The sequence below is a fragment of the Colius striatus genome, chromosome 8 (assembly GCF_028858725.1).
Source record: "Colius striatus isolate bColStr4 chromosome 8, bColStr4.1.hap1, whole genome shotgun sequence".
Classification (NCBI taxonomy): domain Eukaryota; kingdom Metazoa; phylum Chordata; class Aves; order Coliiformes; family Coliidae; genus Colius; species Colius striatus.
In genome coordinates, this window is record NC_084766.1 from 31,949,826 (window position 1) to 32,094,004 (window position 144,179).

The following is a 144,179-nucleotide window of genomic DNA, read 5'->3' on the forward strand; positions in this document are numbered from 1 at the left end:
ACAGTCTTTCTAGGCCCTTTTTCACCAGTGTTCTGTCAAAGTCCTACTGCAGCATATTTCTAACTCTGTAGGTACTTGAATTGCTGCCAATTGGCAGATGCAGATATTCTTTCAGAGCTAATAAGCTGCCTGCAGTTTCAGCTCCAGCAGATGCCTTGGGATCTGAAGCAGGATTTTTGCAGTAGGACTTTCCATGTTTTCACTGCTAGTGCTTTCTGATCATCTCAGATGCTGTGAGCACACCTAAGACAAAAGGTTGGCTTGTCCAGATGTAAATAGTGGAAGACAGAGGTACTTGTTTTTCCTTCCTTTCAAACAAACAGGTGTTCTGGTGTTCTAACAAGGAGACTTGAACTTTCTCTTGTAATCAAGATACAGAGGTTCAGGATCTTTCAAAATCACACTCAGAAGGTATCAGCATTCTGCAGGCATAGCTACTACTTTCTTATCTCTCTTGTTCACACACACAAGTTAGATATGCCTCTAACTCCAGAAGAAATTTCATGTGTAGAAATCCCAAGGGAAGTGCTTGCTTGCTCAAACACCATCTTAGTCCCATCATAGTGCTTGACGTTCCTGTCTTGCCTAGTTATACTTTTGTCTCCACACAGCTATGTCTAGGGGGCTGTTTTGGGTTACCCAGCTCTTTCCTATAAATTGCCTGAAGAAATCTTGCAGCTGAGGACTCCATTAAGCCACAAGGCTCCCTGGATAAAGTGCCAAGCACTGAAGTATTCAAATACCTTTAAAGGTTCAGGCCCAAGCCCGATGGACTTTTATTTCACCACAGCAAGAGGTCTTTTAAATACCTTCCTGTGAGTAATGTTATTTGTCACAAAACAGCAAATCAATACATCTGGAAAGCATTTAAAATTTTAAATCTTTAAGGGAAAGACCTCCTTAAAATATAAAGTCTATTGAGAATTCCGAAGAGTTTATTAGTGGCCATGTGAGACACCCAGTTACAATCTGGCAAGAGAGGGATGCAATAGTATGAATCCACTGAGGGATGCACATCTGCCTAGTATCTTTGTTTTCAGGTAAACTGCTAGTCAGGCTGTCGTGTCCACTGCTTGGCTCTGCAGCATAACATAACATGAAATACACCCCACAACACTGTACAGGTGACAGGTTTCATGTATATGCCCAAATTAGGTAGATTTATGATGCAAAGCTGCAGCCAAATGTGGATTTATGTTTAATAGTAACCAAGGGGGATCTAAGGCATGTACACAAACCACCTGACATTCTACCCCCACATACCTACAAACCTCCAAAATCCTGCTAAAAGAAGCCAAAATTCAATTCCTTGCAGATTTTCCCCGGTAGAGGTTTCTTGCTCCTTCCTACTGAGATCAATCATCTCTGCAGGAAAATCTATCAGAACAGAAAAATATCATGCTCTAATCAAAGGCTCAAAAGGTGAAAAAGATTCAAGTTAAACACACATCCATTGGCTCAAGGATTCCTAACTCTTTGTATCCAGCTCCCTCAAGGTTTAAATAGGGAAAGGAGGAATGTGAGGCCATAAGCCTGTTAAATCAATTTCTGTAGCTAGAAGCCGTCCAGACAGATGATTTCAAAATCATGCTGGATCCAAACGGTTCAGGACTCTGAACACCTGAATCTTTCTCTTAAAATAAGGCAGCAACCTTACTTTCTACAGCAGCCAAAGTTTCCAGTGATTGCAGTGTATTACTCAAACATAGTATGTACTGCAATAATCTACTCAAGAGGTGACGGAGGCACAGAAAACTCTGTAAGGCCAGCAACTGAAAGGAAAGGTTTCAGACTCCTGAGCAAGCACAGATGATAAAAGCATTCCTAACAGTTGTTGCTATCTAGGCCTTCTAGAACAGCCAAGGATATCGTCAGAATGGCACAAAATTATCTTCAGAAACTCCACTCTCATTATCTATGTTGTTTGTGCAGTGCTTGTTTTGTTCCTCAACAACCTTGCATGACTGCCTCTAAAGCCAATGGAAGTGAAACACGCTCAGGCAAGAACAAAACGGAAATCAACTCCTTACAAAATAACCATACATAGACTTTGAGTTGACAGACAAACCTGAACTCAGTAACTTTTTTTGATAAACATCACTTTGATTTATCCCTTCAGACCCAAAGACATAACGTAGATCCAATTAGGAACAAAGAATCATAACTGCCAACATGCCTGCAATGAACTGAACACACCTTAGAAATAGAAACAAAGCCACCCATAAACTCCAAATGCAAGAACAAGCAACAAAAAGCTAAAATAAAACCTAAACCAATCTGAGAGAGCATAAGTCTGTGATCACGCCCCTACATTTCACAAAAGCAACAACAGCTACCATACTGCTCAGACCAAACCCTGTTTGTCCCAAGGCCTGAATCTTAAAAGGAATTTGTAACCTTAACTTACCTTTTCTTCTTAGGTATAAATTAAGCAACCTGGAGGTGTCACTCAGTGCTCTGCAAAACCTACAAGCACTCAATCACATCACTGACAGAAATATTCCTACCTTTTCAGTGTTATTCTCTCTGTACCTGATGTTTGAACATCCCCTTGCATGACATTCTATGTACAAAATCATGTTATGACAAGAGCTCCAGAAAGACACAGCCACTGCTTACCGCATAGCTAATAACACTGTCCTAGCTGCTAATTTGTGCCCTTTGTTGTGACCATTTTCTTCAGTCAATATGGAAGCTTAACTTCGCAGAGGAAATCAATCAACTTCTGCTTACAATTCCAACAGTGTAAATTTGAAGTAAGCTCATTGTTCTATCCCCAATGTTACAGAAACATGAAGTACTTCACACCAACGGGACCGTGAAATGTGATGTGTATCTAAAATCAGACATTGGTAATGGAAAAAGATTACATTTTAGATTAGCAACAACTTCCCAACACAGCACAAGAAAAACAAATGCAAGGCAGCTTCTGGAAGAATAATTTGAATACCCTGTAAACATTGCTAAATTTTAAATTAATCCCAACAAAAGGCTTGCTGTCATTGATGAATACACCATTCAACAGCTACCAAGACATGCACAAAAGTTGAAGTCCAAATCCCCTGCCAGAGCAGGACCACCTAGAGTAGGTCACACAGGAACTCATCCAGATGGGTTTGAGCACCTCCAGGGAAGGAGACTCCACAACCCACCTGGACAGCCCATTCCAGTGCTCCCTCACCCTCACAGTGAAGAGGGAAGGGTGGAAGGAGTCCCAGTTCTGGAATTTGTTTTGCCCCCAATCTACCAGAACTCAACTAAATATCAAACCAGACCACGACATTCCTTCCTTTCATATTGAATGAAAGTTAAATTTCAACAAATGTGAGCTGGGGAGGATGGGCTGCCTCCCATTTAAAACCATGTCACAATTTTTGCTTACTTTGTTTTGCAATTGTTTTAAAATCATGCTGTGGATTATGGATAAGAATACTTTAGAACAAATATATGGCACCGATCAATTTTGTGGTATCATTCTCACCTCGCCCCTTCCTTTATAAGAACAGCCAGGACCAGTGCAGAGGGTGCTTGGTAGTTAATGACCAAGGCAAAAGTCATATACAAAACCTTATCTTCCAAGAAACACTCAGTTTAGCAGTTATCACTAATGGACACAGATCAGACTCAAAGCACTCAGACACTCCATTTCTCCTTATCTGTCAGAGAGTTAATTGCTGCCCCTTTCTCCACCTCAAGAGAGGCACTGGCCACTGAAGAAAGCCACTGAGGAAACTAGAGTGCCCAACATTTGAAAGCCACATGTAGCGACCCAGACTTTTCCAAGTGACCTTTCAAAGGCCATTCTGTGGTAGTTCTTACAAAACACATTAGAACTGTGATGTTTCTTTGCTGTCTCTACTTATAAGACTAATCCAATTCTCACTAAATACAACAGTTTTAATATTGGCTTCAGCAGGAGTGGAAACATGGAGTTACATTTGGTATCCAAAGATGATATGTTCACAAGGTCATGGAGTCTGGAATCAAGAAGGATCTGTAACTTCTTCAAGTTACTCTCATGCTCCAGTGCTTACTGGAAAAAAAGCTTGTGTTGTTTTTCAAAGAATTCTTTGTAGATATATTTAACCAGATTCTTGGGAATAATCCTTCTTGTACTAAAATTAGGATTCGATGACCTTAAAAGACACAAGTTTCTGTAACACTAGGTAAAAGTATAAGCTATGAAGCTGATTTTTTCAGGCCACTTTAGCAGAGTCCCTGTCTTTATTCAACAACACACTGCCATCGTGTGGGTCAGTGTGTCAACAACAGTATTTTTTAAGGTACATTGATGCAATACTCAGGACGTTTCACACATCCTTCATAGCTTTGATTTCTGTGATGCTAAGAATCTACCAACTTTAAGCTTTCAAGGTATTTATTGAAAGGTGATTTTTTAAAAAAGGAAACAAAAAAATAGAAAAGTTTAAAAATATTTAACAACATTATTCAAAATGAACTGCATCTTGTTTGTTTTACTTTAGTAGGGGACTGTATCTAATGCAGACCACTGTCGATTTTTCCATTTCCTATAATTAATCCAAAAGAGGTGAGTTCTTAGAGCAACTGTATTACTTATATACATATGTGTGTGTGTGTTTATGAATGTAACTTTACCGATCTCATGTTCAGTTGTTTCTCCAACTTGAGAAAGATTAAAAGGCTTTCTAATCATTCCCTCAATACTTTATCTTCTAATAAGAACTTTTTATCTTAAGTATTCTTCAGCTATGGATTCTAATGCACCAAACCCTACCATTCTACGATTCTATGAACCCACTCAAAGCCTCTCATAACCTTCTGTTGCTTTGCTCAGAGATTTGGTCTTAGGCTAGAAAACGTAAGCTCTTCGGAATCTTAAATTTAGGGGAAAGTAATACAAAGGAAACACTTCTTGGTGCATCTACTGATTGATCTCCCAGTACAGAGAACAGTGAGCCCATGCTTCATCTTCTCCCCTCTACTAGGTAAAACAAAAGCACTACGATTACCATGAGCATAACACTCATACGGGGCCAGTCATTTCTCTGAAGCACTCATGTGAGGTCTTGGCTAATCCAATGATAAGCAGTTGGCAGAAGAAATTCACTATTTCTTTTTCTTCCTTTTGTTTTTAATAGCTAAACTTGCTTTGGAAAAAACAAAACAAAACAAAACAAAAAAACACTGCCCAGAAGAGTCAAGAGTTGTAGATAGCACTCTACCTAGCATGGTAGAATAGGACAGGACAGAACAGAATAGAATAGAATTGTATTGAACTCATGCTGTTGAGTATTTCAGTTGGAAGGGACCTATACAAGGATCATCTAGCCCAACTGCATGACCATTTCAGGGCTGACTAAAAGGCAAAGTATGTTGTTGAGGATATTGTCCAATGGATGCAAATGGCATCCTGGGGTGTATTAGAAGGGCTGTGGGCAGTAGGTTGAGAGAGGTTCTCCTTCCCCTCTACTCTGCCCTCATGAGGCCACATCTGGAATATTGTGTCCAGTTCTGGGCCCCTCAGTTCAAGAAGGACAGGGAGCTGCTGGAGAAAGCTCAGTGCAGGGCCACCAAGATGATTAGGGGAGTGGAGCATCTCCCTTCTGATGAAAGGCTGAGGGAGCTGGGGCTCTTCAGCTTGGAAAAGAGGAGAGAGAGAGGGGAATCTCATTAATGTTTACAAATACATAAAGAGTGAGTGTCAGGATGATGGAGCCAGGCTGTTCTCAGTGATGTCCAATGATAGGACAAGGGGCAACGGGTACAAGCTGGAACATAAGAAGTTCCAAAGAAACATGAGAAAAAACTTCTTCATTGCTCAGGTGAGGGAGCACTGGAAATGCCCAAATGGGCTGTGGAGTCTCCTTCCGTAGAGACATTCCAAACCCATCTGGATGAGTTCCTGTGTGACCTACTCTAGGCGGTCCTGCTCTGGCAGGGGAGTTGGACTGGATGACCTTTCAAGGTCCCTTCCAACCCTTAAGATTCTGTGATCTTGCTTGGAGAAGATAGAATTCAAAGCTCTGACCAGGTATTTGTTATTGCATGTCTATGGAAAAAAGTCTTTCTGACTCAGCCATTAGTGTAACCACATTATGTCCTGAACTGTAGTAATAACTATTTTTCTCACCTGAAGTTAATAAAATATCAAATCTGCTTTCCTTCTGGCACTTATATACATACCTATCTATAAACTTGTAAAACTCACTTATATGCATAGATATATATATAGATACAAACACATACATTTACACTACCTTTATATATTGTTTCTTTTTTTATAGTGTAGCTCTCAGCTGCTGTACTGGGAGGAGAGATCCACTGGAATATCCCACAGGTTGTTCAATACGTTATGCTATACACTGTATTAATCACTTTCTATTACAGTCTATCATTTACAAAGAAGTCTTTCAAAGACCCTCATCCTTCCTATGTCCCTTATTTTGATGCTTCTCTTATCACTTTTTGTATGTTCTACGTGCAGCTGGACACAGCAATCCAGAGGAGGGCGTCCTGCTGCTTTGTATGGTGACCAGTCTGCTGGAGCCCAGACAGCTGCGAGGAGGAGACGGCAGAGCCGGGCTACAACAGTATCAAATCAGCAGTGGCTCTACCGCAGGCACATACCAGGAGACAGGCGAGTACACTAAGCTAAGGCATCTTTCATCCACCACCTCCTGGGTAAATCTAAGTGCTCACTATGTACCTTAACTCTGGGAGACAGCTGCCCACCTGTGCCCTTGTGCTCCCTGGAATCTGGGTACTCTCTAACTCTGCCTTCAGACACCCCTAACCACCCCAGCACACTGCAGCCAGAGATATGCTGTGTCTCCCAGTACACAGCACAGCCTGCCCTGTGCCTTGTCTCCAGCATACCACAGACTGAACCCATCTGTCTTTTACTTGCTCTTCCCCTGATTTCTCCAAGAAAGTCATCCCACAGCTCTTCTATGATTTCATGAGTCTTTTGCAGGATAGAGTGAAAGGGGAAGATTTTTACTTTAGTCAAAAAAATGAGCTGACAATCACCAATTGCTTCTGATAATTTTAGGCCAAACTTGCTGCAAACCCATAGTTAATATGGAACTTGAGCCAGAAAAGAGCTCCCATATTCATTCTGAGAAAACTGTTCAAAATCAGATACCCAGCAGGTCATGCCATCATTAAAAACAGCTCTTTTGCAAAGAAATTAAAAAATGAGCAAGAAGAGGCATCCTAAACTATGAAACTTCTGGGGCAGTAAGCAACATAAAAAGCTTAGCAGATAATTTGGATCTCTGAGTTTTAAAGGAATTGCCTGCGAACTCTGCCCCTTCTCAACAATTTATGAGACTTACTTTACCAATTCTGTGCCTGGGGAAACCCTTAATAAATCATGAATGAAAGCAATCCTGCCTCAGAATAAAAATTCCCTTTTAATCAGTGCCTTTAAAAGAAGAAATAGTTTTATTAAGTTTAACATCTTCCCTACAGTCAAAGAATAGTTTGAAATATGAAAAGCTAGCCATGAAAAAAAACCAAGCTTCACTAACTGCTGGGAGCAGTGTGTTTGCTTAAAATGGAGCATAAATACTTTAAATCCCTTAGTGATGAAAATTTAAAAATACTATAGGAATGGTTCATTTAAAGAAAATTAGGATGCATATGAATGTCATACGATTTAAGGTATAAACTATCTATAATGTTCTTAACTGCCACATAATTGTGTTACATAGAAATAACTATTATAGGTATTTTTAACATTTAAATTCTATTGCAACTCATTGACTTCCTTCAGTAAGGATTTTTATTGAGTGAAAGCTGAGATAGCTTTCAGGTCTTCTACTGCATTCTGCTGCTGTATTACTGAAGTCAATGGGAGCTTTTCAATTGACTCGAGTAAGAATTGAACTTTACAGCTTCAGTCAAAGGGAAGGATCTTAGCTCAAATTGATGAAAGGAAGGAGTTTGGAATTGCTAAACACAGTTTTTGACAACTTCTGATCAAATGAATATCTGGAGGCAGTTATCAGAAGAGCAGAGAATATTATACTCTGCTGCTCTGAAAATCTACACTTCTGCATTTTCAAAGGCTTTTTAACCCTGAAAAATGTAATTTAATCCTGTCTTGATCTGTGAGTTGTTACCTCACATAGTTAAACAGTGACGACTTTTCGTTCCTGTGGCGTTTCGTTCCAGAAGACCTGCATTTCAGCACCAGAGAGGCTGGTGTTGTATCTACTACACAGCTTGCAAACTGTTTTGAGTTCCCTTCAATGAAATATAGAACAGATTTAAGATGATCAAGTTGACTGATGTAACACATGATAGGGCTGGCATAGGCAGTCATATTTGACCAATGAAAAAAAACCTCATTCTTTCCACAATATTCAGTAGGTTCTGCAATTTTTCTCTCAATGTGAGACAAAATGTTAGGTTACAGAACCCTTAAAATTCCCTGCTGGATCTCACAGAATCTGCAAGTCCCGCCCCGCAGGGAATGCCACTTTCCAGCAGTCTCTACACATTCCCTGAAAGAGTTCAAATTCTTTACACCAATTGAACACATTTCTCGTCTCGTTTGAATGGCAGACTGAATGGAGACACTTGAGAGTTCTTGGTCGCAGACATTCTAATTGATCTCTTGGCTGCAGTATACTGTAATTTGTATGGAAATATGCATTTCTCTGTGTAGGCTGTCCTGCAGTGGACTAAGCACAGTCATGTCACCTAACAAGAGCACTTTATGAACCATAATTTTCTCTGTTCAAATTATATCTCTTAACTTAGGAGGTACGTGAAGAACCTTTCCATATGCACACACAGAGGAGAGAACCTGTCAAAACATGTAGCTTTGATAACATTGACTCAAAACCTGAACGCTTAACAAGAGCTCTCTATGAAAGAAATGGGGAAGAGGCTAAAAAACCTGTTTTCTTAGGCTGAAGTGCTTTCCACACTATCTGTAAGACAAATTGAGCTGTAGCGTTTGTCATTAGGTAGGTCTGCTAAGTTATGCACACAGAAAGAGACTTCCAAGGACTATTCTGCAAAGAGAGGGAATTGGCAGCACACAGAACCCTTCCCTCCCCACTCCCTGTGCTGTGGGATCTGGTGAATCCCCAGCTGTGCTATAAAGCAGACCTGTCAAGTCTCATGCACTGACTCATTCTTTTGTATCCCACTCTACCCTTGCTGGCATTGCACGTTTCTATATGGCAGCAGCACAGCTTCTCTCCCACTTTTGGATCCCACCCATTAGATGCAGGTGGTCAGCCTGCTCTGTGATTATCTGACCAGCTGCATCTGATGTGTGGGTCAAGGAGCAAAAGAAAGGTCATGGTATTGGCATCACAGCTGGGGAATGTGCTGTTTAGCAGACCCAGTGCTGACAGGAGCCTTGCTAGAAGGCATGAGCCCCTCTTAAGGGTATGTGCTGCAGGATTCAGCTCTTTAATTACTGGGTATATGTTTATCACCTAACATTTCACAGAAATGTGTGCCCCAGCACATGGAACCTCACATGTCTGAAGACCAGAGACTTAAGAGGCTTAGCTTTGTAGGCTTAGGTTTCTCATGAAATTTCTGCAAGAGATATGATGAGAACTCAGAGATCTGGCTGATACTTCCTCAAGAAACCTTTTGTTGACCTTACCTTTTCCCTTATGCTTCTATTATTGGTCAGCTCTTCAAGACACAGAAACAATCACATGAATTCTGGTTTTTCTTTTCTCCTTGATTTACAGAATATAAAGGCAATAAGGAAGTACTTGTGGTGAAGGTAACACTTGTGAATAGATTTATGCCTACTTATGAGTCTCTCTTTGTGGCCATCAAAAATTACATTTCATAAATACATGTTTGTATGCAGTTACTTAAAATGAAAAAGGCGAGTATTTCATTGCTGAGGTTTTAAATGTCATCCACCCAAAAAAGCACTGTAAACATTTTAGCTGCTCTCAGTATAGACGGCCAGTGACTGACATATTAAAAGCCTCAAGGGTGTAGTTATTTACAAACTCTGATTTTCTAGATTATTCCACATGTTTAATTCCCTTCTTCATTCCTCCTTCCATTGACAGGCATGATGACAACCATTCTGATTATTCCTAACATTTTTTTTCCTCTGGTCTGATTTTTCATCACCTTTAGAACTATGCCAAGGAAGACCAAGAACTAAAAAATACCTCCATGCAGAGAGCTTCCATATGGTCTTGTCTACCATTTATTCCACAGTGACGGATGCAGTAGGTTTCCAGTGATGTACAGGATCCTCTCTGGGATTACCATACAACCAGAGACAGTACTGCATAAATGGAGGCATAATCAATTAGCACTATTTATAACAACTTTTCTGACAAACACAACCCAAAAAAAAACCTATGAAAGAAGGCTGAAGAAAAAATCAGATAGGCTGTACCTTTACAAGAATTAGGATCTTACGGTTTACTTGACAGAAGAACTCCCTTTGGCAGAATCTCCACTGACAACTGCAATTTGTTGAGAGTATCACATTTGTCAGAACACAGTCATCTGCTCTTTAAGGCATTACATCTTTCACTACATATGAAAACCACAGTCCTTCCATGTAAGGAGGACTTCCGATCTTAGAGATCGGTCACTCCTGTTCAATTGCTTAGCTCTCTATTAGTAACGTGCAATTGCATTTGCTCTTTAAGTACTGAACCCTAAACATCTGCTAGGCTGGAAAATCTGCTTTGTGCATTTTTTTTATTTCATTACATCTAGAGATGCTAACATTAAAAAAAACATAGCAAACAATATACAGTCCACTCTATCCCAAGTAACCAAACACAATTAAAATAGCAACACTATTTGTACATGTCAGTGGATAAACCCCACGTAGATGTTCTGTTTAAAACTTAAAGTACTAATTCATGCTAAAAGCTTTCCAATGGAATCTGTAAGTTTTGCTATCCATCAGAGAAGGTATAAAGACAGGCAGGCATATCAATAACAGATCTCCACCTTCCCATCCCCCCTAGTTTGTGAGAAAACTCTATGAGTATTCAGAGAAATCATTAATTAATTCCATGCTTAACCTTCTATGGCAGTTTATTGACAACACTGTTCTGCAGAACATAACATCTGTGTACTTTCTGTGAATATTTTCCTCTCTAGTTACAGCATTTTCAGCTACTGTTATTGACTGTTATTTTTGACTGAAGTGAAATAAAAGCTATCCCCTGCAGATATTGTTCATCTTTTCTTTTTTCCTATGGTCAAACGAATGCAGGTATTTGTGAGGAAAAACAGCTGTCAAAATTCCACACAAGGTCTAAATCCCTGGTTATCAGTTCCACCTTAGAACCCGAGCTTTCCTGTTCCCATAACTCCTTGATTTTATTTGGCACATTTCACCCCTAATATTCCACTCCCAACCTTTGGAACAATGCAAATACCTTCACAGGTGCTACCATCAGCTGTAAGCGGCTTTTGCTACAATTACGTCACTAACACTAAAGGAACTGAACCTGGTCTTCAAAGTGATTGTAGTAGTGGAGTCTTAGGCTGTACCTACCTCCCACAATATGGATTCACCAAAACAAGACAATGTACAAAGTTGAACCCTGCATGCAACAACAGCTTAGGAAACCCTAGTGTGCTCTCCAGAATAAAACTCCCCATCTAAAAACATTCTCACCATTTCTGTTCACGGTGCTACTAATAGTTGATCTTATACATCTACTTTAACATCAATGGAAGAAGTACTGGGATCTACATTTCCACTCCATCTCTGAGTAATGAATCTATATGCTTCCACTTAGAAGGGAAAATGTTAATGAAATATCTGGCAGATCTTGTGCAAATATCAATGGTTTACATATCAAGGTTGCCTTTGTGTCCCCTGCTCTGCACATATTAGAACTAAAAACAAAGGAATACTCTCACTTTCCAGTCCTCAACAATCTTCTCTCCTCCTCCTCCCAGTATTTCTAGTAGTTTAAAAAGTTGTCCCACACCAGCAAAGAAGGCAGCCATAAGAAAATCTCACTATTACACTGGGCAGTACATTACAAAGGTGATAAAAGAGGTAACTGTTCAGCCTTACCTGGCTTCTGGATTTTCACTCAAAAAATAGCTTAATTTTAAGGATCAGATGATGAGCTTACTACCTTGCCACCATAACAAAGGATTCGGATATTACATTTCTGTCCTTATTAACTGTTAATCTACGTTATTTTGCAGGGCCAGTACTTTATTGACTTAGTTTCTCCAAGAGAGAATGAAAAATTTCAGTCTTGAAAGCTCTGACTTTTTCCCTCCCCTAAACATGTGTGTTTGCGTTCTGCTATCCAATGGAAAATAGCTGGACAAAAGCAAAATTTAAAAAAAAGGAGAGGATGAGTTCCTGCGTGACCTATTCTAGGTGGCCCTGCTCTGGCAGGGGGGTTGGACTGGATGATCTTCCAAGGTCCCTTCCAACCCTTGAGATTCTGTGGTTCTGTGAAAGGGTGCTGTAATGACCAGAATGATTTAACCACAGAAAAGAGGATATCCATGCCTCCTACTGGCAGGTTTGCAACTCTGTATTTCACTTCAGTGGATTCTTAGCAAAATCTAGAAACAGAAGCAGGACAGGGAAAGGAAAAACAAGAATGTGGAGGCTGCACTTTATCTGGATTTGATTCTAGCTTCCTCCTATTCTTTTCCTCCACTCTTTCAAAATAAGATACACACCACATGACCAAAATTTATACTTATTTCCATTTTAAAAGAAGATTCACTCCTGTTTTTTTTTTACTACTGTAAAGGCTGAACTCAACTAACCTACTGTGTTTAGGTTTCCCTGAGTTTTCACAGAGATTTGTTAAAGATATAAAACAGCATACCAAATAATGAGAGAGCTTGTTTCCTCAACTATTTTTGTTGAAAGCTACTTTGTGTATGTTCCTATGCAACAAAAATTAAGTTTATGTGTAGGTGTTCTATGTTTTTACAAATTCTACACTCCTTAGTTGTTATAAGATTAAAACAATTTTCTCCCTCAGTAAATGCTTCCCTTGAAAACCGCTGGAAGCACATAATTCATCTGTCCATTTATAGCTTCTATTTTCTTGCAGGCACTGAGAAACTGCTGATTGTGATTGTTGTTTTCCCTTTTAAGAAGCCAATGTTGAACAAGTGACAGATAAGACAATTTAATGTTTCAGTGACCATACAGATCAATTTTTCATTTATTCTGAATTTTAAAAGAAAGGGGAAAAAAAAAAAAAAAGACAGGCAACCGAGGCACGATTGCAGGGATTTTGTTTAGCAAATGATTCTTCTACACACAGAAAATTTAACAGGCACTCTCATTAAACCTGCAGGGAGTTTTAAGGTAGCTTTAGTCCTAATATTTTTCAAAAACACACATTCAAAGATTTTTCCCCTGAATCATTTTCTTCTCTATGGAATCTATCAGAAAGGTTTGGAGATACAGTACAAGTCTTTAACTGTGAATAATAGAAAAAGGAGAAAGAAAAGAAATGTATTAGCACAAGCTGCAGAAGATAGCAATAAAAAGCTAGATAAGTGAAAAGGGAACATTGTGTAGTTTCTGTATTGGATATAGAAATGGAAAAACCACACACATTTGGGAAAGCGTTTGCATGGAAAAGGTACAGGATTGGTATCACCTATTGGCACTTACCCATTCCATACAAGTCATTGTAGGGTGATAGACACCCCATTTGCTCTTTCCACCCACTTCTTCCTGTTTTTCCTCCCTGTAGACCTCTGCCTTCTGTTCCTGCAGGACCTGATCTGTATATCAGATGTGTGCCATCTGATATACAACCCTAGTAATCCAGCCAGCATTACAGCATCATATGGGGGCTGGCAGAGCATGTGTACTCAGCCCACTCACAGTTGGGTCCAAGCAATGTGATGGTTTCATACTTTATAAAGATTCAAACATGGAGACATTAAACACTGGTGCAATCTGTTCTACATGTAAAAGACCCCTGTGGAGAGAGGAAGAGTCTCTGTTATCTGACCTAGCTATCCTTTGGAAGATTCAGGATGAAGAACATCTAAGTCAGAACCTCCCTCTTTCCATTTACTCATAAGGAAACAGAACTTAGATGCCAGGACTGTCTACCTGTACTGAATCCAGCTATCATAATTCTACCTGTACTGAACCCAGCTATCCAGCACTTGCAGGAAGTTATGCAGGCTTCATGCTATCATCCCACAAAAACTGAAAGACAGCAAATCAACAGCTAACAAGAAAGCTATTAAAAATAGCAGAAAGTTCCCATCTTTGTTCCTTAGGAAGCAAGAAGTTTTTCTGCCTCTGGGCTAAGTCCTGCTCATTTTACTGATGGGAAGTAGAATTTTAAATCCCAAGTATAGATATCTGTGAGAGCAATTCAGAATATGGGTCTAGAAGCAGTAATTTTGCCCAAGGATTTACTACGAGATTTTTTCCATGGGCTTAACTGTTATTCTCATGTTTAAAAACACTACAAATCTTAAACCATATTAATGAATGTATTTCCATGCAAGTTTTGCAGTATAATTGAATGACATCACTATCAGAACCCTATAAATAACCTTTGGCTCAGCTACATGCTAGAAGTAGACTTTATTGCCTCATATACTACTCCTGACCACTTCATTAACTACCACAAAAGCTAATTAATTAGCCATCATAGTCTCTAATCAATCTGGAATTTGCTCTATTATGTTCAGCCAATATCCCTTTTCCTCAAAAGACCTCCTAAAGTTTAGATTAAGACAATAAAGCACTCCAAGTTTTCCATTTTCATCTTTCCAGTGGGAATATATAGACTGATTTTATTACAGATTTTCTCTGTTTCTCTCTGTCTTTACTACAATGGATGTTTTTGTGAGCTTGGAAGGCTTCAGCTTGCTTCAGTGTTAGTGTTCTTTCATTTTAAGCTAATATTGCAAAAAATTGTTCTTAAGAAGTAAGGAATTCCAGCAGCTTAACTCAATGACTGCCTACAGCTGATGTATGCCTACATACATCAGCTGTCATATGGATAGGTATTTTATGAAGAAACTTATGAACTCAAAAGCTGTACCTCCTAAACAGTTTTGTCAACAAGATACAGCCAGTCTGTAAAGGCAGCCTTCGTATCATGGTGGAATGAAAGTACCAATGAGAAACAAGCTGATAAATTGGTTTGACTAATCATTAAAACCCGTCTAGTATAATCGTTTAAGTCATTCCTTGAAGAGAGTTCAGGGACAGGTCGATCTTCTATTCGCATCATGCAAGGATCAGGCAGATAAAATCCGATCAGTTACCTGAGCATTCTTGCATTTCTGTGTAATTATTCCCTGTTGTTTTAAAGCTTCCATCTGGAGGAAAGAAATCTGTTCTGCTCCTGACCTGTTCAGACCTCATGTCACTGTATTTAGCTGTAACAGATGGATTCTACTGATCTGATACAAAGACAGAAATAAAAGATTGAAAACATGAAAAGAGTGGAAAAATATAAAATCATTAAAGCCTTGAATCATTGCTAACTGCAGGTCAGTGGGTGAATCTTCACTGGATTCATGGGTCATTAACTAGGCCTCACAGTTTGTTCCTGCCCTAAACTGCAAAAGCATTAAAAAGACTCTATTAAGAAGGTGACTGGCAATACCTTTCTCTAATACACAAGTCGGTAAGAGCAGGAAGGACTCCTAACATGCACTGAATCTCCAAGGTCAGGACTAATAACAGATAGCTACAGTATAAAAGACATACCAGTTCTGAGCAACACTCAGATCTACCTTGTGTGAGCAAGAGCAAATTCTCTGAGCAGTACAGATTTCTGCAGAACAGCAGGATTCTTCCTATCTGTGCATGCCTTTTCTTACTGTTCTCGGTCAGACCAAATAAATTAACCATAACTTTCTCAGAGATTCACACACAAAACAGTTCAGGAAATGGGTTTATTCTTCCTACATGGAAAAAAAATCTGGAAAAATTGCATCAATAAGAAATAATGAAGGAACTTCTCAGAACAATACACACATAAACTACCTAGTCACAAAGAAAAGAAGCAACTAAACTTTTGCAATAGGAGTATTAAGCTGGTGAAGAAACATTTCTGACTCTTATAAATAGAAAGGAGACTCAGAGCAAAACCTGCCTCTCTATCCATGGTTCAATTAACTGTCTACTTTATGAAAATAAACTACAAGGCTGGATGCCTGGATTAATGTACACTGCAAGTTAACTCTATATAGTTTAGAGCTGCATTGATTGTCTGGGCATATTCTTAGAACAGTACACAGCAGAGGAAATGTGCTTGAAGAGCAGCCCTGTCCTCTCCACATACCCATCCTAGGATTCATGAGTTACATATTTTAGGCTATTTGATGTTCTGAAATATGTGGATACAATAAAATGGGGAGACAAAGACAGATTTCAGGAACTAAGAAAACACCAGCATTATCTTCACTGTGTTCTGCATTTCAACGTTTGAGTAACTTCTCATTGTAGTTTCACCTTTCCAGGAATTGCACTTGAAGATGTTAAAAATGTATGTTTGATGTGTATATTTTTTTAATAATTGATTTGTAGTAAGCAAATGAAATTTTTCGTCATAGAACAGAAACCAATTACTACTTGATCAGACACATGCATCTCTGAAACCTGTTGAGGATCTGCACACTTCATAACAGGGGATATCACATCAAACCACACACCAAGACTGAGGACAGAATGCAGAACATTATGATTTGATATTATCAAATTGGTAATTGGTATCTTTGGTATTACCAGTGCACACATACTTAATCATAATGCTCCCATTGGACCTATCTCCCAAAATGTCTCTGTACTGTCATTGTCACCAACGTAGCAAAACCAGTCAACAATACTAAAAGAAGGCTAAAACTCTTTTAGACTGCAGGAAACTAGAAATACAGAAACGGCCAGCATTCTGCTTTATGGTCTTTGACTCCAAGTATCAACAAAACAGCTCTACATTCAAAATACAAAGAAAATTACTTAAAAAAAGAAAAATCACACCAAAGAAAAAACTCCTCCCCTCTGGAAATGACCCTGTGGGCTTGCCACTGAACCACCAACTGTCCTGCATGCCAGATTCTTCTTATGACAATGTAATGAAAATCCAATGTACGCTATAGAGCCAGAAAGAAGATCAGACAACATATTGACTGATGTGATTCATTGTATTTTCTAGTTAAATTTTCTCATTAAAGAAATGCACCACTACTGCCTTCCTATTTCAATATTAACATCTTTCAAAAGATAGGAATATTGTCTCAATCAACTACATACCACAACTTTAAAGTCTCTCTATTTGGAATGCCGTCCTCACTGGAATGTAATTTTTATTACATTGGAATGGGATTCCAGTTCAATTGTTCTTGCTCTCATAAGGGATAGCTGCTTCTTGGCTGTCAGTTCTAATTTTCTACTGTTTCATAGCTACAGTTTTTCTGAATACAACAAAAGAGTAATTGTTTTTTCACGAGATGGATTTGAGTTGTCTTGGATCAGCAATAAGGGCATTTTTTAAAAAAGGTGTGCAACGTCATTAATGAGAAAGGATGCAACTGTTTCCTATTATAGTCTGTTTAAAAAAACCCAACACACCCTATCATTACGACTACAGCTATCAAGTGAAATAATTTCCTTTATTGTTTCCTGTCCTTAATATTATTGAGCACTATGAACCAGTTGTCTGTTATTATCCAACTGATCCCTCTTACTTTAGCACTGGTTTCATTCCGCAGAGGCCAAAGCAATTCCTTCACATAGTGAATATTATGTAAATAGGGAACAGTTAAATTCATCAGCTCAAACTGAAAAGTCTGAAACCTAATTGTAAGACCTGTAAGCCAGAACATCTTCCAAAAATTAGATTCATCTTAAAGAAATCCAGTAAATTATTTCAACTTTGATCAGCCTAATACTTTGTGCCATTTCTTTATAAGGCATTTTGAAAGCCTGTTTATGTTTCATGGACTATTTTCTCAATTAACATAAACTAGCATAACTGAGCTGAAGTCAAAGTGCTATTAATTAACAAATTGAAGATATCCCATTTAAAAAAGCCAATTCCCCAATACATTGATGATTTGATTTTACAGTTGTCTAGAACTGGCCAACTATCAAAAACACGTGGCCACATATTAAGATGGACAGTCTGCTACTAAGAAACAGGTGAGGTCAAAGGAAAAAATTGTTTATTCTAGTTTTCTTGTCATTTTTAACAGAATACTTTTAGCACAGTAATGATGCAATAATTTTTTTAACATATTCTAGGGGTTTTTTTGTGATTGTGTAAGCTTTTTATGTTTTTGAGGGTTACTCCGAGTGTTTTGATGGTGATATTTAATATACATTAATAGTAAGGAACACGTGTGCAACTGAGAAATAGAAAAATATTATTTATGGAGGGATTTGCACTTATTCCTTCTCCTTTTCATATCTGGACTGTCTAGTGCCTGGTTTCTGGAACCAGTGCTGTTTCTGCACCGGTGCCTAAGGTTTATTTGGGGAGCAGAGGGAGGACTGCTAATGATCTCCCAGAGATAAATGAAATTGCTGATTTAGTCAAACTCATTCTTGACCTTGACACAAGACGGGACAGGCAAAGGGAAGAGCTCAAAATAGAGTGAGTGAAAGAAATGAAGATCAAACGAATGCTCAGGTCTGGCCAGGACCCCCCCCTACATTCAGCTAACACCTGGCTGAGTTAGAAAACATGACCAGCCCAACCTTCCTGTTGGAGCCGATTGAAGCTGTCAGCTCCCGGCTTGTCACCCACTGCATCAGGAGGCCCCTGGGCTGCCACAAGAGCCCTAATTAGGCAGAAATGGCACTTCGGCAACTGACCCGCCAGGACCTTTGGCAAAGCATTTAACATCATTAGTTAACATTTTTATTAAAAAAAGTGTGAATGTAAATGAACAGCCAATGCATTTCAATAGGGTTTGTCGGTGGCATTGCACGCCCCCCCACTCTCCCAACCACACACACACTTTTTTGCATGAATAGTTCACTTGTTTTCTCTAAAGGGGGATGGGGATGTAGAGAATGTTTTTACCAAGGGAACTAGACAAGTTAAAGGAGAAGCAAGGTCTTAAACAATTGGACATAAACTCTTACCTTTTGGGGAGCGTGTTGGTGAGCAAACAAATAACTAAATGCAATGTTACCTGCAAGACGCCTAAGGGGATGCCTCAAAGTACGCATAACGCACACTGCAAGAGAGAAAGACACAATCCCACACTCAGCTGATTGTTCTAAGTGTATTCATTGTATTTTTGTTCTTTTCTATTACATCCAAGAATAGGTACCTAACGCAGTAAGCCTGCAATGCTTTGCTGGAGCTATCAAATGCTACAGCAATGTAAAAGGATGACTAAGAATATGCTGCCTCCTTCTTTCCTCACAATTTCTTTAATCCTTGCACGTTACCATTGACAGAAGATTGTAAAAAAATACCACTCAGGCATATTAACAACCTACCTTAATTAAGTCTCCACTGGCAGCAATTTCTGTGTGAGAAGTTATTTATTCATACCGAAGAGCATGCAGATTTGAGACAGCTTATTACACTCATTTTTTACATACACTGTTTAACTGAAGAGTTCTGTAACTTATCAATATCTGACCAAAATCCTGGTACAGGTTTTTGGAGACACAAAAAAAATGAAACCATTACAAACATATTTTGTAATCAAGAACTAGCCAAGACTTGGAAAGGTGTCCAGTCCTCAGATATTTTATGTCTACTTCCCACGCATGTGCCCCAATCCATGCTCCTTTTATTTCTTTTGAACCCATTAGCTCCTTCTTCCTCCAATGGAAAGCTACAAAATACAGCACTGGGCCCGCTTCATTAGGCCAGAAAAAGACTGTATTACCTTAGGTTTTGGAATTTGCTCCCCCAACGTGTAATAGTCGCATGCTAACAGCAAGAGACTTCTACCAAAGACAGGATTTTTTCTTTTGTTAGGAATTCATACCATGACATTGTAGCTGCACAGACTACCATTTCAGCCTTCTGAAAAAAAAGTACAAAAGTATTCAAATAGATCTTCAAAGATATTCAAAGAGATTCAAATAGATCTTCCACATAAGGTACTTGGGATTAAAGTGCTGAAGATGTCAGTTCACAAGCCAACTCCAGGTCATCATCTTTCTCAGATCCACGTATTAGAATCTGAAATAATGGTACTGTCATTTTCCCCTACATTGGCATACCCAGAGATTCTGGTCCCTGACTGTTTCCAAGGCACATAAACACTCAATTTGGCTATGCACTTTATTCCTGTTTGTTTAGTCTGTTCAACCCTGACTTCAGTACAAAGGGAGAAACATTGCACTTCATCATCTGAAGACTATACCTTCAGACAGCATCAGATGCCTCACAAATCCCATTCTGTGACTGAGATGCAGCAAATTTGTATCCAAAAAGCCAGAATAAGTTTACATCAGAGCATTCCTCTACCCCACAGTGCAGATGCAACCACTGTTAACAGATTTCTTGTCAAGAAACTTATATCTTGTGCTATGTCTAGTATAAGAAGGTCTGATTGGGACTCCGCAACCTCTGCACCAATAATAATACGCATACACACAACCAAGATTTGTACATGCAGAGAAAACAAAAAGAATGTTACATATGCACTTGGTATACGTGAATATGCTCACACACACACAGACTGTCTGGTCACAGGCTGGGGAGAAGTCCCTCCCTTTGTAAATGCATTGAGATCTATAGATGATGTCGTGTAAGTTCTTACTCTGTGTGTGTGTGTATGTAGACATAAACAAGTGCTTTCATTCTCTTTTTAAATAAGCATGTGTAGCCTTCAAGGACATCCTAGAAACATTAAAAAAACATGGACTTCTAAAAATAGATATTTAAAGCACAAAGCCAAGTCTAGAATTCCAAGTAGGAAGCCTGGCTTGATCTTTTGACTCAACTGTGAGAGCAAGTGAGCAGCTAATTTTGGCAGTAGTCAAACCACTGTTTACCAGTGCATTAATGAAATTAAACTCCATATCTTTCTTTCTAGAGCAGAAATAGGAAGTGATAAATATTTTTTAAAATTACTTTCTGACAATAATCATATGTCTGTCCTAAGGATGCAGGTTTTTTTAGAGGTCATTAGCTTAAAAGCAGTGTTAGGAAGAAGAGTAATTGCCCTTCAGGAATTGTCAAAAAAGCTGAATCATACAAAGCTCAGAAAGTTGGTAAGATAAGCTGTATCTGATCCCTTTTCCCATCATGTGATTAATTCCCAGTCTAGTTCTTCAGTATGGCCTCTCCTCTCCCACTGGGAACTGGAGGGGTGGGTGAAGGGAGAGAGAAGTGACAGCTCATTGAAAAGCTTGTGCTCCTTGCCTAGTTTTGGCACATTTTCTGCAGGTGCCTCACACTACAGCCACAATAGGCTCTGGAAGAGAGGATTCAGACCTGTCAACAGCTACTGGAGGCAACTCCACAGCTTTGTCTTACAGGCCAACTTCATTGTCCGCTGTTCTGAACCCTGCAGCACAGGCACCCGTTAATGAGGAGCCCCTTTTTCCTCTGTTCCTCTTGCCTTTCTGTAATGATTTAACTTGATCGTATTGGTTCCTTTCTAGCAGGGATTGCTCCAACGATCAGATAAGATAATTGCCTGTAGAATATTGCTCAGCAACAACTATTACTTCCTTGGCTGAAAATGTCAGAGCAATTGAAAGCTCTTAGTGACGTTCAAGAACAAGCAGAAAAAAAAGAAGCAGCTCCTATATATGGATGGATGTATCTGTGTACTTATAGCAAGTCTGCAATGGCCAGCTCTCTTGATGATCTTGCTTTATTTTATACCATCATGACTTTTTTAAGAAGTTGAACAACATAAACATACCGACCCCCATTTCACAGACGGAAGTCTTTCTCTCATTTATCTTGGATTTATATATCATTTACGTCAGCTTTGGAAGCCAATATTATATAATCACCTGGTTTACACTTTCCCTACTTCATATCCCATTTCTTAGAAAAATAACTAACACAATTTCTTTTTAATTTTAAATATTTTTTGCATATAGAAGATGCTGAGGGAAAGCCTGGAATGGCCTGAAGAAGTGGATGAAATTATTTAATGGTGCTGCCAGTATAATGCCCTCTGGATTTAGTCACTTGCTAGCAACAGAGACTGGCCAAATACTCAAACAAGACCATGTTTTGTGCAGCTTTGTAGCTTTATGGACTGATAGCTGATAGAAAAATACTATACCAAGAAAAGGTCATTTAAATATCACATTCTGAATTTAAGTACAATTAAAATAACACAAATAGTCCAGGCCACTATTTCATTCATTTCTTCATCTGAAACACATGCTGTCACTTTCAACAAACACGTGATGTTATGTGCTTATGAACATTTCAAGAGCCTACCCAGACATTATGCTTTTTATCACTAAAGTATGTAGGCTCTAGAGTTTTTGTATGAAATCAAGATCTCCATTTATTTCACTGGCAGTACAAAGAAGAAAAAGTCCACACTTTAAAAAAATTACTCAAGTAAAATTAGGAAAAGTGCACAAAACCTCATCCTTTATCATCTTCCAGATCACATTGTTCCTATACTTCATCTGCACCATCACCAATAATATATATATATCATCACAAAGTCATAACAATCAAATATTTTTATCATAAATTCTATAAACAATAAACGGCTTTGGAAGTTCCTTAAGAGTTTTGTGGAAAGGACAGAGAGCTGGATCAGCGGTTGGATCACTACAGGCTGTTCATATGCTGAGTTGCTGAGGTACCACATTTCTTATTCTTTGGTAAGGAACTACAATACAGGCAACTACATGATGATTGTTTTATGTAGTATCACAAGATTACAAGCATTCAAATCAGTGTGACTGGCACCTGGAGAGAACCAGGCTCCAATCTTGCAATGGAATTGAACCAGACGTTATTTTAACTACATAACCAGCAACGCAACTTATTTATACATTGAATATTTCAGAAACTGAACTGCTCTTTTAGAACAAATTTCAAAGTTACCTTTTGCCATATTGAGCTATGTGCAGTAAAGCTTGCTCCCTGATAATCTGAATGAATTATAGCATAGGTATCCAATTAGACTGAACAGTGATAGCTAAAGTCCATTATATAACTTACTCAGAATTACTTTCAAGCTTTTGCTGGATGATATAATGTTTTACAGCAATGATGTAAAAGGATTCAGCAGACATGAGAAATATTGTTTCCTCTTACTCCTTTTGCGAGTATGGTTTGAAAACTCTGTAATTGCAATAGGCTCATTTTTTTTTCAAATCAACAGTCCCACAATTTGTCAAAAAGGCAGTAAGAATTCTATCCATCTAAAACTTCAACATCAAGAACTGTGACACAGGAAACTGAGAATAACTGATCTCTCTTTGTGTCTGAAGGTTAGGCTAGCAGTCTGACTCTGGAGCCCTTGACACAAATTCACACTTCTAGAGAAAAGCTGGAAGTGGTAATTGCTACTGATGCTTGTCCTGAAACAGCATGGCCTTTGAATGAACTCCCATTACAGGGCAGACTAGTGCAGTAGCTTCACAAACACTTTATGGCAGTCCTGAAAAAATGACCATTTATAAGTAGGAAACACAAAAGAAAAGCTCTACTATCTTCTAACAAGTAGCCAGGGAATTTAAGACATTCCTGTGCTCTTTTTGTTGTTTGTTACAGTCAGTGCTCACAGATTATGGGTAGAATTGAAACACAAAACTTCCAGTTAAGAGCTATGCTGTTTATTAAGATATTTTGCTGTAAGCAGGTGGCAAATCATGTCAAATTAAAGCCTGAAAACCTTTCAACTTGTAGATCATATGCAAAAAACAATGCAGTGCTTGGTATTCACAGGAGGTCAAGAGTAGATGATCCCATAGTTCTTTGTGGATTTATGCTTGTAAGCACTAGGATACCATTTAACTTTAAAACAGAGCAATAGCAAGCACTTCTCAAAATTATTTCATTGTGTCATTTACTTATACCCAGCTTGCCCTGACTGAATGTTCTAGGTTGTGTGTGATGGACTGCTTCCCTCCCTGTGAATGAAGCAGGTAACTGAGAATTAACAAACTGACACAGTCAAAAAACATAAAGTTTTACACTCTGACAAATACAGTTGTGTACATTTGGTATTACTTGTGGCTTGATCACTAGACATCAGCAGCTGAGAATAAATACATCCTCCCTCTTTGCTCAAGAAAGTGGTGATTTTTATGATGGCTGTTCGGACACATTAGGTGTGCGGATTGCTTTCTGGTTGAAGCCTGATGAGTCACACCCTGTCCTCCCTGCTTTAGCTAGGTTTCACAAAATGTGCAAATGCAGAACTCTATCAGTTCCTCCCCTCATGTTGGTTTCATTAGCCATTTGTAAGAAATAGAGACTAGAAAGCAGAAGTCCTGTATCAGCATTAAAGGTACATTCCTATCAGTGCAATACACAGCAATTAGGTAATATATTTTGGTTTTTAATAAACACATAAATCCTGGCAGATGTTCAGTCTGATGCTGAATTCTATTCTCAAGCACAAGTGCAGTTATGCTCCATCAAACCATAATCCTGTTGATAACCAATCAACACACCATCATCAAATACAGTTATGCAATGCCATGAGAGCAATTAATGCAAGAAAAAGATGGACTTGCTGGAACAAGGCTGTGCAGAGCATAAAGATGATTAAGGGACTGGGACACTTTTATAACAGGAGAAGTTGAGGTGGCTGGAACTCTTCAGCCCAGAGAAGAGAAAGCTTAGGGGACTCTCATCAATGTGTATGAATACCTGATGGAAGGTAATGAAGAAGAGGAAATCAGACTCAGAAGTGCCCACTAGCAAAAAAAAGAGGCAATGGGAACAAACTGAAAAATAGCACATTCAATATAAGACAAAAACATAACTTTTGCTGTGAGTGTGGTCAAACACTGGAGCAGGGGGCCCAGAGAGGTTATGGAGTCATCCTCTGCAGAGATACTCAAAACCTGACTGGACATAGTCCTGGGCAACCTGCTCGAGCTGAGGAGATGAGTAGATGACCTCAAGACATCCTGTCCAACCTAAATGATTGTGATTCTTTAATTTTCACCATAGTATAGCTTCAAGAAAGAAAGATCAGGTTCTGTTAAAACTCAACTGACAGCTGTAACCCTGTACTCTAGGATAATCTGAAAATATTGGGTTAAGATTAAACAGCATTTTCTTCTAAACACCACCATGTCAATTACCTTACTTACTCAGTATAGTTCTCAGTCATTCTGGAGAAAAAAAATATTTCCCAAAAACAACTCATATTCAAAAGTAGAATATTTCTAGATTTGCTCACACATCTTTGATTCTTAAAACCCATTTATCAACACTTCAAGATGAAAATAAAGGGACGTTTTACATTAGAAACATTCATTATTGCTATGTCTGCATCAGCCACTGCTTAATTTTAGAAAACGGGGATATTTGAGACCTGAACTAATATCCTCTGTGCAAATGCACCATGCCTATTTCTCCAAGAGTCACATTTTTTCCAAAATACTGCAAACCACCAGACACATCTTATGTTCATAGATCTAATTCCAAGGCACTCTGTAAAAAATGATATGGATTTACAAGTCTCATCAACTTTCGATGGAAGTCAGAGGTGTTCTAGCTCACTCAAAATCTGCTGCTTTGAAACAAGCCACACCACTAGCTTTTAATAAAATTCTATCAGTACCCAGAATTTATAAAACCAGGATTTTGTGGATGAATACACTCCCAAGCAGTAATGCCAGTCAACAGATTATTTTCCTTCAGAAGACGGTATATTTATTGCATCAGTTGAATGTTCTTCAAACCTATGGCTGAATATCATGAACACAGAATCATGAACATTATGTATTCTTCAAAAGTCATAATCTGAAGAGCTCTTCAGTTTACAGTCACATCTAGCTGCAAAAATGTGTACATTTTCTAAGAATATGTAGGAGCAATATAGCCTCTTTTTTTTTAATTGAGATTTGAACTGAAAAAAAACTATTAAAGGTAACAACAGAAATAGGGAGAAATAGAGAATTTTGTCTCCACAACTCACACAGCATTTCCTTGGTCTCAATGGAACTATTTGAATTTTATTTATAGCAAAAAAGAGGATCAAAATGGTTACCAATGTAATGCTATAAAAAACACCAGTAACAGGAGGCAAGGGTTTTTTTCAAAGAAAATATTTTTTATTAATGAAATCTCAGTGCAATGGAAAAAGTGAGGTTAGTTATAAACACATACGAACTTATGGGTTTGTCCAAAAATGATAGTCAAGACTTTGCTGCAGATGGTGCAATAGTGTGTGTGACATCCACTTTGAACTGCAATTTAGTTATGTGTCAAGCAAGAGAGTCCATTATTCACAGCATCAGTGCTGGGGGAAAAAGGTTAAAAGTTCAAGACATGCCCCAAGTGATTAAGGTTGTAAAAATCAGGAGATATACCATGGGGGGAAAAAAAAATGCCATTCTTCTTTTTCTTCCATACCCAGTTTGTCCCCTCCAAAAAAGTGTTTAAGCAAAAAAACAATAAATCATAGGATGTAGGAAAGCCTCAATTTTCAATAGCAATGCAAAAATTACCTTTTTATTTGAACTCTTTAAACTCCTTTGCTACCAGCTTCACTCCTCATGGAAAGAAACAGAAAGTCTTCTTTTAAAGCCTGTCAAGTTACAAGACTTAAAAACTCAAGTTAACACTATTTTTCTCTCATTGCAGTATTCACTCCAACCATTAAATACTTGCAAGTAACTCTGATTTCAAAGTTTAATTTTCATGTATTCCACAGATCACCAGTTCATCTGTACTAGTCAGGTTTCACTTCTCGGTCATGTAAGCCTTTGATCTGCTAACTACTATCAGGCAACCTACAAATTGCTTCCAATCACCCCGTTAAGTTTCTGTATTTGGAACTGCAAGTATTGCTTCTCAAACAGTTCACCAAATTTAGGGAGTTTCTAATCCAATGTAAAAGGAAAGAGGAAGCTGAAAAGCCTGAAAGGCGAAGCTAAAAAAAAATTAGATTAAAAAGAAAATCTGAAAAATTCTTTATAGTGAGAGAGTACTGAATGGAAAGATTTAAAAACAAAAATCCCACATGCTTTAGTGGGTTTCAAGCTCAGAACTTTTAAAAAGGTATTAAATAACTCTTTCAAGAAAGGTATCTCATTTCAACAAACAAGGTCTGAGAAGTAGAAAAGAATTATCTCCTAACTAATACATTACCACATTACTTTTCTGTCTGCTACTTGAAATGCAGATTCAAACTAGAACATCAAGAGAACCATTCTGACCACAAAAAAGGAGATGATGAACAAGAATAAATTCCACTGATTTACTTAAAAGTAACTTTTTCTTTAGCAGTAATTACTCAGCCTCAGAAAACTAAAGTACATGTTCCTGGTTTTCTAACACTGTTCATCTCTGAGTTTGATTGCTGGTTTGTATAAACTGTAAATGTATGGTGGCCACATTGCCACAGCATCTGTGAAATTATATCAATGCCTCGTATTCAGTAACTGATGTCTGAGCACACATTTTTGTTTTCATGTCACAGACAATATTTAGCGTTAATTTCACAAAGCCTGATAGCATTCAGACTCTGTACACATTTGTCAGTGTATTAACTTTTCAGAGTACAGTCTTGACAATTCACTGACAAAAATGGATAGAACCTGTTGTGTCAGTCCCTCAACTAGGTAAACTTCAATAACACCTAAAGCTCATAACAGTTACTTCAAAATGCATGCACAAAGAAATCGTGTACTAAACCCTTGACATCTGAGACAAAGCCTAGTATTCATCAATAACCTTTGCATTACATCAAAAAAATGTACACACTACAAAAAAGTTGTATCACAGAAATTTGAGAAGGATCTTCTGTAAACTTAAAAATCAGCTCAAAATCTTGTCTTCAAATACTATATGTTCTAAACAACCTTTAGAGTTGAGTAATAAAGCAAAGCCTATGTATGAGCTCTCCTGTTTTAGTTCAGCAGGCTCCCCTGGAGAAGGCTGGGCTCACCCTCGCACAGCAGGAGCTGAACAGACCCACAGGAAGAATCCTCAAAACTTTAGAAAGGAATTAGTACTAAAAACCACTCAACTTGAACTAATCATTGGAGCGGAGAATGATCACTCAAGGCAAATGAACTCTTACATGAGCACTCTGGAAATTAAAATAATAATGCTAGAGGAAGGAAAGTTCTAAATAATTATTAGAAATTTCAAAATATCCAGCATATATATTACTCAGGTTCTTATAAGTTTTTTTTTATCTGTACTCGAAGCCCTATCTAAATGTTACGTTCAGCTTCATCCTAGGACCAAAGCTCTTGTGTAGCCTTCTATATAAAGTTATGTTTAGCTTTGTTACTGGAGTTTATAGAATACAGAATATTTAGGAAAAAAAATAAGTAGCCTTTTTTTCATAGAATCATAGAATGGTAAGGGTTGGAAGGGGCTTTTAGAGATCATCTAGTCTAACCCCCTTTTTAGAAACATCTCAAAATCAGTAATGTTCTATAGCAGGAGTACTGTATCACCAAGCTAAAAAGGCAATTTTGATTTCATTGGAAATCTCATACAGTTTTCATGTACTCAGACGAGACTTCAAAAGAAGATCCTGTCAGTGGAATGAGGACACGTTACTCTGCTGTGAAATCCTACAAGAGCACAGATGGCAGTGAGACCATGATCTTAGTTGATCTAAGGCGCAAGATTGTATCTTTAAAGCAACACTATAGAACAGCAAAAAGTAAATCTTTCATGTGACACTTCAGCATGTTGTATTATACGTGGGTTTAGAGTGCCCCAGACTAGCACCACATATAAATATTCCAGTGAGATACAAAGCAGCTTGCAAAAAAAAAAAAAATGAGTGCTCACAACACAGTATTATAAAAGCTGTAGAAGAGTTGATGGTAATTTATTTCCCAGCACATGAGTTCTTCTAAAAGCAAAAGGTGATAAAATATTATGCACAATTGCTCACAGAAAGAAACACAAAACCAGTTTCTCTATTCACCTGAAGTACTCTACAATCCAAAAGATTTAGTGAGAAGATCTGTGGAGAAGACAACAAAATATGGTCTTACTGGACACTCCCAGGAAAGTGATGATTGCAAGCTTACACAGCTGGTTTTGTGTATTTTAAACCTACACATTGATATAAGCAAAGCACCTTCATCATTTAAAAACAAAACAAGAACTGTGATAGGGTATCATTTCTGGTCATTTCTCAAAGGCTGGAGTCACACCAATCACAGGCTTCTCCTCATTTGGTTTGCTCCTTGAGGCTTGCTACATATACTTTGATTAGAGAGTTTTTAATTACACTTTAGCCTGTTAGCACCATGGGGCCAATAAAACTAAGAGAAATAGAACTAAATTCTTTTCATTCAACACAACTGTTAACTAAACACCAATTAATTACACCCACACAAGCCTAATGAAGATAATGGGGTTGCAGAGAGTTCACCGATGGTATGAAGTGGCTTGCAGTATCCTAACCTTAATCAGTTAACTACTTCATAATAGGTAGGATCATAGGATAAGCCATCCTCTTTCTACGTGCTTACAATTACTACTACTGTTAATGGAAATTACATGGCCATACAGATAATTCATCTAACATTCACTTGATTGTGACCCAAAAATGGTAAATACTTGAGGGGAATCTCTACTAGTATTTCAAGTGGTTTATTAAGCAAAAACAAAGACTGCAAGGTTATTAAACAAACTGAGTATAAATTTGCTTCAGTTTATGGTTTTCCTAAAGGCAAAGATGACAAGTCTCTTTTTCTGAACACTAGATCAATACCCACAGAGTAATAGATTAAACGGTTTCTCCATTATGCATTTTATTTAGAGTTCTTTAAACGACAGAAGGTGGGAAACTGATCTAGATGCACTTCAAATGTTTCAGAAAGTATCACTTTTGCATCAGGTTCTATTATCTAGCAGATGATAATGCTCTCAGGGCAGCAAACCAGTACCTTCTGAAATCTGTTCTTCCAGGAATATTTAATTAAACTGGAGCTTTCTGTGCCAACCACATGCACGTGACTCATCTGGAATGACTCCAGTGCTGCCAGCCATCCCACTGACTGCACAACACACCAAGCAGCAACACACCCAAAGGAGCATCTGCCCACCCCGTTAACCAGCTCTGAAGGAGGAAAATCTAACGAGGCATTTGCTGCCTGCTCCCTTCCATGAATGGGTAGTGTCAATTATAAACGTCTTCTGAGGAAACAGCTTAAAAAAAAAAGAGGGTTTAACTCTCTAGAGAGGTACCATACTATTTCTGAAGGATGTGAAAGGAAAAGAAAATGATTCAGTAGGGATTTTTCTTCATTATCACCCCACCTAGAGAAGGGAACACACAATGAGCAAAGGTCTACACATATTGATTTGAGAGCCGAGGAAGTGCGCAGCTAACAGCTTTTTAAGTATCTCCATTTTCAGTTACTTCAACAAAATTGCCAATGAACGGCATAACAAAGTCTAAGTTTTTGTAGGAAATTGCAGACTAAAAATGATGATTTAGGTGGTGAAACGTTTCTTTTCATTGAAAGTGAAGGGCTTTTAAACGCAGGAGTAGTGTTACTGGGGCACTTTGCAGCGCTACCCTTACTAGATATTTCACAAACCATAATCTGTCTCTCTTTCAGGATGATAATCTTATACAATTTTGCTGCTCAGAGACTTCTAAAACTAAAGAGTACCTGCCAAAGGCATTCTGACTTGGAAGACCATAACCAGCTTCGGAGGGAAGCGCCAACACCACACGGCATTTCTTAACAAAACCAAACAGCCCCCGGGATCTCCAACCACGCCTGGCCAGCAACACAGCACGGGCAGGACGTTCGTGGGCGGCTCCGTGGGAGAAAAGCGCCGTTTACCGAGGGGCCCACGGGCTGGACTGAGGCGCGGTGGCGGCGGCAGCATCCCGAGCCGAACGCCGCTCCCTGAGGGCCCGAGGGCACCGGCCAGGCGGGAACGCCGCGCGGCGGGAAGGGGGGGCCAGCTCTCGCGAGAGCACGGCGCCGTCGCCTAGCAGCCATCCCGGCCTGCCGCGCTCACAGCACCGCCATGGATCCCGGTGAGATGCGGCAGCAGCAGAGGCTCCGGGCGCTGAGGCAGGAAGCAGCGGAGTACTACCGAGGCCATGGAGTAGCGCAACGCATAGAGGACGCGCTCAACGCCCTCTTCCCGCTGCGCCCCGCGGATCTCTACGGGGAGCTGGTAGCGCGGGGAGGGGAAGCGGCGCGCGGGCGTGCGCTCCTTCTGAGGGAGACTCCGCAGCGCCGCGCTGCGCCTCGCCTCCATGTCGCGGGCTGAGGGGCCGCTGTGCCCCGGCGAGTCGAGGGGGCCGGAGGGGCTCATCTCTGAGAGCGAGGGGCCTTCCACCCCCCGCCACCGTGGAGGGGGAGGTGCTTCCCCGAGGCGCCTGTGGATATTGGTTACAGGGCCTTGTGCCCCTCCAAAGTTGCCCTCAGCCAAGGGGGGGTACTGCCTGTCCGAGTGCTGCCACCCCATCCCAGCGGGTTCGTACACCAGTAGATTGATGGGAGGAACTTGATGTCTGTCGGCCTAAATAATTTCCCACTGACTCACACAAAGTCTGTAATGGTTTTGTCTTTGTGACCATTGGGACTTCAACACTGGGCCAAATACATTTCCTCAGCAGCGGGGCTTTTTGTCGTGCTCGTTGCTTGTCCCAAAGCAAAAACAGTGTATGATGCCTTAAGAGGGCAGACACAGACATCCCTAATAAAACTGCTGCTCAGTATTCTGATGTTTTGGGCCAGTGGTAACAAGAGACTGATTGCTATTCACAGTGCAACCACTCCTGAAAAGCAAATGGGTCTTGGTGGAAGCGTGAAGCATCAAAGCAATGTTATCTGTTTCCAGTAGGCAAAATTCTGTAGACAGTAGTCCTAATGAAACCTATTAGTGGTGATACTGCAATTACCAACAATAGTGAGCAACTCTTGAAAAAAAGTAATTTCTAATACATACTATGATGTGAAAGTGGCTGTGGAAATGAAACGTTTCATTACATCTTACACCATTTCCCGTCTTCAAGTGTTTTCCCATCACCGGTAGGACTAGAACTGGTAACACCAGTTGTTGCTTTGCTTGGCGTGTTCCTCTTCTGTGTTGGAAGAAGTAAGAATTATGCCTACCAGAAGTTTAGGTTTTTACCTTTCTCACTAGGCTCAAAGCACACTAACCTAAAATCCCAGTTTCCTGTAGAGCAGTGACTGGCAGCCACCTCAGTTGTCTTGTGTCCTGTTACTATATGCAACAGTCCTGCAACTCCCTAAAACTCCATAAAAAACCTAATTAGGAGAGTTTGGTCATCGTGGTAAATAACCTTATACCAAGTATGTCCTATAACAGAGGAGTCTACAAAAGGAGTAGTTATCATTGTTATTGAGAAGCTTCCTGACAAGCTTCCTCCCAAATACTCTGCTATGAAGATGTTTAATATTGCATTGGTTGAGTGTTGAGGCACATGAGCCACTGTACATATGTATTTGATGAAGCAACCTTCAAACATTAGTAGGCATCTGGGACATTTTCTATAAGCAAGAAGTATATTCTGCAAATACATTTTTCCCTGTATGCAACACTTACAAATTTTTATGCATAGCATTTCACATGAGAACTTTTTCTGAACAGAAGGATTTTGGTTAAAGAGTCTAGTATTTTTATTGGGAAAAAAACCAGCACTGTGTTAAAGCTTAATATCTACTTGTTAATAGATAAATAAATGAGTTTATGCTACAGGAACTTTAATGTAACTTCAGGATCTGGTAGAGTTCTGTCTAGGTTTCTAGGACTTTCTTTTGTCCATGATCTTCTCCCTTTATGAGAGAAGAGAAAACATGGGGTTTTTCGAGATACAGACGAAATCATTATTTTCTAGCAGCTCACTGCACAGGGATGTGGAGGCTATGTGAATTCTAATAGAAATTAGTTTCATAAATAGCATGATGACTGCTTTTGTTATTCAGAGTGAAGGCAATTTAGTTTAGGACACATGCCTGCTTTCTAGGATACTTAAGGAGATCGTGATACTCATCACTAACTTTGCCAAATAAAATACGTGTCATCTAACCTGTATGTGGCTTTGGACTTCCATGCTTAGGTATGAGTTGGATATGTTCCCTGGAATCTCCTTAAGCAGATAATAGAGAAGCAAATGTGCAATGTAACAGAAGTATTTTGAATACTGAAATTTTTACATAGATTTTCCTCAATGGTGGATTTGTTTGAAATACATTTAATGGAATAAAAACCTCTTTGCATGGAAATTGGCTTTTAATGAAGTTCTTTCTCTTCTATTTAAAGGCTAACTACTTTTCTCAATTTTCAAAAGCTCCAGTAATATGCAAATTAATTGGAAGAAAAGTTCTTAATGGCATTGGTCAGCCAACATTAGAAGTGGAAGTATACTGTACAGTTAAAAACTATGAGAAGGTATGAGCTGCTTCCTCCTCTTTTGTTTTAATAAGAGAATATCAGGGAGAGGTACTATTCTACTCACATCCTAAGGAACATTTTCTTTCCTATCTTTAATGAAAGGATATGAGTCCCTGTGACTCAACAATTGAATGTTGTAACTTGAAAGAAAATTGTCATGAAAACTTAGAGAGTGGCAGCAACTATAAAAACTTTATTTTCTATGAATTAGACAATACTTGCGAGTGGGATGTGACAGTGTGTCTTTGTATCTATTTTTTTTTTATCTTAATGATCATGTAGCTTCTCCTTACACCTCTTACCTAGCCCTGTAAGTTCATTTCCCATTTCCTTTTTGGTTTTAGATCTTTACATTTCTATATGTATGACAGTGTTACAGAATACAGTACAGGTGAAAAGCACAGTATAGGTGAAGGCACTTTTTTACACTGAGCAGATAGGCTGTTGTGGGTAATAGTTAAATGAAATATACCCACCTAGCACTACCTTTATGCTAAATTTATGGTACAGTGCTATTTCTTCCCCCAACCTGGAATATTCAAGATACTGTCTTTTCAACTCTAGCTATTGTGAAGTAATTATTGCTGGTTTCCCTCAGTTAAACTAGAGTTCATTTCATTGTCAAATATAATTTCATACATATTCATAGTATGTAAAGTTAATACAATTAATGCAGGCCACTGTGATATTTGTAAATTCACTTAGTTTAGTGAATTTTCTTCAATGTAGTTTATTCTTCAGCAGTACAGAAAGATAAGTTTAAATTACCCAAGTAAGACAATATGTAACTGATCATGAGGGACGTCACTAAGCATGAATGCTCAGGGATCATGGTACAACAGGCTACCAACAGCTGCAAAGAAAGTTGGCCTAGTGACTGTTTGGTCTTTAAGTCCATTCTGTTCTGATAATACATGTGTAAAGCAAATCTGTCAGGAGGTTTTTACCTAAGTAGTTATAAATTAGGTCAAGAAACTTGAATAACATCTGGGATTACCAAAGCATAAGAGACTAGGAAGGGGGTGCTTTATGAAAAAAGTGGAGCAAACAGTAGATTTGGAGTTAGGTACTTGTAGAGTTGGTAAGGACATATACTTTCAAATGGCACTTCCAAAAAAAAATTAAGTGGTCTTTTAAACCTTTTTCTTTTTCAGAGGATTTGTTCCACTGTAATGTCTTCTTATTGTCAAATACCTGAAAATGCTTTACCTGAAACAGCCGAAGCAGATGAGAAGGAAAGAACTGACTCTGTTAATACTGCTGTAGAATGGGTCAATGAGTCACTTGACACAATGTTAAGAGACTTGAAGCCTACTGACCAGTGCAAAGTTGATAAGATTCTTGGGTAGGTCTTCTATGTTATACAAATGATTTCATTTGAAATATACACCATTAATTTATGTTGTTAATGAAAAACATAAGGAATATTTAAGGAATATTCAATGTTTTCTACTATCATTTTCTAAATCTTTTTCGGATGTGATGTCAGATTGCACTGCGTAATTTCCTGCATTTTTCATAATTATAATATGAAAATCATGCTGGGTTTTGTAAGGTTTTGTGCATGGGATATAAAAATAACAATGTCTAAGAAAACAAAAAGGCCTGAACACATTCATGAGCCAAAGGCTGCACTTAAGTAATCTTTATGCCTCTTCCCTCAGTGAATACTTTACCAAAAAGGCAGAAGAAAAAAAAGAAAATGAAAAGCAAGAAGAAGAAGAAGCAGCAGAAGCCACTCTTCCCCTTACTTCAAGCACTCCACCAGCAACGGCACCACCTGGGAAAAAAAAAGCAGCAAAACCAGGTTTTAGTTTGGTTTTCTTATTTCCTGCAATAAAGATGTTGATAAAGGTGTTAAAATACTTTCTGACATATTCCATGGGCACGGAATACTTCAGAACACATGACACTGTCTCATGCTCAAAGGGTTTCGTTACTCTCTCCTAAATCCTCTTTCTGCTCACAGCAGTTTCTACTACAGAAATGAGAGAGGGGAAAATAGAGAATTTTTTTATCATTCACGTGCATTAGTTGAACGGAGTTTCTGCCTTTGTTTTACGGTTGGCTTAGACAGGAGGTTATTACTCTTCAGAGTGAGGAATAAAAATGGAGGAGGATGCAAATGAAGAATAAAAATGAAAATGATAAAGACAGAAAAGGGAATCACAGAACTGAACAGGAAAATGAAAATAGAATTAAGATAGGTGTTGAAAAGAGTAAGGAAGGGAAGTTTTTTTTTGCCAAGACTGAGAAAAGAGGGAAATAAAGGAAAAGGAAAAGAAAAAGAAAAAGAAGGAAGGGGATGAGATACTTGTAAGGTCTTTTCATATTAAAAAATGCTGACAAGACTAAAACAAAAAGACTGATTCTTTTGTAATATATTGAGCACTTAATGATAATATTGTATTTACTCATATATCTGTGGTACATGAGCACACGTTTTAAACCAAGAAAATATTTAGCTACTACTCTCTGTCTTGTAGGAAAGAAGGTGGCAGTTGCAGAGAAAACAATTCCACCTGCAGAACCTGTTGAGGTGGTGCTTTGTGGCAGCTCAGCCATTGGGGGAACATCACTTGCTATAGCTAAGGCTGGGGCCACTATTAGCAATACCCCATTGTACTTACATGTTGCACTGCTGAAATGCAGTCAGGTAAATGTCATTTTGTTTCTTTTATCCTAGTTAACACAGTTATTCTAGAATTCTGAAGCCAGTAGTCCCTCATGACACTGGTATTAAATATCACTCATAGATATTTAATATAATTTAATATCTAACACCCTTGAGACAATTGTTTGTAGCAGTCTTTGAACCCTGTGCCATAATTAAAATATATAAGAAATTATTCTGATTTTTAACATCTTTATTTCCCCATGGCACTCCCAATTACAGGATCCACCTAAAGAAATTACTCTGCCCCTCCCAATGGTTACTGTGTTAAACTGTGAGAAAACATCACCTGCAAAACTAAAACTAATGAAAGAAGTTATGCTTATACCACCAGTTCACTTATCACTCAAACAGGTACTGTGCCATTTTTGTTTATAGAAACAAAGCCTGTAGACTCCATATAAACTACAGAAATACATGAGTGTATAGATCTTTTCAATGCAGTACTTACCAATTATACTTTTAGTTTTCTGTTAACTTGCAAGGCCAAAGTTTTAACAACTGTTACTGCAGAATTCTAACACGGTAAAATTAAAAGATGAAGATTTCAAAGATTTTCACAGTAAAAGTAAATAGATGAAGATTTCAAAGGAGGTACATGAAGGTTTCAAGTTTAAAATGTGTGTGTTATTATAGAGGAAAAAAAAATCAATGCATTGAAGAAGGTATAGGAGAATTGTGTTACACAACAATTAGGTATTTTCATTTTGTTTAGAATGGGGTTTTACATTAGATTACAAATAGTGTCAGTTGATTGACAGAAACAGCAAAACTCACAACAAATTTGCAGGAAAGCATAAAAATCTTTTTGAGGAAATTGCAGTGCAGAAACCATAGCCATTTGTCCCATGTTGGTGTGTTGTCAGCTGTGACTGACTCCTGCCCCCTTCAGTATTCCTTTACTGCCACAGTTTAAGAAAGTCTGAAATGTGATTTACAAAGTTAGCATTAAACTTTTACTACATCAGATGAAAAGCAAAATGAATCTTGCATGAAAAGCAATGGATTAATTGGAGTGTTCCTCCATTCCCCAGTGTTTAAAATGAAGGGGGTGGGGGGGTTGTCCCCTGTTTCTTGCAAATGTTTTAAAAGTAAATACTTTCAATTGTATCAGAGTTTCCAGTTAGGAAGATGTTGACAGCATTACAATTGTCAACAGTGGTTATCATCTTCCCACTTCTCACTCAGATATTATGTAGACCCAGATCTTGGTTATGTGTTAGATTTGAGAAGGGTTCCTTTTTGGGAGAGACCACTTTTCCTGCCATCCCTTTCAGCAGTATGATTAAATATTCCCATTCATTCCACAGCTCCTAACCCTTCACCATTGGACACCTGACTGTATTTTCTGGGTGGGTGGATTGTGTTAAGGAGGTTGGTTTTTTAAGAGACTTGATATTAAGATCTGCATTTAGAGAAATTGTTCCCTGTCTTCTGATTTAAGCTGCTGAAATAATTTATCTTTCTTTTGAAGATTACCGTTGTTTCGTTTCAGGGCATAGAAAGAATTCTGGATATCCAGAAAGAAATGATGAGACTGTTGGAGCCTCCAGGCAAAATGGTACAATAAAAATGTGTAATAATAATAATGTGATATACTTCATTTGGTCTTTCTATTTCCTATTGTCCTTTTAAGGTTAAACATTGAACATTTAGCCTGTTATCAAGCCTAGTCTTGTGGCACAGAATGGAAGATATGTTTCTCTGACAGATGAATAAAACACGGGACATTTGATGATATCAACATTAACAAAGACAGAATAAAACACTGTTCTATGCATAGTAAGACTTCCTGTTTACCTGGAGCAATACATTGGCAAGGTTTTCTTCCCCTGACATCTCTACATCTCTTTGTCATTTTTTGGACTTTTGCATGGAATTGATTTTTTTCTTTCTTTCACCCCTGACAGCCCAGTTCTCAACCAGCAGACGGTAAGAAAGGCAGAGCACATCGTACAGGGAAGGAAGCTTCAGTAAGTAGAGAGATTTTCGTTTTAAGCCTTCAGCAAGGTATTAACAACAGCAAGGAACCAAAATGTTCTTAGAAGTTGAAACATCAGTCTACATTACCATTTTGTAAAGGTCAAAGCAAGACTTTTAGATATTCCAAGTGCTCATATTTTACATAATAATTTGGATTCTCCTGACTGTACCTTCCCTTCCTGTGAAACAGAATGGGGAGATCCTTCTGGAATCTGGTCATTTTTCTCATCTAGAAATCCTGGTGACTTGTCCAAATGAGCATTTTGCATGTCCTTTTGATCATGTAGGCCATAAAACCATTATTATCATGTAGGCCATAAAACCATTACCTGTAAAACTTGAAGATTGTGCTGTTTCCTAACTCCAGGAGCATAACTCCCCCCATTAATGCTGCATTAAATTCCCAGTTCCTGTTTGAGGTTATAGGTAATGGCAGGTAACCAGTAGCTAAAGGGCAGCACTCACAATAGTACACAGTCATATTTTATATGACTGAAATAATCTTTTTCTATCACTTCAAAACCTATAGTTCATACATGAGTTTTCCAAATACTGGGATGGAAATGGCCTGCTGGTTTTGGTCTCCATTCTGAAACAATTAAAATATTATCTGGTGAGAATTGTAAGCAACCTCAAATTCATCATCATTCAACTGCTGACCAATGTTTTTCCTGTGGCTAATTTCCATATTCTTATCACAATTTGTACTGCAATCACAAGTTAAAATAATTCCTCAAGATATGCACAAGGAAACAGAATCCATTTATTTCAATAGGAGAAAAACTAAGGGAGATGTAGTAGTGACGCTGGATTTGAAACTGTGTTACTTTGGACTTTTTTTGGGGGAAAAAGCAGACAGTGAAGATTAGGTTACAGCAGTTAAGACTAGATGGAAAGAAATGCTTTCATAAAGATAAGCAATGCTTTTAATAAAATATAACAAGGTAGGACACAGGAGTGCCTTGACAAATTCCATGAAAATTCAGACTTAAACCTCTACCTCACATTGAATGTGGGAAGGCTGCAGCATTTCTTGCTGTCTGTTGCTGCAGCTTAGTACTCCAAAAGCCACAAGTCAAACAGAGTCCCCTTGCAGGCTGCTACAAAATCATCTCATAACAATTTGACCTGTATTTTCTCCCTAATTTTTGACGTGAAGGAACATTCATAGAACCTCTGCAGCCAGACCTCAGTTCTCTAACCTTTGTCAAAACTGACTAATCAACTTCTCAGTCTAACCCAGGATCATATCCTGCTGCTTCTGGGCATCTCAGTGTCATTGTTTGTAATCTAAATTCACAGACTTTCACATTAAAAAATCAGTGTACATTTCTAAAAAATGTACAGAAAACCTGACAATAGAAAGGCACATGAAATTTTTCCTCAATACAACTCTGCTCGTGGCTCATGTCCAGGAGCACTGTTCCTCAAGCAGACAACTTCACCCAGCTGCGCTAGAGGTATTTCCTCTCTACAAAATTTGTTCCTTCTACAAGTCTTTCTAGATTCTAGACATCTAAATGATACCAAAGTTGTAGTTGAGGATAAATGAATAAAAACTGTTTAAAAGGGAAGAATATATTTATGTGGCAAAGGGGTGGTCCACAGCACTGGAAACTTTTACGAAGCAGCCGTGACAACTCAGTAGTTTGCAAAGGTGCCTTTAACTACATGAGCAGACTTATTTCCAAAGACTGTCATCTCACTACTCATTAGCACTTGATTACCCTTCACTGATTGAGAATTGTCCTTAAAGTTGCCAATGTGATTTCTGAGGACAGATTTATATTTTGATGACTGAATGCAGACTGGAATGACAATGAAAACCAGTTATAACTATTATAGATGTATATTCCTGTGTTTAAATGAAGTGACTCTTTTTCAGACACGAGACTTAAAAAGAACATCCCACTTGGGTTGCCTGATAACAGGATGTGATAATCCAGAACAACCACTACTCCTAATGCAAACAGCTTGCAACAATATAGGTCTGGAGCTAGGAACAGACATGTACTTAGCAATAAATTGTGCTGCTCAGGAATTAATGGATTACGTAAGTTCATTTCAATATCTATTTTGTTGGCTTTGGAAAGGAACACAGCTATTTGTTAACCTACCTGGAAGCCTCTTACTTCATTTCTTAACACAGAAATCAAGCATGCCAAAAGAATTTGTCTCTGTATTTAGAAATTATGGTTGAATCACACCTACAGGTGTCACAGATCTGTTATATGGGCTGAGACAGGCAGGTGTTCCTCCTGCCCAGCTGTACCTGCCTACTTTTGGGGCACAGGATAAGGCTCCCTGGCCCTAAGCAAACCCCCATTACACCCTGTGTCCCACCCACAGGAATCTCTGTTACTTTCATGATTGAATCATTTCAGTATCATACAAGTTTATTCCTTTTCTCTATTTATTTATTAAGGTTTTTCAAATCAATCTGTGTCAAATGTAGCAAACTTTTAATGGACAAATACCTACTCTGTTTGACAAACCAGCTTCATTTCATGTTACATCGTGGGCCATTTTGCATTAGTGAGCAGCAAATCCTGTTCTGGTAGGGCTGGGCTTTTTTCATTACACCACAAGATATAAATTAAATAATTCTTTTCTACCCACCTGGCTTTCAAGGACAAGGAACAAGAAATTATTTACACAAGTATCCTTCTGTAATTCCTTCACACCACTAGATCCTTTTTTCTCCGTTACGTTACACTACAGCCGCTGTTTTCTTCAATGTACCTTGCCCTCTTGGTGGAATTTTACTAAGGTGTGTTTGTGTACTCACTAACATCTAATTGTTTATCAACATTCAGGTTTTAATTCTTATTTCTCAATATTTTCATCTGGTAGAGTTTATTTCTCTGCAGCTGAAGTCTTAAAAGTTCTTGCTGCTTGTTCCAAGACCAGTCAGCTTTCACTCTAAGCAGAAAAAGAAACTTCCAGTTGCATTTGACATCACACAAGCATTTGGGTGTACTAATATTTTTTGTGAAAGCAGCTCTTTCCTGACGATCTGTGACATCTGTATCCTGGCCCAGAATGAGTAAAATCTTAGGCAGTGAATTCACAGTAATCCTGTCACTTTTTGTTATGGAACTATTGATGTCACTGGGCATTCTGGCACAGTTGGACAGTGTGCCCTTAGTCATCGCCATACGCTGCTGCTTGTGCTCCCCATAATGATGAGGCTGGTTTTAAACTATTCTTTTTTTTACTGAAAGGAGCAAGAGGTGAGGAAAGACAGTATTCTTTTCTTTTAGAGCACTCCTTTCACCTACAACTGGCAGTGTTGCCTCGAAAATGCTAAAACAGATCTCCCTTGGTTTGGGAGTGGCATCTTCAGGAGACAACGGCATGAGCTCCCTGGAAACTCACCCTGACTTCAGGCAGTTTTCTGTAACACTTACAAGAGGATGAGTGACTGTGAGCTTATTGAAGAGCACACAATCCACTACCTTAACAGAGATAGCACTGTCACAAGCTCTGTATGCTTGCCTTAATACTCTGGTTCTTCAAGTATCACCTTCCTTAGCTTTTATGCTTTTTACTTGACTTTCTAGGTTAAAGGAAAATATGAAATACTCACTGGAACATTCAAAAGTCCCGATGAAATGGTTGACATGTATGTGGAACTGCTTAATGAATTCCCTTTTGTGATTGCATTAATAGATCCCTTAAGGAAAGAGGTAAGATCTTGCAGTGCAGCCCTTGAAAAACAGAAAATATGAAGCTTTGTTTTTTGGAATCTTTAAACACAGAAATATCACTATAAAAATGTGTTAACAATTCAATTGCATATCCGTAATTGACACTAATTTTTTCTATACTTTTGACATAATTCCTGACAGAAAATAGTCCTGGTATGAACAGAATGTGGTCAGTACAAATGTTTCAAAGAAAAGAATTACGGGGGAATGCTTTTTTAATCTGATTCTACTTATTCAACCACTGTCATTTTCATTACATTTTCCTTCTTATGTAAACAAATTATTCCAGTGATGAAATCCACTTATAAAATTCAAGTGAATTATAAATGATATGATACTACACTATATTATATCATATGGGAGAAGCTAAAGTGTGGACACAGTTGTATATTCCCTAGAATCCCCTCAAAAAAAACACCCCAAATCTACTGCTGCACTTCTTTAGGATCGAGATTTAGACCCAAAGCCAGAACAAACCTGTCACTGGCAGCATTGCTTGGCAGAATTTGTAAAGTGATAGTAAGATGTCACATATTTACCACTGTGATCAAAGTCAGAGGAATTAATGTGGCTGATAAATACCACAATAAAGAAAAATACTAATAAATATGACATCAAGTTATAGATGGAGGGAGAAAAACATTGCATAACCTTAAATATTGGCATTTACACATCAGCTCAAGTTTCCATGTATTAGGAAAAAGATAAAAACTTAGAGTAGGACCTACAATTGTCAACCTGGATTCTGCAGCTGCACAGCTTCAGAAAAATTTGCTCTTGCAGTCAAATTGTACTCTTCATCTTTGTTAAATAAACGTGTGGGGTTCATTTTCATGAACAAAACATGAAGACTGTGACTGAAGGGGGAAGCAAAGCAATGCTGTCTTAGTGAATCATCCCAGTACCACAATCAATGATTCTAAAACAGATGAACTGCAAAATTAATCCGATTTTGTTCTCAACCAGAACCTTAAAAGTTCATTTTTGAGTATCTATGTTTACTGTTACCTCACTCTAGTTAGCCTTAGTGTCCTGCACTGTTTCAATCTGACTCTCTTAATTACCCCTCTTCCAAAATACCAGATTATTCCCTGCCCCTGCAAGGGCTGCAGCTTCCTTGCAAATTCTTGTAAAGAAACATATTTGCAGTATGAAAATCTGCATGAGAATTATAATAGGTAATGAAGCACAGCCTAAAATAGAGCACCATTAAGGGAAAAGCCTCTCCTCTTCCTCCTCCCTCCTTGTAAATCTACAAAGTATACCCGTGCCACATCTTCACCACAGATAATTAGATCCTTGAGGATTAGCCCTGGTACCAATTCAACAATTCATTGCCAGGCTGCAGAGCACTTTAGTGCTTAAGTGTAAAAGTTTGCTCAGGTGTCAGAAACTTCCTTTTCACTTACATGTGGACTTGAAATCTTTATAGGAATGGACCACTGTACAGATTGCAAGTGTACAGGTACAAAACACTGGCTGATCCACAGACCAGGAGTTATTACTGGCAGAACTATTAACTAGAAAAGTAATAGTTTTAATGTGAGAACTTTGCCTTCTGTGGACATAAAGAAAGCAAATTAATTTGTAAATGTCTTCTTTCCAATTATTTACACATCCTTATTTGTCCTTAAATCTCAGTGCCATGTGGCCACTGCACTAAAACCAAGAAACAAGGACCCTGAAAAAAATGGAGCTTTGCTGGAAAGTGAGCATTGTGTTGTGCTGTTGAGCCTTACAGCTCTGATCATCCTGTCCTGATGCCTGTCACTGAGTCTATGACTGCCTCTTGTTTCACTATTTTATATTCAAACCAATCTTATGACACTTAAAATGTGAACACAAGGATGAGTCCCTGAATAAATAAAACAGACATTCCTTTTATATTCAGTTAAAATGGAATACATTTCAGGGAGGAAATCAATCTAAGCAAACTCCCACCATTAACTGCATTTGGAATATTTGAAACTCTACTTCATGCAACCAGCTTTGATCAATTCCACATTAGAATTTATGTTTTCTAGCATAATCTTCAGGTCCAAGCAAAACTCCAGTGGTCTGTTTTTCTCAGGCAGACAGATTTAAAATCCAGTATAAACCACAAGATGTTTCTGTGAAGGGTATCTTTCGGGGTTTTCATTTTTACTTCCTCATTAGGGGGTTTATTCAGTTTAGTTTTCCTGATCGTTTAAGCAGGACAGACAACAATGGAGCAACCTGTGTCGTGCTCTTGGCTCCAAATGTTACCTGATTGCTGAAGATGCTGCCACATATATTTCCAAACTTAAAACTGACCAAAACATAAAGATACCGACCTGCAGTGGTGTTGTCCTAAAATACATTAACCAAACCACAGTGTCAGACCTCGTGGAACTTACTGGACTTCTAGACGGTGAGTAGAGAGGGGAAAGGGCTGCCTTTCAAACCCTGCAAGTGCTGCTACACCTGGAAATGTTACCTCTTTTTCTTTCATTATTGTCACTTCTAATTAAGAAAGTGCTTGGCAGAAGAAAGTAAAATTCATGGTTTGATTCCCAAATCTCTGCTCAGGAGCTTAAACCGGCGTTCAGGGAATTAACGCGCTGAGGATGCTCTGAACACGGGTGCCCTTTGACACTGCAGCTCAGTGCCATACAGTTAGATAGCAGAATTAAACAAACAAGCAAACAAACAAGTTGTGGAGTAATCTGAGTTTTAGCTAAGACTAAAATTAACCATGAAGAAATCCAAACAAGTCCAAAATGTTTCACGTTGTTGTTTACAAGATTATGGACTACTTACTGCTGAGCCTTTGTGGTAGCAGTGCTAAAAATTTGTGCAGTTTCATAGATAAGATTTCTCTTTGCATCAATTTTTCTTTCTTCATTTTTATACACAAGGAATAGATGGAGAAATTTTATGTATCTAAACTCTCTCCTCATTCATTCCAAAAGCCCAGAATCAGAGTATCAAAGCTAGTAAATAGCAGCTTGAAGATTTCATTCAGTCAGGATAGTAAACTCTTTTTTTTTTTTAGTGAAGAAAAATCATTACTATAGTAAAGAACACACTTAAAAGAAAGAGAAGAGCCTCCCAGGCTGTAGGATACATTACCAGGCAGAGCAGAGAGAGACAGAAATCAGGAGAGGATGTCAGATAATCCCTTATCCATGCTGAAAATTAGGCGTAGGATAATTCAGCTTACATTTTTAGGAGGTGGCTTTCATTGCTTTTACTCCTGTTTGTATTTAAGCTTAGCTAGCCCAGGGGTAAAAATAAGAATGCAAGGTCCAAACAATTTCTGTGTCAAATATATAAAATATACGCTAATGAAGGTTTTACACTCCCGTTATTTACAGGTCAGAGACATATTACCATATTAGGAAGTCCAGATGGAGAATCTTCTGATGATAGCCTTGTGGATCTGGTAAGGACCGAGAGCTGTTCAATTGCAGAATTGCCAAAACACTGCTTTTAACATCAACTCTTTTTTTTTTCCTCCCCCCTTGTTTTTTTTTTAAGGGAGAGAGCCTGTTTCTGCTGGAGAAAGAAACAAGCCTTTACAAAACGGGCTTTTTCTAGAGACATGCTTTTTTTCTTTCCCCCCCTCACAGAGTTAATCTTTGAGTTTAAAGAGAACACACAGGAAATTTGCCAAAGCAGGGAGTATATTCAAAAGTGTGTGTGATCTATTTGGTTGCATTAGTTTATATAAAAGAAAAAAAAAAGTGAGTTTCTTTAAACATTTTTTGAGCAGTAATAATATTTGAAGCAGCGAATCTTCACACCAATCCATTCAGCCTTTTTGTCTTAAAGCTCCTTTTGCAACTAAAACTGTTTCATCCGCCAGTGAAAATTACTGTTTGCCTCCAACAAATCTTTCATTAAGAGATTTTATTGCTCGTTAGAGGAGGGGTTTTTAAGCCGGAGAAAGCCAAGAGTGTTAAATTAGAAGCAAGATACCGTGTTTAATTATTAAGAATGACTTCACTTCCCAAACCGTGCGGGTTGTAAAGAGGCACTTTCTCCTTGCAGGCTGTTGGACTGGGTGCCAGGTTTATCAAGTTGGGAGGTCTTTCCCGCGGGGAAAGGGTGACCAAATACAACCGCCTGCTTGCTATAGAGGAAGAACTGGCCGAGAACAGAACGCTACGTATGAGCTTCTTTCTTACTTTGTTTTCAGCTTGCAGTGAATGCGAGAACAAAGATTAGAGGGAGAATGATTGAAACTGCACCGCAGGAGGGAAGGGAAATCAAAAGACTACCAATAAGTGCTGACAAAAAAAAAAACTAGGATAGCACTTGCCACAATGTATATTGTTGTCCTAATGGATTATCTGTTTACTGAATGTTAAAATGGACCCCTTCTTGAGGAGTAGCCTACATTAAGCTTTCTTCCAGAATTAATTGGAGTCTTGAAGCCCACAGTGCAAAAGGAACAAAACAAAACCCATGCATATAACACACCAAAAAGCTGCCAACTCGGAATTTTAGGCCCAATACCCCATCTCCTTCGAGGCTCTAAACATATATTGCTAACAAAAACTTCATTTCACAACCTTCTTTTGTGTTACCTTTCCAGCAAAACGCGTTTGGAAAGCTCCAATTGCATGGGTAAGCACAAAATTAAACCGCCAAAAACAAAAAACCCCACCGAAGTGGGTGATGCACGTTCAGCCTCAGCCACTTGTGTGCATCTGCTTGCATCGCAGGAGCTGCAGCTCCTTTGGAGGCTGGACGCCGGGCTGTTAAATGCTTAACAGTTCATTAGAGCCACTTCTCACTTGCTCAGGTATCAATCAAGTCAGAATAAAGGCACAGGCTGAAGGAGAGGCAGAGAGACAAAAAAAGAGAGGTTTGCAAGAATTTCTTCTGCCTAAGAAAAAGAACCATTAGTCAGAATCAAGTCATTTTGCCCTCGTTTCTAATCATTTTCAATGTTCCAGGACAGCAGCACTTGACATGCACACTACAGAACGTTTTTTATTTTAAAAGGGGGTTTATTGCAAAGATTCTGGTTTTGAAATCTCCTCCTTGCTCAGATGTAATCACTGTAAAACACCCAGAAACAACGGGCTGAAATTCCTGCTTGCTAAGGAAGGAGTTTCACAGAATGCACTTTTCATAAACATAATTATAGAACGATGAATTGTAACTGCCCCGGCAGTATTCATGTATTCCCTCTTCAAGCGGTACAGTCTAAACAAAAGAGCTGGAGTTTGACAAATATTTAGACCTATATCTCATAAAATGAAACGGCAACAATGTCCCACGCCGTTTGGCAGAAATGAAACCCAGGAACTGAGTCAGCAGCAGGGCACCAGTGAGGCGGCGTGTCTGAGCCGCATACCGAGCTCTTCATTCGCCGCGGCTGCGAGCTGAGGATACCCACCGGCGAGCAGAGAGCTCGGCGAGTGCCCAGGGGCTCGGGGCTGGGACGTGGATACGGCAGGGCCCGGGCAGCCGCAGCCCTCCTGCCGCCTCTCCCCGCTGGCTGCGCGGCGTTCAGGTTTTGCTGCAGCCGGGGACCGAGCGCAACGGCCGCCGTGTGCAACAGCAAGGGAACGGCCGCTCAGCCCGCGCACAGCCCGGCCCTTCCCTCCGTAACCTTCAGCGCTCAGACACGCTCGGGGCAGCGGGGCTGTGGCATAGCAGGGCGTCCAGGGGGCGGGGAGGTCATGGGCAAGGAGCGTCGCAGAATAGGGGAAAATGACATTGAGAAGTGAAGGGTTAGCTACAGGAGCAAGGTGTGAGCACGGGCTGAGGTTCATCTGTCACGGGCTGGGGCGGGGAGAGGGTGCAGGTCGCTGATGGGAACTCCTGTAAGAGCACCAGCGCCCAGGAAGATGGGTGTTCAAAAGGTGGGATGATTAGTGAAGAAGGTATTGCAATAAATACCCCAGCTCAGGCTGCTGTGCGCCATGCCCTACCCCTGCAATCAAAGTGCATGACTGCTGCTCCCCTGCTTCTAAGGCCCAGGCTTTTCAAGGAGCTTAGAGGCTGCTGTAAGCATCATGTGGCTGAGTGCAATGGAAAGCATAACAAGAAAGCATAACAAGAAAGCATTACAAGAAACTGCATTACAGAAAACATGAGTTTTCTTTTTTTCCCCCCTTTCTGTTTCAGGTGAAGCAAATCTTCAATTTATTGCTTTTGCTGATGACTCACAGGCAGAAAAACAACTTTTGGATGTGCTTCCTCCCCCAGAGCAGGACTCGCTGCCCGCAGAGAGCTCCCAGCCAGCCCTGCAGGTGCACAGCCTGCCCACGTAGCTCCCAGAGACCAGCTCCCTGACCTAAGCTGTCTGCATCAACTTTTGGGGAAGTTTCTAACACCCCCCCACCCCCCCCCCCCCCAGTAAGAAACTCAATTTAACTGTTCCTCAATCCATATATTTTCAAGCACTTTAGACAACTATTTTTACAAGCATTCAGATCCTAACTTCTCTTTTCTCAGGAGAGCATTGCTTTCAGCTGAAAGCAAGTTAACTGAGCAGTGGCTACAGTTTGAATGTATCACCCAGTTCTGTGCCGTATTTACAAACTGACAAAACAAATACTTCTGTGTTAAGTCCAAAACTAAGTGTTTGCCTTGGGAAAGTCGGAATCTCTCTAAGTACAAAGAGCGAGCTATTGACAAACAGTAAAGAAACCCCAAACGCATGTTACAAAACACAAAGGCCTTGACTGTTATGCTGCTCCATCCCCCCACTCCCCCTCAATGCTGCTCTTAGATCTGGCCTACGAGGGGAATTTCGCTCCAGTTGGAGCTATCAAGACAAGAGCATCAGTGCAAACCCCAAATGTAGGGCACAAAGCTGTAATTGGCATCCCCAGGAAGCTCGCTTCTTGCGGAGGCAGGGAATGACAAGTCGGTTTCACAAGGTCTGGGAAACTTGTCAGGAGTCTTTTTAATAAGCAACAGTGAAAAGAGAGAGAAATAACTTCTGTCCTAGGTAACAAACAGTTTGAGTCAAAGAAATACTTCTTAAAAAACTTCTGGGTTCTGTATCATTTGAACATAAAATACAGCAGCGAGCACCTGAGGAAAAATACATCTATAAACTGACCCCAGGCCCGAAGGTACCGAGGAGAGACAAATTTCCCCAAAGTTTAGGCATCGTATGTAGTTCAGCAATTAGATCAAGTCCAAGATTTTACTGAGCAAACATGCAAAAAACACCAAAAATGATGTGAAACTAACACAGCCCTTACTATCATTTTATTTGTAGGAAAAGCACCAGACAGTTGCATGCAGAGCCAAACCAACAAACTCAGAACATTCATCCTTCAATACTATCACCGTTTCAAACCATTAAATACAAAATAATCCAAGTGCATTCAAGTACTTGACCACCCAATTCCAGCTGCTCCGTAGGTAAATCCCTGATTATGGTTTTTTGTCCATTAGAAAAGAACGAGACAGCAGGTGGAGTTTAGAAAGGGCTTGGAAAGAAGGTGAAGGGACAGGGCAGCGCATCAGTTTGTACCTGCCCAGTGCCTTCTGGGGAACCCAGGGCTGAGGGAAACTGGGATTTGTGCCATCAAACACCAACATATAAAGTGTTACCTAATAACAACGTGAACAGTTGAAAGCAAAGGCTCCTATGTGAGTGCTGGGAGCTTTCTGGGAGTCACTTGCAATGCCACACTGACTGAGCCCCAGTGCACTCCATGCTCACGCCAGGAACTTATTTTTTGCAGCAGTAAATGCAGCCTGCAGTTGCAGCAGCTCCAGTCTTTGCTGTGTAACACTGAACAAACACCAGGAGATAAGTCTCCCTTTGGAAAGCTTTTCGTTCAAACGACAGCACCAATCTCAACCCACAAATTTCTGACTTTGGGCATTGTTACCAAAAGGAGATGCTGCCCTGCCTGTGCTTTACAGTCTTTGTGCTGACTGGGGGGCAGCCTGGAACAGCAGCGTTCTGCTTGTGCTTTCGGTTTCCTCAAAGGAGTGCCTGTGGAGACAGCAGTAAGGAGCCCCACGAGATCCTGGTTTAAGTAGATATCAAAATGTTTCTAAAGCAGTGTGTCTGAATGGTGAGTCTTTGATAACTACTGACACCCCCCATACTAAGCTGATGTCTCTGTGTATGTGTGCAATCACCCTCACAGGGCCCAACCCAAACCTGTCCAGCTCTAGAGGGGCGTGAGGGGCGTCTGGCTGCTTCAGAACAGACCTTAACAAGGCATCTCCTCAGGGAAAGGGTCATTCAAAAAGCCTTTTGCAATACAGTTTTAAAAGTACCTGACACTACCTAAGAAAATAATAACCATACCTGCAAAATGGAGATGGGAAAGGGATTTTGAGTGAGAATTATTTAACGCTTTGATGCACGTAACAGAACCTCATGCAAAACCGCATGTCAACCTCTATTACTGACAACTGTTTGGAGCACCGACCGGAGCCTTCAGCAACACACCTACACCCACTCACATGACTCCCAAAAGTGACAGCCTTTCAGAGTGAACAATTAACAGTGAGAGCTGTCGGTTTCTTTTATTTTCCCAACATTTGCTCCTTTATGCAGGGGTTTGCTTTTTTCTTCTCTTGGGTTGTTGTGACTCGGCGCGTTTTCGGGCGGCTGATCCCTGCTGCTGGAAACGGGGTCTAAAACCACGACGGAGTTTGCCTCTTTGTCACTGCTCCAAGCTCTTCTTGTAAATTCTGTATGACTAGTTGATCTAAAGGGAAAAGAATAAATATATGAACACAGAGGACAGTTCACACACTTAGGAGAAAGAACATCCAGAAAAGCATTTCTATTGTTAGGAGCACGTAGGGCCAGGACAGGCCTGCTACACGAGTAAATGGACCGAACGCCTAACAGAGCGGTGCACAGAAGGCAGCAGCCACATCGCCCCTCCTGAGTCACCTGCTAAGTCATGGAAAATACCCAATGGGAGAAAAAGAACTCACAAAGCACAGAAGAAATCCTTAGACTATGAAAGAATCAGTTTAAAGACAGTCTTTGAAGGATTTCTTTTCTCTCTGCTCATCCTGGAGCTAGATTTAGGTTCCCCCTGTCCAACAGAGCAGCTGCAAAAACGCCACCAGTCCCTGCAGTGTGGATGGGAGACGGTGGCTACTCCAGCCCAGGGCAGCCGTTGATGTGCCGTGTGCTGTTCCGTGGCAGGGGGCACAGGCAGCAGGAGCAGGCTCCCGCTGCGGCTCAGCACCCATGGCCTCACAATTCACCTCCTGGGTGTGCTGAAAGAGGGAGGGTGTCAGACCTACGCTCTGCGCTGCGGGAAGGGGCTGTGGTTTGATTGCCTGCAGAGTGGGGACTCTTGCAGATAAAAAGCCCTCGGAGCAGGGAGAGAGGAGGGAAAGGTCAGAGACACCAGGGTTATTTGTCGAGGCTGGCATCACGCTAGAAACACTAAAAGCACTTGTCTGTATTCAAAAGCTTTGTCCCAGTGTTAGAAACGTGCAGGCAAATCCTTAGATTAGCCAGACGGCTGCGGCAGAGCAGGAGGCGAGTGCTGGGAAAGCACGGCCCGGAGCAGCGGCAGAGCAGGGAGGGGGCTCCCGTGCCCGCTGGCCAGCCCACCCTTCCCCACAGCCTGTGCCCACCAGCCCGGGGTGCCGGGCACAGCTAGGGCAGGGCCTGGGGCAGAGGCCCGAGCAGAGGCAACCGCCCCCAGCGCAGCAGTGGCCACAGCACATGGGCACAGGAGGGCGAGTGGCTTGGCTCTCCCCACTGCCTGACTCTACAGCTGCCGAACACAACTGCACTTGCCAGGCCACAGCCCTTTATTTTGCCACCCCCCTTTTTTCTCTGTTACTTAGAATTTTTCATCTCCCTCCTAAGGAGCAGCCTTCCGTACTGCTGAGGTAACACCCCTGAAACGAAAAAGTAGGATCCATTGGGAGGCCAGAGAAAGAAATTCAGCTCCTGGATCCATCTGCTGTGAACTGCCCTTTATTGTGACAGTCTTTGTCCCAGAGAAAATGACAAAGAAGAAAGAGGTCACCCCACTCAACAATTAGAGCACGGGGCGGAGAAGGTCTGTGTGGGCTCCCACCTGACAAGGAGAGGGGAAACAGGCAGGTGAAAAACAAGCACAGCACCCCAGAAACAGCAGTCCCTGTGCTCCCTGTTACTCTCAGCTTGCTGCTGCAGCACCGGGTACAGCAGATGGAATTTCCACGTTCAAGCTCTAATTACAAGAATTGTCTCTCCCATTAGAACTTTGGTATAAGTTAATTAATGCAGAAATTGGTGCTAATAGATCCAGCTTCAGACTCATTTGATGATCGTCAGAAGCTAGTGATTTCATCAGGAAAATCGTGCTTATTTCATGCAAAAGTTGCCAATCACTCCATAAAATACAAGGGGGGGGGATTCTGAACATTACAGCAAATTAAACTTTTTACAGCAGTGTAAACAGAAGAGGGTTATTTTTAAAAGTGCTACCTCTGAAAAGCTGATTGCCCAACACTATCAAAATGGTCAAAGCCATAAATGCCAAGTTCATTTTTATTTCACTTTGGAGGTAACTATCTTTCAAATCCCAACAGCTGGACTATTTAATACAATCTGGTGAATCAAAGTATAATTCTTCAGTGGGCTCACAGCGGGGAGTCTGCATTAGTCTATGGCAGCATTCCAGCAACTGATGCACTGCCAAACGTGCTGAAGTCTGCTTCGTTTCTAACACAAATGGATAAAATGGCAATCATATTTGCTACCTTCAAAGGAGGGAGAAATGAAAGATGTCGATATAAAGCAGTTTAATGGAGAAAACCAGTGATTAAATCAGAGTTTCAAGCATAAAAATAAGAATTACCGTTCAGGCTGTGCTGGGCTAACGTTCCCTTCTTCACACCCTCCACACTGTTGCAGCACCAGCCTGACAGTGCTGCTGGTTCAGCTGAGGTCTTGTCAAAAATTAACAACCCTGCTTATCAGGTGTTCAGAGCTCCCTTGAAGTGGCTCGTCAAGAGCAGAACGTGGGCCACGTTCGGTGCAAGAAGGAACATAATTCTGGGTGCTCCCTTCCCGAAAGAACAGGCTTTACTACTACCAGTAAGCTGGGAAAAGTAATTAGTACTGATACAGCTCACCACAGTTTTGAACAATTATGGATTTGTCCAGCCAAGGTATTTGCATTTAGTTGGATGCGAAGCTCTTCCCTCGTTAAGATCGTTAATGTTGTCATCTGTGTTCCTGTTATTTGTCCAACTATATATTTAAGGGAGAAACTGAGAACCTAGTTCCATTGTTCTCCCTCACACATAATTGTTCCCAAATCTGCATATATTTATATGACTAAACACAGAAAACCTGTACAGTGAAATCCAGATTTAGATGACAAAAGCATCTTAGATTAATTGTATGGGATGTGCAAAGTCCCACGCAGGACTGAGGGCTGCCTGGGATGTAAGAATATCAGAAGCAACAGATTGTACTTACCTAGTTACTGAAGCTAGGGAAGGTGTGAAAACAAAGGGTTAGGCCTCAGGGCCTCTGTGTGAACTGGTACTGCTGTGCCCTTTGTAAATAATTTACAGTAGGAGCACAAAAGGACAAACTAAGGATTGGATTTGTCAACCCAGGCTTGGATTTTCTTTGTGTCTTCTGGTTAATATGATAATCTTGGTATTATTTCGGCTTGCTTGGTGCTCAATCCATGAAAGCATTGCAATATGTTTCCATTAGAAACCAGAATCTTATGTCAATATCATGGAAAATTTTATTGGATGAAGTCCCATTCGATTGTCTAACTGTATGTGAAAGGAGAGGGCTAAAGGAAACCATTCAAGGAAAACACTGCACGAAAATCCATGGGTTTACAGTGTACTTAGAAAATACTGGCAAAAATCCATCCCAGCAAAGACTGGTTTTGCAAGCACGGGGTGTGAGCATGGGAGGCTCCATGTGGATCCTCTGCCTGCAACCTGAGATGGAATCAGCCATGTCATTTCTGCTACAAAAGCCAACATGGCACCAAATTACTGTATTTTTCCAGTGAGCTGCCTGATCTGGGATGCTGAGAGAACTGTCATCTGTCTGCCAAGCAAAACTGCTTTCAAAACCTAACTAGAACTCAACCAGTGCAGCTCCTTACTCCCCAAATGAAGAGATTCAAAGCATTAAGCCAATCTGGCAGTTGCTCAGCACCAGTTACTTCTTCACACCACTTTGATCCCCTCCCTGCATGCCAACCACAGCTTTTTATTTGCACAGCTACCCCCTACAAGATCCCCAGAACTGAGGCTGACCATCACTCACGCAGTGAAGCTCACACTCCAACCCCCACGTCCTTTCCAACCCACCACACCAGCAGGGTTGGCTGAGGACCAGCAGCTCAGCTGTCCTGGCGAGCAGGTCTCCCCTCAGCGCATCACGCTGTGCTCTCGCTGTGGCCATTTTAGCAGCTTTATTCAGAATAAACAAAACATTCCATCACACTACCAGGATTTTGTCAAAAGGAAACAACAGTGACACCAGTGAATTAGTATGTTGGTTCCCTGCTCTGATAGTACCAGGACTACCTACAGCAGCAGGCATCTGTGAAGGAACTGCTGGAAAGCTGCTCCCTTTCAGGAATGCCCCTGCTACAGCCCGCTGAGGAGGAAGGTGGTCAGCTCAGCTGGGAGCAGAACCAACTGCAGACAATCTTCAGACATTTTCCTCATTTTTGGGTGCTGTTTTGAAAATGCTCAGGAAGAAAGGCAAATGAATTTACATGAAGAACCTCGGGGAGCTTCTATCTGCACTAAGAGCACAGAAAAAGTAGACTCCAAGGAAAATGTGTGACAGTAGCTGTTAAAACAGTTAAAACTGAGGAGACCTCCAGCTTCCAGAACATCCCATTGTTATCTTCATTTGTTGTTCAAGCTAAATTGCCCATGTTCAAGCTGGAAAACCTTTGCAGCTCTGTCTAGCTGAGGCTCAGCTGCTTCCCACAGAGCTGGTAGATGATTCAGGGGTACTAAGATTACAGCCAGGAGAAGGAGGACAAATCCTTTAATTGTATAAAATCATCAGATTAAGACTAACCCTCTCTGTGGTTCACTCTGTGAGCAGAGAACTCTGCTGCCCAGAAACAAAATGTTTACAAAGTGGTGCAAAAAAACCCACCCCAACCCCCCCAAAGGCAGGGGCAGAGCCAGACACACCTTTCCCTTCTGTGTCTACACACGGCAGGGAGGCACGGGAACTCTCTGCTCCCAAGGGAACTAAATTGTTACCTATTCTCTTCTAAGCAATTGTCACAGAATTACACACATGCTGGGTTAAACATTTGGGAAGAGATTTGCAGAGGAAGTTACCTGAATGCTGAGGTAAGGCCCCAATTTCTCTGTAGGACACACATTATTGATGTCTTCCCCCTCAGCGGAACTCATTCCAGATCATCTGCTTAATGGCTTCAGACCCTTCTTCTGACCACTTCCTGCACTGCAATAACACCTCACCCAGTGGTTCAAAACCCATGTCTTGCTTCTGAATTAATTCCTTTAAGCTACCATCACACAGGGCGATGAAAGGAAAACTCCAGAACCAACCTGTAAGCAGCCTTTTCCACAATCCTTCCCTTGGGATCTCCCTGGCGGACAACAGTGACAACAGTGTGCAGTGTTGAGTCTCCCTGCAACCAGGGAGCAGCTGCTTTGGGTTAGACTGGCACGGACCTGGGGCAGGGAGCAGCCAGGATTTACTCATCAGCTGACTCCTGCCAACAGATTGATCCCAGATACATTGTCAAGACTGTGTCTTCCTTAAAGGCATGACCTTCTCTCTCCATCAGGGTGTGCTGGGCTGTTCCTCAGTCCCAGTGCACCATGACAAGTAGGGCCACTGGCCTTCACATTTCTGTAAGCGTTACCTCCTCCCTCAGATCACCCACCTTAGGAGATGGATGGTGCAGCAAAGGCATTCCTATTCCTAAGGTTTCCCATAGGAAGCTGTATGTTAAAATCTAGGTGAAGCAAAAAGAACAAACACTGCACTGCAAGGGCAACATGGTAAGGATGGGACATGCAGCCCTCTACTGTGCTAGAAACAGTTTGCTTGGCTGCTGCCAACAGCTGAAGCAGGTCACACCTTGGTCAGACTTCAAGGAACTGCAAGTCAGAAGACAGCTGCATTCTTTTAGCTCAGGTACCAGTAAAGAAAGAGGAGCCACCATCCATTTTTTGTCACTGAGGCTATCTGGGCAAAGCAGGTCCTGTCATTGCCCTTAGCACAGGCTGCATGAGGAGGCGGTGCAGGGCTCTGGGGGCAGGGGGCAATCGGCCAGCGCTGCAGAGCGGAGGCCTCGGAACACACGTTTTCAGGGAGTTATTCACTGAGCTGCTCTCCTGTGCCCCCTGGGCAGCATTACAGCCTCTATCACAACTTCTCATTTAGTTTCACTCATCCAGTGAATCCAGGGATCCAGTTTATACACTAAGACCACTCCAGGATAAAAATCAAAGCATAAGGAAACGGGGACGATGGGGAGATTTGCTTCACAAGTGCTCTGCTGATCCAGACTGACCTGCTAATATAGAGGTAGCAGGGAAACCCAGCAACCTGCCTAACTGCAGAGCCATGAGAGATAGACGAACTTCCTTCTGGTGCCTGCTTCAAACTGCACTTCACCATGGTATGAAGCATATTTCTGCTCTTCCCTGCCAGCCCAGCAGCAGCAGAGCATGAGCCCCAGCCCCTTCTGTCTCACTGTCCTCAGTGATGAGCCTGGACAATTAAGCAGGTTTACACCAGCGACTTGGTGCAAAATAGCCCTGCAGCACTAAGGGATCTGGCCCATCACATTTATTTTAATGCTTTAAACAGATAAATTAAAGTGAAATGTGTCTTTTAGGACGTCACTGAATAGGCAAGCTGAGAAATGCTTTTATAACACATAACAACTGTGACTGTCAGCACAAGATCCTTTTCACTGTCAATTCACCACGCATTCTGCGAGACCTTGGGGCCTGCAATTATTTCATTTCCTTTCTTGTAAATGCAATTTCCACCTAGTTTGGTGGAATAAAGGTAGACAAAAGGTAGTAGGAGTTGCTGTATTTTCTGATTAAGGTTATCTGTTTGAAATTGTAGAAATCCACAAACTGCAAACACTGTATTTATTTTTCAGGCACAACCTCACCTCTCTGTCAGGGCAGCAGTTCAAGAAAATGCAGTAGCACTATTTCTGTCAAATTAACTGCCAAACAAATCTTCATCTTTCTGATTAAATGAAAATGAAGATTATCTTTCTTCTAAAGACACTTAAATGGCACAAAAGGGGCAAACGGGTGCGATTGGCAAAGGCATTTTAAAACATGATGGGAATTAAATAAAGCTGTGGAGCACAAAAGGAAATTGGGCTCTTTATCCATTCACAAATAAAAGTACCTACAGGAGAGTGGAGTAAATATCTGTTCATGGAAACTGAATCCCCAAGCTCATCTGTCGTGACTTACTCCTTTGAACCAAGCGCTGGAGACTTGCTAGAATTGGTACTGGTGGCATTTTTTTAACTGACAGAGCAAGAAATCAGAGGTTTAATTAGCCATGATTACAACATTCTGCTGATCTGATTGTCTCATCTATTTCCTTTTCTCAAAATGACAAACTGACAAACAACCTGGCAAGGGAACTGAAGCAAGTGCACAACCCAGTTTCAAAAGGAGCTTGGCATTGTTGTACAACAAACCAACCCTCCATGGGACCTGTCTGAAATAACCATTTCCAGAGCAGGTTTAACTCTTTGCTGCTTAACTGGCACCTTGAGTCTTCAATCTGTTGTGACAAAAGATTCTTCTGCCTGTGTGTGTAAATGCAGCACTAACTGTGATTTTTACTTTAAATGTTTTCTTTTAAGAACAGCCATTTTGAGATTTCAAGGTAATTCAGTATTTTGCCCAACCGCCATTAAAGAATAACAGTCAGGACTTGTTTTGGTCCAACAGAAACTGCCCTGCACACCTGCATACAGACCAAGATGACTCATGTGATCCTATTGTTTAAAATACTGTGCTAGAATGACTTCTCTGTGTTGAATTGAGAGCCATATAACATCCCTCTTCTCCTCAGGACAGGGGAAAAAACCCTCAACGTTGCTATTCCTCTAAAAGTCCTGAATGCTTTTTTTTGTCAAAGATTCTGACCTTTTTTGGAAGAGTGTTCACAGATTTTACAGGAAAAGCACCTGATTCCAGGGAATTTGATTGCTACCTCCACAGGAGGTTGCAAACGATTTGAGGAGTCAGTGGTAAACAGCTGCAGACTGTACATTTAACCAAAACTGATAGCAAATCACTGTCAAAATGCAGCAGCTAAACAGACCTGGTACTAAAATATATCTACTTACTGTAGGGTGGGCTTGGAGCCCGCGGCAGCCTTATGCTGGTCAGAGACAGGAGCTGAGTCGGGCACTTTGGAACTGAACTCTGTCTCCAGGTCTCTCTTGCTCAACGCTGCCGGAGCGGCGCTGGCTCCCGAACCTAACACAGGCAGAGATTTTGATTCTGATGTGGCCAAGATTCCAGTGGGACCTAAAACCCAAAGAAATGTTAATGCTTCTGTTAATCCGCAGTGACCGCTCTAGAAACAACATGTAAGCAGGGCACAGTTCAAGTCAGAGGCAGAAGCCACAATGGAATCCCAACCAATGGTGTCCAGCACATGGAGAGCACCCAAACACCTTGTTTGCAGCTTCTGCTCTCCCCACCAGCATGAACCCTTTCTTGTACCACAAGCAGGGATTGTTAGAGGGACGCAGGACAGAGTCATTCACTCAACCCCCTTGTTTCTGGAATGGGAAGTGCAGTGCTCTCCCAGTCAAGTGCAGATGGAGTGAGCGCCAGCCCAGCCACAGAAAACCCTGTTCTCATTCTAATGTAGACAGACAGTTCTCTGACTGCCCAAAGTCCAAGCTAAAACCATACAGTGATGTTAAAACCATGTTTATCAGCTGTGGCATGAGCTTACACTTGCACTGACAGTGTTTCCAACCAGGCAGAACATCTGCAGCTTCCTACAAATGATGAAAGTAAAGCTTAGCTTAAAAAACCACCAACTCTTGTACTGCAGCAGAGGTTAATTCAAAGTATTAGTGCTAAACCCTCATTTTTCTGGTGACCATTACTTTCCAGAGTATTTTTACAGTAGGCTCAGACTATTAACTCCAACAGCAAAGTCTGAGCTCCAGGCAGGACAGAGGAACCTGTGCTGTGTGCGCAGAAAATCCCAACAGAGGCATCTCTTGGAGCAAATGGGGATGGAAAGTGCTGGGTGCGACGGGGAAGTGAGTCTGCAGAGGTAAGCAGGGCTCTCCTAATGGCTGAAATGGCAATGGTCTGGAAGAGAAAGTAAAGCTTCAAGAGGCACTGAATGCAGAGAGAGGAAGAGGAAGATGACGACAGAGGAGTCCAGCCACTTACTGCCACTGTCCTGGTCAGTGGTGACTTTCCGGCGCCGCAGGACTCGCTCCAGCTCCGTTTCGCTGCTGTCTGTCTCAAGGGACTTCAGGCTTCGGGAACTAGTGGACTTGTTCAATGTTTCCTACAGCAAGAAATGGGCATGAAAAGCTCTCTCAGGACACATGCCTTGCCAAACACCCCGTATGCACAACATGAGACCCTCTGAAGCTGCAGAAAAGAGCACTGGAACAAGCTGACCAGGGAGGGTGTGGCGGCTCCTTCTCCAGAGGTTTTCAAAACCCACCTGGACACGTTCTTCTGTGACATGATCTAGGTGGGACCTGCTCTAGCAAAAGGCTTGGACTAGATGATCTCTAAAGGTCCCTTCCAACCCCTACCATTCTGTGATTCTATGAAAAGCACCTGCAGATCTAGGGCAGTGTCCATCAGCAGGGCAGTGAGCATCGGGGACCGGCTCGCTGCTCCTCCCCTCACATGGATGAACCACATCTACCATTAAGCAGTGGACATCAAGCTAACAAAAGATGCTCTGGATCACTAATGAACAATTTCTGATGTTTTCAGGAACTGCCAACTTCATCTTAACACTGAAACGATCTTAAAAACTGCATCATCGTGCCCACAATTAACCTCTATTAGCAAAAAGCCAAAAATCCATATTTTACTGCTTCACACATGGTGTGTTTTAGCCCAGTCCCCTGTGTTGCTGCATCCTGGTGCACACACGGATCTGCAGGAGTCAGTATGTACCAACTGCAACTGCAACATGTTATTATATCCTCTAATCCAGTTGATCTGCCATAAACCTGACCCTATGCCCACATACTTTGTGGGTTCTCTTTATGCAGAGCTACATCTCAAGCTGATACAGTTTCTTTACACACACAAACTAGAAATGCGTGTTATCACTGCCTTCTGCCAAGGGATTTTGTAACAGACAAGCTGCAAATCCAGCAGCACTTTTCCTTTTAATGGGGGAGGACAAAAGACTTTTATGAAAGACTGAAACCTCCCAAACTTGCCCAAAATGAAGATTCACATAAAGCAGACTGCACACACTTCCCAGCTGATAAGAGTCAGTTATGGGATCAGCACACACTTGACTGTAACATCTTCCCAAAATGTTTATAATGCAACTGAAAACTTGGGACCCATATGCCATTCCATTCTCCCTCTTGAGTCTTGCTCGTGTTTACTCAGCCACCCAACATGTCAGGCTTGTATAGCATTGTTCCAGAGCATAACATACTCTTCACATCTGCTGTTGACCAGCCTGTGACTTCTGAGCAGAAATAGCCAATGATGAAGGAAACGGCACCGCAAGTTGCAAAAGCTGTACCACTTTCAGGTTCCCAACCAAGTAAGACTAATTCATCACTCCCACCCACCAAAAAAAAAGGCATTTCCCCTTTCTTTGGCAACTATTTGCAATGTAGCTGAGCAGGTACATTATTAATTAGCAGTATGCTCCACATCTCTACAAATGTACACACACGAAAGCAGCTCGAGCAACAGAGTGGCTCAAACTCTGCAATTTGCAGAACATAAATGTGTTTTGTTTGCAACAATTATATGGAGGTTGACATGAAATGCATAATTAGCATAGTAACAACAAATGTTTACCCCATCACATCCCACCCCCGTGTTTGTTGTCTGACTGTGCATAATGACTGGTCTCAAGAATAGACTGGAATTGGATTTTATACAGTTTGTCTTACACTGCAAATATCCTGAAGGGCTCAAGAGCAACAAGCTAGATACAGAGAAGTACAGTGACTGCAGGTTTCTCTCTGCTCCCTCTGAAGTACACAATCAAGTCTCTCCTGATGTCAGCCATATGGTGTTAAAGGAATAAAATAGCTATTAGAAAATGAAAGGACTTTTGCTGGGTTTGTGCAGTCCAACACTCACGGGCCCCAACAGCACCCCACATCCCGCCACTCCTGTAATTACCCAGCTCCATGTCAAACGGGATCTCCACGCTGCATTTTATTCCATTTGCCTCCACATTTAATTACATGTCCCTCTAATTAGGGCTCGGCATTAAGGTCTAGTGGCTCTCTAGATCATTTCTTCAGTGATGTCAAACATTCTGCTTCAATATGGTCAGAATTTCACTGTTATTTTACCTTACAAAGGCAATGATTCACCTGATGTGCCAAAGTTGCACTTCAGCTTTAAAAGCTTCAAGGTCACAGAGGTCAGGGAGCAAGAACTACAACTCCTTCTGACTGTTTAATAGCATTTTAGCACTTGTGCACAAGATGCAACCAGTCAAATAAGCAATGCAGTGTGTGAGTAAAGTACAGAATGTGAGCAAACTCAGCACACTGCTCTGAGCAGGACCAAATACACACCTAAGGTTTGTGTTTAGTGATGAATGGGTATGTGGACAGCTATTTAGTCATCTGTTTCCATATAGAAATGCAGACAGACTAGACTAGTCTATATCTACACCAACAAGAAATGCAGTGCCTCAGGAGAGAGCAGGAGCTCAGAGCAGCTGATGAGGAGAACGCTCTGTTTTCTCTATGTCCAGTCCTGGGGCTTTCCCTTTGGACTAGATAAACTCATTGCCTCTGCCTCCCTAAGCATCCCCACTGAGAGCATCTGGCAAGTTTCCAAGGGATCTACAGCAGGCCCAGAGCAAAACATCCCCTCCAGTGGCAGGAACATACAAATCCAGGGCAGAGTTCACGGGGTGGTTTTCTCCAAAATCAATTCTGTTAGCAAGACCTAAACCACTCTTTTGGTCAGACCACAGCCAAAAGTGGAATGAGGTGACTCACTCCAAATCTGCTTTGCAGCTTCAAACCAAAGCACTAGCACAGAAGCTTTGAACACTTGGCTGTTTGGCACAGAAGATCCCATTAGCTCAATGAGAAGATAAAGCTGAAATATGAGCTGTAAGTTTTCTTACCAGAATCCCTTTTAATTCTTTCATTGCACTTTCAGAAGGCTTTGGTGTTTCTGGCTGTAAACAAACACAACACAACCAGGTTAAAAACCATATGAAATGGACCATGAGCGACTTGGTAGTTGAAGACAGCCGTGGCAAGGAGGGTCTGTCTGCTGCAGCTGTGCTGTGCTCTGCCCTCTCCTCTCATGGCCACGTGGCTAACTTGCAATCTGTTATCTCATACAGATGAAAGGGAGAGTCTTAGCTCTTCACACTGTGAATCACAGCCTATGCATAAAGAAAGAAAATGCTTTTGTGAGGATGGTAAGCAACATTTTACAGCAGCCACGCTCAGGTGTTAGCACTAAGTGTCCATAAAGGGAAGAAAATACGATCTACTTCTTGATCACTCTCTTCACCCAATTCAGTTATTCTCTCTGTGCTTTTTGTTTCTCAGGAGCTGTTTACAAGATGTTTGCTTTCAGTTCCTTTCTGTGTCAAAGAAACTGGGCTTCTATTTACCTACTGCTGTCTTCACTCCTTTTTCTGTTCTTTAGATATTAAGCTGCTCTACTTCATTTTATTCAACATCAAGCAATGCAAATGAGGTGAGGCAAATGTATTCTTTTGACTGTTTTACAGAAAGCCTGGTTTATTTTCAGTGTAAATTACTGTACTTAGCTAATACCATCGCTCTGCTATTTATTCCAAACCTTTGTTTTAGGCCTGCTTGACTGGTTGACAGGTCTCAGATGAACTCCCTTTTTAATTCTGTCCATCATTTCTTCAACAGCTTGTCTCTTCAGATCTGTAACTTCTTCACCTGTTCCAAAAATCAAAGAGCATATCACACTCCAGACATGAACCACAAAGAGACAGTGCAAAGAAAAAAACCCCACATTAAACAGAGAGCTTCCTAAGCGCCTTGCTTGCCACATACAGCCAGTTATCAATAATCATAAGTTACTTTTAATGATGTAGCAGCATTTACACATACAATGTACTTAGTTACACTCTGTGCAGCAGGTCTTCCCGCCTGTGTGTGCGATGCATATTGCTCAGGTATGATTTAAACCCGTGCCTTTTCTCAGTTTCATTACAAAGGTAGATGATAAGCATGAGCATACTGACTTTTTCATAGAATCATAGAATGGGAAGGTTGGAAGGGACCTTTAGAGATCATCTAGTCCAACCCCCTGCAGAAGCAGGGTCACCTAGATCAGGTCACATAAGAACATGTCCAGGTGGGTCTTGAAGACCTCCAAGGAAGGAGCCTCCACAACCCCTCTGGGCAGCCTGTGCCAGGGCTCCCTCACCTGAACAGTGAAAGAGTTCTTTCTTATGTTTAAGTGGAACTTTTTGTGTTCCAGCTTTATCCCATCACCCCTTGTCCTGTTGTAGCTACTATAGAAAAAAGTGCTGTCCCAACCTCTTGACATCCACCATTTAGATATTTATAAATGTTAATAAGATCCCCCCTCAGTCTCCTCTTCTCCAGACTAAACAGCCCCAGTTCCCGCAGCCTTTCCTCGTATGAAAGATGCTCCAGTCCCCTGATCATCTTGGTGCCCCTGTGCTGGACTCTCTCCAGCACTTCCCTGTCCCTCTTGAGCTGAGGAGCCCAGAACTGGACACAGGACTCCAGATGAGGCCTCACTAGGGCAGAGTAGAGAGGGAGAAGAACCTCCCTTTTTCCTCCCCATCAGTGGGCTGTTCACAAGGTCATTCTTCCAGGACCACTATCTTACTTTTCATTTTCCCCACCACAAAGAGGGACTTTACTTTGCACTCCATACCTCTGTATGGTAGCAGAAACCACCACCTTCATCTCCAGTTATCAGGAATTCCAGATCCCGGATACAGTGCTGTTAGTGATCTTTGCTATCAGCTAAACTGTCACAAGCTCTTCAAGGATGAAATGCCAAGCTACACACATTGAGGACCCAGCCATGAGCTTCACAAACACCAAACCACAGTGCTGCAGAAGCTTGGACAGGAGCAGGGCCCAGACTCTGACAAATATAAAGCTCCTGTAACTGGCTGGGGACTGCAGAAGCTCAGTGCCACAGGTTGAAGCACCAAGGATTGAAGAATACAGCCCCACTTCCACTGGATCTCATCTCTATGGCTCAGCAGAAGCCTACACAGGCTCACTGCTATGGGAGAGGTGAGGACTACATGCAACCCATTTCACCTGGGTTTGAGAACATTGCTGCAAGCACACACCAACAGCTCAGGCTGAGCTAAAGACCTCTGCCTCAAGTTAAAGGGCACACCTTCAACACTATGAAAGGGAACAACTGCTTTTTCAAGAGATTCTCCCTCAGGACTGCAAAATACCCAGATGAAAGGGGAAGCTGTGTGATGAACACAACCAATACCTGGTAACTTCTCAGCGAGCTGGGTAATGTCACATAAGATAACATGCCACAGCAAAACAAAAGGGGGAGGGGAAAGTACTTAAAGCAAACACATGGAGAAATCTGGCTGATGCTGTTCAAAGCTGCAACGTTGCACCTTATGTAACAGGGATTTTAAATAGACTTTGGCTCTCTCACTTGCCAGGGTACTATTGATGATTCATAGAAATGCAGTTGCTGTATTGTAAGCCGATTTAATGTCAGGCTTTAATTTCACAAACAGGCTGTTTCAAATATAAAAGCTTAATTGGTGGTATGGGATAGAAACCACTCATTCTAAGCCCTTAACAAGGGTCAAAACAAGCCTCAAGTTGGATATAATAACTAGATCAAGAAAGAGCTTTCCCCCTTTTTTAGTTTTATTTTGAGAGCAGCTCAACTATGAAGAGGAGAAGCAGTTTATACGTGATTGAAGAAAGGTCACAACTGTTAAAGTCTGCTAATAAATAATGAAAGAATGGGGTGTCAAGAACTTCAAGTGAATTTCACAGTATTTCCTGCAATCACTGTTTGTAACAGTCTCAGCAAAAAGGTGCAATCAGAACATCTAGGATGCTTCAAGGTAAGGAAACCTGATAAATGGTCATAATTGAAGTTTTACTGAAAAGTAAGATTGACTCTTCATCAGAGATCTCGGTACACGGGCACTTCTCTAATTGTTTTACCCAGGCCAACCAGCTTTCTTTCTCTCAGACTGGTAACCAGTTCCCCAAGCTTCTCCCAGTGACCTGCCCAAATCCCCCCATTCCTCAGTTCCTCACCTGAAAAATGGGAGGGGGAATACTTCCCTCCCCCCACCTCCTGCCTCGTGGTCCCATCCAACAATGCAGCCATACTTACATACCCTTACAGTCTGCTAGCAGTGATTTTAACAGTTAGATCCTATACCTATAATTTCAGCCAGGTTCCCTCCTGCAGCCCCCTCCTTTGTTTAAGTGGCAGCAAATGAGTTTAGCAATTCACTACAAACTCCTGCTGTTTCAAAAGGAAGAGAGAAACAGCGAGGAAAACCTTGGTTATTTAACTGGCAATGCTTGTCTAACTACCTCTGACTCTTCAGGCGCTCACTATCATTTGTAAATCTGTACTTAACTCCTGTTCCCAACCTACTAAGTCTCCAGCTTCCATTAAGAACAATAAAATGCAATTTCAGCTGTTACTTTGCATGCAGAGCCACCTTAGTGCAAGATTCTGTTTTGTTTTAGGTTTTCAGTGTTATTAAAGGATTAGCATTACAGCCAGCTCCGAGCGGTAATTTTGTAAGATATGAATTGAGGGATGAAGACTGAAGCATTTAACAAACCAGCTCTGCAGAGAGGCTCTGGACAGAAGAAATGTCAAACAAGAAGCCATCTGGAAGTTGGAAACTGTATTATGCTGTATATAACCTGCTCTCTGCTTAAAGTCTGTTAAGTTTGCTCTTCTGCCTCTTCCAGATAACTCACGGAAGAGCAAAGCCCTGGACACACTGTAGCTGCAGCCACTTGCTGTAGTGTCTTCAGTTCAGAGGCACAGGTTGAATCTTTCAAGTGCTGTCACAGTGCAGCTACTCCAGGCAGCATCAGACTGCCAGAGTGCATCTAAACCAGCTGCACAGAGCCAGTGTAATGGACAGAACCATCCTGTTCTCCCCATCCATCTCACCCAGCACATCACTGTACCCAACTAAGCACTTGTTTTGTGCCAAGGGAAGAAAAGATATTTTCTTCTGCCACATCAGTGACTGAAAGCAGCTCAGTGATATTATCTGATAAGCATTAGAGATGGAAGTAGGAAGATCAGAACTTTTCTTCCTTGCTAGGTCTTCCTTGAAGTTTTGTGATCTACAGCCTCAAAGATTTTTCATATTTAAATCCATTTGGAAAAGGTAAATTGGATGATGATCACCAGCTCAGTTGTTCAAGCACAGGTGCATGACCATTTCAGGGCTGACCAAAAGTCAAAGCATGTTGTTAAGGGTATTGTCCAAATGCCTCAAACACTGACAGGCTTGGGGCACCAACCACCTCTCTGGGAAGAAATGCATGCTTCCAGTCTGAATCTCCCCTGGTGCAGCTTTGAACCATTCCCACGCACCCTCTGGACACCAGGGAGAAGTGATGAGCAACTCCCTTCACTTCTCCTCTTTAGGAAGCTGTAGAGGGCAATGAGATCACCTCTCAGCTTCCTTTTCTCCGAACTAGACAAACCCAAAGTCCCTAGCTACTCCTCACAGGGTACCAAAGCTAGAGGTACACCAAAGACACTACTTCCTATGGCAGAGCACACAGACCTGGGCCACAATCACATTTCTGGACTGCATGGTCCTTGAATCTGCTGGCACATGGATACCAGCAGCTAATGTTGACAACCATAAGCATCTGCATCACTGTCTGTAGCCACAGTTCATTTTCATGAGTGTTATCTGCAAAACAAGTGTATTGAGCAAGGCTGGGCCATACCTGACTCCTGCTGAGGAGGCTTCTCCTTCTTGCTCACGTTGGTGTTGGAGTGAGATCTCTTGCGAATCATTGACATCAGAGACCTTTGGGGAAAGATGAAACTGTAGATTGTCACTCTGTCCTGTCTCAAACTGTTAGAATGAACTTGAACATGACCCACAACAGCTTACTTACACCTGATTATACACCCACTTACAAAAGACTCAGTTAACAGTTCTTGAATGCAGGTGTATGTAACAAATCACCCCCCACAATTTCCCCCACCAAAACATCAGAGAAATTGATTTCTTTTTTTAGCAGCCATTAGGCACAAATCAAAAGCCTCCAGACTGAAGCAAAGTATTCTAATCCAGAGGACACTTAAAACATTTTCATCAGGATCTCCTCACCAACTCGCAAGTTTTTCATCTTCTCACAGTGTCAAATAATTGTCCCTTCACTACAGTCAAAATAAAAAAGTCCAGGCAAAGAAATGACTCACCTTAAAGCCCAAGTACAAGCTCCTATGCACGTCTGCTTTGTCAGTGGGGCCTAGCACTCTGTGCTGAACATTGCTCCTTATGGAGCACAGCAACCTCCCTGACATAAAAGCTCAAAACTCTGCCCCAGAAAAAAACAGTGTGCAGGCCCTGAAACAAACTCTACGCACATAAACATCACAGTGCATGAAGGGATCACTCTGATTCACCTACTACAGGGCTTAAAATGAATAGTGCTACCTGTTCCAAAGAATAGAGGGCACGGACTTAAAACAAAATGCCACAACAACCCCTGCAGTTAATACATGCTACACATTAGTGAGAAAGAAGCAAGCCAGCCAAATGAGTCAAAGGATGTAAAAGGAGCAAAAGGCCAAACATGACTGTCCAGAACATATTTAAATATCTAAAAATAAAGCAACATGCACAAAGGGATGATGCTCCCTACTGATCATCTCTATTCACACACTCAACTCAGTAGTAAACAAGACTCTTGTATGTAATTTCTATTACTGAAGGTTAGAAAGTGTCACCCAAGTCCATTTATGTCTAAATCCAAGCAGACAACACGAAGAGTAGCTGACTAAACACACTTTAGGGCTTAGTTAATTAATCTGGGACTAATGCCTCATATACTGGTGAGCCTCTTTTACAGTCCTTTGCAAAGATTGAGCTTCACTTTGAGAATTTCACCCAAAACTCCTTGATGATGGAGTGGTGACTTTCTGTTTGGTTTGAGTGGGGTTTTCTTTCTTTTTAATTTGTGAAAGCAATTGTGGGAACTCAATGGACTCTGCATTTTCCTCACCAGTATCCAACAGGAAGGGACAGACAGTAATCCAACATATCCTTTGGTTCAAAGGGGTTTTCTTACCAGTGGATTCAGACAAGCATTTTGCAAGTCTATAATTACTGCTATCAGGTGAATGGAAAAAAATAATCTCCTAAATTTGGAGGAGACAGGTATCCCTCCTCCTCCAAAGTCACAGTCTAGACAATTTGTTAGGCTTGGCAAGGCAGATGCTGTTCACAGTTAGTCTGTTGGCAGGTGGGGCACAGAGCACGTCCTGCTGGTAAAGAGCCCAAGAGAGATGGAGAAAGCCTTTTTCATTTTAAAGACACTCTTCCTGCTGGAATGCAAGCTCATGTGCTGTATTTCCATCTCTGCAAAGCTATAATGCTGTGACCCTTGCTTTAAGCACTTACCGTATAGGGTTTGGAGGAGGGGGAGGAGGAAGAGGAGGAGGGGGTGGTGGTGGAGGAGGTGGTGCAGGGTTTTCAGACTGCTGTACTCGTTTTTGAAGTTCATCAACTGTGTAGGAGTGATAAAACAAACCAGAGTGAATTCTTGGCTTCTCATATCTGCTCTAAAAAAATAACTCTGATGGTTTAAGTGTAAAAGCTACTAATTAACTCTAAAACAAACAACAAGACTAAACCACACAACTGCTGGGAAGTCCTATTTTTGGCAACATTTTCTACCAAGAACAATGTCTGAGGTGCACAGGATCCTCATTAAACCACAAACCTCCAACCTGAGTTACTTTTGGAACTCTACAGACGCTCTCCCTCATACGGGATTCCTCAGATAAAATGTCAGAAGAGGGGACAAGTTCATCCCATTCCTGTGAAGGTCTATTTGAGGTTGCATTTGAGAACGAAGTAACAAGAGATGAAAGAAATGATCTTTCATCTTCCAGATTTATCTGTGTTTTGCTGATGGTGTGGGTTTCTCCCTTAAAAATGGTCAAAACTAGGTGCTGGGCAGAATGGATTGTCTCAGTTGGAAGTTACTTTTCTGCACTGGAAATGTCAAATGCAATTAACTGGGGAAGGGTGAGAAACAGAGAAAAAGAAAGTCTTAAATTTCTTTTGGTTACAAAACTTCTTAGCAGTAGTTCTGAATGCAGTAGGAACTATGGCAGAAGTTCAGAAGAGGATTTCCAGAGCGGATATGGTTCTTTGTTCTTGTAGTGATGGGTCCAGGCTTACAATCTTCAACATTCACTTTCAAATTGTAAAGGGGAAAAAGAAATCAACTGAGTGGCTTTAAATTCCAGGTACAATCTCAATGCTGATAAATTCCTTCTGAAGGACAAACAAGCCTGGAAGGAAGGAAGGAATCTGTTGTGAAGGTTAGATCTTGTTGCAAGGCAACTGAGAAGAACTCAGCTAGGTATAGTTTTAAGGCTGAGTAAAGTAAAACTCTTAACATAAAGCAGTTCTTCCAAGCAAGACTGCTTACAAGCTCAGAGATAATCCTGCTCTTCAGGATATGTTTCAGGAAAGCATGGCTATACACAGAGCTAAGCTGGGGGCTCAGATGCTTCTTAGGCCAGGTATTATATTTAAAACTAGCACCTGCTTCAGCCTTGAGCTGAACAAGGACTGAAAGCAAAGGGATATGCAAACATTTAACCAGCCATAGCCCCATGTTCCCTATAGCAAGGACCTCTTAAAAAGCCATTTTAAAGAAAGAGCATTAGGTCAGAAATTTCCTCATGCAATAGATGGGATGCTGCAGACAAGCCAGGCACCATCCTGACAGCAATAACTGTATGAACATCTGCACTACAACAGTTGTTCTCTCCTAAATAGTCTGTGACTCTTTTCTGGCTGTGTTCTTTGGACATTGGTTTAAATCTTAGACACACACGCATTAGCCTGCCAGCCTGTTTCTCTCAGTCATTTGTCATGCAACAAGATATTTGACCAGTAAGAGATTTACATATATAATTACCATGGATATGAGCCAAAAAAGCTGACCAGATTTGTTTGGCAAACTCCTCTGCAGGGACTCTGAAGGCAGAACTCATCTTTTAAATATCTCTTCTTAAAAAGAAGAGTCAAAACAAAAAATCCCACTCCCAGAGCCTCTCACATCAGCATAAAATATTTCCTCACATGTCAGTATGACAGGCTAAATCATGTCTTTATTTTCATTGGTGTCTTCTATTGCATGACTATTAAATGGTTAGGTAGCTTGATAATTATGGGATGTTTTTGTATTACTCACAGAAGGTAGACTCCACAGTCTGATAAATCACTGTGCATCTTTGCAAAAGAGCAGAGTGATCCTTTTTTATTTACTTCTAAAACAAGGCAAGAGGACAGAGTCTGAGTGAATATGAAGGATGGTGTCTCTCCCACAGAAACCCATTCACGGGTATATATCCACCTGTAAGCCTTAGGGTGACCTAATAACAGTATTTGTATATCTTACTGAAGTTTTACAAGTTGATTCTTTCACACACATTCTGGAAATGTTCTGTGTGTGAAGGCAGTTGCTGTACTTCGTCTTGTGAAGCACAGGCCTGGATCTCAGCTGCACAAGAACCTGTTGCTTCTGGGGTCTCAAATGTTAACATGTATCATTCTAACTAGATGTGCACCACTCCCACCTCAACTGCACCTCTACAACGAGTTATGACATGATTTTACCTGAATGCTTTAGGTCTCTAGCTTTTTCTTCTGAGCTCTGACACTTCAGCTCTAGTTCTTTTTTATCTTCTTCCAAAAGTTCTAGTTGCTGTTTAAGACGACTAATCTCCTTATGCAGTGCTTGATTCTCTAGCTGCTCTTCCAATTCTTTGATCTGCAGTTAGCAAAGAGCATTCATTACAATAAAAAGGTATTTTCTGTCCTTCCTCATTGACAAATAACCCACCAGCACAGTTATTCCTAAACACAAGATGTCACAGTATAGGAGTGAACTACAAGAGGGCAATTTTTGGGTGGCAGCTGGACAGGTTTTTCTGAGAGATGTCACAACTTTCCATTATGATCCTAACTTGTTTTTCTCTTCTTTAGAACACCTCTTTAGCTCCAAAGTACTTAAGCTGTAAAATGTTCCCTTTTTCTTTCTATAGAGTTTTTATCACATAATTGGAATTTCATTTCAGAATGTTTCTTGATCTGAAGCACTAGAACATTGACATCTTTGTTCTCTTACGACTGCTTCCACTGGCAGGTTGGCTTTTAAGATTCCTTTGTCTCAACTCACGTGAACACCAGCGGGTGAACTGTGGAACATCAGGTTTAGAGGTTCAGTTGCAGAGTAGCTGTCACTTCCCAGCTCCCTGAATAGAGACATTTTGCTCTACATTTCCAGAGGCCAAAATGAACTGGCATTTTGTCTTCCAAAATACTCACTCTGAAGTGTGTGAGATTACATGCAGTCTTAGCATTGCTGCACTGATGAAAGCACAGGAACTGTCTCCCTATTCCTAGCATTACTCTGTTACCAGAGTTTGAAGAACAGGCCTCACAGCTAAGAAAGGGAAAACTCATTTTCAAGCTTTCACAGGAAGCAATAGTAATTCCTCCCAGTTGGAAACTGAGCTAGTCCAACTTGAAAGCACGTATCTGTTTAGATCCTAGCACTTTGAATCCTATCACACCACTCCTCAGCATTCACCTACCATTTTCCTGCCTCAGTATGTCTGACCTTCCTCATGAGTTTCTTTAGCAAGTGACCGGAGTACTAACATGAACTGTCTACACCTCCCACCTCCTCGTCTTCTTAGCTTGTCCCTTTAAAACATCTTTTACATTGCCCAAAGTCCAAAATATTCTCCTCTTTTCTCTTCTTCACTTAATGGAACCTGACTTCATGCTTCTAATTGCACTATTCTGGCATCCAGAACAAAACACTTACCTAAACCAGAGCCTTTGGGCTGAAAAATCGTCAGGTTTTGTACTCCTGTCTTACCGTGACCCAGAAGGAGGGAATCACAACCTCCTCTGAAGCTTAGTTTTTAGATTGTGAACTCTTAGGGAAGACAAGACCTCAAATGATTCTGAACACCCTTCTGCATGAGAAGAAAAGTAATCCTGGCTTACCTTTTGTTGGTGTTGAAGCCTCTCCTCTTCTAATGTGTGGGTTAGCTTTGCATTGTCATCCAAAGCCTTCAAAAGCTGTTGATCAGGAGCTGAATTCTGCAGAAGCAACTGACTTTGCCTTTTCATCTTGTTTTGCTCAATAAACATCTGTCAAAACAAAACCCACCCCCAGCAAAAACAATACTTAAGCACAGTCTAATGCTACTCTGGGAAAAAACAGTAATTGGGAAGAAAAACAAGAAATTAACAGTGTGTTAATACAGTAGGGATGGGGAGAAGGAAGGGGAAAGGAAGTCTGAAGGTAAAATTCACAAGAGTTAAGCTCAGATTGAAAGGAACCAGGTGTTTGCTGAGAACATCACCAACTGCTACACCTCAGTTACCAACATTTGGGCAGTATTCAGAATTTAAACATATCTCTGAAATTTGTTTCATGGAAATGGGAACGATCCCTACTCTGGAAGCTCTGGAGAGATGAAAAGAACTCTAGGTAGAGGAAAAATACGTGTATAAATTCACAGGCAATCTCCTGAAAGACACCTGCAACACATCTGCAAGCCTTGGCATAATGCCCACTTATTTGAAGGTTAGCTGGAGATGTGAATGAAGCAGAGTCTTTGGGAAATGAATTTCAGTTCATGTTTGTATACTCAGCGTATGCACTTGCCCCAGGAAAAGGCACTTCAGGGCAATTTCAGCCTTTTAATTCTGAACTGTGTGTTCTTTCCTCTTCCCTGGTTGTATTTTTGATGTGGGGAATGGATACATTAGGGGGGGAAAAAAAATCATTAAATAACCTAGAGGCTTGCCACATTTCTCAAGGCTTCACCTAAGCGATGCAGGGGCTGTCAGCACACACAGCTTCCAAGAGAGACACCTGCTCCCTCCAGACTGTTTAAGAACTCAGAGAAAAAAGATTGCTTCCTGCCAAAAAATAAATCCCAGCGAATTTCTTCTGCATCTTGACCTCTCTTTCAAGCAGAGAGCTGCCCCTCAAGCAATAAGGGCTTCCATTCTTGACAAACTCAGCTGTGCCTTTTCTTACAGCTGAAACAGGGACTGGATCGTGCTGAGGTTTCAGCTGAGCGTGCACAGGTCAGCAAAGCATGACACTTAAGGCAAGAGAACAGCCTGAGAATGCAGACACTCCCTCAGACTGTAAAAACACTGTGGTGCAAAAAACCAAGCAAAAGCAAGCAGATATTTTTAAGAATGAAGTATTATAAATACAGAAATTCCACGAGAACTTTTCAGGTTCTCATACTATTTACTCACAAACCAAAACTGCAGGTAGAACATACAGTTTCTTCCCATCTGGTACTACTGCAATGCTAGGTGATTGATTTATTTTTAATACAACTGGATTACTAAGAAGTATGAGCTGATGCAGAGTTGTGGGAAGCATTCTCCCAGTGCTTCAACTGAGGTCTTCTTAGCAAGCAAGTCTCTCCCCAGCTGTACATGCAGCTGTACATGCAGCCCACCAAGCCTGCTGACCATGCTGAACTTTTGACTCCCAAGGCAGCCTGTGTGACCCTGCGTGCCAAGAGGAGTCAATTGATGCAGTCTGAGTGCCAATAAACCCTACAATGAGCACTTCATGGGGCAAAGCTGTGCCACTGGGGTAGGCAAGGAAGGACTGGGAGTACTTGAAGAGGAAATAATGAACACAGGTTCTAGTGCTACACTTTGCTATAAAACAAACAAAACCACTGTAGCATGGTGCAAATGTGGATTGGACAGCAGCTCTCTGTCCCAAAACTCTGAGAGTCAAACCAATTAGGCTTGTGCTACCTTAGGCTAGTGGCAAAAACAATTCATAGACAAGAGAAGTTCAGAATCCAAGCCACCCAATCCCAATCCATAAAGGTTTTCCTTTGTATGGCGACTCATCTATTGGTTTAACATTTTCTCCTTAAAAGAAATAGCATCTTTGAAAGGTCATATATTTTAAAGGCCTCTAAATCAGTGCTAAAGAACTCAACCCTAACTCAAAGCCTCTTGCTTTCCTGTTAAGTCAGTCAAAAGTTACTTAACCCTGAGAAAAAACATCTCTCTGGAAGCCACCTTTAGCCACCATCAGAGTTTATGCACTGTGAACTTTCACAGCAAAGGCAAAAGCTGGGCTTCATTTTTGCTGGAATCTGAAAAATAGTTTGATAACCCTAAGTTTTTTGTTTCCTGAGTTTCTGCCACTAAACCCAAGGGAACAGAGTTGTTCCAGCCTGAGGGAGCGGAAAGCTGACAGAACAAGAAGAAATCAAGTACAGCAACTTGATTTCTTCAACCTGAGCAGATACTTCACCAAATGTAGAAAATTCATGTGCACTTTGTTTCATGCTCTTCTGCAACAAAACGAAAACAAAAATCCTTTTGAAGGCCTGGGCAAAAAACCTTTTCTTCCAGAAGTTTTCATATGAAGTCTTGCATTTGCAATTAGCTTTATAAGTTGCTTTTGTGATATTACAAACACATTCCTGCTTATAACACAAGAAAGCATCTTCACCACCACACAAAATAAATGCTTCTAACTTCGTGCTGCAATCAGACACGTGGGAATTGATTTCTCTTCCATTTCAAAAGTTACTTACACACATATGTCCTTGAAATACCAGCATATTATAAATAGATAGAAACACCCCAGACAAGGCAGTCGTGACAGATGAAGCAGAAAGCAAGCTGGTGATGAACTGACTGCAGGTTTTTGAGAGGCTGCTCTGCATGTTGGGCATGGGACAGAAAACAAGACCCTTAGAAATGAATTCTAAGTTAAAATTTAAAAAAAATCAGTTCCTGCTTCAGCAGGGCAGAAACCTGACTGCCTGCACAACCATGGTTATTAATTAAAGTGACTGCTGAAAGGGCAAAACAGCTACTAACAGGATTATTTGGACTAGGTCGAATTTAACCAATTGATGGATTAGTTCCGACTTTGCCACCTGCTAGACAATTATCTACAGAGTATGCCAATCAATGCTGGAGGAATCTAGTGAAACCATGACTGCAACTAAAGGCAGATCACAAAGGACAATAGCTTGCTTACATCTGTTTACAAAATCTCCAAGCGTTGTGCAAACCAACTACCTGTATTTCTCTTGTAAGTTTACAGAGGCTCCAAAGTGCAGGAGATCTCCATCAGCAAAATTTGCACAAGGGTTGGGAAGGGGAAGGAGAAGGGGGTGAAATCCTGAACATAATAGAATTTCTCCCCTTGACCTCCATGGGGCCACACCTCCTCCTCAGACCCCTGCTCTAACCATTACCCTACAGAGCCTTTGCTGCAGCTGTTTTTTGTTTACCCCAGAGCTGAAAAAGGAATTCTTCCTCATTAAAAAAGTTAGAAAGCAACTCTGTTAGTGTCAAGTCCCTGGGAATGCCAATCCTCAATTCAAGTAGCATTCAGGGTATAACTGGATGCTTTCCAACTAACTCCTCTCTCAGGAGCCAAATGAGGCCATAGGAAATGCTTTAATATCCAGATGTTGCTTCATTTCCATCTACAGAAGAGGAATGTCTCAATACAGTGGCACTGTTACAACAAGGTAATCATTGGTTGCTTAAAGTGAAATAAAAATCAGTGGCAAATGCTACCCACTAGGAAGAGAACAACAAAAGATACTTAGCAAGGCAGAGTCAAACTGCAAAAGCTTCAAACAGAAAAGAGAAGATTGGTCAGCTGAGCAGCTGGCCCTGATTGCGATCCTCAGCAGCACTGTTCTGTCCCCTCCACATCTTGGTAGGACATCAGTGAGTCATCCTTACAGAGTGGTAACCCACTCACTCACCTTTGTCATTGTTTAGAGGAGCTGATGGCTTTGGCATTATGTGTTCCCTAAAGCCTTACAGTCTTGCGTTCTGACCCAAAGTAAGTCCCAATTGAAGCAGGGTCAAGGTACTTTTATCTCCCCAAAAGAAAAGGCTGTTTGAAGGATTTAATGGGAGAGACTGACTGATCTTATCTGGTTATGGCTTGTTAGGGTACTACGTGGCTCTAAATCCGGGAGACATTCAGTTTCAAATGTAAATCCAGGTATAAGTTTCAGTTCCATGGTAAAATATATATATATATATATATATATATACACACTTTAACCTTGTAACTGTGCTGTGTTATCAAGGACACGAGGGCTTGTGAGCTTCACTGCATATAAATGCTACAGCAGGAAACAATGGCTAGTGGGGTTTTTTGATAGAACACCTGAGAAACACCTCGTATTAAAACACACTAAGAAACACACCCATAGTTTGGACATTGTCCTAAAAATGTTCTCTCTAGCCCCAGGCTCAATGGTGGCCATCAGGCAACGATATCAGCCTTGTATGATTAAAAATCCCTTGTGGTTTAGTGGATTCAGAAGTGTCTGAAGTGCTGCAACAGAAAAATGGGTTCTCCAGTTGGAACACAATCCACAACACTCGCTTCTGCACACACTTCAGTGCATGGGGCATTACTCTGAACATTTTCTACCTGATGCTTAGATGCCTCGTGTCCTGGGAACTGCTTCTATGGAAAGTAACCACCATGTGATGTCAGTCAGAAAGAGAATATTACCCAAACAGAAAACACTCAAGGGCACGGCTGTCACAGGGCTTTAACAAAACACTCTTTAACAAAAAACCCCACAACTTGAAGTATGGAAAACCAGAGTGATGCATTTCTGGCAACGTGCTGTGATCTTCACAGATGTTCTTCTTCAGAGGAGCCAAAAACTTGACCTCAGTTGGACAAACAAACCACCACAGAAAGCTGAGCAACGTGACCGTGAAAAAGGACGTATGCACAGGAACGGGCAGCCAACTGCTGCTCCTCTCTCTCTCTAGATGATTCATAATATTTGATGCGTAATAGTTTTTGTTAAGACCTGCATCAGTTTTAGACTAAGAAAGATACCACAGAGCTCCTTTTGTTATTTGGCTAATTGCCAGACAACTCCTGAAGGGGCTACTTCTAAAGAGCCACAACGTGTAGCACTGATCAGTCTTGTAGCGCAAAAGAAGAGGTCTCATTTACTCAGAATCGAGGATGTGGAGTAGATGAATTAGTCTGATTTCTTGGACATGGTTTGCTTCTCACACCAGAGATGCCTGGAACATGCATTTTGAGCGTGAGAAAACTGAATCCTCAACAACTTTGTGACTTCCTTAAAAACACAGTATAATTTATTTTACCAGCCTGTTCTATGCTAGAGAGTTTGCAAAACTTCAGCACTTACTCTTCACCTCTGAGGCATAACTGCCCAAGGCCCAAAATAAAGGGGAAAAAAAAATCTCTATTGTTATTGATTTCTTCATTTCCTATAGTTAATGGTTTTCTTTTTGCCATGGTAAAACTATAGAGATACACTCTATAACATTCACAAACTTACAGCATTTAGGCACCATCTATATACTCAGAAATAGATCGTACACCACACGAAAAAGGAGGAAACACAAACAGATTAATTGCCTGAACAAAGAGAAAAGGAAAAAAAAGAGAGACCAAAGAGAGAATTTGTGGAGTGTACATCTGTTACCATTTCACAAGCCCGTTCTTGGGAAAAAGCTTGATGAAACATATTAGTGTTACATCATGCTTCAAAAGTGGTAACATTCAAGCTCAGGAGAATTCAAGTACTAACCACTTATCATGTCTCTTTAATTACTATTTCCAGTTCGGTCAGCTGGACTGCAAATTAATTACCTTCAGATACCAGTTGCTGTTGAACTATCCTTGGTCATGCGCTCGTGTGGCACTCGTAAGCACAGAATTGCTCCCTGAGTGTTGGTTTTGCAGTATCCACTCACAGATGTAGCACATTAATGCAGAAGTCCTCACAAATTAACCCGAGAGGTCACAAATGCATCTGAGAAAGAGTTCTTTGGGAGCTCATGTCATCAAGATAACCAAATTCATTGCACATAACCTCGTGAGTCGTGCAGACATCAATTAAGAATGACAATGCTTTGCTCTAAGTCTTATATTAGCCACTTTTTATCTTTCAATAAGGGAAAGATTCAGTCCTAGATGAAGTAATGTCAGTTTTGCACCTGCCCACATATGGGATGGAGGCATTTGGAGGTAAACAAGTTAAATGCAAACATGTTGTTTGTGTAAGTTACTTAGAAACACAGCCACAAGTAGAGTATGCTGTTTAATGCATCTGTAAGTGTCAAGAATTGGAGGGAAAGTCAAGGAAAAGATGAACCATGCACATTACTGACTCACTTCATCCTTTTAATCCACCCAGATTCCTATGAACTCAGCTTTTCAACCTCTCAAACTGCAACCTATTTTTTACAGATATCCATAAATATCTGGAAAACCTTTTTTTTCCCTTTCCAGTTGTGTTTTGAGAAAAATCCTATGCTAGCCTCAAAAGTGAGAGGGATCCCAACAAACCTGCTCAGCAGTTTGACGCTTCATTTCGACTTATCCAAGATACAGAGGACAGAAAACAGCTCACTGCCAACTTTGAGAGAGCACATCACCTCTTCTCCAGGAGGTTTCCAGATTAACTTTAGGTGCTGGGGTTGTCTCCATGCCAGCACACACGACACTAATAAACTGTTCACTTTACAAAACATTGTTGCAAGGCAGGATGTATGCTTAATAAACCATTTATGCCAGATTATTGTGTTAAACTCCTGGGATTTTTACATTGCTAAGACTTTCAATTTACTTCTCTGGCTGTGTTCCTCCCCTTTTGGCTGCATGTATTGTATTTTGCTCATCTTTGTGGAAGAGTGCTTTTCAGGGCTAGCCTCTATATTATCACGATGGCCTTCAAGATACTCTCTGCCTTCCTTTGTTTTCTTATAAACTGCTTCACAAAGAGCTGAGAGATCTTAAAGTGTCTCTTAAAACATGACACTAGAATTCTGGTTAAGCTTGCCAAGATTCCTGTGTTAACAACCCTGTTTTATTCAGGTAGGTACAGCTTTTTCCATGCCCCCCGCCCCTTACACACTCTATTTATTTAGTTCTTTTATGCAGATTCCTGTACCTTTCACAATGGATTGTGACTCACTTCAAACCCTCTTTCTTTTTCCTTCCCCCTCTCCACACCAAGGCTTACAATATTTACTCAGTTTCTTTGGAACCTCTAAAGAGAGTGAATTCTAATGTTTGAAGTTGGATCATTTTTGATTAATTAAATATATATTATGGTGGTGCCAGCAGCATGACTATAATTAAAGCTGTGTTGGATTTTTTTCTTCTTAATCAAAAGCTCTGATTTTCAAGTGTTCGCTCACTCCTATATGTGCTCGCTGCCTCCCTCCCTCGCTCCTTGTCTCTCCTCTCCCCCCATCTGTGTTCACTTCTGCACACACGCTCACCCACCCATTATCTCTCACACCTGCAGTCCCAATTGCTCACGCTCTGTGGCACTTCCTCCTGGCCTGTCAGGAGGGCAGGGTGCAAAGGGCAGCCCTCCGAAAAGCAGCCCGTGCCACCCGCTCACGTGGTCTGCTCCCATTGCAGCTGCCACGCGACCCCAGGAGGGTGAAGCCAAAAGATGAAGCCAAGCTATGGAGAAAAGGGTTAATCTGAATACTATGACCAAACAAGCCCCTCCACAGGCACTAAATCTGTATTTCAGTGGCCTAAGACACACACCTAGGCTGAGACATCTAACAGGGAACAGTAAGATGTGCCATTGCAAAGCTGATGCTGCGGCGCCGCAGTGCCACACGTGCCAGCGCCTATTTGCTTTCTCAAAGTGCTTCAAATGAGCAGAGCACAACATGCTGCCTGTGTTGTGTTGCCCTCTACTCAAAGCTATTCCTTCTCTCAACTCTGCACAGCTTATTTCACAACCAACCATAGTGGCTTCTGCAAAACTCGAGCACAAATCCAGCAAGATTTTTTTGTTTCTTCAATAAATGTTACATGGGGGTGTAGAAAACATGTGGCTGATGAAAGCAAGCAGAAAATCCCTGCACATCCTTAGTGGGTTCCAAACAGCTGCTGTAAGCACACCCAAGAAACCTCAGCTCTCAAAACACAGCTGCGACCTTGCGGCACGAGCCGTGTGAAAAGACTCACACAACCTCACCCGAGCATAAAGCTCTGCTGCTGTGGCTGCAGCCGTGGGCTGCAGTCTGCTCCTCCCATGTCTCAGGTCACTGAAGGGACAACGTCACTGGGACACCAGCTCCATGCTAAGAGAATTTTGAAGTAATTTGAAGTGCTGCTAGTTGCCCAAATACGCCTGAGCAATGCCTTTGCTGTCACCTGCTCCTGTATTTTATAAAACACTCCAAAAAACACTCTTTCTGAAGGGCGTGACACAAACGGAAGAGAAGTAGCTAAGGCAAAGGGAATCAGAATGGTAGGGGCTGGAATCATAGAATGGTAGGGGTTGAGTCACAGAATGGTGGGGGTTGGAAGGAACCTTTAGAGATCATCTAGTCCAACCCCCTGCAGAAGCAGGGTCACCTAGATCAGGTCGCATAGGAACATGTCCAGGTGGGTCTTGAAGACCTCCAAGGAAGGAGATTCCACACCCTCCCTGAGCAGCCTGTGCCAGGGCTCCCTCACTGAAACAGTGAAATAGTCTTTTGTCATATTTAAATGGAACTTTTTGTGCTCCAGCTTCATCCCATTACCCCTTGTCCTGTTGCTCAACAGAAAAAAGCGCTGTCCCAACCTTCTGACACCCAACATTTACATACTTGTAAATATAAATGAGATCCTCCCTCAGTTTTCTCTTCTCCAGACTAAACAGCCTCAGTTCCCGCAGCCTTTCCTCATAAGGAAGATGCTCCAGTCCCCTGAACACCTTGGTAGCCCTGTGCTGGACTCTCTCCAGCACTTCCCTGGCCCTCTTGAGCTGAGGAGCCCAGAACTGGACACAGGACTCCAGATGAGGCTTCAACAAGGCAGAGAGGAGGGGGAACAGAATCTTCCTCAACCTGCTGCCCACACTTCTTGATGCATCCCAGGATGCCATTGGCCTTCTTGGCCACAAGACTAAGACTAAGCAAGCCTGAAGCTCACTGTTGTAGTGACTCCATTTCAGACTGGAGAAACGTCATGGAATGAAAAAGCTCAAGTGAAAAGCTACATTGCTGTCAATCTGCAAGAACAGGGGCCCACACTTTCAGAAGAAACAACAATTAAATGACAAAACCCAAGAAGTACTTGTTTGCAAATAATTGGTGTTTCTTTGGCATTGTATTTGACAGTTCATCTGATAGTTTGTTATTCAAACACTAGAAGTGTTTGAAACATAAGCTTTCAAAATGTACAGGTGTCTGAATACAATGATGAAGCTAAACAGAAGCAACATTCTGTGCCCAAAGTATCAGATTATACCATTTTGTGATCTGAAAAACAGCTTAACTAATCATTTATGAATTGCTCATTTCTGAGAGATGTAAGACCTTTAGGTACAATCTTCTGTTGTCAGTAAAAGAACAGAAGCACATAATTGTTCTGTACTCTGAAAGGTAAAGCAAATTAACAGTAGGAGATGTGAGACATAATAATGTGTGCTAAAGGAACAGGCTGAACATTCTTAGAGATTTGTTTGCTGAAAATAACAGTTCTGCAGGTATCACAGTCAATAAACACCACAAATAACACCATAATGCCTGCACGATCTCAGGAGGTTTAAAGAATTTAGTGTTGTAAAAATAACCATGAAAGCTGGGTAACGAACAAACCCAGATCTCCTACAATTTTAAGCAGTTGCAAGAAGGTAATATTTTATAACACAGACTGGTTTGAAATAAATCCAAATGAATGCTTAATAAACATAGGCAAGATTTTGTTTAATGAGTTGTGGTCAGTAATAAATGCCTCCCTCTTTAATACATTTTAATGGAATTTACAGATCTTGTTTTTACTTCTAAAAAAAAAGGCCCCAGTGAGCCTTTGATCAAAATGTAACTGGCCCAGTGGCACTGAGGCCACAGCAAAGGAAGGTGTCTCATTCTGCTCAGCAGAGGAATTGGGGCTCCATCCCACAAAGCTCTGTAAGAGTGGGTTTGGAGGAGGCTGCACGTGCAGTCTCTCATTTCAGACATCACTCCTCTTGAGTGACAAACTCATGATTTTATAAGGCATCTGTCTAACAATAGAATGAGTGAGTTTGTCAGCACCTTCTGCAGGCAAACACTGCCAGTCACAAGGCATCAGAGACTTTCCATAACGCTGCCCAGTAACTCATTTTGCTTTTGGGGAGTTTATACCTTTTCTAGAACACAGAAACAGTCTTTTTCATCTGCACTAAGTTATCTAAACGGCCCATATCAAACAGCAGCCAAACTTGCACAAACCTCAATTAACACTATCTTTTGCAACACTCTCTTTGTGAGTTTACATATTATTTCATGAAAAACCACAGTGAAATGCTGGGGCTGACTAAGCCCATTACAAACTTCAAGCCTTGCTTTAGAAGGGGAAAGAGGTAAGACTGCATGGCTAATTCAGAAGTGCTTTAGAAATGCTGGTGAAATAGTAAGCCCGTTTTACGGATAAAGTACAGATGTTAGCTAAGTAGTGCATGGACGTTCAAAGACATCTTTAGTATGAGAGCTGGGAATTGAAATCAAGTCATCTAAGCTGGCAGGTTTTTTGTCAGTTGCAAAGTCTTCACTTTACAAGATCCTTTTTGTTGACTACTCACCTCTTGTGCAAACGACTCTGCTTTCTTCCGCAGGTTCTTTTCCAGTTCAAAGTTTACATGAAGCTCTTCATATTCCTCTACTGCCAGTACAGACACTGTTTGTAAGAACAAAACAAGATCAGAAGTGAACTGGATCAAAACAAGATGAAAGTACTGCTTGATCAGCTGCTATTCCCCAGCAGCATGGATACTCAAATGAAGTTGTAACTTAGCTTTACACTTCCATATACATCCCCCTTTGCAATATTTGTTCTGTTCACTCTAAACTCACTCTATACAGATGCATAATTGCTCATCTTCTGAATACAGTAGTACTCCTCCCATCCAGACTCAAAACTCCAGTAACACAGGTAGCACAGACCATATTTTGTCTCTTTGGGTACAAGCAATCAAGTCTATCTGAGACTCGGTGTTTTAAGAGTCTTCAAGTACTACCTGTCACAAACTCATGCAGTGCAGACAAGTGAAAGAGGTAAGAGATGAACACCTGGTGGAAGCTCACAGAACATACCCTACCATGCAAACCTCCTCTTCCCTCCCTATGCTGAGAGACAGCTAAAGAATTTATAGAAGACATTGTCCCAATGGACAGTAAAGGAAAAAGAGAGAAAATAACTTCCCACTAAAAGTTCACAGATTTCTCTGTAATTAAAAACTCAGCTGTTTCCTTGAAAACATGGGATGATGCTAATTTTGAACAGTTTTTCCAAAGAGAAAGAATTATTGGAGGAAGGCCATGGCATGACTGGAGTCTTCACTTCTCCAAAGACTGTACTTTTCTCCTGTATTTCCACTCCTTAGCTGTGGGTTTCCGTGGGCCCTTCTGTGTGAAAGCAGCAGCCGTGGCCATTCTTTCCACTACCTGATAAACATCCCAGAATTCCTGGGAGATGTGTTAAGAGCTTTTTATTTTTTTTCTCCCTAGGTGAGCAAGTGAAACAACTACAGAAGAACAACTTGAAGATAAATCAGAACAACGGGAATGCATCTGAAAATCTCCAGAACGTATCCTTAAGGTGCCACTGAACAAATAACTGAGTGCCTTGGGAAAGCAGAACGTGTAATGCATCAAGACAGGCAGGCACCAGAGGCCAGACCCATTGTCTTCTACTCCAGGAAAATGTGAAACAGTCAAGGAGATTTCTAACCAAACCATTTCTGATTTTACAAGGCTAAATCAGCAACAAAAGGGCACAGTAATCCAAGGCATTAAAATGTTTACCCTTCCTTCTGAACTACTTTTGAGTCAACTGTTTCTCACGTGGAAACACTCACACTAAGCAAAAGCTTTCCTTTTCTGAGCCCTATCTCTTTTTAGACTTTCCCTGCCCTGGTTTTACCTCTCATCTCTTTTAAGGAAAGCCCCTGCTTTCCTCCCATAACCTGGAAATCCTATTTGTCTCATTTCCAGCACCCTTGCCTTTTTCTCATTATCCACTGGACACACAAGTTGCTCCCAAGTCTTCAGCTATTCAAAATTATTAGCTGTGTCCCAACTAAAAAGAAGGCAATGGAATGATTTCGGAAAACAGGAGATTAAGGTTCAAACTCCGCCTCTGTAATGGATTGTCCTCCCGTCCTGGCTTGCCACTTGTGCCAAAGAGCAAAAAGTTTTCCTGTGTGCACATTCAACCTGCTATTTAAACTGTCACATTTTGCTGGAGAAGAGACAGCCTAGAGTAGTCCATATGTTCACAGTGCCTGCAGCAAGAAGGCCAAGTGTCAGATCTGAACCACAGTGACTATTCTGCAGCCTGCTCTGTATACTACATCATAAAGCTTCTGCAATGGATGTAGCAAACTGTTTGAGAACTTGCTGAGACCACACACCTCTGTTACATTTGTCCAACAGTTTTTGCTGCTTATTAACTTCTGTTGTCAAAACAGCCTTTTCTTCTTTCACTTTATTCACCTAGAAAAATGTAAAGGCCAAAAATAAGAGTATTTTAGTTAGGTGGCATAAGGCATATAGCAAGACATGATGCAAACAATACTATGCTTTCAGTAATCCAGGGGTTTCCAGGGGGATGGAAAGCATTCTTACCCCAACTTACAGACCCCATAACAGATGGCATTGAAGGGTTGTGAACTAATCCTTCACATGGGGCTCCTGTGGCCCATTCTCGTGGCACGTACCAGTCCCAGCTGCAAATATAACATCTTTGAAACCTTTCAGGATGAGGCACCATAGCACCTGGTTGAAAAGTTACCAGCTTGCCCTTGACTGTGTTTTAATATAGTCAGGCTGCTGTTTTCCTTTTTTCCCTGGGCTCTGTTTATTGTCCAAGAGCTGTCAGCTGTGTCTCTCTGAATGCAAGCTTGCACAGACAGGAAGAGCCACTAAGTCCTGATTTGCATCAGTACATGGCTTATCCAGTTTTCAAACAGGAATGAAACTCTGCTGGCTCAAAAAACCAATTTGCTGGTCTAATTACCATGGCAGGGCACTGCCAACGGCTAAACTCAAGGATATGCTCAATGAAGTAGCACCAGTGATTAAACTGGATATTCCCCAGAAGTATTTCTTGTGCATCCACAGGTTTAAGAAAATAAAAAACCCCAGAGGCTGTGATGGATGAGGGGCTGCCAGGAAGTGGACATGAGAGTTATAATCTGGCATTAGAACAGATCATGAAAAGTCATGTGCCAGCAACAGGAGCAGACTAGACTGTGATGTAGAAGGCCTCTTCTAGGCATATGCCCTAAGTGGTCCATGCTATAGGCAGGCTGGCAGGACTCATGATCAGATGGTATTCAGTTAATTTCACAGCTGAGTGTTTTTAGCAAAATTTCGATACAAAAAGTACTGACTAAATGCTAACGTGGTCTCGCCTTCCATGCTACAATACATACTTCTTCAATTACTTCTACAAGTTTGCACCTCAGGTTTTCCAGTTCAATGGCCAAGGTCTTCTTTTCCTCATGAACAGATACAATTTGATCTCGCAGCTCTACAGTTTGAGGAAGGAAATGGAAAAGATATTTTTATTCTCAGAAGAAAACCACAAAAGAAATGTCATAGTGATACAAGTACAATCAAGTATGAAACACCTGAACTGCATGCAAAGCATCAGCTGTATTCAAGGTACACCCTCAATAATTTAGGAACTTGGCCTAAGGATCAAGTGACAGATCTATAACTGGGCCACAGTTTCAGATTTACTCTATTGAGATAAGCTGCCGTCTTTATTTGCATTCTGAATGATTCATTTCCTGCTGCGGCGGGGCCAATCCTGCCACCACACAGTGTCCTCAGGCCTGCTCAAGACACTGTCACATCACAGGGACTCTGGTACAGAGGTAGCAGAAAGTAATTTTTAATAGGTGTCCTTTAAAACAAATTCATGCACTTCAATTCTTTTGGGATCATGAGTTCCTGTCACAAGGGAAATAAAACAACAGGCAGTTAATACTTGGGAGGTTTTCACTCAAGAAATTGTCCTGAACAGCTGCCAATTTATAGTCTTTGTAACATTTTGTGAACAGAATCAGAATATAACCTTTGCTGATGGAAGAGCTAATGCTTGTAATTTTCCCCTCAGAATTTTTGTTCCCTAATTATCAAAATATGAAATAAATTAAATTCCCAGTGGAATAAAACATTTGATTATAATCACTTCTTAACAGGAGATCGCTTTGCATACACAATACATCAAGCTTTAGGTTAACATAAAAACACCACAAAAATATAAAGTTATTGATATATATTAGCTTTCAGTAAGTGCTCTCATTCCCCACCTGCAGCCAGTATTTCACAGCACTGCTGTTGCTGAATATCAGCCATGAGCTGAGAAAACTGTTGCTAATCAATTGCAGATGATGATGACATACTGGATGTCTGACATTCTGCTTAGTCTCTCATCTTTAAAATGGTGGTTCTACCCCAGGCACTTCTAATTCAGGAGTCTCAGATGTGTTTTCCTCCAAATTAAAGGCACAAACATTCTGAAGTAAATAAAATGTCCCGTTTTCCCAGATGATTCTCGAATCAAATGAACTGTTTCAGTGGAAAGCAAAATCCATCAAAGTCCTATCTCACAACCTTTGAGATAGTGACATTGCAGTTGAAGCAATACCAAGGTGACCTTGTCCTTCTGCTAAGGATCTGAGGCAATACTTCATTTCCTGACTCAGTAGCACTGACTCTCTTAGCTGTGTAGATATCACTGCATTACAACTTACTTTGCAGCCTGTATATCCACCACACATGCTACACGGTGTCACTACAAGCCTGTGATGTTCTCATAGTCTTTCCTGGAAACCCTTGGATGACCACCCTCAGAAGCATAACTTGAAGCCAGAGAGACCTCTGATGCAAACCAATGCTGCCATTCTTCAGACAATCTTTGCCTTGTATGGCGGTATAGGCTCAGCAATAATACTCACCTTTTATTTGCTGCTGGCAATGTACAGAATTGCATGATCCAGAGTTGGCTTCTGTATCTGTGGATGAATCATCTTCATCAATGTTGATCTCTTCAGTGATAATTTCTGGGCCCAGTTTTGCCATATAAAGCATACTAATTCTTTTCAAGGTCTTATTTTCTTTATTCAGCTGGAAGTTGAGAAGCACAAACAGCAAGAAGCTAGTTAGTCTGTCTTTAAACTGCTGTACAAGAAAAAACACAGCTGTATTTTTTTTTCCCCTTATCATTGAAAGTTCTATCAAACAAAGAAAACCAAGTGACGTGAGATTAAACATTCCATTCAACATTAAAATGGTCTGAAGATGGGAAGCTTGTCCTCATTCTCCTCTGAGGAGGCTTGAATTCAATGTGATGCTTCATCCATGCCCTTCTATCCTCTCTGGTACTTCTGACTAATAAATACCCTACGTAGGTTCAAATCAAATAACTATCAAGTTTACTTAATGCTATATGATCTTTGTGATGGCTGCTTCAGCTCCTTACTCTTAAGCACGTACCAGCATCAACAGGATGTACCAGCATCAACAGGAGCCCTAACTGAATGACCTGAAGAAGGGTCTGTGTTGCTGAAAGCTCCATCTGGTTTTGCTAGCTGTATCAATTAGTCAAATAAAAATTCTTACCTCCTCCTATGCTCTTATTTTCCTTTTAAACTACAAACACCACAGCTACTATACTCCCAGCCATGGCAGAATTACCCCAAAGTTCTTTTGAGTTAGTTTTAATTATCAGAAATTACTACTACAGAGTCAACATATGCAAGATAAAAGCCATATAAACCAATTCTTCATGGGCCAAACCACAAGTTAGAAACCACTCTGGGCTGGATGCTTAAACATATGCTTGGTTGGTAGATGATGCAGATAATGCAGATGATGCTCTGTAAGGCATCTTTGCCTTGACCAAGGTGCCAAGAAAATAGAGATTGCTGCAAATGTTTTACTGTCTCTATTTCTTTCACTGTTCTGAATCTAGACACTCCATGCCAGTTGCTTTCAGCAAGCTCAACTCAGTCTCAGGGGTGGTCAGGCATGTGTTGAGGTGCCTGACCACCTACCAGCCAATTATCCCGTGCATTCAGGTCTAAGAGTGAGGCTTAATTTTTTACCAATGACATGCAAGGTGTTGAAGTTAACATGCACTACAGAAGTCCAACATTCACCTTGAAATAAAAAGTATACCGAACAGTTAGCTTGACCCTGCAGTTTTACCTGATCAATCATCTCTGATCCCCCCCTTTCCCCAGACCCTCAAACACAGAGATTTACTCAAGGACTTCTTCATCTCATTCCCAAAGAATGAAACTGAGCAAGTGGGAAGGGTGATGTAAAGAACCTCATTTCATCAGCTCACAGTAACAAACAAATCAGCTTTGGCAAAGCAACCCCGTGGGGTAAAGCTAATCTTTGAACTGCCTCTGGATGTGCATTATAGCAAAAGTCCAGAGAAGAAGAAAAGTTGCATAAATGTGTTCATTTTCTTACTTATATGCTGATTGCCTATCTTATGAATTCGAATATAGTGTCATTATGCAAACAATTAAGTAAATACCTCCAGAAAGTACATTGCTAATGCATCTAAATTAAAGTGATTTCTTGCTGGTGTGATTTTTACCATGTCTAAAGCCGTACTTTGGGCACGATATGGGGAGGGGAAAAAGGGGGAAAAAAAAAGAGGGGGAGGGAAAAAAAGGCAGTCAGCATTGCTAATGAAATTTGGTTCAAAATTGCTGTAATCCATTTTCTGATGAAGTGGCTCAGATGCATTTTACACAACCAAAAATATATAACAGAGAGATAAAAACATTCTTTAATAATAATGCACTTCTGATGAGATGGTATATAGAAAATTACACACTTGCTAAATTCATCAGACTAGACGCAATCAACAGAGCAGCGGAGGTCACCTTTCCCCTGCCCTCGCTTTGCTTTCATAAACAATCACCTGAAATGTAATGCAGTGGTTGACTTTTTCCATTTGATTTAGACACTGAAATGCTCATTATTGTTTTATATCTCACACAGAACAGTTCTAAAACTTGTTTTCCATTTAACCTAAATGCATATAAAAAGTAGGTATCAAGATGCTGCTCCACATCTTCCTGTTCCAAAACAGAAACTAAATGGAAAAGGGTATTTTTTAATTTAAAGGTAGGAGTTGTATTTTGCATCTCACATCCAGCTTACAGCTTTTTCCCACTTCTAAACAATATCAAGGATTCACAAGATTATTTGAAAGCTTATTTTGGATATGCATACAATCTCAAGTCAAAAAAGAAAGTAACATAAGAAAGAAATCAGATGAAACAGAATCACCAGAATTCTTCTCACCTTAGAAGCCAAAGCCTCAGCACTTTCCCGACAGGTCTTCTCAATTTCAAGATTATTCTGAATACAGTTTACTTCCTCAATAACCATGTGAGAAACTAAGGGAAGAGTTTAAGAATTAGTCAGTATTTTCCTTCATTTGACACACGCATCCCATGGTCAGAAATGTTACATCTTTTTCTGTCGACATTGTATGCATGCATTTCATATACGAGGAAGTGCATAGTGATACAATCTCCATGGATAGAAACTGTTTTGAACACTTGACTATCTGGTTCATGGCTTTAAGCAACTCTCTCAATCCATGTCTGCAGTATTAGAAGGGGAATTAGAGAACTGAGCATAAACTTATGGAAGTAGAAAGTCGGCAGGAGCCTCCCTGATCATCTTTACCTCATTAACACTTGAGGAATCCCAATCAGACCATTAGGACACTCTCTTCAGATTGCTATCACAATCCTCTTGAAAATTTTGGTACAGATGCTGAAGATTAGAACCTCAATATTTTTAAACAGCAAGATTAACTCAGGTGTCTTACAATGATTATTTTCACCCTCTAGTCTTCAGCTTTGTATGACATTTTAAGTGTCATGATACTTGCTAAATACCCTGTACAAGAGCTGCAGGATGGACATGTAGCACAGGCCTGGGGTAAGTTTATTGGGAAATGGAGAAAAGGAGTTAAATGACCAAAGCCTTCTATTTGCAGTGCCTCCTATAGCACATATATCACTGAAGTCAAACCATTAGCACAGCATAGTTTCTTCTCTAGTTCAGTCCCATCGGCTTTGAAGCTCCCTGTAGCAGGTGGGATGCACTCTGATGGATGCAATCCTGATGGAAACTCAACAATGCTTGCACTGCCTCATTTTTTATCATCTCAGCTGAACAACCCAAGTTCTGTATTACCATGTGGTTGTAATGCCCAAACTGTTTCTTACTTGAAGTCTCTCTTTGAGTGTCCAAAAATTTATGGAACAAAATTTACTATATAATGTAAGATACCAATATGAGTTAGAGTACATTCAAAAGTACAGATGCATTTTGGCATGCAATTCTTTGCAGCTCCCAGCAGTAAATAGGTGTTTGAAGTCACCTCCTAAGTGACAAGCTTCAAGTCACATAGGGGCTCTGGAGCAAAGCAGGAAACCCACCAACAGTTTCCCATTTCTCAGGCTAACAATTTGCTCATTAATGCAACTCTTCCTTGGCTCCTGGTACCCTTATTCATCCTAAACAGCAGCCTGGACCCTAATTCTGCAAGTCGTTTTGTGGCACCTATTCCTTTTCAGCCCATCGTCAGGGTTTCAATGAGCAGAAAGGAGTATTCACAGCTGAACAATACTTTGGAGGAAGAACAAGACTGGAATAATGTTGTCTAAATAAGGAGGACTTTCTAGTATCTTCTTCATTTTCAGGAAGATAAGCTTTAAAAACCAGAGATTTCATAACACTGGGTAGAAAGTCCTGCTTGCCCTCTTCCAAGACTCTTCCCTAAAAACTAAGGAAACATACTTAAGTTCTCTTTGACATCCAGAGGTCATTTTAATGACTACAAAGCAGGACTTTCAGATACAAAAAAGCTGCCTGTTAACAAGCGTTATTTATGCAGCTTTACTGATATTTAGTCAATATGAACTAACATTTTTGTTATTAATTTAGTAACAAGAACTACATCCGAGTTTGCTGACAATCAGTAGCTGCATGAGAGAAACAAGAAGCAGGGCAGATAATTGGGAAATCTTGAACCAAAAACAATATTCACATGAAGTCTTCTAAGAGCAACCACAACTCTTTATTTCGTTGTCTTTCTATTTCCATTTTTTCTGCCTTTGGAGAAATCACCTGCTCCAAGTGTGACGTACCAGCTGCTACATTTAACAGAAGAAAAGCTTCAGGTAGTATATGTCCATCTCTTCTGCTTTTATTCTACCTAGCTCTGTGAGTCTGGAGTAATGAAATGTTCTGGGCAGGATGAGGGAGCAGTGGAGATACAGAGCTGCTCCCATTTTACAGACAGGAATCTAAAGGCCTCAAGCAAGGCTAAAGTTAGGAAACAAGGATCGGGCTCACATGGCAGAACTAGGGATTACTCTTGGTTCATTTAAACTTAATTAACCTGCAATTATGATTAACTCAGGGGAAAAAAAAATCTTTCCAAATTAAATACAAAAATATATTATTTCCTAAGTCCATCCAAAGTTCTTATTATGTCAATATTAAAATTCATAAAGCAGCACTAAGTGGCCTGAAACATCTCTAACCTTGACAGTTTTTTTTCAGGGGTAATAATAATCCGCAGCAAATGCAGGCCAACCAAAAACCACTTAACTAATTAGTAGTTGCAGTCACCAAGAAAACATGAATCAACACTGTTATTACAAGTGGCACATTTGAGTGGCATCTAATTATGACTTGATGAGCACGATACTTGCATTATCAACATTACTACTGCATCCCATCAGGGACTAAAAGCCGCTGATGGCATTGACTGCGAGAAACTCCCACTCAATGGTACTGCAGCACCCAACAATCTCCTTGGCAGGGGCACCCTCACTAAATGACATGTTAAGCATAATTACTGGTAGACATTGTAAATAAACAGGATTGGAAGTGAAAATTGTACCAAGTGCATAAGACACAATCTGACACATTGGAAGTGGCAGCCTTAATTGAGAGTTTCTTTGACTGCTCAAGATCATTTCAACTGCATTTCTCAGAGGACAGTGATTATAACTGTGGAGACAGACGGCATAATGGTATCAGCACTGCTGACAGAGCAGTGAATTAAATTGTATCTGCTGTTGTGTGAAAGCCTTGATGAGAGGTACAGATCCTTAGTGGTCTTATCATTATAACACAATGGTCATGTTGTCATCAACCTTGCTGGCTCCAATTGAAAAGAAATGATTGTGTGTTGAAGCTTTCCCCCCCACCACCACCTTCTATCTCTTGTGCTCAATAGAACCAATTTTCAGAGAGCTATGAAATCACGCAATAGGGCCTAAAATGCAGCTGCTTGGCATACAAACGGGGCCCCATTAAACTGGAATCACACACAATATGTGTTTATGCCAGGAGAACAAATAGAAGCTGAGTACAGGCCAAGTTTATTCACAGACACAAAGCCAATGTAGCTCTTCATCAATATAATTGCCTTTTATATTGTCGTTTAAATAATGGGCCCTATTATTGCCTTAAAATCCTAATATTCCTGGCATTTTATCACTATGTTTACAAGGTATGTCCTTTAAAAATGTGAAAGGAAGATAAAAGAAACCTATAAAATTTTACAACATCAAATATTACTTAAAATTTTAAGTCTTAACTACTTGACATTTTCTGCCACGTTCTGATATTCCTCGTATCATAACAAAAAAAACCAAACCAGGCTGTAGTCTTTTTCACAGAGGAATTAGATTTGTTAGATAATATTCTTGTCTCACAGAACAGTTATCCAAGATCATTTAAGGCAGTAGATGATTCCAGTTGATTTTAGATTATTTTCCATAATTGCATTATATCAACAATTATAAAAGAGAACTGAGCAAATTCCTCTGTTAACACAGTCACACAAAAGTACAGACCCTGTGATTTCCTTCTCTCACATTAACTTGATCCACATTTCTGATGCTTGGCTGTGCACTGCCGTTCACCGTACTGGCACAAACCAGACAGAACAGACCACAGTCCTACTGTAATTGTTTCTTCTAAGGAGCTATTCCACTAGGATACTTCCACTCCCATTAGATGTGCTTTGTTGCTTCCAGGCATCACACAGTTTCGATAGAACCATTGCCATAAAAGTGTAAAACTGAATATTGACGTTCTCACAGCCCCAACAAGACATAGCTTGCTCTAAAAATTATCAAGAGACAGCAGGTTATTCTTAAAATCTTTATTGGTGTGTCTATGCTTAAAGTACCTCTTCTTCATGACAAAATTACCATTACTATTATTATTGACAATCTCAGCAATAAGGTCAAATCCTACTCAGTCCAAGCATGCATCATCCCAAAAGTCATTTGCAGAATCCAGGTGAGATACAGGCACATTTGTACCACTGTTTTCAACACTTTGCAGCTTAAGAATAGTGACCTGTGTCAAAGTGTATGAAAGCTGTGACGGCAGTCAGTCTCACTGGCTTAAGCTCCTTAAAACAAGGCTTTGAAGGAGAAACAGCAAGTGGACTGGAATTATGGCATTCTTAACGCTGCTGCAGAGTTTGCAGAGGGATATTCAGAACTCTCTAGACCAAAAGAACCCCACTAACATTATCAGCTTACTTTTCTGAAACTCCTCCAGCTTTTTGACGGCCTCATCTCGCTCTTGCTTGATTTTATCACACTGTAGGAGAAGAGAAAATGAAAATGAAACACTGATCCCAGTTATTCCATCAGCAGTCAGTTACAACATGCAAAATCAACAGAGATCAATTGCCGGCGCAATAACAAAGAGGAGCCTATCAAAGCGTTGGCTCTTTTTGCCTTCAGCCACACATAAGATCAATGAAAACTATGCATAAAATCATTAACTAAAGTACTTCCTAAGCAAACTGGCAAGCTGTACTTGATTTCAGGTTCCAATTCAGAGCTACTCTGAAAATATTTTGGAAGAGGCACATTAACCAAAGTAACAGAGTCATCCACGTTCCACACAACAGTAAAAGCAATACTTGCGTGTCAAGAATAGGCTTTAAGTCTAGTTTCTTTAACACAGATTTGGAAAATTAAGCCTATATCTCTATACCTACCATGTGCAAGAAAAAACTCTAAGTCAATGAATAGGGACATGCTGTTCAGTTTCATAATGTGATGAACAAAGCTTTGGCTGTGAAGAGGGAAGGACAGTCATTTTCATACTTTGAAGATCTCCCATCACCACAGTTTTATGACCTTGGTGGTTAATCCTAATACTACACAGGGCTACAATCACTGATCTTATAATGGAAAGGTTTCTTCAAAGAGAAAGAATAAAACAGGCATGAAATAGACTCATTTAAGAAAAGCCCTTCTAGAAGCAAATGAAAGAACTCAAAGAAATGAGTAAACTCCACAAGAGACGCAGTCGGTGATTAACCACACTATGACAAACACATGACCGGGGGGAAGTATGACTGGCCACAACGTGTGTCACACACCAGACGTCCTTCCTCATATGCAGCTTTGCATGTTCACAGAAATAAATCAGGCCACAGGTTAACTTCTGGAAGAGAACTGTGTGACTGAGCTCCCCACAGCGTGACTGCAAGTAAAAGGATATCAGACATTGGAACTGAATGGGGAGAAAAACTGAAATGATTCTGCTTAATTTTCAGTTTTTCCACATGAGGACCCACTTTGAGTTAGCTGGGAAAGGAGCTGCTGTCAAGCAACAAGAAGGGAGAGAGACTGATTCAAAGGCAGCCAAATTCAAGAAAGGCTTTCTATCCGCTCCAGAGGACCTTGGATGAGGTCCAAAGACAGATCTACTCTTGGGCAAAGAGAAGAAGCCATTGGTATTGTCTCAGGGAATGCTTGCTGGTGGCTATCAGTGGGAGCAAAAGGAGCTGCACTCAACAAGCAATCTCTTTTCTCATGGCACTGGGGTGATGAGGCAAGGGACAGTGGATGAGTAGGAAAGGCAGGTCAGTCAAAGCTGCTGTAAAGGATGAGTAGGAGAGACAGGTCAGTCAAAGCTGCTGTAAGGGTCTGTGAAATAAGTCAGAGTTGCAGAAGGAGCAAGATGTGCCAAGTGAGGGGCACCAGGCGAGGACTCACCGTTTCATCTGGCCATGTAAACTAAGCAGATGTTTAGAGACTCTTGCAGAGGAGAGGTGACGAAGGGAAATCCGTGCATGAATCTTGCTGCTTGCTGCCCTCCCTCTCAATTTCCTCAGTAAAGATTTGCCTTACCTTTCTGGCCAATGCGCTGTCAGAAAGCAGTAAAAGATGTAGAAAGTATTTCTGACTGTTCCTGCAGAGCACAGCTCTGCTGCACAAGGGAAATCAGTGTGAGCTGCTCCCTCTTTGTATTTTACAAGGGATATGCTGTAACCACACTGGCATTCTTCACCCACGGATTTTTCTGCTTGCTGCAAGCTCTCGGCCCACTGCAGGTTAAGTGAGCAAGTGCTTTTAATGCTCAGTTTAAAAACCAGGAAGGGCAGCATTTTAAGGATCTGATCTGTTGCCCGTAGAAGTCAATATGACACTCTCCCACTGATGGAAACCTTAATGTAGAGGGACGGAGTATGCTCCCTATCCTGATGGTAGGAAAAACTCCCTTTGAAATCCTCCAGCAACATGCCATAAGTCATAACAGCTTTCTCTGAAAGGAGAAAGGGGAAGTTAAATGACCTGTTCTACTTCACCTTGAGTGCTGTTTGCAGAGAATGCTCCACTTGGACCATGGCAAGCCGGCTATTCCAATAGCTACACGTGTTTCTCCACATAATCAGGGTCTGTAGGTTTGGGTCTCTGCAGAGCAATTCCTGCTCCCAACTGCAGCTTTCTGAATATTTTACTTTCGCTGCTACTGTGCTTCAGAGTGAAAGAGCAGGAAGAAAAGGAGAGCGGGAGACAGTTCCCCTTGCTGAAATGATCAATGGAAAGTACTTTGCCTTTTGTCTTGTAATCAAACCTGTGCAAGCAGAGCAGTTACAAGTCCTACCAAAAAAACCCAAACATCCCAAAATCTATCTTCATTTTAGCTAAGAATTAGAAAAAGCTGAGCCTGTCTTTAATTACTTGTACTGTTTCAAGCTGCAATGTTCCATAAACAAAATGTTCACATACAGCTATTTTCATACTAAAAACCATCGTTACTCCTTCAAATAGACTGACCTTAAAATTAAATCAGGAAAGTTTAAAAGTATAAAAAAATTCAAGCCATTTGAGGCATACACAGTACAATTGCTAAAGAGAATATGACTAATACTAAATGTTAAAAGGCAGATAGCATAACATTACTAGAAAATCTATCGTTCGCTTTTCACATTCAAGCTCACACAACTGTTGAGGAGAAACCATTTTCAGGTATTTATCCTTGTCAGCAGTAACAAATAACTCTTGACTATAGAGCATCCTCAAATGAAAAAAAAACCCAACAAAACAGAAACCAAGAAAAAAATATCAGTAACTCATGGATTGTTAGTCAATGTTCTGGTTTTAACTTTGTTTTGTTAAGCGTTCCACCTTCCCTGCAGAGGAAAATAAGCATTTATACAATTTTTCTTACTGTATATTTAATACTTATAGAACTATTATGCCAAGAAAACACTAAAAGTAATAAACAATATTCCTATTCCAGTCCTGAACGAGCTATAGGAGCCAACGATAATTTATTGGCAATAAAAAGACATTGCATCTGTATTTTTAGAAACAAATTAACAGGTCAGTTTCCCAAATTAATTTTGTGAATGACTCCTTGCAACCCTTCATCTCGTCAGAACCAAGTTCAGAGGCTCTGCCAATCCCATTCAAGTTCAGATTTTTGCCTATTACAAGACACGAAGCAATACTTTCCCATCTGGCTTAAAGAACTGATATGCTGACTACTTACAAGTAAATCACATACACATGAAAGACTGATGTTCAAACTAAATGCTGCAGAAACAGCAAGGTGAATAGGAGTACATGAACTTGGCCTGTACTTGGAGCTAGCACAATGCAAGGACAGTATAACACCATCACAGAAACCTGACACTACAATGTTATGTTGGGCAGTCACTGCACAGAACTGCCTGGGAGCCTCTGGATACATGGTCTCTGCAAACTCACTCCCATCAGTCTAACGACTAATTCCATGGAGGCCTGGGTTTCTTGTCCATTCTCTTCTAACAGGCTTCTTTTTTGCCAACTATTTTGCACATAAGCTCCTACTGACTTCAGTAATAGGCCTTCAAAGGGCAAAAACAATAAGGAGATTGTTCAGTCCAGATATTAACATGCAAGAAGTTCAAGTAGTAGCCATATAGGCAATTAAGCCATTGCTAAGCAACACAAGATACATTCCTTCCCATTTGCAGTAATTGTGAAATTTATGCAGATTTAATGCTTGTTCTAAAATTATGAGTTTGGTACAGTCCTCAAAAGTATCCTATGACTTCTGCTATACATAAAGAATGAGCTTGTTGTCAAGGCAGAATCCCTTCTCCCTTCCTACTCAGTAACAAAACATATAATCCACTCTATACATGTGCTTTAATAGTGCAAACACCATGAATGATGTATCAGAGATATAGTATTACACCTACTGTTTTGGAAAGCTGTCTTGCTCTTTTTTTTTTTCCCCCTACTGGCAGTATGACAAAACACTGTCAAAACCAGCGTTCAGAGTCATTTCTCTCTGATTAGCAAGTAGTCAAATATTTATTCATGATCTGACTCTGAAGACGTCAGACCTGAATATTAAGTTATCTACATTTGTGTGAAATTGAATGTTATCTATTTTTTTGCGGGGGGGGGGGGGGCTGCTATGCATGTTTAGTCAGTTCCTTCAATTAAAAGGATGATCTAAGAGAAGTACTCTGGCAATGTCATTTTCTGTTCCAGTTTTTGAAAGTATTTTTAAATACTAATAAAAAATACACCTCCATCAATTTTGTAATAGACCTCATCAGAGGGCAGCTTAGTAAGGCAATGAGGAAAAGATACTGTGGATCACAGATCTTATGTTTTGCTCCTGAATTTTCATGGCTATTAGCATCTTTTTAAGCAGTGTTGCTTTAAACAAAGTAATCTACGTTAAAGTAGATTTAACGTAGATTTCTAATCTTAAGAAATAGTATGGATGCAGCTCATCTTTCAAAACCATGTCAGTGTAGCTGTGTCTTCAAACAAAGTACCTCCAAGTGTGTCAAAAGCAGATACATACAGAGTACTCTTTAGTTCCTGTGTGGTACTTTGCCCAAACAGTCTGCAAGTCTTTTAAAAAAAATTAAGTTTCTCTTCTCCTCCTCCTATTGACTCAAATTATTTGACCGCAATTGATACAGAAGAAGTCTTCCACTGACAGGAGCAGAAACTGAAAGAGAAGCTGCCCACAACCTCCTGGACTCATAGGCAGAAACAGTCTGTGCTATACTTATTCCAATATCAAGTTTGGTCCCACAAAGCATAAAGTAAGACACAAAGTTAGAGAGATGCTAATGAGCTTTCAGGATTACCCAGCCCTACAGTAACACCAGGAATAGTTTCTTCCAGTTGGCACTGTGAGTAAACATAACCACAAACTCTGTATCAGTAGATTCTATTCTTTGTAGAAGAAATGCACTCAGGGCTTCATATACTTAACCACTTGAATCTGAGCACTTAAAACAATTAAGCAGGACTGCTTACACAAGCACACTGATTTGCAGGATGAAGGTTCTTGGATGGAGAACATTTGCGTAACAACTGAAAATCCTCCAGCCCTGAACACGTGCTTAACTAATTTGCCCAACTGGGAATGTAATCCCCATGTGCTCAGGGGTTGGAAGATTTTCAGTTGTTATGCAAGTGTTATGAAAAACATCACAGCAACCTTCAGATGAAGCACTCAGGAGTGGCCAGAGATACATGGTTATAGGAAAGAAGTCTTGGGAGAGAGAGAGACAAGGAAGAAAGATAAGTAGAATGCAAGAAACAATGGCAGAACATCTCATTTCAGCTCAATTTTGGCAACAATTTTTTTTCACTGGAATTGCCTTCAAAGAAAAAAAAATCTAAATAGAAATACAGTTCAAGAAAAGCTGTCTCATCCTGCAGCCACCCCAATCAAAACAAAGCTTTGTTGAAGAGGCACCAAAGCTAGTAAGACTTGGGTGCAGGGCAAAGCTGGGGAGAGCACGTTTTTCATGCACTGGTCAGTCCTGGTGTGGAACTTCTCACAAGTGATGGAAGCCAACAATGAGCATGGGCTGATTGTGGGGGGACGGATACATTCAAAGAAGAGAGTTATGGAGGGCAGAACATACTGAAATCTCACGTAGCTGGGGAAGTCTCCAGGCTGCAAGCCATGTGGAGACTAGGAGAGTACTATGTGGAGCTGTTACACATGCTTTTACGTTCTACCCTCTCCGCTACCAAGAGATAGGACATAGGGCTAGAAGAACTCTTGGTCTAACTCTAGGAAATGAACTGAGAGCCTTCTGCAAAGCAAAAAAGGAGGACAAATTTCCCTCAGTTATCTGAGGCTCTGGTGCAGGACAGAAGCACAGGAATGCAGCAATAAGCACAGTAAAAAAACACAAGACAGTCAGTGCGTAGGAGGGAGTGAAGCACAACATGCTGAGTTTAGTGGAAATACACATAATTGTTGCTGAAGTGTAAAGTGAAGACAAGCTTCAAGTTTTCTTTAATAATGAGAAAATAGTTAAAAGCAAGGTCTTCCCAATACAGCCTTGAATTGCAATGTTTATTACAACAACTGGGCTAAAAATGACCCTTCAGAAATGACTTTACAAAAAGCTAAATTAAACCTACATGCCTTGGTAGATAACAGGGATTTGATAGCTAACATGTTTCTTGCATCTTCATCTCACTAATACTGGAGAAAGAAGAATTTTCTGTTTACAGTACAGCATGGCACTGCCTCCTCTGCATTCCTCACTATCTAGAACTGATATGAGGCATTTATTGGCCAGTTTCTTTTGTCAGGTATCTGCCAAAAAACCTTTTGCACATTGGCACAGATTGACACAACACTGCCGTGAAATCTCTCTCAGAGTTCTCTGTTCCTGTCAGCTTCCTCACAGAAAGCAGCTGTGTTGAATGAACAAGAGTCCCTGGGTGGGAAAAGATACCTCACTGAATGTCCTTAATTTTACTACTAGAAAGACAGATCATCATAATTAGAATGAACAATCTAGATATTGGTCATTATTCTTTACTCCAGTATCTCCGGACATTAAAAAATGAAGCCTGCAGTAATGTATGAAGTCCATCCCATTCATCCAAAGCTTCTTTTCAAGTTGGACAGGCACACAGGTTTCACAGGTTGTGTACCATTCTGCAAGTTGAGAGAAGACATCTTGCTCTCCTACTAAAAATTGGGTTGACTGCTTTATTTTCAAGGGGGGGGAAAGACTTCAAATACCTTCATAAATCATATTACAACATTCTGAATTTTCAGAAGAGCTGGGTGAGGCAAGTTGCTCTATTTTCTTTTCTGTAAGCCCCACTGTGCAAATCAAGCTGTAACAAAACAAAGTTTACATCCAAAAGAAACGATTTTTTCTAAGAATATCTAAACACTTGAGTTGGTCTATGCTCACATTGTAATCATAGGCAAAACCATTTAAAAAATAATAAGCTATATATATTTATAGCAATCTTTCTGTAGTGGGACAGCTGGAATAGCTGCAAGTAATATACATACATATAAGTGCAAGTAACACTTATTACTTGTAAGTAATCAGCTGAGCTCACAAAAGCAGACAACCTGCCATACTCATAAAGTACTCTGATATTTAGAATTTTAGTATTAAAGGAATAACCAATAGATACAAACCTCTTCTTTCGTTTTCTTATTTTCTGCTCTAAGCTCTTCATATTCGCCAATAGCTACAGAAGGGAAAAAAAGAAGAAAGTTATTATTGCAGCACCCTCTTTACCCAAATCAGCTCTCCTTTCATTTTAAAGCTCTTCTGGCTATCTACACAGGCTTCTTAAATAACATGAGTCATAAACTTCATTAATAGCCTATGGATGAACTGGATATCCTTCTAGAATTGAAGTAATTGGAAAGTATCTGAAAAAGATGGTGGCTCCCAAAACAATCAATTTTTGATCAATGGAGAGTTAAACAATCTTATTGACCGAGTTCAAAAATTACAAGGTGAATGTACTGGCTTGCAGTCACCATTTTAAACCCACACTGGCTCAGGTTACAGATCAATGCTAGTAAGCATGGTTAATGCAATACTGTTACATACATGTACCTCCAGAGTAGCTGAGCACCTTTATTTATTTATTAACATTCTTTTCCAACAAGACTTCTTAAAGAGATTTTTTTTCTTTGAACTCCACAGTGGAAACATGAAAAGACTGTATGATTCATCTGTGATCACACAAGAACTCAGCTGCAGGGATCAGCAGGGAAGGGATCAACCTCCAGGATGCTGGAGTTCCACTGTTTCAACCCAGTAAACTAGATGTAGAAACAATTGATCAGCTACCAGTTAAACTTCCACTTCACAGTGTATCTTTGAGTGCCCTTCTTAAACCTTTTATTTTACTACCTTAGGGATATGCCATCACTGCCACAGCTTCCCTGTTCTATTGTTTCTTCAGTGTATCCCATGTGGCTGTTTGGCCTTCGAGACCATGGAAATTTTACTGTAAATGGAAACAAGCTTGAATACACTTCCAAACTTTAAAGAAACCTTGCAAGGAAGGAACACTGCTGTCTTCAAGATGCACACTGCAAGAATAAATCCGAGAGGGCCATTGATATTACTATCTTATTCCAAACCCTTGATGTCTCATTTTTTTTTCATGTACCTAAGAGAAGTTACACTACAGGTTTTATTTCAAGCCAACTTAATAAAGATATGAATATATGGTTTTCATCTGATGATAGCAGAGATGTCGGCATTTCATCTTAAACTCAATATATCTTACCCTACATCTAAAGACATGAAAATGTACAGTCTGGTGGATTAACCACCTGCAAACCTACTAGACTTTTCTAGCTCTAAATAGTTAAAACTTCTTCAAGCAAGGTCTTAGAAATAAAGATACACTTTATACTCTTGTTATGTCCCTCTTGTCCCCTCTCCCCAGCATTTCAAAATGTTGAAATAAAACTAATTCAACTCACTCTTGAAAGCTAGGCCCATGGCATCACTGTGATATCCAACAAAGTTTTGAGGCCAGCTAAAAAAAGGTGAAGGGTCTACATAATCTTAACTGAAGCACTGAATGGCATATAGATGGCAATGATCTTTTTGGTCTAAAACTATTCAAGAATAGTTAATACCAGCAGCACCAGGCAACACTTGACATGTTCCAAATCTCTTATAGATTACTGAACCTTAAAACCCTTTATGGTAGATTAAGGGATATAATTATCTCCATAATTGCTTGTCTTTACCATGGCTATTACTTTCAGTAGCAGCACAGAAGCGCCTCAGGTGAAAAAACAAAAAACCTTAAAAAAATAAAGAAATCAAACTATCCTAATTCCTCTTTTCTCCAAGATCACCATTTTCTCCAAGATCACTTAGAGAAGTAGGAATGAGGCACATGAAGTCTGAGATACAGACAATAGTATTATTTTCTGGGCTAGTAACTGAAAACACAGGACTCCAACCAGCAGTGGGGGAACAGCAAGACCCTGATGACTATATTAACTGGAAAGGGAAATGGAAGAATGACAGAAATCTCTTAGTCAGAAGACGAACCTGACCAGTAAGTGTGGAAAAAAAGTTAAATAAAACCACTGAAAAAGCCTCAAAGTTTGTATGAAACTCACAAGAAAATCCTCATGCTTAATCATCCAAGTAAAAAGGGGTATCCAAAGAGTAGAGTGACAAAACCAGGTTTCTCCAAAACATGTCCTGCATCCCTGCATCTTGCTTTTACTACACCAAGGTCTCACATCCTTTACGTTGTCCACATTTCTCCTTACCTATCCCTGAGACCTCTACCCACCTCTCATATTCAAGAAGCCAAAAAAACCTACAGGTGAAAACAGGGAAGAAACCACACTGATGCAGCTGGCTCTAAGAGCACCTAAAGTGAAACCTTTTTCCTACACAGGAATGCAAAAGCTGTGCCTCTGGATCACTGCCATTTCTAAGCCATTTTACTATTCCCTTTAGGAATCTAGCAACTAAATGCAAGAAAAGGAATGAAAGCTGTATCAACAGATACAATTTAAGCTTCTTCATACTTGTGAACGGATAGGGCTTGCTTGCCTTTAAGGACAACTCATACTTGCTACTCAATACTTTATAAATGACTGAAAAATGTAAATACAGTTTTGCCCCACCCTTGACAGCTCTCCTCACGTGCTCCCTGAACCGAAAACTCTGAATCATCAGCCCATAAGGCATGGATACAAGAACAAGCTACTGAAAAATAAGGACACAGACTTACACAAGGCTCCAGCAATCCCCTGGAAACACTCAACTGTGTGAGACTGTGAATTGAAACTGCCTGCTCAGGGTAGCCCTTCCCTCTTTTACTCCGGATGGTAACCCACAGCACGCTCGTCATGGAACACAAACACAAAATCTTCAGCTGCTTCATGCTGCACACACAGAGAGACTTTCTTCAGTGCCTTTTTACCATATTCATCCCCTTCCCATTGTTGTAAAACTATCAGTTGTTCCCTGAATATGGCTAATGCATAGTAATGATCTAATATTTTTAAATAAGGTTGTCCTTTGTGGATGGCAACCTCTGGATGATGCTCCCATACAGATCCCATCGGTTGGATTTTCAGGTATGGAATAAAGTGAGTATTGAATCTAACAAAGAAATGGTTGTTTTTATTAGGCCTGGAAACAGAAATAATAGTTTAAAAAAATTGCTACACACTTGTTGGTGCATACCAGACTCCCTGCAAAGGCAGAAGATAAAAGTTGGTGGATTTTCTTTTTTTGAACAATTATTTATACAAAGTTTCTCAAGTGCTTTATGTACAATGAAGTTTTGAAGACATCTAAAATAAGGTCAGAAGTCAACATAACCTTCACTGAGGCACTAAATGCATAAAGGTGACAATGATCTCTTTGCTCTGAAACTACCCAAGAACAATTAAGACCAGCAGCACTAGGAAACATGTTCCAAATCTCATACAGATTATTCAGCCTTCAAACCCTTTGGCAGATTAGGAGATACTGTTTCACTCATTTGTAGGTTGACAAGCAATAAATTCTGTTGTATCCTGACTTCCCTATACCTTCTCTGAGACAAGTCACTTTTTCTCACTCGCATGATATACATGATAATAGCACCTGAGCATCTTAAAACTTCCCACACCTCACCTTGATTCATTCAGATCGTTCTATATATAATAAATATGGAACAAAGATATCTGAAACAAACATGAGAAGATGCTTTAGAAAAAGTGTTACTAAAATTCCAGAATTCTACAGCACTTTCTCAAAGAATCAATATTGTACCAGATATTGATAGTAAAATGCCTACATTTTACTTATTAGCCTTCAATGAATCCCGAAGAACTACAATAAACACATATCAGAGACTTCCTGGGTACTGTCACTGTCTGATGCTAACAAGTTTATCTTTAATAGAATTATTACTGATATACAGTAGTATTACATAAACCAGGATACAAATCAAATTGCTTTGGGTGATCTTCATACAGCAGGAGGGCAACACTACAACTTCATTTCAAGACTAAGGAGAGAAAAAGGCTCAAAAAAGGAGAAAAGAACAGAGTATCTTAACCCAACCAAAACAGATTCCAGGCAAGCCTGCTCTTCTGGTAAAACAGGGAAACCACAAAATAGTCAACAATGCTGAACACAGACAGCATGCTCCAACTACTCACTCCACAGCTCCATTGGCCAGAAGGGACTGTCCTGTCAACACGTATCAATGCACTTGGTCTGTATTACATTAACACAGGTAACTTTGTATACAAAAGCTCCTTCAATTATATCTTAGGCTTTTGATTTTCAGTTGTGACCCTGTGTCTCCTGAACCTGGATTTGCTAACAGAAGATATGTATTATCTAAATTAGATGTTTTATAGATTAGATCCTTATTATGGCTAAAAAGCACTTATTAGTAAAACAAGGTCACAAGGGTAAAAGTATATAATGATTATATTCATAGTGAACAACAGAAGAGACACCTTCATTTACACAGAGCGAGGTGGTGAGACACTTCCTACTCTTTTTAATAAAAAAATTCATCAACCCCTTTTCTAAAGCTGTTTATTAAAAAAGACAAATTAAAAGTACAACCTTAAAAAGTGCTACATGCATATACTTTGGTATTTGTATTGTAAACCAGGGTGGCCTTCCAGTAAAGAGCCCTTCCATGCCAAATCAATGAGTAATGCCACTTCAGCATTTCAAACCTACTTATTTAATAAAAGTAGGTACAGCTGTCAAAGGAAGCAAGTCTCATTTCATTAGTTATTCTTCTAGACTATGGAGCAGGCATGTCTTTGCTAGTACAGGCAAGAGAAAAGAGTGTACAGTGCAAGGAGTCCTTTGCTCCAGATGAAACAAGCTACCCCGATGAAGCCACTTTGTGTTCGCAGAAGCAAACTAATATCTGGCTTTTTGCAGATTTGGAGATATTATTAGAGAGAGAACTACCCCGGACAGCAACACAGCACAAGAAGCTTTAACAGGACTGCTGACACCATCCTCCTCATCCCTGCATACCTGGAATAGGAAGAGTCAGGCCAAGTCTGTTATACAAACCACCTCTCAGATTGTAACAGGCTTCCTAGAAGCAAAGCATGCCCAAGACCTGTGAACTGCTGTCAAGAATACAAAGAAAAGTCAAAAGGATTCAGTTTTTCTCTGCTTCCCAGTTTTAGGCTCAAAGACCCCATCTTCTAAACCCAGACGACCTCTGTTTCAACAGGACACAGTGTGGCATCAGCAGCACCAGCCACAGACAAACTACTTCTAACTGATGCCTGAGAAGCATTTTAACATCTCCTGGGCATCCATGAGAGACAAGGCTGAGGATCAAGTGTTTATAGGTTTGTGTAAAGGTGAATGTATGTGATGGCATTATACCCATTACTTTATAATGACTCCAAATCTTGAGTCAGAATACCTCAGTGTGAGGCCTAAAGCTTACATAGCCAAACCAAGCTCTTGGTCACACATCAGTTGCACCAGCTGACACCTGCAAGATTCAATTACCAAACAGTTCTTTACAAAATCAATAAACAAAAAACATCTGTGTAAGTATACAAGGTAAGCCTTAAGTACATATGCTATAAACCAGCTCTTGCATCTGTGTTCCCACATGCTTTGACTTTACTCAAATCTGTAAAAGTGTGTACAAAGAATTTTTCTTACTGAGACCTCAAGTTTGCATCTTGCAGTCTTACAGCTTCCTGGAAACTGAACGGGGAAATTAAACACATCACCGCCTGATAAAGCCCAACCACCAAGCTCACATCAAAATATTTGCTCTCACAAGTTTCTGAAAAAACAGATACAGCTCAACACAAGAAACTCAAGTGGGAAACATGTTTGAGCTCTAATAAATGAAGGAAATTTTCATTCAGGATGAGTTCTGCTGGGGAATGATGACATTGTATATGAACACACACATATACAGGCACAGAGTGGAAAAATGACTTATGGAGCAGGTATGTGACTAGTGAGGGGAATGCAGCAGCTAGTTAAGGGATTTTACCCTAAACAAAGGAATTACTCTGGCCGTAACAATTACTCCTCTGTCATAAAGAATAATACATTTGTCAAATCACATTAAGAGCTTGTCAAAAGCATATACTTGTAAAGTACCACTCTGAGATTTTTATGCCAGATTGGCAGTCTCTTCTTTAGAAGATACCCAGTATTCCCTTATTCTAAGTTTCTGTCCCCTTTGTTTTTTAAGGGATCAAATAGCTTTAAAAAAAAAAAAACAGAAATCACTCAGAGCCACAAAGCTTGAGACTAGAGACTGGAAGTCATCACACCTCATTAACAACACTTGTGTCTGCAACACTTTTTTTCTGTAGTGTCCTGTTCTGTAGGACTAGAGGTAACAACTAGAGGACAAAAGCTGGAACACAAAAAGTTCCACTTAAGGAAAAATGTCTTTCACTGTAAGGGTGAGGGAGTCCTAGCACAAGCTGCCCAGGGAGGGTGTAGTCTCCTTCTCTTGGAGTTCTTAAAACCCCCTGGATGTGTTCCTGTGCAACCTGATCTACGTTGACCTGCTTCTGCAGGAAAGTTGGACTGGATGATCTCTAAAGGACCCTTCCAACTCCTACCATACTGTGATTCTGTGATTAAATACAGTCAACAAACACAGAGGAATATAAAACCTTTAAAATTGATGAAGGAAATTCAGGCAATATAAACATGTTGAGTATTAATGTAGTTAACAGTAGCTGTTAACCATTGTAATTTAGCAGAGGGACCAGAAACATGACTATGACAGTGGCAGCTGAAGTGCAATTTTACCTAGTTTACAACTCTTGACATTTTGGTTGCTGACTCCAGTTTTCAACTGAACAAAGAAGTGACCACAGCAGAAGATGACTGTCTTTAAGAGACAAATACCAGCAGTGCCAGTAAAATCAAAACCAAACAAGGCAATCTTTCATGTAGGTAACAGATCACTGTTAGGATGCAGCTGTTGGTTTGCTACACTTCCTCAAGTTCAACAACCAAATATCAATAACACAAAGTGTTGCACACTTGATTTTGTTGTGTTTCAATTTGAAGTCTTACCCACAGGAATGTTAAGGGCCCATTGAAAAGAAATGTGCACTGCTGGAAATATCACTTTGAGAAGTTAGGTAATACTAACATTCACAGCATACTAACATTCATGCTTCATCTAATGAAGCCATCTCAGAATACTGTTTGCAATACTTTCAAGTCCTAAATATCGTCAATATGGAGATCACTTTTCAACATGATACTCACCTTAAACTTGGTAATGAAGCAGTATCAGGTATCTGAGTCTTAACACACAGGACTTGGAAAATTCAGCATGGGTGAAAGATATGCTTATCTCCCACAGTCAGCTTCAGTGTCCTTGCTACTGCTCACAGCTCTGCCAAACAGCCAAGTGAATTTGCGCAGACACCAGTCAGCGTCACAGCTGCCGCTCAGAATTGAGCAAGCAGCTACAAAACATCTGCCTCAGGTTCAATCCACTGACCTTGTTTAGGAAAAGTATTAAGCAATAGTTGAAACGTGACAGCAATCAGCCACATAACACTGCTATTTGCCTTCCCCTCTACCCTTCACATCACTTCTCAGACCTGGGCTCAAGCAAGTTTCTCAAGACTAGAGAAGCACATCCTGAAAGAGAAATCCAAACAAGGTCTACGGAACAAATGTTCCTTGAAACCCCTCCAAATCAACAGGTGGTTTTCAGAAATCTGCCTACAGACTATAGTGTTATGGTAATCTGAAGCCATATGCCACTCTAAATGCAATGAAGATAAGACAAGAATGTATGCTCATTACCCCAAATATTCAGCAGATCCTTCCACCAAATGCATTTACTTCCAAAGTAATACTGTTATCTACACCTGCAAGCAGTAAAGAGGGAAAATGGGAGACATTTTCCCCCTCTTTTCATGCTACCTCTATTTAACAGAGTATCCAAAAAATAGAGGAAAGTTGCTACTATCGAAAATAAGCTTGTTTGTTATCAATAAGTATGGAGGGGATCCTATATATCAAACTTACAGAATATAAAGAGGAACAAATTTACTTATGTACAGTAACAACACTTAGGTCATTACTGTAACAATGATTTTAAGCATCTCATTACCTTCTCATCACTTGGACTCTATTTTGGGCCACTCAAACTTGTCAGCTAACCTAATTTAACTACAGTGTGCCACCATAATTTTGCATTGGTTTAGATGTAAAACAGCATACAGACAAGTATTTTCAAAAGTTTTCTAGTGGGTAGCTTTTATTTCACAGAAAACAACTCTCTCCTCAGCCATACGTTAACAAAAATATTTGCTAGCCTCACAACAGCACACCACAGCTCCAACATTTTGGGAGCTCCACCAAGAACAGTGCCTTACAGGACAGTGTCTATCAAGTGCAGTTCCTATTTCAACAGCTTAAGTGGATCTGGGACAGCCAGTCTTCAAGTTACAGTAACTTTCCCTTGAACTAATTCCAGCAGTCCTGTAAAATTTCATTACACTGAAGGCCACTCAGCCTACTGGAGCAGAAGACTCTCAGACATTAGAACTGAAGCTCCAGTCTAATCAATTTCATGGGGGTTAGTTTTTCTCTGAAGAATAACCCAAACTTGCCTCTTTTTGCAACTGACTATCATTTTAGCATCTGTCTTTTTGGCACAGACAACTCTGTGCCAACAGTACTCCGGGAAGGCAGTCAGTCAGTGAAGCCACCAGATTTTTTAGCCTTATTTTTCAGTCCTGTATTATCAAAACACACAGCTGTATGATTATCATGAATTTTATACCCATTGAAATCCTTGTAAGTTACAATCTACCCAGTGCAGCTGGTAATCATGAATTTATAATACTGAGTGAACAGGAACAACCAAAAAAAAGAAGTGTCAACGCAGGTCATAACTAGCTCATAATATACAACTGAAATGTGGTAAGAAAAGCTTCTGCTATGTAGCAAATGTGACCCATGGTCAAAATGAATGACAGAGAAAGGGGCAGTGATCCCGCTCCTGTAATGTCATCCTTTTACACAACTTTGTCAGGTCCTTTCCAAACACCTCCTCCCCAGGGTTGCTGAGGCCAGGAGGACATCTCTGTGGGAATTATCAGCTGCTAATTACAGCATCTCTTGCATATGAAGCTATGAAGTGGGAGGAACATCAATCACTTGATGCATGCTTACAAGCAGATGTCCACATTTCAAACAGCTGCTAATGCCGGTTCTTCAAATGTTGCCTACCTTCTTAACCAAAGTAGAAATTTTGCTAGACCAACGTCGTTGGGGGACAGAATGATCAGGGAGGATAAAGAATGGGCTGCTTTTAAGCATCCAAGCTCTTTTCCAGGCCCCTCCTTACAGAAAATTAAGTATTACCGTGTTTCAGTTCCTGAGTCAAACTACACACTCATGACACTGAACACCTAGGAAGCTGAAGCAGGGGACTTTTCTACAAAAGCACCGAGTTACTCACATAGGGAACCAAACCAGACCAGGACAAGCACTTCCCTTCATTTACAACAGAACTACAAAGGCTCCTCAGGAACTTCTGCTGTTATCAGGGTGAGCTGTGAGCTATCAGCGGGAAGTTTGCACACTGACGGGGAGCAGGATGGAGGGTGTTTGATGGGTTGGGTTGGTATTGGATCCTGCAGTGCAGAGTGAGAAACTGCCACGACGTCAGGTTGGGTGCAGCCAGGCACTCCACATGAAGTTCAGCTCCCTGAACAGACAGCAAGGCTGTGGGACGTTCACCCCTGGAGCCAGCCAGCTATCCAGGCTCACCAGTACCGCTGGCCGGTGGATCAAAGCCAGCTCGTAGACACACTCGTTACCTCCACGTGGGCCGAACTAACCACCGGGCAGGAAGGTCCGGGTTGACAGGAGCGACAGCCCATGTGCTGCGGCACCTCAAGCTCCTGCCCTCACCCCAACCCACCAGGGGCCACCGCGCCGCCTGCGCTCACACAGCACCTGCAGGGCGATGGGGCGGCTGGGACGGACACAGCCCAAACCTTGCACTCCCCCCCATTTATTTATACAAAGGCTTTTGTGCTTTTGCTGTCTGCGCGGGCAGAGAAAGGGCCCTGGGAAGGAGAGGGGAGCTGAGGGGCTGGCCGGGCACCGCCCAGGCCGCAGCCGCCCCCCGGCGCCGGCCGCGCCCGCCCTGAAGCGCCCCGTGCCCCGAGCCCTCGCCTCGCGCCGCCCCGCGGCGGCCGCTCTCCCGCTGGCCGAGCCCGGGCCCGCGGAGCGGGGGGGAGCCGCTGTCTCCGGCGCCGCCCGCCCCTACCTCGGTCCTTCAGGCTGGCGAGCAGCTCCAGCTGCTTCTCCTCATCGGAGCTGTTCATCCTGTCCCGCCGCCGCCGGCCAGCGGCCGCCCCGCTGCGCTCCCGTTCTGCTCCGCCCCACCTAGCGCGGCTGCACCTGGCGGCGGCCGGGCGGCGGCCGCAGCCCCGGGGCGCGGCGGGCGCGGCGAGCGGCCCGGCCCGCTCTGCACATGCCCAGACTCCCGCGGCGCCCCAGTGAGCATGTGCGAGGGTGCGGGCACGGCGGCACCTCAGCCCGCGGGCGGGCACCGGCGGGCGGGTCCGCACGCAGCCCGGCACACGGGGACCTCGGGCTCCTGCCCCACCCCCGGCCCGCTCCCCGACCGGGCAGCTCCTCGGGGGGGGCTACTCTGCGTGTTAACGAGGACGTAAGAGTGAACCCCCTCCCCCCGACAGCCCACGAGGCAGAGGAGACGTGTGCCCTCGCAGCTGCGTTGGCATGGCCAGCGCGCTGGCACGGGCCGGCCGAGAGCACCCGACCCCAGGCAGCGCTGTCCCACGGGGGTCCCCGTGAGCCGGGGAGAAGCCCTTCCACACCGCTCACCGCACCGCTGCGGCTGCTTCTAGCGAGCCCTTTTGCACAGGTTGTGCCGGACAGCTTTCCCTTTGGGGTCGTGCACTGCCCAGAGGAGCGGTGGGACAACAAGCTGTTATTTGGTTGTCATGGTATTAAGAGAATTGAAGGGTTAAAAAACCCAGAAGAACTGGAGGATCACATTACTGTTTGTGAGGATCTGAGAGTAACAACTGTGCACCAGGTCCCACGTCCAGCACTTAACCACAACTTTGGAACAATGTGAGGGCAGAGGGCTTCTTTCACAAGGACCTCGCTGCATTCATCTTAGAACGCAGTTGTCTCTGCTGTTCTCTGATGTCTCCTCTGTGAGAGAGGATCCAGTGATGATCTCTGTATTTAAATAGTTAGCTTACCCAGCTTATCCCACAGCTGACACTCAGTACACTGCCAAATTTGCTTCTGCCTCTTTCTTTTGCTGAGCTTCAGAAGTGGTCAGCTGAGTGATAGCTGTCTTCAGATTTGCACGGGCAAAAGTACAATTCATACCCTTCCCTCTGTCCTTTGGCAAACACCCACTGTTTACTGTGGGAAGCAGGTCAGAAATTGCCACAGAAGTGGTAACATAACAAATATTAGGGAAAGAAAGGACAAAGACCCAACTATAATGAGTTGCTCAAGTCCCTCTGCCTCCTTCTTCCCAAACCACATCCTCTAGTCTTCTCATCTTCACCAAGAAAACCTTTACAATGTAAAAAGACTCCACATTGATTCTTTACAGCGTTATCTGTCCTACAGGTAGTTAATAACACATAGAGCATCCTGGAAAGAATCCAGGAGATCCACATGAGCTATGCTGGTGTCTCATAAGTGTGGTATACTCAAGTAAGGCAAAGGAGGCCATGCAGGGAAGTTCATAAGCTAGTCAGCTTATTTTGAACTAATCAGCACAAAATGCACTTAACTGTACCAAATGCAAAGTTATAAAGTCATACTCCTAGAGGTGGAGTTATATGCAAAGAATGGGAAATCATCTTAGAAAACAAGGGCTCTGTAGAGGAAGTGGGAGGCAAAGTGCAATCACACACATGCTGCCAGTAAGGTACTGCAGCAAAAGAATGGGACTTACACTGACAGCATGGAAAATGTTTCTTCCATGACATTGAGAAGATCAAAATAAAATTACTGTATCCAATTCTTCAAAAGAGGGTACAGAGACATTTATGGAGAAAGTACAGGAGAAAAAAAATGTCCTAAGGTTTCAGGAGAGTGCTTTGCAACCAGAGACCTCAAAGCCTTGATCTTTTTAATTGAGCAGAAAAGGAAGCAATTGATTTTGTTATGTTAATTTCCTCAGTAGTTGAGGGCTTTTCAGCCTAGTGGAAAAGAGTCAAGCAGAATCTGTGTCTGGAACCAGAAGCTGAACATAAAAACCACAAATGAAGTCACGCATCAATAAATGCCTCCATCTATTTGAGGGAGCACAGAGGTCCCATTTAGATCCTCAGAGTTCTGGGCTGATCTTGGTTTCTAATAACCCCCACTTTAAGTCAAAACACTTTTGCCAGCATTTTACTTTTTAGCATCCATTCTTGGGCTGCCTCTTGGCTTCCCTTCAGCAACAGGTCTCATTCCAAGTCCCTCTTCCCATTGCTGATATCACCCCACTCTCTCTCCAATCCAATTTCTTTCATGCAGTGCAAGAACAGGATTTGCAAAAGAGTCATTGTAGAGTTGCTTATCCCTGTGCTGTGCCAAGACACCGCACATCTTTGTCCTGCAACAATGTTCTGTCTGTTGTATGTGGCCAAAACAGAATATAAAATCTCTTTGATATCTGCAGAGACAGTAAACCAATTCTTCCATAATTTTATTTATTTATTCAAATTAAAGCATTATGGCTCTGTTGAAAGAATTCCCTTCCATAATTTCTGTATTGCAGCTCCATCACTATTATCAGCATTCAATTAGACCTGTATTGTTACAATACTTTGAAAAGTAAGAATTAAAACAAGAGTGTCCTTGCAGACCCTTTTGGTTGCAATACTATGATGGGTGCTGCTGCAACTTTCTTCCTCAAAAGGATTAATTAATCGTTAATCAGCTGATGCTTTTCTTGCACACAATAGAACAATTAACTCCATTAATAAATTTGCTAATGGACCCCCCTACACTCTAAGGACTTTGCAGCCCCAGAAATATTCTCCCAGATCATGAATTCAGTTCATTGTTTCAAGGTTATTTCAAACAAGTTAATTTGTAATGCCCATTTCTATGTGATATAATATCTACATTGTGGTTTGATAGCTGATGCCATAAAAACCATTGAGATCATAAAAGGCCTGAGTAGACAACACAAGCATCAGACATGGGATATCACAATATTTAAATAGGGACTGGGTGGCAGTTGCTTCCTCTAGCAAAGAAAGGCAACATTGTACTTTGAACATGCATAACCAGTTTCTAGTGGTTTCATTTCAACAATACTGTTTTCTTTGTTAAATGGGAAGGCTAAGACTAAAGGTGTCTGAAAACTTGTCCAATACACAATCAGTACCAGTATTGGGAAAAAACAGCCCTCAAGGACTGAGTGACTTTCTATTGGATAATCCATGTGAATGGAGGGCACGTCATGGATAATCCATGGTCTTTGAGAGGAAAACTCAGAGGGATTCACCCTATCTTCAGGTTTTACTCATATATGACTGTTCTTCCAAAAGTCATACACTGTGCAAACTTGAGAATCACAAAATGATGCTTGGTAGGAAAATTGAAGACAGACATGGAAAAGGCTAGAAGCACTGTAGAAAGTGGGATTGAAATTCAGGTCTTGCCCAAGTGGAACAGTGATTTCAGCTTGTTATCATTATGCTACACATTAAAAAATGATACTCAAATACATCACTATAGTAAGTGCATCATTTCCAGAAGTTTGGAGAAATGAAGGTAATATGTGGTGGTGAAAAAAGGCAAAATGTGGAATCTAAATAAATACCTAAGGCACACTGTGGCTTCTCCCTGCTGTGCTTGGCTCCAGGAAGCCATCAGACAGAACAGCAAGCCAGCTCCTGCTACCACATATTGAATACAAGCACAGACCTGCCAAAGAAAGTCTGCAGAGAGCTGGTGACAAGAGCAATGAGTTCTACATATAAGCTGGAATGGGGAGAAGAAATAAAGGATGTGTTTTGAGAGTTCATTTCCTGTATAGAAAACCCAAGGAAAGAGTAAATGAAGGTCTTGGTATCAGTTAAGGACTGTCACAAAGTTGTTAATAGGCTGTCCTCAGTAACCACTGGATTGGAGAATCAATACAGGGTTTAAACTGTAAGAGGGCAGACAATTTTGGTCTTAAAAAAGGTTTTCGTAGTGGAATCACTGGAATAGGCTATGAAGAGGAAGGTGAAATCTTCAGAAGTTTCTGAGAGGTCGAGGTGACCTGTGAGAGTCTGCCTTTCTGATAATCTGTGCAAGTGACAGGACTGAGAGCAAGTGTACCAATGCTACTCCTCTCTGCCTCTAGTTCCCATCATCTGCACCAAAACCAACTTCACAAGAGGTCTCCCTCACATCTTTCAGACTCTTTGTGGGCAATTTTCAATCTTCAGGTAGGCCCACATATGACCAGGAACTGTGGATGGACCCTGACTAAGCTCTAAGAAGGGTGGGAGAGAAAACTAGAGCTGAATAGCAATACCTCTTCCCTGCTGAAAGTCTCAACATAGAAATGCAAACCAGACACTCAGAAGGATTTGCAGAGCCCCGTGTTTTGAAGGATGATTCAGTCTTACCATATCTCTGCTCCCACCTCCTGTTGTTCACAGATTGACTATGTTTATGAGTTTTATTGGAAGTAACACTGATACATTTGTTCAAACCCCTTTGTTGTCGTTACTTGCAGCAGGACAGATTTTTTTTCTTTGCATCTGATGCTCCTGAGCCAGAATTCAGAATTGGTCTAAAAATCAATATTCAGTATTAGAGTGGCTTCAGTCTCATGAGAGGGTCTTTATGAAATGACATTCATGCACATCAAAACATATCTGCAGTCAAATAACCAATGCACAGGGTGGAAGGTGATTAAGGTTCATAATTTTAAGGAGCTAGCCAAAAAAACCCAAATAGAGGAGTCATCGTTTTCACTGTGTCTGCTCTGGAGATATCCCTTTATAGTACCTACAGGAATAGATGCTGAGATGATTGGGAAAATATATTCAGAGCAGACAGAATGAAAGGAACAATGCAGTCATGGCCATACCAAACTATAAGAGAAAAGCAAAGAACCCAGAGTTGCAATGGATTTGAATCTGGCTGGAATTTATGTCACAGTCACCAACAACCATATAAAATAGGATGATTGTAGAGAAAGTGAAAGATAGAGAAAAAAACTTGGAGGTTTAACTTTATCTTCCCTTGGGATAGATCTTACTGATACTTTTGGACACCTTCTCTTGTTTTCATTAATTCTTGAATGATGAAATTGATGAAAATTATCAGTTCCTAACAAGTTTGTGTAACTCAGACTGTTTTATCTCTGCAGAATCTTACTAATAATTATCATGCATGTAGTTTTTGCAAGTTGTTTTTCATGGTTCAAACATGTTTTATGCTTCTTTTCCTCTTGGATGGGACTCTGATGAATATTCACACAGATGGACTTTGCAAGTTGAAAGTACCACAGAATGACAAGCTGAAGGAAATGCCAGTGATTATTCACATAACTCCTATTTCACTCAACCTAGAGTGAAGAGAGAGGAGCTGGAAACAATTATCATATGAATTAATGATTTTGGCCTGGAGTCACCTAGAAACAGTAGACTGTGAACCTGATCTATTCATCTTTACAGAATATTTTATCTCTCATAAATTACCTATGTAACAGAGCACCTCATAATTGTACATGCAGAAGTGAAGAGTGAGGTACTTTATCAAATAGGTACTACAGTCAGAAATTTGATGTAGTTATCCATGCTAAAATGTGCATATCCCTAGTCCTCCCTTGACCTTAAAGTTACTCAGACCTTTTAATGGACACAAAGACAATTTCACTTCTCATCTGTAAACAAAACCCCAACATCTCCAGCAACAAATAGCTAAGAGGGAAGCAATGGACCTCCTCTGGCTGGGAGAAAAAGGAGTTCTCTTCTGCAGCAGTGGCATCCATCAGTCCCTGCAAAGCCTAGATTAGCTCTTGGGAACTCATCATCAATCTGTTGAGGAGAGCTGTCCAGTGGAAACCACTGTGACTACAGGGTGGTGTTACCCTCTTACCACTTTCACAGCAGACATATTTTGGGGAAGGGAAAGGATGGGTAAAGAAAAATAAACAGCATAATCATTACATAAATAAACAACAACTACTAAAGTATAAAAATGTGGTAATAGTTCTTTGAGTATATAATTAACATGATGAATAAGACTAAGCAGCTTATGTATTGAGATAATGTATATTTTTCCATCAAACCAATCAGTGCTGAATAATGACTAGCATAATATATCTGTGTAAATATAAGCACTTCTTGTTTCCCTAAGATGACAACTAACTAATGAACACACATTCAAACTGGAGTATTATTAGAAAAAGTCAGATAATATGGATTCATTTTAAAAACTTAACTGTTTGATTAGAGACACTGGCATGATCTTTGCTACTTATCTCCATCTAGGATAGCAAACATGTCTGTCTATCTGCAAAAAAAGGACACAAACTGATTGGAGGATAAATCAGAAGAAAATTAAGTATTTAAGCATGGCATTTTTAAATGCTCTAATTATACCATAATTAACAACCCTGCACATTAAATCTGCAACTATCAAATATAACCAGTCAGATATATCTACCCACCCTTCGTAGCAGTGCTTTGCACTCTGTGGATGTTCACCTCAATCTGGTTGAAATAGGGTCTTCCTCTGTCTGCAAGCACAGACAGGTGGTGGGTTTCACCTGCTGAGACACAAACACCTGACAGCATGTGCAAGGACACATATTTGGAGATAACAGATAGCTCAGGACTATGCCTATGTTCTTACCAGCAAAATACAAGATCTCCTTTGTTTCCAGCCTGGCAGAGACAAATATCATGCTCTTGGAAAGCAAGAAACAGATTCACAATCCAAATCTCTTTCCTGAGGTGGGGGACCCTGTTTCACATTGGATAAATCATGCTTCACGAGTTGTTGCAGTGGCTTGTATGTGCTCTGGGGTTCTTTGGTTTATTCTGTAGCTCTTTGGACAAAATAGGCTGCAAGAGCAGAGGATTTGCATGGGAATGTTTTTTGTGTATCCTGTTTCTACTCAGAAACTGCACTACTGTGTTAACTCAAAGTATCTGAGAGTTTTGTCCAGGTTGAGGAAAGAAAGAAGCTGCTGACTGAGGTGCCATATCACTTCTTTAAAACCATTGTAACATATTTTTTTGCTGCAGGTGTTTCACCACAGATTTCAGTCATTAAAAACACCAACTCCATGGTAGCACTGCCAGTAATAGCTCTGCAGTCCAAGAGCTGGCAGCCCCTCTTACATTTTTCCAATTAATTCTCTTGGTTTCACATGGAAAATTTTGCATAATTTAAAGATCAGTTATTGATTCCTAGGTGTTAAAGTAAGGGGTTTTTTTACATATAAAAGAGAGGGCTCAGCAAAGGTCTCCTGAAGTGATTAAAGGGCTGGAGCAGCTCACATATCAGAGAAAGCTGGGACTCTTCAGCCTGGAGAAGGGAAGAATCAGGGGAGATATCATCAATATGTATAAATATGTGATGTAAAGGTGCAAAGAGATTGGAACCAGGCTCCTTCCAATGCTGTGACAGAACAAAAGACAAAAGTCACAAACTGGAACATGGGAGGTTCCCTCTGAACATCGGGAAATGCTTTTTCACTCTGAAGGCAACAAAGCACTGGCACAGGTTACCTAGAGAGGTTATGGAGTCTCCATCCTTGAAGACGCTCAAAAGTCATCTGGACATGGTCACAGGCACCTGGCTCTAGGTGGCCCTGCTTGAACAGGGAGGTTGGACAACATGACCTCCAGGTGTTCCTTCCAACCTCAACCAGTCTGCAAAAAGCACTCTCCCTCCACTGATACTTATGATCAGATGCTCTGTCTTCAGTGGCATTCTGCAAAGAGGAGAGATGAGCTGGTAGGACTGCTTGAAAGAGAATCTGATGTTTCCCCAAATGCATGAGCAGTTACTCCACAGAGTCTTGTCAGCACTCTAGAATTTTCATGAATACCCTGTTAACAGGTGTCTGGTCTATGTGTTGCTCATCTGCAAATACTTCAACAGCATTTACTCCTAACAATCCCTACCCTGATATGTTTAAACAATTGCAATATACTACATAATGATAAGTGACAATGGCAAAGAAGCCTTTTTCCCCCCTAGGAGAAAGGGATGATCTATCAGATTGGGTGAAAAACAAACCAAAATTACTTAGCCATGTAGCATTAAGTATCTCTTTGCTCATAACTTCATTGTGAAACACAGATGTAATCAGATTTTGGTGTGGACAGGTTTACCACGGGAGAACATTTAGAGAAAGGACATACTGAAACCTAATGTAGTGTCACCAAACACAAAAAGTTATTCCTTGGTAAGTCATTCCTGAAGCTCACAGTGCTATTTTAGACCTTGTTTTTTGATAAACAGCTAACTTTACATCAAACTAAATAATAAAACCAGTTAGTTAGAAACTTAAGTATGTTACTATACAACAGTCAAGGTCTCTTGGTACTGATCATAGGCATTCATTATGCACAGCTTTTGAATTCAGTGCCACTGTTATGTTGCCTACATCTTTATTACTCTGCTCTGTAAAGCTGTCTTCATAATTAATTTCTACAAGAAAGGCATTTCATTTCATTTATATTAAGCAATTTTGCAGCCTCTGAGAAATAACCCATTGCCCTGCTTCCTCTACACACTTCCCATCAAGTATTTACATGCAACTGGAGCCACTTTGTCTGTCTCTTTCTCTCTCAGTTGAACTCTGCATACAGCCCAACAGCAGTTGATGTTTTTTGTTCCTAACACAAACTTGTCTGTTTTCTGGTGCTTACACTACCTCAATTTTCACTACACAATTAGGGTCAGATGCTAGTTCTTTGAACTAAAGGACATTTAGTCTCTCCTTCCACCAAGCCCTTCTTCTGCTCCCTTCTTGCAAAACAAAGCTGTCACATGCCTTCTTTAGACAGTGTTGGATTACGTTACACCACTTGACCATACTTGCTGCACTAAGATAATTATGCCAGGTATTTGCTGGTAAAAATCACCATGGAATTATTACACACAGTGGAATTCCATCAGTTCATGCCAGTAGAAAACAAGGCACTTTGTAAGAATTCAGGGACAGAGACAAAGCTCAAAGTGAGCCATAAGGATTCTCAGCAGCATTTCTGGAAGTCCTTCAACAAGGCAAGAATAAAGGAACCAAGGTGTAAGCAAATTTGCTTCATATATCAGACAAGCTTTCTTGCCCAACTGTTCATCATCAGGTACCAAAAAAAAAAGTCATGGACCTTGTACTAGAAATTCCAAGAAGTTCAGAAAGGACTGCTTAGGAGCAAGAGAAAAAAAAACCTGTTCACTAGTGGAGTTTTACTGGGAATAAACCTGGCCCAAAGTGTTTGTTAACATTTAAGAGGACTCTCTGCTCTTGAAGCCTACACAGTGCCACTCCTTTCTGCAAGCCCTTGGCCACCTAAATGAGCTTGCTGCATGGGTTGCCCGGAGCCAGGGTTTGTTCTATAGCTTCTCAGCATCATGTGGCCTTGTAAGGTGTTGCAGGCTCCCACTAGAGTCTGAAAACAAGAATCACATACAGTGAAAATGGAGAAGGATCATGTGGGATCCACCAGTGATTACCCTTGTGCAGCATTTTAGCCAACAGACCACTCCACTGTGTCTTCCCTGTTGAAACAGGCCATAAAAGAACTCCTTTGAGTGAACACTGAGGGCAGAAATTCTGCTTGCCACACTCAAATTAGTTTTCAGTAATCATTTTGACTTCAGAATTATTCTTGGTTCACTCTGTTTTAACAAAATGAAGCTTGCTTTATCCTTGAATAAGAATGTACCCTATTTCTATCCCCAGGAGTATATAATTAATTCTCACCCCACCAGTGCTTTTTATTTGTGTACTGATTCTACATTAAGGCTAAAGTAGATGGCAAATCATACATTACCACCTCTCTGGGTCTGATCAGAGGATTATTTAGGGGATTAATTACATTCTTTTAATCTCATTTCTTTCATCTTCCAAATATCAAGCATATATTTACTCATGTTTCATGAAATACCATAAAACTATGTGAAAATACTACTTTAATAGAAAAAAAAAGGAAGTCAGAGAAAAACCTGTTCACTACATTGTACAAAACTGGTGCAATGCAACAACAAATCAGAGTGTTCTCACGAGGTGAGTTGTTTTGTCAGTTGAGTGCTTGAAACGCTATCTAATGTCTCTGTGGAAATGGCTGAAAGAAACAACAGATGTCTCAGATTTTTGCCTTTCCTGTCTTATTAAAATCAAGAGAAGATGGAAAGGCAAATAAAGAGTTACTCATCATTTTTCTCTCCCTGGAAGAAGTTCCCATCAACACTGCCTACAAGCAGAGGCAGTGATAACCAAAAGACAAAAAGCAATTTATGTAATGAGGAGCATTAATAAACCAAAAGGTTCATTGAGAACACTATTCCCGAGGATAAAAGGTAGAAAGGAGCTGAGAAGCTCTGCAAGCCACTCCCCTGAATAATATAGCTGTGCCTCTGCAACCTTCAGCAGAGCCATCTTGTATTATCCCTTCCCAAATGCATTCAGCTGAGAGACTTCAAATGAGATGCTCATGATCTGATTTGTACTGGGTACTTTTAACTTCACTCTCTCATTCAGACTTGCAGCTGAGGCCTCTGAGCCACATCCCTGCTCTGCAGGGACTGGAAAGCTGTTACCTACATAAGGCTCAAGTGACTTTGAGTGTCTAGCTCAATGTTTACAGCAGAGCTTTCCACTACCACCATCTAAGATGTCTCCATCTCCTAGTTCCATTAGCTCCCTGCACTGCCTTGTACATGAATGAGCACCATTTATCTGCCAAATAACAGGAAACAGGAATCTGCTTCACATTTCAATGGTAGCCACTTACACTTTGCACCAGAAGGCAAAGCAAACACCCAGTCTCTGAATCTATTCTTCTCTCCTCCTGTTCTTGGAGGAAGGTGGATACATAATTCGCATTGGCTACATGAAACATCTCTCAATAAGATGAAAACATGTAGAGAAAATGCATATGCAAAGCATGACCCAAGCAACATTTCTGAGCCCGTATTTCAGCTCTGGGAAGAGCGAGTGAGCACTTGGGGGTCAGTTGTTCATCCCTGTGAGTCTCACTGTGCATTTGACCTCACACAGCCCACCAACACCAGCAGTATGCCATGATGCTGCCTGCCTGCCCGCTGCACCACTCTCACCCTGAGTGCTGTTTCGTGTAGGCAAAGGGCTAAGTACTAAACTCTGAATCATCCCAGGCTGCAAAACAGAGAAAAGATGTCAGAGCAAGAGATCAGGCTGTTCTGCAGTGTAAGCCACCTAAAGGAGATGCACAGAAATCCAGTTAATATACCTAAAAAATAAAATAGTAATCCTGCTTTTGCATTCCTGAGTTGAAATCCTGTGGAGGAGTTCACACAGAACAACTTTAATCTTAAATATGTTACATTTCAAGTGAAGAAGCTGAAGAGACAATGTCTCTTTCTTTGGTTGTTCTCATATAAGGTCTCAATGCCAAGGTGTTGACACTGAGGGGCTGTGCTGGTTCTAAGTGCTGCTGAAAATTGACAAGACACCGTATTTAAACCATTCAGTGAGAGATCTCATATGTAATGCCAAAGGCTACAGGCACTGACAAAGGTTTGGTTGCTGGGTGGTGTACATGAACATACCTCTCAAGAAGGCTGTCCTCAATTAGAGACACAGAACCATTTTAAAAAAACCTAAACAATAATTGACTAATTTTTGAATGCTTTCTACAAGCAAACAACCCTGTGTATTTATACACAAATGCATGGGAATGAAAACACTTTACTTACTGTAGAAGGTTTCAGACTAATTGCGAAGCAGGTCTAGTGTCACACACGTGATAAGGATTGGTTTGGTTTTGTTTATACAGTATTACCAAAGATATAGAGGTATAGACTAAGAATTCAGTGGCAAGTTTCTGGCTAAAGTCAAACTTTGGGATTGTTTCAGTGGTTATGCTGCTACTGATTTTGAGTACCATAAGAGAAAAAAAACCCCACCAAACAGCAGCAACAAAACAAGAACTTATTGTCAATTGGTTGGGAAATTATCACCTTAACACCTTGAGGTAGCTTTAAAGACTCAGACAGGGATCCAGAAATACAACATGAAGCATTACCCAAATCTGAAGTTTATTCCCACAGTCTTACCTTATCTCTATGCTTAAGGATGCAACCTTTGCTATGTGATCACATAATTGCTTTCCCTGTGAGACTCCTTACTGCTTCCACTGCCATTAGTAATAGTAGCTTTGCCCATCTTGTTGCAGAAGCTGAAAGATGTACGACTCGATGCTAGAGCCTGTTAGAGGTAGTTAAAGCCACATTCTGTTAAAGACAGTATATATTGATTTTTGAAGTTAGGATTACTGTTTGTATTATCTAAGAGCCTTTATATAATTGGTTAACAATTTGATTCCATTTTCCACACTGAATATAGATTGGCTTTTTTTGCTGGACTGTGGAAAGTTGAGGTCTAATTTTAGGCCTGGGTTTATGACACAAGGTAAAAAGTTTTCCTCTTGGTGGTAAGCAGTTGTGTGTGTGAAGCAAAACTGAGACCTTTGAGTGAATCAGTTTTTACAATTATTCTCACACTTTTCAAAGAAAGTATGACAGCTTGAGACATCACAGGGAGGATGTGAAAGCACCATTCCTCACTGCTTACAGAAAACCTATCCTGTTTCATAACAACTTAAGAAGAAATACCAGAAGGGAGTTCATTTCTACAAGAGCTGCTCGAGTCTAAGTATGGTGCCAAGATGCCTTGGTGTGGAAAAGCTACATTTCAGCACTGAAGCCACAGCTTCAGCAAAGCAGGTGACTCCTGTGTGGTATGATAGGAAAAAGTCCTGCTTTCTGCTGCTGGCTACCCTGCAAAAGTACTCTCTAAAAGAGTGTTCTTGAAGAGTAGAGCATGTACTCTCCTGTATGTTTTGATCTTCATTTTCTGTTTGGGTTTTCCAATACTTACATGAGATGCCCTCAAATTTAATACTCAGGTAGATTGCCTTCCCAAAGTCTTTGGCTTTGAACAATACAGGAAGGGTAGCCAGAACCATGCCATGACCACATTCCCTCTTATTTTTTAAGTAGCTCATGTCTGGATCAGAACTTTATAGCAAAACTACCATGGCAGTAAATCCCTGTTGTAGAAGTCTGCACAGCTCAGTAATATTACTGAAACTGCTCTGATGTCTGCTGGGAAGAAAATACCACAGCCCCTGTGTGACTTGGCTTCCTGGGGCTTTCATTTCTGAAGCATCCAGTTCGAGAAAAGCCTTAAAGACTGTGACTTTCAGAAAAAGCTGAGTGGTTATCAACCCAAAGTCAGCTAAGGCCTCTAGGTGGTATTATAAGACAAACACAAAATAACAACCCATTTGAGGATAGTAAGTTAGGCCTCAGCTTTGTAAAGGAAATATTTGAGTCTGAGTGCTCTAAACAAAAGCTCTAATCTGGAGATTACTTCTCTGGAGCAGGAATTTGCAGCAGCAGGTATGGGAGGACGGATGGGGAAGAAGGAACACACAGAGGGTGCATTAACCTCGCTATTAGCCCAGGCTGCTGCATTCACATCTCACAACAGGATTACAAGTCTGAGCAATTCCATCCCCTCCAAAGAGGGGAAGATACGGGAACACTTTGTTCTCTGCTGTCACAAAATCAGGATACCTGTGCCTATGACACTTTTCATGAGACTGCCAAGGCAGGAGAGTCATTCCTATGGTTTGTAGGATACCACCACCTCAAAGATGCTTACAGACTAGATGCTGGAATAGGTATAGCATGACTTTGTAGCAAAATATCATGCCAACACTTCTATCCTGGCTCTGGGGTCCCACACCAGATGAGACAACCTACAACCACACCAGCTTTTGAAGAAACCATTCTCCCTTCCGCCAAACACCTACACCTCTGAGCCACTTTGGAGGCAGCAGCAGAGCCAAGAACAGGCAGTCTTTATTGAACAGCAGATTTCTTTGGAACAAATGCTTGGCAAAAGGGAAAAAAAATACATTTTTACTTCCTACAGTGCCTCAAGAATTATGTCTGTTTAACTAGCATGTGCTTATTAAGCTGGTAAAGAAGGCATTCTGGTGTGGTTAGTCAAAAACACAGACAACTGTGTATTGAGTGGGACATGGTCCAGCTTGCCTAGCTTGACTGAACAGCCTGTTCTGCTGTGTCATAAATGGCATTTGACTTTTAGAAAAGAAACAGCTGTATTGTATGGAAGTTAGGGCAGATCTTCTGACCTTGACCAAACAGGTTGGCAGGCAGAACATGGAAATGAAGGTGGATTATGGAGGTGAGAATCGCTGCCTGTCTGGGGATTGCTGGCACTGCAGGTCTATGAGATCTCCTCCAGTTCTGGCTCTGGCATAAACACCACAGTTAGTAATGAGTCTCAAGCCCATTTGGGTCTGATAAAGTCCTTGGCATGCAGCAACAGTGATTTAGTCTCTATTCTTACTCTTTCTGCCGAAGAACAACAGACTACAGTCAAAAACCACTCTGTATAAATAAGTGGTGGGTGGAACAATTCAATTTACCAATGCTGACAAATGTTAATACCCTTTTGTCTCTTTCTAGACGCTGTTTACGTCAGCAAATAAACCTTAACTTAATCTGAGCTGTCGAGCTAAAGATCAACAGCTTGAATTTCAATCTCTTGTCTTAAACTGTCTCACCAGAATACATTCCCACACATCCAGAGATGCAAAAAGCCAGCTACACTTTCAGTAAATACATGTATATATGTTCTAGCTCTACTGCTTTTAATGCTCTACTGTCTTTGTCTCTAATCTGGGCAGTAAATATCTCAGCAATGCTTTTGAAATGTGTCTTAGCCTTGAGTTCCAGGTTAAAAACCAACTGTCTTTTGTCAAACATCAGAAAAGCATCCTCCCATTAAGAACATAGGAGTAAAATATCTTCAAAATACCCAGTGCTTTCCAGTTCCCTGATGTCTAGGATGAAGCCAGTTGCCTCAGTGGCACTACATCAAGTTCAAGGTGTCTACAGGTGGTCAAGTAGTACAATTTGAACTGAAATGTATGAAGGAGGGAAGAGGGATAATATCAAACAAACAACAAGCCAGATGACATCACGGTAGGAATGAGAGTTCAACTAGGTGGGTGATATTTAAGCACAAGGAAAATAAATAAATAAATCGGCCTTCTGGTGTGTACTTTGTCTCCCCCTGCCTTTCTTCTTTCTTTTACCTCCTTAGCACATTGTAAATATTGCACTGATCAAGAGTTTTCCAGGTCCCTTTCGGTTCACTCAGCTCACGATACCAACCACCCATCCTTTGGGGCCAGGACAAGGATTCTCCACATGGAATTGCTCAGGGTTGGATTCTGTTTATTTGCATTTCAGTGGCACCTGATCAGCTCTAGATGAACCCTGTGTTCATCATCCTAGCTGCCATACAAACTCCTGGAGGCAGTATACCAGTTAAATCTCTCCACTCCCGTTGCTGCCACCTCCCAAAAATTCAGCTTCAATAAGTAATGCAAACAGAGATTCATAGAAAGGAAGCACTACCAGTGTTGTCATCAGACTCAGTTGCTGTTTTTCTGTCTCCCTTTGCCTACCAGCAGCCCTTGGGCTTAAAGTTTTTGTCCTTGCTTTGGCACATTCAGCATGAGGAATTCAGCACCCTCATAAGGGTGCATCTGCTTTTAACTATGAAGGAATTCTATAAAGCATTGTTGTCATTGCTACAAGAGAGGAGAGCTATCAGCACAAATCATACAGATGAATGGAAAGAAGATTTTCAGGATTAATAGGACTGAAATATTTCTGACAGATCAGTTAAAAGATGCATTAAGGCAGAACATAACACCCATCAAGCTCAAGAATTGCTTTTCTTTCCTTGACTTTTACCCATTGGAGCAAATCCTGAACCACCAAATCAGCCTGTTGACATACCAGAGCAGGGATAACTGAAAAACACTAGGAAAAATACATGGTAAAAGCTCTAATAACACTCTATATCTTAACTCAACATTACTAATATTTGCAACAGTCATTCTTCATATGATTGCTCAGTATTCTGGGCACTCAGGAACATTCATTTTAGGTTATTCTTACTTAAGGGACAAGTGCACCTCTATTGACATAAACTTGGAGAGCTATATCCTGGCAATAAAAGTCATCTCTCCCTTCCTCAAAATTGAATCAAGAAAGATGACTGCAACAGAGGGTGCTGATGCAGTGTTTAAGGGAAGAGAAGAGTAGTGGACACCTTAGAAGAGCCACCAAGAAGTCAGAAATCTCCTTGCTAAGTCACTAGCAGTGGTGCAGTTGTTCCCACCTGCTGGCAATTGCATGTCTCCAGAGCTATCAGTGTCCATTCCATGAGCTGCACAGCTGTGTGAAGAGTCTAGAGCAACACAGGAAAGGCTTTTGGGACTGGTGGAGTCTTGCTGAACTAGAGTCAAGCCAATGGTCCAATGCATTAAAATAAGGGCAATTTCTGTACCAAGGCCCTACCAAGCAGGGATATCTGAGTGTGAGACCTTCTTACCCAGGCACAAGGAGTGACCCAAAACTGCCTTAACTGAGAGAATTCCAACTTAGCAGGAGTCTCTAGCAGGGACACTACAGCACTTCATCCTCCCCTTGCTCATTGACAGACCACACAGAGATGGTCAAGGTGCCAATACTTCATCTTCCCTAAATAACATCACTTATCCTGTGCAACTGGGTTTACTTTTATGTCATTAAGGAATCCCTGGTCACTTACAAATATAGAGACTGCATTGATCAATGCTTCAGCCAATATTACCTGCATATAGTTCAAAGTTAACTGCATGACTGATTCATATGGAAGGAGGATGGCCTATTATCCATCCTGGGAATAAATATAGGTGCTGCATAAACACACTCAGCTGCCAAATAAAAACTGGATTATAGCTTTATTCTTATATAAAACACCAAGTCTCTCCCATAATGGTAAACAGGAACAATATTTAAAGGACCTAAAGTACATGATGAGCGGTCTCAACCATTTTACAAAAGCAAATGTAATAATAGAGGAAGAGAGGGGTCTTATAAAAATATTATAATGAAAATGGCATTCAGAAATCCATTAGCAAGTGACTGTGCTTCATCACAGCACTGGGAAGGTATTTTAAATGTAAGCAAAGATCTTTGCTTTTAAAATCCTTAATGAAGATGTAAAGTACTAAAAGCCACTGGGAAGTCTTAAAAAATGCAAACAAGACCATGCAAAGCTAACACCTTGGTTCATAATGGATTACAGGTTGATACTGTTGTTCTTGCCTACATTATTGCAGTCTATCATTACCTGAGTGAATGATACTACAAAGCTCACCTACATTTTTTTTCCATGGCCTCCTTATTTCTAATGAGATTTCCTTCATTTATTGATCTCCCTGATGGGTACTATAGCAATGTATAAAAAAAGGACCATTTATATAAACTGCCTTTTATTAAGATAAATAAGATGCATTCAAGTGAAAGCTCAGAACACTAAGAAAAGACAAAACAGACATTGAAAAAAAGGTAAGGAGAGTACTTGCAAAGGACTAGCTTTTGAAACTTAGCTTAAAGTCCATACTTTTGGCAGAAAATGCAGTGTAATCTGCACATTGCAAAACTCCTGACTATTTTTAATGAGAAAGTTAGGATTTACTAGATGCAGAAGCTCCCAGCTGGGCAAAGAGATTTTGCAGCAGTTTATAAGAGCAGAACATCAATTAAAACAACTCATTCAGTAGCACATTACTTACTCTGCCACATCAAAGAAGAGAAAATGCCCTGGAAGTTGAAAAGTCCTGTAGTTTATCTTATGCCAAGAAATGAAGTGAGGAAAACCAAGCTGATGCCTCATATTTGTTAGCACAAACCACAAATGTTTCCTGCAGCAAGACTAAATGTCATGCCTGGGCTAGTAATGCTGAGCATCTCTCCTCAATAAACTCTCTCTCCTATCTCACTGCTGTTCTTGAACCTGCATTTGTGCTGCAGGTCCTGCTCAATCCCCATTTCTCATTCAGGAAGGTGTACTGAGGAGCATCATGGAAGATCAGGGTGTCCAATTGCTGAACAGCAAGGCACATCCCTCCACATGTGCAAGCATTTTGGCATATGGTGAGTATTTCTCATCACTGGTCTGCACATGAAATATATCTCTTAGTGAGAGTCTTGTATCATCATTTACTTCCTGATGCAAGGGCACTGTCTCAGCTCCTCTGGATGTTGTCTTTTCTTATTTGCAGACATGCTCAGCCTGCAATACATACACTGTTGAACATGTAGACAAAAGTAGCCATACACCTAATAACTGAACTGCTTGTCTAGGATTGAACTCCAGCACCTTTCTAACGGGAACTAAAATCCCTGAAAATACTCCGTTGTAAAACAGTCCTTAAGGTCTCACCTTTGGCTGTCATTTCACCAGAAGCCTAAAATAACCCTGGACTCCTGGGTCACTCCTTCTCCAGGCAGCATCTACCTCTGTTTTGCACTTTCTGAGTAGGTATGCAAGTAGCATAGCCTTCTTATACCTGCTTTGCAGTGCAGAATAGGTTAATGTTCAACCCAAGATTGAAGCAACCTGGCTTTGAGCTCTCAATTATCTTAGACACAACCAAGTACATTTTGCTAAGGTGAAAGAAGCTGATGTAAGAGCACACAGCTGCATAAGAGATGAGTAATCACTCATTTCACTTCCTATGCCTAATGGAAAAGGAAAGTCAATCTTTCTTTCAGCCTAACAAAGTTGATGAATTATGGGATTAAAGAGGTGGATCTTATATTTGAATAAAAGAATGCAGCAGGCATTCAGGGTTGTGAAACTACTGCTTATGCACTCCACAGCTTAATGAATAGCATAACAATATAGAGACATTGATTTTATAAGTTAACACCATGATTTCATACACAGTAGCCATTATAAAGCAATGCATTGTTTGGGTTTTTCTGTCAATGCCCATCAGTAACCAGTTGTTTGCTGTCTCCCTGTGCAAGAGGGGAGTTGACAGGAGGCTTACCTCAGCCAGTCATAAGACTTATTTTTTAATATGCTTGATAAGAGGCCTCAAGTGTACTACTTGAGCCTTGTGAATGTCAGCACCCATTTCTTTGGGGATCTGAATTACTGCAGTGAGTTTTTAATCTCTCCAAGCTTCAGTTTAGGTTGACAAGCCAGATACTGAAGTCAGGATTGGAGGACAAACCTTTTTTCTTCCACTCCAAAGCTCTTTGCACACAGCCACCTCTAGCACGACCTTTGGCTTCTCAGGGAACTTGAGCTGACAGAACATGCAGAACGTGCTGTTCAGCTTCACACATCATCTCACAGAATACCTCTCAAACTTTTAGCAAGCCCCCTTTTAGGGACAGATAGGCACTTCTCCAACTTACTGTTTGCAAGGCTACTCAGATGCTAAACTGGAGTTTGGAGAGTGTCTACCTACCTATTCATAGCATCAACATTGCCATATAAATTTTTCTCCTTCAGGGCTCTTTTCCCTGCATACTTGAAAAGGTAATAGTTTCCCCCTTTTTCATGTTCATTTTTATAGGATGAGCAACCAAAGCTCTGTTAGTCTCTCTGAATCAAGTGAGTTTCCAGCCTTTTGTTCACTTGCTTTACTGCCCTTATCCCTCATGTTACACAATTAGTTACTTTCTTAACAAAGATACTTGCTGTGCTACTTGTTGTACTACATATACACGGTGACTGGCATGGCTAGTAAGCTCTGAGCATCACCTGCTCAAGCTTAAATACCTATGTTTTGCTAGGATCACTATGACACAAAGCACAGGCTCCATTCTATGCCTGTGCTTAGGACCTACACTCAGTTGAGAGAGTCCATCCAGTTTTCCAAACCAAGGCAACCCTTATGATTTAAGTACTCCTTTCCAGTACTCACACATCAGGTACCCTGCAGCTTACTTCTGTGAGGATTAACAGAAGTCAATAACAGAAATTTCCTAAAGGGTTTTTAGGCTAAAACTGCTTATTTGAAATAATACAGAGTATAAATGACTAAAGTACAAGAAGCCAGCCCAATAGTTAATATCAAAAACTTAAATCAAGGTACACTCACCAGGGAAGCAAGGTTAGGCAGAAAGCAGCCTGACAGCCAGACTCACAGGGTATAAACCAGAGCCACATTCAAATCAAACCAAGGTGAACCACACAAAAGCATTTCCTCTCTGTGGGGCTGCTTTAAATAGAGCTACAGCTCTCAGCAGGGTAACTGCAGGTGTCCTTAGGAGCCACTAATCACTTGGTGGCCTCAGCTGGGACAGCTCAGCTTCCAGCCCAGGAGCCTGATGCTCCCCAGTTGAGGAACATAACCATCTGAGAACAGCATGGCTCTCCTCCCACTTCCCAATATTATTCTTTGTCTTTTCCCTCAGTTTCTCTGTCTCACATTACTCCTTCTTTTTCTTTTCTCCCCCTTTTTCAGATGTTTTCCACTCTTTTCACAACGTACACAAGATTAAGATTATTTGGGATACAGTGACCTGCTTTTCTAAGTCAGGTTAGTTACTTGTTGATGGCTTCTAATGGTAACCACGCCAGAAGGTGTTACAAAGGCTATATCTATATTGATAAATAAAACCTGCCCAGGGAGAAATCACCATCCCTAAGGTCAACAGGCTCAATCTGGCTTGTATCCTTGCATCTCAGGGCTTGTTCCTTTTGATAGAGGTGGCTCTCAATAAGCAAGGTGGGCAGAGTTCTAAGCAGCACGGTCAATGGAAGGCCCAGGTTCCCAGCCTGCTCCTTCCCTTCTTTTATTTAACCATTCAGATGTACTCAAAACCACCAGTTCCCCTCTTCTTGACAAACCAGGAGTACCTCCTCTGCTTTCTGTTGCTACTTGTCTTGTGAGACTGTCCAAGTCCACAGCGGTGCAGCAGCAAATTCACCTGGGAGCCCATCATCACCTTTCCCACACTCCTTTCACCCATGGTGGTCATCCTGAATTCTTGACCTCCCCGTGACGGGGTGACACACACATGATGGAAGGTCTGTCATTTTGCTTCTGTCACAGACAATTATTGATTGTTGTACTGCTATATGGTTAGAACAGGGACAAATTTTTCCTTGTTAGAAATAGGAGGGAAGGAGCTGCTTCCTCTACCCCTACTGCTCTTCATTTTTAATCAGTTTTAAGAGATCTCTCCATTTAGGAAATTCCCACAACAAGCCATGTGCTGTGGTAGGTGAGACACCTTTGAATATATAGAGAAGAAAGATAGCCCTGTTACCCCAGCTATCACTCAGCCCTCCCTGCACTGGGATTTTAGGCACTCAGTGTCATTTTGCTGACATAGGTTTTCCAAGTAGCTCTGCCTGATGACTTGGGGCCAGGAGTGAGAGAGAAAGCAGCATTGCCCTGCAAAGCCAAGAAGGGTGCTGGAGGGACAAAGAGGTAGGAAAGGAAGGCAAAGCTGATGCTGAGTATGCGAGTCTGGACATGAATGTTTGGAATCCTGTCTTCATGGGGACTTATAAAGTTGCCATGTATTCGGGTCTAATGAGGTAGTTGCTTATTTCTCATAGGTCACAAGCATATCAGACCCAATTCTTTCCTGAACTGGGTCATGTAAAGTCCCATTATTTAGTGGAAGTTGTGCGTCTCTGTGAGGAGAGTGGCTGTGTGGTGAGACAAAGACTTGCCATGCTCTGAATGGGAAATATGTTAAGAAAATAAATATTCAAAGAATGCAAAACTTGTGCAGAGTAACAGAGTGAGTGAGAGTGTGTGTGTGTGTGTGTGTGTGTGTGCAGATGTACACAGCATCTGTGGGCGTATGTACCCATTGATCCTCTCTGATGCATTTGCTGCTTTAAGCTATATTTGCCAAACCCCAATCCTGATCCTTCTCTCTTCTTTGAACAGCTCATATTCTTTCTCTCTTAGTTTGCAGCTGACTTATGGTGGCAGGGAGGATTCACTGTTCCAAAGCATCTTTATTTATATGGTTTACTGTATTTCACATCAAGCTGCCTACTCTTGCGGGCACTGGTAGAATCAGAGCCACGTCTTTCTGCCTCTCTAGAACCAGGGAATTAGGATTTCCACATAAGATCTCAGGGCCAAAAGACTTTTAGCCATGCTGGTTATCAGAGGAGATATTCTGGCTTGTGGCTGCTGAAGCTCTGGTCTGGTATTACTGGGTCAGCAAAGGAGTTTGATGTTGCACCCTCAATGGACCCTTTTTATTCTTTTTTATCTTTTTCTGTGAGAAAATGAAGCTTTGAAACTGCTCAAATGTTGTTGGACTTGTCTCATTGTGTGTAATTTTGAAGCATTTGTTCCAGGCACACTACAATTTTTGCCATTTAGTGATTACCTTTAAATTCTGCAAAGCCTTTTCTCATGTGTCCTTGTGCAGCGCTTTGGGAGATTGTCTGATGTGAAAGGCACTATTACACATTGAACTGATTATTGTTGTTTGTTGCTGTTAACACAGACAAGAAACCCTCCTGGCAGGGAAACAACTTCTTTGCTAATAAGGATTCATAATTTGTATCTCAGCAAAAGATGTAAACATATATTATCATTAAATAGGCTGTAATTTTAATTGCCTATAAATGTTATTAATTCTGATTGTGATTATTCAATAGGTAATAAAGATAAAGGCTGTCAAAATTAATTAAGTACATATTCATTAAATTCAAGGTAGCTTCAGTTTCTTTATTGCACAAATACAATTAACACTTAATCTGAATCTCAGTAAGTTACATAATCATGTGACTCAAAATAAAGGGAGGATACAACCTTGGCCTTTTACTTTTTACATGGGAAAACATTAATGATGCTGACATTGGAGACAATTAGACAGTGTCGGCCAATTGTTTTTAGTCAGCTTTCTCTCACATCTGTGGTGTCTACAAGCAAGAAGGGCCATTGTTTCTGCAGGCCTCCGTCGCGCTTTGGCTCTTTGTGCGAACCGTCAATCTCTTGCTGAATATCAAAGCTGTGAGGAAATTAGAACAGACCAGCTCTACTGCACCACACTAAAGCTTAGCAGGGTGCATCCACTATGCTACTAATTAGGCAGTGGCCAACAAAATAACCTGTCAATGTGTGCTTGCCATTTCCCACACACCTGCATTTCATACACTAATAAGCGTACAGCCAGGGAGAGAAAGGGATAACTGCTGAAGTGTGAAAAATGAACAAAATATAACAATGTTTCTCTCCCCACCTATACTACTGCCAATTACCATTTAACATTAGGTAGAATCAACATGTCGGAAGAAATACAATACAGTATCTGAAACTAAAGAGGGGGTAGGAAGGGGCAAAGCCACACATAGCGACTGTATTAATGTTTGCTGCAGAACGCCGCACTAAGTGGAATCTCTCCTTATTTGTATAAACCAGGAGGTTGAAAATGATCGTGATTAGGGTTTTTCTAGTCACGTCAGCCTGGAGAGAAATCCATATTTCAGTTCCTTACCAAAAATACACAGATAGGCACCGTAGCAAACGAAATCCGGTGCTCTCCTTGCAGACCACGTCCTCACGTGTACCAGTGTGGCCAAGCAGACACAGAACTTCTCGTCTCCTTCTTATTTACTTTCAGCCAGTTGGTTGCAAGCATCTCAGAAACTTTTGTTCGCCATCCTTCCACCTTATAATTCCTTCATTTCAAATCATATCAATCAGGACACCAGTACCAGCTTGCCTGGGGGACTTATTACATCCGTACTGTTATTTCTCATCATGAATCTTTTCCCAATCAAACACGTGGATAGAAAACTTCCAGAAGTGACTTTGCAGCCCGAGTGATAAAAGTACACAAACCTGCCCTGTTATTACTATTATGAAAGGAGGGGGGAGGAATGCTTATGCAGTGATTATGAATATTGTGTTTGGAAAGGGCTCATCCTCAAAACACAGAGATCAGTCTCATTACAACGGCTGTAACCCGGCATCGCTGCAAACTCCCACAACTCGCACTCACAAGCCTCTGGAAATTGCTAGGTTTCGTAGAATAGTAATTCACACACCATATATTTCTTTCCCCTTTCCCTTTGCTTTAATGCCTGATCAGATTGCAAGAGTGATGATTTAGAAGTGATATGCGCTGAAAACAAAGCAGAGCAGAAGTAAAGATATTAAGTCAGGTGCGAAATAGCTGGGGCCAGGCTGCTGAGGCCGTTACCTCCACTGAGGGCCGTGCCTCAGCTGAATCCAACGCTTCAGACTCGGAGTTCTTTAGTTTTTTTTCCCTCTTTGCATGAACCCAAGGAGTATAAATTCAAATTTACTCATATGAAACACAGTGATTCCCTTGTAGGACTCTCTCCCTCTTCTGTCTTAAGGCACTTAATACTTAATACCTTCTCTTTTTTGCTTTTTTTCCCTTTTTTATGGTTATCCGTGGGCTTGAGCTTTGGTGGCTCAGGTAAATGAATGGTAGAATCCCCTTCAAAAAGAGATTTATAGATGTATATCACTCCTGAGCAGCCGTCCTACCAGGCATCTTTAATGTAGAGCTGAATTTGAAACAAGAAATAAAAACCAGAAGGGCCTCTGCAATGTGTGGATGAAGCTGTTTTCCTCTACAAGAAAAAATCACTTCATCTCAATATGTAGGAGAAATGACTATATTGTTATACTATCCTTGATGGAAATCATACAATAAAGGCCAATATTCAAATGGTATTTGTTAGATACTTTTGAACACCACTCTGCCTTTCATTAGACTTTATCCAGGAGCAGCATTTTCAATTATAAATAAAAACTTTCTCCGCCTCTTCCCACTTGAGCTCAAGTACAGAAGGCCCCTATTTAAAATGCAGCTCCCGAGCAGGCCACCAGGCCGCCTGTTCAGCTGCCAGTGGCTTTTGTGTACAAAGATGTTAATTGGTCCTAATCCCCTCCTAGAAGCTGTTTTGGTAGCCTGACCTGGCACCCCAAAGGACACCTTGGTGTGAAAAACTAAAGGGCCCATTGAAAAGAGAGTGAAAAGCAGCACTGAGCATTCCAACACATTTTAATTTCGGGAATTAAAAAAAAAGAAGAAGGGAGGGTGTAGCCAGAGGGGTTTTGGCAGGAGGGGGGGTGGCACACATCATCTTGCTGATTCTGAATCCCTTGTACAAAGCTTTAGTAACCGTGAAGTAAGCTCTACAAACACCTTTTTCCACACACACGCACAAAAAATCAAGCCAAAAGGCTGCTTCTAGTTCAGCTTCCCGTTTGGATCCTTCTTCCATTTTGTTATTGCTAACACACAAGCTGCTTTCAGAGAGTTGGAGGTGGTTGAGGGAGAAACCCAAATGGTCTGACATCCCTTCTCCTGTCCTCCTTGGGAGGAGATGGGTAAGTCCAGGCCAAAGTGCATTTCCCTGCGTATTTTGGTGGTCTATTATGTGGCACAAATAAACATCTAGGATCTGAAGTAGAGAAGACATTTTTATTAGGCATTTCCAGAGCAGCTGGGGAGAGGAAAAAAAAGAGATGGGGGGAAAAAAAGAGAGGAAAAAGGGGGGAAAAAAGCACAGCTATTATGGCAAACTTATAATCAAATGTGCACAAGAAATGTTAGATATAAACACTCGCCTTAGGAAGTTGTAAAGTGCTATCTGTTCAGCATGCCATTGTACAAAGTGTACATTTACAGCTTGGGTGGTAAATTATGCTAATAGAATGCACAAACCTCAACCGTGAGGTTTTGAATTTTTTGACACAGTTCACAGATCAACTTCATAGGTCAAAGGAGTTTGCCTCCCACAGCCTGATAAAGTAGAAGGATATAAAGTATATGTGTATTATTATAATCTTGGTGAATGCAAGTTTTTAGGTAGAATACATTTAGCATATTTTCATCCCCACGTTTGCTCCTAATGAATATTTTTCATTAGACACTACTTTAGGCAAGAGCAAAACACTTAGGGGACTCTTTTCATGGAAGTGTTTCAAGGTGCTGAATGTAAAAACCCAGTAATAAAATCTTCCACAGCACATCAAAGAACACAGGAAAGAAACTACAGTAGCAATTCTTTCACTAAATAACAACTGCTCAGATGTACTTTTTTGTGAGAGTTTGCAATACAAAAAAACTCCAAAATTCAGGGTTATAAAATGATAGTTTGCTTAACTAGCAGAGACTTGCTGCTCAAAGAACAAGGACCCATCATTAGGGATGGAAGGTAAGACAAAGACAGGATACTTGCATGATTACTGTGAAGCAAATGAACCTCCAAATACAAAGTGCTGAAGAAACATGGAGTATCAGTTTGAAGTGAACAGTAAAAAGTCTCCTGTCTTTCTCCTAAAGGGTTTTTGATGATGGAAGGGTTGCAGATGAGATTGGCAGTATTTTCCATGCTCATATGAAAAAAAGGGAAAGGAGTGATGTTTTTAAAATGTCAAGTAAAGAAAGGAGAGCTACCAGAAGTGAATCTTGTTCAGTTATCAAAAAGTGTGGTTTTGATATGAATGACCGATTCACTGCTTTCATCGTGATGAAAGTAACTCTTTCTCTGGCTTGGCATTTTCTGGGTCAGTTGCTTAATAACCTTAAGGTAAAATGTATATCAGAAACAAGGCAGGACCACAAAAACACCTTAAGATATGAACAGAAAAGCAGGTGATCAAGGCAAATAAAACCCCATTCCCTCGTAAGCTAAAAAAAATCAACTGAATAGAAATGTCAAAACTTCAATGCGTGGTAAAAAGGTGGGTAACATTCCTTTTGCCACAATATATTTGTCATTTCAAAGCACACAGATGGATTATAATGATTTTTGGATGTTCTGTGGGTTTATTTCCGTTGCAATTTACTTCTTAACAATAAAAGCAAAGGAAAGAAGAAAGAATTCAGAGTGACTCAAGGAGCCGGGGTTCGGATAAGTGGATGTTGCTTCCACGTGCCCCCCCGTGATATGCTGGAGGAGTTACTCAGCAAGCACAGACCATCTGCTGGGGGAAAAGGACGTATCTGAGGCATTTCAGCTGAAAAAATCCCAACAGAATCAGTTCTGCAGACCTAGACCTCAGACTCTGAGTCGTCTGCAGGTGAATCGTGCTCTGTCTCCTGGACTGAGCTGATTATTCACATGAGTAAGGTGAGCAGGGCTTGTTCTGAGGTCATCCACATACAGTCCTCAGTATATAAAACAGGCCTGAAGTCACACGAAGTGAGGCAGTAGAAGAGACTGAACAAACTAACCCAAGAAATTCTGCTGCAAACCCCCACTGTGTCTCCTCTAAACTCTGCAAGCTTGTCTAGAGCTGTACCTGGTCAGAGCAAAAGACAAAGTTTACCTCAAAGCAAGGGCTTTCCCTGACAACCACGGCAGGTCATTAGGGAAAAAAAGAAAACAGATTAAAAAGTATTTAATTTCAAGGTGAGTGAAAAGTCACCACTCCAGAACACCAAATGGTTCTTGCTTTTCACTGGACTGCTCAGAGAAAGAGCTTTCAGATGAAGCCATGCTTATGAACTGCTGCTGGTGTGTGTGAATCTGTGCTTTCCACTCAGTGTTACTGCACTAAAAAAAAAAAACCCAAACAAAACCAAATCCCAACAGGCACAGAAGTAGCCTCTGAAAACCACTTCAGCCTCTTTGGGGAGGTGAGTGTATAGTGAATATGTCAAACTTTTTTTTCTCCCCATTCCAATCATTTCCCTCCACTCCCCCTCACATTTACAGCTCTAGTGGTATTTCAATCCAGTTAATGTATGTGTGTTGTAAATGTCACAGAGGTTAATCTCTACCAAGCTTTTAAGAAAATAAATCAGCATTTTGACTGATTTCATACTTAAAAAAAGTTTCCACCCACTCTTCCTTTCTTCTCTTGACGTGGCAGGAGGGGTATTAAACTCTGGGTGAGCCTATAAGAAACTGTTGGGTATTTTCTGTTATCCCTGCCAGGTGGCAAAGAACCACAAGAGTATACAAGTCTTTTTTTTCAGGAGATTAGTAAAATAGAAGGATTCCTAAATGAGGGCCTGATCCTGCTGGATACCGTCTGTCCCCCTTGATTTCTGTAGCAACTGAAAAGGAAAAAAAAAAAGATGAAGTGAATAATTTGAATGAAAGAGAGGGGGGGAAAAAGGAGGCAGAATGTACAGTGGAATTCCTCACCCGTGTTGTTGCACCCAAGAAACTTTGAGCTGCATGCTGCCCAGCCCCCAGGAAATCCTAAAATTGGGGGTTTTGCCTTTGAATGTACGTTTGTGGCTTTTCAGAGATATTGGTGAAAACTGCAGCCATGCTCACACCTGCTTAAATCTGCTCTCAAAGGAGTGCTGCTCACTCGAAATGCAGCTATGGCGGTGGGGCTGGCTGAAGGCACGGGCTGAGCAGAGATGTGGAGGGCAGCACTGGGGTGTAAAAAATGTCCTCATTCCTGTTTCTGTGAATGTCAGCAGCCAGGAAAACCAGGAAACTGGGAAAGTGGGGTGATGGTGTGTATGGTGCCAGCTCCTGTGTTGGAGGGAAGAAAGACAAACTGTGAGAAGCAGCAAGTCCAGCTTTTTGAGGGTCCTCCTCCATCCTGACACAGGGACCCTCAGTGTGCCCCATCCCTACTCATGGACCTCTGGTCAGCCTTGGGATCGAAACAGGGTCAGCAATACTGCTAAACTAACCTGAACTCTTCAGAAGGATGCAGAATATTACTCCCATGATTTTATTGACTGAAATGCCTAGAATGATGAACCAGGTAAACAACACAGATGTTCTCCACACACTTCACACACATCAATGAGATAGGCTTCCCAGCATCCTACCCTAAAGGCAAGATGTTTCTATCTATGTTTTAGAAACGGGAAGGTTTATTGAAAGACCTGGTACATGATATTCAGGGATAATCAGAAAGATTATCAGAAAATCAGAAGAATATAAACATACTATTTAAAACCTTGAGGCTTGACACTGTGTATTGCACACCCTCCAAAATCTGCAGGCATGGAAGCCAGGGCGAAGAAACCCCATTAAATGAGGTGTTACAAAACTCCAGTGTTTAACATCTCACATGGGGTACACTAACCCCCCCCCCTCCAGCTCAGACTCAAATGATAACAGTGGTTTCTGAGAATCAATTAATTCCTTCTCCAAAATCTCCATTCATTTTACGTTTCTCTGCAAAAGTCTGGCAGCATCAAAACGTGTAGTTTTTCTAAAATGGATTAAGAATGAAGTGCCAAAAAACTCCCTTGTTCTCTCTAAATAACCCACATGCCCAGAAAACAGTGAATACCCCCCGAACACACAGTTTAAGGAAAAAAATAATCCACATCTGTCCCCAAAAGCACAGCAAAGGTAGCGGATGTAGATTGGCTTCCTGTATTTGCATTTCCTTCACACAATGAGTGGATCTAGTTACATTTGTTTCACCTTTCAGCTATTTCTCCAATTTTCCTTTCTGAATGGAGGAATTTATCCCTTTTTTTTCTCCCAGAGTCAATGCTGGGGAGGGAAGCAAAGAAGTTATCAAAGGGGGGAGGGTGGGGAGAACAGCCTAGCCAGAGCTAAGGCTGTAATTACTTCAGAAACATAAAGGTCTATTCTCTCATTGCTGAAAAAGGGGAATTACACACATAACTTCCATTAACATTAATGGGACTCACCTACATAAATCCCTGGTACATCAATGGGAGAATAGATCCTGTATAACCATAGGTACTGTTTACTCAAAGGAAGTGTGTACCAAAGCGTACTGCCTAAATCAGGATAGAGTGGGTGAAAGCTCTACCTTACTCATTTCATTGTCATTTGCTCTTGAAGGGCAATTATCAAGAAATTATTAGGTAGTGGCATCTTAATATCATGCTCTCCTGCCTTTTTACTTCTTGTCTGACAAAGGCAAAAGCTGACAGAATGTAAAATATTTTCATAATGGATTTTTTTCCCCTGGCTGTTTTTCTGGTACTCCCTTAGGTTAGTTTTCTGCAAACAGAGACATAGATGATTTGTGTTTATCCTCCTCTGCTCTGCCTCTGTGTGTGATTAGGAAGGCTGGGCCAGTTTATAGTCAGTAATGTATTCAAGGACTTCATCTTTTTGCTTTTCATGGATATATGAGAGAAAGAATTTGCTCTTTTTTGCTTTTTTTTTCCTTTTTTTTTCAAATTGGTCTGCTATTCAGAATGGTTGGGTGAATGTCTGTCTTGAATGTCACTCCAGAGACTGCACGTAGCAAGGGATTTAGTCTTCACTGTTACTGTTACACGCAGTGCAACAGCATCTCATTGGGTCAACACAATCATAAGGAAGAAAGCACTGGGAGCACTGACTACTCAGTGAGAGAATGAGGAATATTTAGAGTAATTCTGGAACTATAAATCACTGTCTGAAACTTTATGGCTGTAAAACTTAAGCTCCAGTCATTTTATAGGCTTACCTTGGCAAACTGTGTCCATGCCCTGCCAGCACCAGCACACTGACAAGGGGTTAAAAACACAGCGTCCAGGCAGCTGTCTGGGTGATGAATAGAATGTCTCTTTTCCTTTATTCCTAAAATAAGGCTCTCAAAATACTGACTGGTTAGTCCTTATTTAAATATCACATCACTTGGGGTTTGGTTTTTGTTTTTTCATTTCAGGGACTGTAAGACTCATCCACAGAAGAGCATTCATTTTTGGAGAAGGCAGGCATCAACCTCACCCAGGAATTCAGTGAAGGGGAAATACCATTCTATGCATGCAGAGCAGCACCCCAGACATGCCACAACAGCGAGCTGCCTGCTCTGCTCCACACAAAATCACAGAATCCCAGAATGATGAGGTTTGAAAGGGACTTCTAGAGATCATCTAGCCCAATGTCCTGCTAAAGCAGGTTCCTCTCAACCAAGAGGCACATGTACACATCTGGACAGATATGGAAACCTCCAGAGAAGACTTCACCGGCAGCCTGGGCAGGGCTCCCTCACTCTTACAGTACAAAAGCTTTCCCTTGTGTTTCAGTGGAACTTTTTGTGTTCCAGCTGTGTCCATTACCCCTTGTCCTGTTGCTGGGCACTACAGAGAGAAGTGTCGCTCCATCTTCATGACATTCACCTTTTGGGTACTGGTAAGTGTTGATGAGGCCCTCCCTCAGACATCTCTTTTCTAGGCTAAACAGCCCCAGGTCTCACAGACCTCTTCTTCCTTGCTCACCTTCACTCTTTCCTTCTCCTTCACACCTCTTCTTCCTTGCTTACTCTTCCCTAGTTTGTAGGTGACTTGCTGGCTGCTCAGATAGTTTGGGAGGGAATTCATTTACCTGCTGTTCCAAGGAGACTTTTTCTATGCAAGGAACTCTTTACCCAGCTCATGGTATTGCCAACTTAAAGTCTAAAATTAAACCATGTAGGAGAACTTAGCTGAGAAAACTGTAGATGATGCTTCATCAGAGCCACCAACTTTAAGTCTGGAAGCACTGCAGAGCAGAGTCATCCTTTGTGCTGGGAGTTACCAGTTTCTACTGCTAAATGTGAGGACAAAGAGGAGAAATAGAAGATCAAATCCAGACCCATTCATGTCTCATACACGTGTCAAGGACTTGGCCAGATAGAATGGATTTAAAAAGCTAATGTGAGTGGCATGAGTCAGCTCAATATATCATCTTTGAAGGGGGAAATCATTTGTGATGGTCTTGCAGCTCTTCCAGGCATCTGCAGAGATCATATCAAATCTATTTGAAATGTGAAATATCTGATTCTATAAGTCAAAGACAATTACATGGCTGACTTTGACAAGGGCAGGGTTTTGCTCACTATAAAGACAGAAGGTGCAGGGACAAAAGTTATCACTGTTGGCTTGTTTTATTCTTTGGAGCTGCTCCTTCAATGATTCCCCTTTTCATCAAACCCATGTCTCTGGCTGTGAGGAAAGGTCAGGTTCTGCAGTCCTTGTTTCTAGAAAGGTGTGGCTGAGTCAATGTGAGTTTTGCTTGAGTAAGGACTGCAGATGTGACCCTATACTTCAGCAAATCTCCAGAGAGACAATTCCTTTTGTAAGAAGCAAGGCTGGGACCAGCCAGCTGAGAGAGCATGGAATATAACTTTTGAAAATCTGGTGAAAACAGAGAAGAGATTTTAAAACCGAAAAGTTATTTTAGTTAGAAATAAGTGCCCTATAAAGCTCTTACAATTTACCTGCTCAGCACAGTATGCAGCCTGTTGAAGCATAAGGTATTGACTTTTCTTGGAAAGATTAACTCCCCTTTTGTACTTAGCTGCCTATTTTTATGCTGAACCTCTGCCTTCCCTGGAAGCTCCTCATCTAAGCACTTGCAGACAGACTTTACATACACAGGTGGTGATCAGGGAGGAGGAGTACACTAGATATGCTATTTTCTTCTTTTCATGTCTTAAGCAGAGGCAACTTCTGTATCAGTCAAGCCTGATAACAGGCCCTGGGTACAAAGTACAGTAAGGTTAATAGAAGCAGTGCTAGTTCAGCTTCATGTAAATTCATTTTCCCATTAAAAGCAGCTAAGTAACCTCTTCCCCTTCTCAAACAAAAATCTTGATGTCTACAATTCGGTCCTCAAATGATGTAATCATTTTGGAGTGTGTCAGATCCAGGAAACCTCCCAGGAACAAGCAATGCTGGTTGGTTTTGTTGGTGAGCACACATGCAACATCTGGGCACAACTGTTGTAGATACTTATTGAACCAGTAATCATTGTCTCAAAGAGGTTATATACGTAGAGTCGTAGAATCATTCAGGTTAGAAAAGACCTTTAGGATCCAACTGTTAACCCAGCACTGCCAAGTCCATGTCTGTTAGTGCCACATCTACACCTCTTTTAAATCCCTTCAGGGCTAGTGACCCAGCGACTTCCCTGGGCATCCTGCTCCAGTGCTTGACAACCACTGCAGGGAAGAAATTGTTCCTAAGCTCCAATCTAAGCTTTCCCTGGTGAAACTTGAGGCCATTTCCTCTTGTCCTCTCAGTTGTTATTTGTGAGAAGAGACCAACACCCACCTCACTGCAACCTCCTGTCAGAGAATTGAAGAGAGCAAGGTCTCTCCTCAGCCTCCTTTTCTCCAGGCTAAACACTGCCAGCTGCCTCAGCTGCTTCTCATCAGACTTGTGCTCCAGACCCTTC

At 41.0% G+C, this 144,179-nt stretch overlaps 2 protein-coding genes across 2 annotated transcripts; one reads left to right on the forward strand and one right to left on the reverse strand.

The window, feature by feature from the left end:
• Nucleotides 1-31,085: 31,085 nt before the first annotated feature.
• On the forward strand, nucleotides 31,086-48,130 carry ENO4 (enolase 4). The gene is given in 14 exon segments (XM_062000729.1): nucleotides 31,086-31,238; nucleotides 33,354-33,482; nucleotides 34,640-34,830; nucleotides 35,150-35,292; nucleotides 35,972-36,141; nucleotides 36,382-36,513; nucleotides 37,655-37,720; nucleotides 38,070-38,132; nucleotides 40,028-40,195; nucleotides 41,706-41,831; nucleotides 44,049-44,244; nucleotides 45,191-45,258; nucleotides 45,867-45,984; nucleotides 47,958-48,130. Coding segments are annotated over 14 exon segments (1,896 nt in total).
• A 586-nt stretch (nucleotides 48,131-48,716) lies between these two features.
• Nucleotides 48,717-111,416, reverse strand: SHTN1 (shootin 1). Its single transcript, XM_062001156.1, has 17 exons — nucleotides 111,267-111,416; nucleotides 101,137-101,189; nucleotides 93,951-94,011; nucleotides 89,668-89,762; nucleotides 87,297-87,465; nucleotides 85,764-85,861; nucleotides 84,741-84,822; nucleotides 82,911-83,005; nucleotides 72,298-72,444; nucleotides 70,897-71,050; nucleotides 68,662-68,767; nucleotides 66,977-67,059; nucleotides 62,829-62,938; nucleotides 62,137-62,190; nucleotides 59,217-59,337; nucleotides 58,145-58,328; nucleotides 48,717-50,518 (listed from the first exon to the last, which is right to left on the reverse strand). The coding sequence occupies exons 1-17, from the start codon at nucleotides 111,322-111,324 to the stop codon at nucleotides 50,308-50,310; spliced, it is 1,881 nt and encodes a 626-aa protein (XP_061857140.1). The 5' UTR covers nucleotides 111,325-111,416; the 3' UTR covers nucleotides 48,717-50,307.
• Nucleotides 111,417-144,179: the final 32,763 nt, after the last annotated feature.

Excerpts from the sequence above, each read along its gene's own strand:
- SHTN1 (XM_062001156.1), bottom strand. The coding sequence starts at position 111,324 with ATGAACAGCTCCGATGAGGAGAAGCAGCTGGAGCTGCTCGCCAGCCTG. Across the intron at positions 84,823-85,763 it reads TTGTAGAAGTAATTGAAGAA|GTGAATAAAGTGAAAGAAGA; the intron begins GTATGTATTGTA and ends ACATTTTTCTAG. Across the intron at positions 62,939-66,976 it reads GCCTCCTCAGCAGGAGTCAG|GTGAAGAAGTTACAGATCTG; the intron begins GTATGGCCCAGC and ends TTTTTGGAACAG.